The following is a 144179-nucleotide window of genomic DNA, read 5'->3' on the forward strand; positions in this document are numbered from 1 at the left end:
TCCATGATTGGACTACCCTGCTCTTCATCTTTATCTTTTGGCTTCCCTCAAATCCAAGACTTTCCTGATTCCCCCTTAATTCTAGTGCCTTCTCTTTTTTATTATTTCAAAGTTATCCTGAATATATCCTGTTTGTACACAGTAGTCTGTATGTTGTCTCTTCCATGAGACTGTGAGCTCCTTTAGAGCAGGGACTGACTGAATTTGCCATTCTTTGTATGCCCAATGTTTAACACAGTGTCTGGAACATAGTAGGTGCTTAATAAATATTTATTAACTATTCTCTTTTTGTAGTAGAGAAATCTTTTATTACATACATTAACTTAGCTGTCAGACAGAGCTAAGATTGCCTTACCTAAAACAATACAATGCTTGTCCATGAGAAAAGACTATTTTCTTCCCAAGGAATTAAACTTCAGTTTCAATTTGAAAGTCTTGTCCATGTTTGCACCAACAGAAAATGTTCCTCTGTCATCATGGACCCAGGATTTCTTCTCAGACTGAGAGACAGAGAGAGAGATAGAGAGAGAGACAGAGAGAGAGAGAGAGAGAGAGAGAGAGAGAGAGAGAGAGAGAGAGAGAGAGAGAGAGACAGAGAGAGAGAGAGAGAGAGCATGCTTGGCTGAGTGTTACTGTTTCTTAGTTGCAATTTTTTACCTAATTCCCAAAACAGTGCTATAGGATTATTTTTTTCACTTGCTTTATGAAGACCCCCCACCCCCATTAGTATGATAGTAGATCATATACCCAGGCATCCATTTGCCACTAAATACAAAACCAATAAAAAGCCATTTGTGGGGAGGAGGCAAGGGTTGTGACGAGAGGAAGAATTCCACTTTACTTTCACCAAATTCAATTGTATGAATGCCTACTGGTTCCTCACCTACACAATTACCTCCTAACCTATACTTTTAGAAACTGTTTTGCTATGTTGAACAAAATGATCGGCAGACAGTGACAGCCATATGTATGGCTCATGAAAATGTTTGAGTGTATTAAGAGGCAAATGTCAAACTGAAAAGCAATTAGATATTACTGAAAGCTCTTTCCATTGAAGCAGGAAACAGAGCTTCCTCTGTTCATAGTATTACCTTGCAACTTGAATTTCTGTGAAAGGAAACAAATCTCAAGACACATTTTTCGACACTGGTTCTGGAGTGAGAAGACCTGGGTTTGAATCCTGGCTCTGCCATTACCCATGTAACCTTGGTCAAATCCCTTAACCTTGATGGCTTGGAAGGGATTTGGAAGTATCAAGCAGCCCACAATACTCCCCAGTGCCGGTAGGAATGCTTCTGTGTGGACTAATGGTCACCGATTCTATTTGAATTTGACTTGCTGTTGTAGTGCCAATGTGATATTCACAGCACCTACGGCAGCTATGAATATGCCGCAATAGTTCTGAATCGCAAAATATAACAGTCTGTCTTCATTGAAGGCAGAACCAAAACATTTATTCCAACACCAGAAAGTCAAATCTATCATAGCAACAAAGAAATCTATACACATTATCACTGCAGGGGATACCGACATTCCCAAGCCTTCCCTCTGTCTGCCTTCCCACCAATGAACACCCTCAAGCAAAATCACTCCCTCTCTCACTCGTACTAGTTCCTCTGTCTGCTCTGTCCTTGCTGGCTTTGACTACTCTGACCAACTTCCTCTCAGCTCTGCTCCACCCCTTCCTACTCCACCTCTTCAGCAAGCTCCTCCCACCACAAGCTTCATGTGACTCAGACTTAGGTGACTTAGGCTCCCAGGTGACTGTAAGTAGGTCACATGTGCCTATTAATGGATGGCAAAGATCTTCACATTTACATTACCATTACAGTTGTTCAGTTGTGTCCAACTCTTTGTGACCTCATTTGGGGTTTTCTTGGCAAAGATACTGGAGTGGTTTGCCATCTCCTTCTCCAGTTCATTTTACTGATGAGGAAATTGAGGCAAACAGGGTTAAGTGACTTGCCCAGAGTCACACAGCTAGTAAGTGTCTGAGGCTGGATTTGAACTCTAGTCTTCCTGACTCCAGGGCTGGTGTTCTATTGACTGTGCTACCTAGCTGCCCTTTTGAGTTTGATACCATTGGACTAGTTGCTGAAGTCCTTCCCATGTCACAATCTGATCCTGTGACTTTTCTGGAGAAACTCAGTGCTAGGGGTGGGGTGGGGTATATGACAGTATATATAGGTACAGTCAGTTCTTCTATAACACAGCATATGTGTTCCCCCCAAAGCGCAATAAAAATCACAGGGCTTATGGGGTAAATGGGGCTAGGGACACAATGCTCAAAAATTTCTTCAGTGACAAGGAAAAAAAAAACATAATAGGAACCCAATAGAAATGGTAACACAGTTTTGTACATTTTAAATGGCAAAGAAATACATAAATCCTACAATTAAATAGTAGTCAGAATCTGCAGCCTCTGGATACTGCTTGGGCTGCACCCCAGGCTACATAAATGAGCTGAGCAGGGCGCAAATTCAGGCCTTGGACAGGAGGCCAAGTGGGAGTGGTGTAGACCAGCCCTTTGCAGCCCACAGCTTCAATGGCACCAAAATATAACAATAAATATGACATCTTACCCTGAAATTTGCTTACGGAAGTGGGCATAGGAAGGGTAGCAGCTTGTGAGTTATTGCAAAGTGGTGCAGTTTTCTGCATTCTTGAAAAAAAATATGAAAAAGAAACTAGAAACGTGCATTATGTTATGTTCAGAATGCTCCCTAATATATCAATTGCATTGAAACAAATTCCCATTTTTTAAACAAGCTTTATACCAGAACTAACTCTGTGTGTGTGTGTGTGTGTGTGTGTGTGTGTGTGTATGTGAAGGAGGCAAAGCAGAGTACTGTAGCTGCTAAGGAATAACAACAGGAATCAATCTTTATCTGAATGAATAGTGTTGCCTTATTGTTGAAAACCTGATTTTTTTAAAAAGCATCTCTCATTGGACCTATATTATACCTGGAAAGACAACCCTTTATCCATTTTTAATTATAATAAGTTTATTACATTTACACAAAACAGTGACAACCCTGGTTCTTAAATGCAGCATTGATCAATTCTTAAGCTTTTGCCCATGTTATTGGAACCTTGGACAGCAGCATTCCTCCCTCCTTTGACTACAGAGAGTAAGAATGGGGATCTATGCATCCTATAACTCACTGGAATAAATTACTTTAAAAGGGTTGACCTAATTCATACCTCCTGTGGGTTCTTGGCCATTAGAACTGAAGAAGCATTTATAGTCCAGGACAGTGAAGCTTTTAAATAAACCACAGCATAAGCAGAATGTCATGAAGCTTATTTTTAAAAAAATATTTATGAGGTATATGAGCTGATTTACTCTTATTCTTTTTGTGGCCTGTGTATATATTCTCTTCTCCACATGACTCAGACTAAGGGAAATATTTTACTTCAGTGTAAAATGTAACAATTAGAATTAGCCCCAAGATGAAATGGGCTGCCCCAAGAAGGTAATGATCCCTATTTGTGGCAGCTAGGTTTGGATAGAGCCTTGGGTTTGGAGTTAGGAAGACCTTAATTCAGTCTGACCTTAGACACTTACTGCCTGTGTGACCTTGGGCAAGTCACTTAACCTCTGTTTGCCTCACTTTTAAAATGGGAATGATAATAGTACCTACCTCCCAGGGTTGTTATGAGGATTCAATGAGATAATACTTGTAAGGAGCTTTTAGCATAAGTGATTGTTGTATGTTAGGAACATCTATACATGCTTGTTTCCTTTCGTCATTCCCAGTAGTGGTCTGGACAAAACACTAATGAAAATTATATACATACATACATATATACATATATATATATGTATATATGTAAAGAAAGAGAGAGAATTTGAACATACTAAGAGGGTTTAATAAATATTAATACAGATATCCCCTTTCAAATCTTTCCATAGACAAAACAATCATCTTTTACTTCGTATTTTTCAACTGGATCTTCATATACTAGGTTTGTTTGAAGGGAGGTATAATTGCATTAATGTTTTTACTGAATTGGAATTTTCTTGAAATAATCAAAAAGGACTTAGATATCTTGTTGCAAGAAGATATTCATTTTAAAGGCATTTGTTTGTGACCTTGAGGAAATCACTTCCTCCCTCTTCATGTCAATATACTGATCTTCAAAGAGAGAGGATTGGACTGGATGGTTTTTAAGGTCCTTTTAAGCTGAATGTGTTTTATTCAATGTCACTATCTGAGGAATAGGTTCTGAATTGGATAGGCAAGTTTCAACATCCTGTCTTAATTAGACTCACATGATGAACCGATTTTATATACTGTATTTCCTCCTTTACACACGGAACAATTCAAGAGCACTTAGAAACAGGCCACTTATGGCTTACTGAAAACAACAACAAACTAAAGACCAACACAGATATTTTCGGGGTCATTGGGTGAAAATTACAAAGAATGACATTAAATGCCCTAAAATTAATGGCAATAGATTTCTTTTTACATAAAAACCTTTCATAAAGAAAGTTTTTGAAGACCAACTTAATTCAAAGTAAAGTGCCTTTGGTCATCTTGTGTTTGGTTTGCATTTGGCGTGAGCACCCTCTGCTGGCAAAACAGTAGGTTTTGCTGTCCTCCCCCTTTTTAATGTTAAAAAAAATGAGTAATGATAATTATATAGGGCATCATTCCAAGCTTTTTTTTAAAAAGGCATTCTAAAGCAGTGTAGTGAAGGATACTTCCTATATCTAAAATAACTACTTAAAAGATACAAAAACTTACTAATGTTAGAGATAGAAAAAAATTTCCCTGTAATTGATCAATATTCAGATTGTGATTAAGTGAATCAGCTGCTTAGTCCCATTTATTCTTATTTTCTGGTAGTCTGCCCATGCTGGTATTGCCTTAAATTTAGGCTGAAAGATGCAGAAAGATGAACTCACTGCCTGACATTGTGAAATGGCTGAGGCAGGGTCAACAATTTCCATTGAATGGCATTATTTTTTACTCTGCCTTCAGACTCAAGAGGGGCTTGAAAACTTTGGTTTAGGAATCTCCCACTCCTATCAGATTGGATAACATGACGAAAGAGGAAAAATGATAAAGGTTGGAGATGTGGGAAAGTTGGAACACTAATTCATTGTGAGTGGAGCTGTGAACTGATCCAACCATTCTGGAGAGCAATTTGGAACTATGCCCAAAGGGCTATAAAAATGTGCATACCCTTTGACCTAGCAATACCACTTCTAGGGCTGTATCCCAAAGAGATCATAAAAATAGGAAAAGGTCCGACACGTACAAAAATATTTATAGTAGCTCTCTTTGTGGTGGCCAAGAACTAGAAATTGAGGGGATGCCCATCAATTGGGGAATGGCTGAACAAGTTGTGGTATATGAATGGAATGGAATGTTATTGTGCTATACAAAAAGATCAACAGGCAGACTTCAGAAAAACCTGGAAAGACTTATATGAACTGATGCTGAATGAAGTGAGCAGAACCAGAAGAACATTGTATACAGTAACAGCCACAGTGTGTGAAGACTGATTTTGATAGACTTAGCCCTTCTCACCAATGCAAGGACCTAAAACAATTCCAAAGGACTCATGATGGAAAATGCCATCCACATCCAGAGAAATAACTAGGGGGTCAGAATCAGAGCGAAGCAGACTATTCTATTTTTTTTCTTTCTCATCGTTTCTCCCATTCATTATAATTCTTCTATACAACATGACTAATGTGAAAACATCTTTAATAGGAATCTATATGTAGAGCCTATATCAGATTGCAGGCTGGCAAGGAGGGATTGGGGAGGGAGGGGGAGAAAATTTAAAACTTATAGAAGTGAATGTTTAAAACTAAAAAATAAATTAAATTAAATTTTAAAAAATCTCCCACTCCCTAGCTAGATCATGCACTCACCTTTCTCTGTCATTGCCCCTTCTTTCATATTTTGCCTCTCCCCTCCTCATTTTCCATTTCTCTTCTTCTCTCTCCTCCTTCACTGCTTACTGCTTTCCCTTCTTCCCTCTTCTCTCTCTCTCCCCTCTTTCCTCCTACTCACTCTCTCCTATTTACAAGTCCTCACAGCTTTCCATCCTTTTCACACATTCAACACGTATTTAAGCATCTACTTTGTGCCAGGCACTGTGTTGAGTGCTGGGAATATAAATACCTAGCCCCACCCCTACCCCCAACCAAAAGAAAAAAAAAAGAACAATCCTGGTTGGTCTTTAATGAACATACATTGTATCTGGAGAAAAACAACATGAATATGGATAAATAAATACAAAACATATACAAAGCAATTTCTAGGAAAGGGATGGAGCACTAGCAACTGGGAGGTTTAGGACAGATGTCCTGTTGTTTGTCCTTCATTTTTTGAAGAGGTCAATGACATCACTGGGTGGTACCTTGACTTGCCAGTGAATTTAAGTGAGGAAGAGCTGCACAAAGTAGTCATTCTTTCTCTCTCTTCCAGAGTCATGGAAGTCCAGTGGCAGGACAAAAGTCAAGATGACTGTGAATAACCCAGGGGGAAATCTTCATATGCTTGGGATTGATATCCCCCTAACTCACTGACCAGTTTGAGGCCTGCTGATTACCTTCAGTCTGGTTTAGCCTATCTGCCAAGAACGTTTTACAAGGCATTTTGGAGCCACAGGTGAACGCTGGGTGAAGGTGGAAACCAAAGGTGGGTGAGCAGCCTTGAAAAAGGCTCAGCAAGCCCTCACACCAGAGGTACTAATCCTCTCTGAACACCCCATACACCTCCTGTGTAGTTAATCCCTGAAGGAGTGAGTGCATCCCAGGAATTAGGGTTAGCCTATGCAAAAATGCAGACATAGAAAATGGGATGTCCTACAGGGAACAGAAATCAAGCAGGCCAATTTGGAAGAAGTGTAAGAATGTTCGAAGGAGAGTAATGTGTAATAAGCCTGGGAAAAAGCCACTGGAACTTCTTGAAGAGAGGAAAGACATCAACCCTCATTTAACTGCATATTAAGCACTATGCTAGGTGTTGGGGATACAAAGATGAGAAGAAATATAGTCAGACCAAGGCTTTAGGGCTATTGGTTCACCAGTTGTGTGGAGAATTGATTGGAAAGAGAAGCTGCAAACAGGGATACCGATCAGGAAGCTAATACAATAATCCAGACAAAAAATAGAGGGCCTGAACTAGGGCAATGACTATTTCAGCAGAAAAAAGGGGACAGATGTGAGACCTCCACGTTGTAGAGGTCGCATGGACAAGACTTGGTGTAACTGGATGTAGGGGAGGAGGGAGATCCTGCAAACGTGGGTGACTGGAAGGATGATGGAGCCCTTCATGGAAATATTGGTTTAGGAAAAAATAAAGTCATGCTGCAATAAAACACACCGAGTCTCCAGATTCACTTCTGTTAGATTCATCAGTTAATGAAATAAGCTCTGGGGCAGTAGACAGAGTGGTGAACAAGGAATCAGGAAGATGCCAGAGTTCACATGCCACCTTACACAATTATAGGCTATGTGACCCTGGGCAAGTCACTTAACCTGTCTGCTTCAGTTTTCTCATCTGTAATGCGAATAATAGTGCCTGCCTTCTATTTCCTTCTCTAATCTTCTATGCTCTAAGTTAAATATGCCTGAGGGCAGCTAGGTGGTGCAGTAGATGGTGGGGGGAGGGTACAAAGTAGCTGAAGTCAGGAAAACCTGAGATCAAATCCAGCCTCAGACATTTACTAGCTGTGTGACCCTGGGCAAGTCACTTAACCCTGTTTGCCTCAATTTCCTCATCTGTAAAATGAGCTGGAGAAAGTAATGGCAAACCACTTCAGTATCTTTGACAAGAAAACCCCAAATGGGTTCACAAAGAGTTGGACCCAACGGAGCAACAAATAGATCTGAATTCCTCAATTAACTCTCATGGTATGGAATCAAAGTCCTTCACCATCTGGGCTGTCTTCTTCTGCACACAGTTACACTTCTTACTTATCATAATCCACAGTGCACAGTGCTCAGAATAGAGCCCCATACCACAGATGAGATCTGATAAGAGCAGACTATGGTGGGACGATAACCAACTTCTTCTTCATTGAATACGCCTCTCATAAATCTGACTCAGGAAGATGTGTTTTCTTTGTCTTCCACAGCACATTGCTGTCTCACTGAGCTTAAAATCCACAGGTTTTTCTCAGAACAATGCCTTGTACCTCTTGGTTTAAGTGGAAGACTTTACATTTATTCCTACTGAATTGCTGAATCTCATCTTATTAGATTCAGCCTAATGCTGTATTGCCTATAAAGATCCTTTTGGTTCCTGTCATGCAATTAGCTATCCTTCTCAGCTCTGTGTCATCTGCAGATTGGATGAACATACCATCTCCCTTTGTCCTATTATCATTTGAAGGAATCTAATTGGTTACTGGTAAGTCATCTCAAGATATGTTGATCAGGGAATGGCTAAACGTTTGTGGAATATGAACATAAATGAATGTAATAGTGCTCCAAGAAGTAATGATAAATACAAAAAAAATGGAAACATTTATGCTATGATGTATAGTTTAGTAAACAGAGCCAAGAAAACAATATGCACAAAGGACTACAAAAAAAGAACTACAAAAAAATCGAGTACCATTGAAGAATTACAAAGAAAGATGGCCCCAAAGGAGAGACATAAAGAAATACCCCGTCCCCCAGCCAGTCCTTTACAAAGGCGGGAGGTCCATGAATGTGGAGTACTGCATTATTTTCAAGACTTTTAAAAATGTATTAATTGCTTTTAACTAATTTTTTTTGCCCTTCCTCCTAAAAATATTCTTTCTTCTATGGGATGGCTCTCTGGGAAGAGGGAGGGAAGAAATACTAAGAATTTAAGAGATAGAAAAACCAAAGACACTAATATGTTGTATATTTTTAAATTTTAATTTATTTAATATATTTGGTTTTCAGCGTTGATTTTCACAAGAGTTCAAATTACGAATTTTCTCCCCATTTCTACCCTCCCACCCACTCCAAGATGGCGTATATTCTGGTTGCCCCGTTCCCCAGTCAGCCCTCCCTTCTGTCACCCCACTCCCCTCCCATCCCCTTTTCCCTTACTTTCTTGTAGGGCAAGATAAATTTCTAAGCCCCATTGCCTGTGTATCTTATTTCCTTGTTGCATGCAAAAACTTTTTTTTGTTTCTAAACATCTGTTTTTAAAACTTTGAGTTCCAAATTCTCTCCCCTCTTCCCTCCCTACCCACCCTCCCTAAGAAGGCAAGCAATTCAACATAGGCTACATGCGTATCATTATGTAAAATCCTTCCACAATACTCATGTTGTGAAAGACTAACTATATTTTGCTCTTTCCTAACCTATCCCACTTTATCCAGTTTTCTCCCTTGACCCTGTCCCTTTTCGAAAGTGTTTGTTTTTGATTACCTCCTCCCCCTATCTGCCCTCCCTTCTATTGTCCCCCCCTTTCTTTTTATCTTCTTCCTCCTTCTTTCCTGTGGGGTAAGATACCCAATTGAGCATGTATGGTATTCCCTCTCAGGTCAAATACGAGGAGAGCAAGATTCACTCATTCCCCCTCACCTGCCCCCTCTTCCCTTCCTACAGAGCTGCTTTTTCTTGCCACTTTTATGCCAGATAATTTACCCCATTCTATCTCTCCCTTTCTCCCTCTCTCAATATATTCCTCTCTCATCCCTTAATTTGATTTTATTTTTTTAGATATCATCCCTTCATATTCAACTCACCCTGTACCCTCTGTCTATATATATATACACACACACATACATATATACATACATACACACCTATCTATATATATATGTACATATATGTATATGTATACACACACACACACACACACACATATACACTTTTGAAAAGGGACAAGGTCAAGGGAGAAAATTGGATAAAGTGGGATAGGTTAGGAAGGAGCAAAATATAGTTAGTCTTTCACAACATGAGTATTGTGGAAGGATTTTACATAATGATACACATGTGACCTATGTTGAATTGCTTGACTTCTTAGGGAGGGTGGGTAGGGAGGGAAGAGGGGAGAGAATTTGGAACTTAAAGTTTTAAAAACAGATGTTTTATTCCCTTCAGCTACCCTAATACTGAGGTCTCATGAATCATACACATCATCCTTCCATGTAGGAATGTAAACAAAACAGTTCAACTTCAGTAAGTCCGTTGGGATTTCTTTTTCTTCTTTACCTTTTCATGCTTCTCTTGATTCTTGTGTTTGAAAGTCAAATTTTCTATTCAGCTCTGGTCTTTTCACTGAGAAAGCTTGAAAGTCCTGTATTTTATTGAAAGTCCATATTTTGCTTGGACCATGATACTCAGTTTTGCTGGGTAGGTGATGCTTGGTTTTAATCCTAGCTCCATTGACCTCCGGAATATCGTATTCCAACCCCTTCAGTCCCTTAATGTGGAAGCTGCTAGATCTTGGATTATTCTGATTGTGTTTCCACAATGCTCCAATTGTTTCTTTCGGGCTGCTTGCAATATTTTCTCCTTGATCTGTGAGCTCTCAAATTTGGCGACAATATTCCTAGGAGTTTTCTTTTTGGGATCTGAGGAGGTGATCTGTGGATTCTTTCCATTTCTATTTTACCCTCTGGCTCTAGAATATCAGGGTAGTTCTCCTTGATAATTTCTTGAAAGATAATATCTAGGCTCTTTTTTTGATCATGGCTTTCAGGTAGTCCAATAATTTTTAAATTATCTCTCCTGGATCTATTTTCCAGGTCAGTGGTTTTTCTGATGAGATATTTCACATTGTCTTCCACGTTTTCATTCCTTTCGTTCTGTTTTATAATATCTAGATTTCTCATCAAGTCACTAGCTTCCACTTGCTCCAATCTAATTTTTAAGGTAGTATTTTTTCCAGTGGTCTTTTGGACCTCCTTTTCCATTTGGCTAATTCTGCCATTCAAGGCATTCTTCTCCTCATTGGCTTTTTGGAGCTCTTTTGCCAGTTGAGTTAGTCTATTTTTTAAGGTGTTGTTTTCTTCAGTATTTTTTTCCATATTTTTTTGGGTCTCCTTTAGCAAGTCATTGACTTGTTTTTCATGGTTTTCTTGCATCATTCTCATTTCTCTTCCCAATTTTTCCTGTGGTAACTGCCACAGCTCACTGATTCAGGGTGCTAGGGCCTGTTCCGCCCGGCTCCTGGTCTGGTTGGTCCTGCCGCAGCACACGCTGGGCTCTGCTCCCAGCTCCGTGCGCAATTGATCTCACCCAGCGACCATCCAGGTTGTCCTGAGCTGGAGCCCTGCTTCCCTCTGCTATTTTGTGGATTCTGCAATTCTAGAATTTGTTCAGAGCCATTTTTTTATAGGTTTTTGGAGGAATGTGGCGGGGAGCTCATGCAAGTCCCTGCTTTCCACCTGCCATCTTGGCTCCACCCCCCTGTTGTAGTTTTTTTTAAAGTAGTGTGGGTATGTTATATACTGGATTCAAAGGGCAGTTTTATGTAACAGAGATTCATAGTTTCACATGATTTTTTTCCTGTTCTATTTGTATATGGAAATGGTCTCTTTTGATGTTCACTAAATTTTAGAATTTAAAAAATTAAGGAGAAAAAGACATTAAAATGTGGGATGTCAATTCTTTCTTGATTTCAAAAACTTGACTAAGTTTTTTATTTAGCTATTGTGAAGGAAGAATCTACAACTGTTTGACAGATATACTAGCAAACAGTAATATAGATTTCTATTTAATAATGTATTCAAGAGAATACCACAAAATTATTTAAAAATTTTCTTGGTGTTAACATCTGTTCTACTACTGAAATATACTAGGAAAGAACAGACAGGATACACATATAATATTTAAGTCTCATCCTAATGGCCTCAAACTGGTGTTGAAGTGTGATCATGACTTCTGGAAGGCTAGGTCACTGTAATATAGTTCTGGAAGATTCTATATCAGGCTAGAAAGGTTTCAAACACTGGCACAAAATGTCACGGCAGAACAAACATGGCAAAATTCAGTGAGGCTCGACAGCAAATGATGAATTTGGGGTGGGGGCCAAGTAATTAAAAAACCACCTAGAATACCAGTCTTCATTGATGAAGTACCCACACCAATAAAATGTCAAAGATCTCTTTAAGTAGTTAAGTAGATAGACAGAAAGATGTAGGTAGAGGGACAGAAATAGTCCCAGATCTCTTTAAGTGCTTATGTGTATATTATATGTACACACACATATATGTGTATGTATATGTATATATTTTTGTGTGTCCATTTCCTTCCTAATTTTTCCTCTACTTCTCTTACTTGATTTTCCAAATCCTTTTTGAGCTCTTCCATGGCCTGAGACCAATTCATACTTTTCTTGGAGGCTTTTGAAGTAGGCTCTTTGATTTTGTTGACTTCTTCTGGCTGTATGTTTTGATCTTCTTTGTCACCAAAAAAAGATTCTGTAGTCTGAGTCTGAGTTCTTTTACACTGCCTGCTCATGTTCCCAGCCAACTACTTGACCCTTGAGCTTTTTGTCAAGGTTATGACTGCTTTTAGAGTGGAGAGTGCTTTGTCCCAAGCTTTAGGGGCTGTGCTGCTGTTTTCAGAGCTTCCAGTCACCACAAGCTCGGCCACACCAACGTTCCTCCTCCCCTAAGAACCACCAACCAGGACCATGACACAGATCCAAGCAGGGCAAAGCAAGAGAACCCTGCCTCTGCGTCAGCAAAGTAATCCCTGCACTCTTGCTGTGATCCGCTGCTTGATTCCTCCCACTGTGTGGGCCAAGGACTCCGGAAGCAGCTGCCACTGGAGCTCTGGAAGCAGCCACCAGAGCTTCCTGCTGCTGCTGCCTGCCACCCCCAGTGCTGGGGCCGGACTTCGCACTTCTCTCACCCAGATTCAGCAGTTTTCCCAATGACCTGCTCTGTTGTCTTTGGCGTTGGTGGGTTGGGAAGTCTGGTAACTGCCACAGCTCAGTGATTCATGGTCCTGAGGCCTTCTCTGCCTGATCTACTCTGGCCTGGTTTGTCCTGGCACGGCCCACACTGGGCTGCGCTCTGCTCCCAGTATTGTGTGATAGACCCTTCCCAGAGACCATCCAAGCCTTCCTGGGCTGGAGACCTCCCTTCCTCTGTTACTTCACGGGTTCTATAGCTCTACAATTTGTTTAGAGCCATTTTTTACAGGTGTTTGGAGGGACTTGGGGGAGAGCTAAAGCGAGTCACTGTTTTCCAGTCATCATCTTGGCTCTGCCCCACTCCCTCAACCATGTTTGTCCATTTTCAAAGAGGACCATGACAATGGGAAAATGATGACATGATTGGCAGTTAAATTTGAGTGAGGGAGGGCTGTGCAAGGTCACCAGACTCACTTTCTCCTCCAGAGCCATCTGGGTCTAGTGGCCAGATGTTCACCAAGACAACTGGAGATGGCCCAGGATGCATTAGGAGATCCTGGCCCTTTTAGGCTAAGGCCTTTTCAGGTTCTCACTTTGGGTGAGGTAAGGCCCATTCTGTGAATAGGCCTGTTTAAGAAGTGAGTCAATGGGATGGAGCCAAGATGGCACTGTGAAAGGAAGGAACTACTGGAGCTCTCTCACAAATTGTCAGATATGTCAGAAAAAGTGAATCTGAGTAGATTTGAGATAGAAGCCACTAGTAGACTGAGTGGCGCAGGAGCACCTGGCACATGGAACGGCACCAGACCACTCCAACTGGGAACAGCAGAGGACCCCAGCAAGAGCACTGGTCTCAAAGAGCACTGGGTGAGTGAAACATGATAACAGGAACAAAGCAGAAGCATTGACTACAGCCACGATCGAGCCCCAGGCTTCTCAGCCAGGATGGGAGGCTGTCAGCGTGCAGAGCCTGTGGCCGTGGGAGTAGCTAGCCCAGAGGCCTCCAACCCACAGACTAAAGGTTTGAAACTCGCATTCTTGAACTTCCAGGAGCCATGATGGCCAGGTAAAATGGCTCTCATCCCTCTGTTCCTCACCCAGAGCATACTCCCTTGGGAGAAACAGAGGAGCCAAAAGTGGGGCTTCAGTAGCATTTTAGCGAGAGAAGTTGAGGAGAGGGCCCTTCTTGTGGTGGCAGAAAGAGTCTAGCGCAGGAAGAGAGGTGTCTCAGCAGGCCCCACCTCAGCAGAATGAGGAGAGTAACTGAGCCCCAGGGGGTGGAGCTTGCAAATGTCAACACCAGGACCCCAGACCTGCCTTTGCACAGCCAGGGGAAGTGGCAGACACCAGCACAGACAACAGCTGAGACCAGCTGTGCTGCTGAGCAGTCCCAGGGTAAAGGAGATTTCCAGCAGCAAGACTACTCCTCCCCCACAACTCACGAAACCAGAGGCCATAGCACACAAAGCCAGTGAGCAGGTCCATAGTTCCCAACGCAAGAAGCTTTGGACAGAGCTCCCTCTAGCCTCAGAAGCAGGGATGCACTTTAGAAGCCAGGAGGAAAAAAAAAAACACTGTGGAAAAAGCATACTAAAAAGCCAAAGACCACTGATTACTATTATGGAGACAGGGAAGATCAAAATACCAATTCAGAAGAGGACAGCATAGGCACTATACTCACATCTGAAAACTCAAAAGGAAATGTGAGCTGGTCTCTAGCCCAAAAAGCATTCCTGGAAGAACTCAAGGAGGACTTTAAAAACCAAATTGGAGAGGTTTAAAAAAAAAAAGGAAAAAAATTCACTGATGAAAACAAATCTTTAAAAAGTAAAATTGGCAAAATGGTTAAAAAGATTCAGTATAGCAATGGAGAAAATGTCTCACTGAAAAGTAAAATTGACCAAATGGAAAAGGAGATAAAGAAGCTAAAGGAAGAAAACAATACATTAAAAATTAGAATTGGGCAAGTAGGATCTAATGACTTTATGAAACATCAAGAATCAATCAAAGTCTAAGGAATGAAAAAATAAAACAAAACATGAAATATGTGATTTGAAAAACAACTAACCTGGAAAACTGATATAGGAGAGACAATCTAAGAATTATTGGTTTACCAGAAAGCTAGAAACAGAGGGTAAAGTAGTCATCAAAAGAATCCACCAATCACCCCTTTGAGATTCAAATTGAAAACTCCAAAAAATATTATTGCCAAATTCCAGAATTACCAGGTCAAGGAGAAAATACTGCAAGCAGGCAGAAAGAAACAATTCAAATATTGCAGAACTACAGTCAGGATCACGCAGGATCTTTCAGCTTCCACATTAAATGAAAGGAGAAATTGGAATATGATATTCTGAAAGGCAAGGGATCTTGGACTACAACCAAGGATCAACTCCCCAGCAAAACTGAGCATAATTTTTCAGGCAAGGAGATGGACATTCACTGTAATAAGAGAATTCGAGACCTTCCTGATAAAAAGGCCAGAGCTCAATGGAAAATTTGATCTTCAAATACAAAACTCAAGAGAGACATAAAAAAATGGGGAAAAAAAACCCCTTGTTAATCAATAAGGCAAATTATTTACATCCTTATATAAGATTATATTATGTGTTATATACATGTCAATCTTGAGAATGGTAGTTATTATGACAACTGAAAGGGATATACAGACTGTGGGTGTCAGTATAAAATAACTGACATAATTATGAAAAACATAATTAAGAAATATAAAAGGATAGTTCTGGGAGAAGAGGTAAGGAGGTAGTAGAAAAGGGGAAATAACATCACATGAAGAGGCACAAAAACATATTATAGGGGGAAAGAAGGGAGGGAGAAGAGCAGTATTTGAGCTTTACTCTCATCAGATTTTATTCAAGAAGGGAATAACATACTCTGATAAGTATAGAAATCAAACTTGTCCTACAGGCAGTAAGAAGGAAAAGGGGAAAGAAAAGGGAGGGGAGAGGTCAGAAGGGAGGGAAGAAGTAGCAAGGGGAAAAAGGTAAGATAAGGGAGGGGAAACAAGAGGGAGAGTAAACTGAGGAAGGCAGCAGTCAAAAGCAAAAGTCTTTTGAGAAGTGGAAGGGAGAAGGGAGAAATAAAAGCATGAACAGGGGGAAACAGGATGGAGAAAAAGACACAGATAGTAATCATACTGTGAATATGAATGTGATGAACTCTCCCATAAAATGGAAGAGGATAGCAGAATGGATTAAAAACGATAATCCTACAATATGCTGTTTACAAGAAACACATTTGAAACAGGGGGATATACACAGGGTAAAGGTAAAAGGCTGGAGTAGAATATATTGTGCTTCAGCTAAAGTAAAAAAAAAAAAAAAGCAGAGGTAGCAATCCTAATCTCAGACAAAGCAAAAGGAAAGATAGATCTAATGAAAAGAGATAAGGAAGGACACCATATCCTGCTAAAAGGCACCATAGTGGGGCAATATCATTGTTTAACATATATGCACAAAGTGGTATAGAATGCACATTCTTAGAGAAGTTAAGGGAGTTACAGGAAGAAAAAGACAGCAACACTATACTAATGGGGGACCTTTACCTTCCCCTCTCTGAACCTGATAAATCTAACCTCAAAATAAACAAGAAAGAAGTTAAGAAGGTGAACAGAATTTTAGAAAAGGCAGATATGATAGACCTCTAGAGAAAACTGGAGAAAAAGAGGAATGTACTTTATTCTCAGCAGTACATGGCACACACTCAAAAATAGACCATATTAATCTTAATTAATAACAGACCATAAAAATCTCACAATCCAGTGCAGAAAGGCAGAAGTAGTCAATGCATCCTTTTCAGATCATGATGCAATAAAAATTATTTGTAAATAAAGGACCATGGAAAAATAAACTAAAATTTAATCAGAAACTAAATAATCTAATCCTAAAGAATGAGTGGGCCGAAGAACAAATCATAGAAACAATTAATAACTTGATTCAAGAGAATGACAATAATGAGAAAACATACCAAAACTTACGGGATGCAGCAAAAGCAATTCTTAGGGGAAGTTTTACCTCTAAATGCTTACATGAGTAAAATAGATAAAAAGGAGATCAATGAATTGGACATGCAACTGAAAAAGCTAGAATAATAACAAATTGAAAATCCCCAATTAAATACCAAATTGGAAATACTGGTAGTCAAAGGAGAGATTAGTAAAAATAAAATCAAGAAAACTAAATTAATAAATAAAATTAAGAGCCGGTTTTATGAAAAAAACAATAAAATTGATAAACCTTTGGTCAATTCAATTAAAAGAAAACCAAATTACCAGTGTCAAAAATAAAATGGGTGAATTCACCTCCAATGAAGAGGAAATTAGAACAATAATTAGGAATTATTTTGCCCAATTGTATGCCCATAAATTTGACAACCTTAGGGATATGGATGAATATCTACAAAACCATAAATTGCCCAGGTTAACAGAAGAGGAAGTAACATTTCTAAATAACACCATCTCAGAAAAATAAATTGAGCCAGCCATCAATGAACTCCCTAGGATATAATCTCCAGGGCCAGATGGTTTTACAGGTGAATTTTATCAAACATTAATTCCTATACTTTATAGACTATTTGGGAAAATAGGTGAAGGAGTCCTACCAAATTCTTTTGATGGCACAAATATGTAGTACCAATACCCAAACCAGGAATAGTCAAAAGAAAGACAGAAAATTACAGACCAATTTCCCTAATGAATATTGATGCAAAAATTTTAAATAAAATATTAGCGAAAAGAGTGCAGCAACTTATCAGGAGAATAATACACTACAATCAGGTAGGATTTATTCCAAGAATGCAAGGCTGGTTCAATGTTAGAAAAACTATCAGTACAATTGATCATATCAACAACAAAACTAGCAGAAACCATATGACCATCTCAATAGACGCAGAAAAAGCCTTTGACAAAATACAGCACTCATTCCTATTGAAAACACTAGAAAGCATAGGAATAAACAGAGCCTTCCTTAAAATTATAAATAGCATCTACCTAAAACCATCAGCATTAAATATAATGAGGATAAGCTAGATGCATTCCCAATAAAATCAGGGGTGAAACAAGGATATTCATTATCACCCTTACCATTCAATTTGGCACTAGAAATGTTAGCTGTAGCAATAAGAGAAGAAAAAGATATTGAAGGAATTAGAATAGGCAAAGAAGCTAAATTATCACTTTTTGCAGATGATACGATGATTTACTTAGAGAATCCAGTAAAAAACTACTTGAAATAATAAACAACTTTAGCAAAGTTGCAGGATATAAAATAAACCCACATAAATCCTCAGCATTCCTATACATTACTAACAAAGCCCCATAGCAAGAGATAGAAAGAGAAATTCCATTTAAAGTTACTGTAGACACTATAAAATATTTGGGAGTCTACCTGACAAGACAAACCCAGGGCTTATATGAACATAATTACAAAACACTTTTCACAGAAATAAAGTCAGATCTAAATAAATGGAAAAATACCAGTTGCTCATGGTTAGGCCGAGCTAATAAAAATGACAGTTTTACCTAAATTAATTTACTTATTCAGTGCCATACCAATCAAACTACCAAAAAATTACTTTACAGAGCTGGATAAAATAATAACAAAATTCAGCTGGAAGAACAAGAGGTCTAGAATATCTAGGGTATTAATGAAAAGAAATGCTAGGGAAGGTGGCCTAGCCATACCAGATATTAAACTGTACTATAAAGCAAAAGTCATCAAAACTACTTGGTATTGGCTAAGAAACAGTCATGGATCAGTGGAATAGATTAGGTACACAAGACATAGTAGTCAATGCTATAGTCAATGACTATAGCAATCTACTCTTTGATAAACCCAAAGAATCCAGCTTCTGGGCTAAGAATTCACTATTTCACAAAAACTGCTGGGAAAACTGGAAAATGGCAGGGAAGAAACTGGGCATAGACCAATATCTTATGCCATATACCAAAATAAAGTCAAAATGGGTTCATGATTTAGGAATAAAGGCTGATACTATAAGCAATTTGAGAGAGCAAGGAATAGTTTACCTATCAGATTTATGGGAAAGCAAAGAATTCATGACACCACAAGAGATAGAGAGCATTACAAATTGCAAAATGGATAATTTTGATTATGTTAAATTGAAAAATTTTTCTTTAAAAAAAGCCAATGCAACAAAGAAAAGGAGGGAAGAGAAAACTGGGAGAATATCTTTACAACCAGCATCTCTGATAAAGGCCTCATCTCTAAAATATATGGGGAACCGAGCCAAATTTATAGGAATACAAGTCATTCCCCAATTGAGAAATGGTCAAAGGATATGAACAAGCAGTTTTCAGAGGAAGAAATTAAAGCTATCTATAGGCATATGAAAACATCCTCTAAATCACTATTGATTACAGAAATGCAAATTAAAACAACTCTTAGGTACCACATCTCTCCTGTCAGATTGGCAACATGACAAAACAGGAAAATGATAAATGCTGGAGAGGATGTGGGAAAACTGGAACACTGTTACATTGTTGGTTGAGCTGTGAACTGATCCAGCCATTCTGGAGAGCAATGTGGAACCACGCCCAAAGGGCTATAAAAATGTGCATATCCTTTGACCCAGCAACAGTACTTCTAGGGCTGTATCCCAGAGGTCACACAAGTGGGAAGGACCCGTATGTACAAAAATACTTATATCAACTCTTTTCGTGGCAGCAAAGAATTGGAAATCGAGGGGATGCCCATCAATTGGGGAATGGCTAAACAAGCTGTGGCATATGAATGTAATAGAATACTATTGTGCTATAAGAAATGGGGAAGTCATGGACTTCATAATAACCTGGAAAGACCTAAATGATATAATGCTGAGTGAGAGGAGCAGAACAAGGAGAACATTGTACACAACCACAGATATATTGATTCTGTGATGAGTAACTTTGATAGACTGGGCTCTTCTCAGCAATACAAGGTTCAAAGACACCTCCAAAGGACTCATGTTGGAAAGAGCTATCTACATGGAAAGAGAGAGAGAACTATGGAGTCTGAATGCAGATTGAGGCAAACTATCTGCTCCCCTTTTTTTAAATTTTTTTTGGTTTTGTTTCTTCTTTCTCATAATTCATTCCATTGGTCATAATTCTTCTTTACAACTAGACTATTGTGTAAGTAAGTTTAATGCGAAGCTATATATATACCAGACATATCGAATTCCATGCCCTCTTGGGGGGAAGTGGGGAGGGGAGGGAGTGGAAGAAAATCTGGAACTCAAAAACATGCGGAACTGAGTGCTGTAAACCAAAAATAAAAAAAAAATTGATGAAAAAAAAGTGAGTCAAGAGATGGCACCTTTAATAAAAAATAAAATCAAACTGAGAAAGGAAGATCCTCAGGGCTGCTGGTCAAAAGAGAAACAGTTACTACTGACACCCACTCTGAGCCAGGAGGGCCCAAAATATATCCGTAAGCTCCAGGGTGAAATGAGTTTAAGAGGAAGGGAGAAAGGGAGGGAGGGAAGAAGGACGGAAGGAAGGGCGGAAGGACGGAAGGAAGGAAGGAAGGAAGGAATCTAGCCAATAAACCCCAAGTTAACTGAGCAGCTTCCAGCCATAAAAATTTACCTTCCTTTGGAGAGAAGGAAGGAGAGGACAAGTTGCATTACCCAACTGGCTTGGTACCCATTCACGCAGCGCCGACTACAAAGTGAGGCTGGTGACCTTGCACAGCCCTCCCTCACTCAAACTAAAGTCAACTGCTAGTCATGTCATCATTTCCCTGATGTCACAGTCCTCTTCAAAAACAAAGTGTGTGTGTGTGTGTGTGTGTGTGTGTATACGTATGTATATGTATATATGCTCATACATATGTGTGTATGTGTGTGTACATACACGTCTGTGTATGTATACGTATCCATTGTGCCATTTAGCTGTGTGCGTGCATGCATGTGCGTGTGTGTGTGTGTAGGGGCAGCTAGGTGGCACAGTGGATTAAAATGCCAGGCCTGGAGTCAGGAAGAGCTGCGTTCAAAATTGACCTCAGACACTTACTAGCTGTGTGACCCTGGCCAAGTCACTTAACCTGTTTACCTCAGTTTCCTCATTTGTAAAACGAGCTGGAGAAGGAAATGGCAAACCACTCAGATATCTTTGCCAAGAAAATCTCAAATGGAATCTTTAAGAGTAAGACATGACTGAAATGATGGGACAACTACACATGTGTATATATACATATACATATGTAACACCTTATAAACCTTAAAGTGCTATAAAAATGTAAGCTATTTTAGTATTTGAGAAATTAGTATTAGTAGGACTGTATTAATAGAACTAGTATTAGGGAAATTAGTATAAGCAGGGCTAATATTAGGACTAATATTAGTAGAATTAGTAGGAGTAGGTCTCAAAAGCCACCAGTGTTCCATATAATCAAAAAAAAAAGATTTTCTAAAGAAGTTTCTCTGTTTACCATCCATTTTCAGTATTTATAGGAATAAAGGATGACAAGCATTGTTCTTTACTGATACAGACAATCTGTATGGTTCATTTTGTTTTTATTATAAAAAACAACAAAGAACATGTACAGGCGTTTTAAGAAATGATGAATACAAGACAAATCAGAACCATGGTGAGTTATTAAACCCCTTGTCTATATACAAACACTAAAATTCCCAAAGTGGAACATCATCAAATGTGAAACACATTATAGCATTATACTGTACATACAAAACATACACAGAGATCTGCTGGTTATCTCTGAATCTTTTATATACATCTAATTGATACATAAAACTGCATTTAGAGTTTAATTTTACTTCTCAGATGCCCTTTCCTGCTACAAGAGGATGAAACTGAATAGTTTTAGGGAAGTTTACAAATGAGGAGAAAATAAGTTAAAATGAATTTCTGGCAAGAGCTTTGTCTTTCATTCTCTCCAGAAGCCCACTAAAAACAAAAAATACAGTTTTGTAGCCCATCCTTAGGCTCAGTAACGGAAGACCTTGCTATCCAAGTCTTTTTTAGCTATATAATTCTCTAGTCTTGAATGCATAGTCCAGAAACTGTTTCGGTTCAAGAACCAATAGCATTTTCATTTTGTCAGATTAAATTTAAAATGCCACATATATATTTTTTAAAAGCCAACACTAAAAAAGATACTTTCTGCAGCAAAAAGGGCAAAGTTCAAGTTTTTGTTATCTGATCATAATACAATACTTCAACCCATCATCATTTAAAACATGTCAGGCTTATATGAAATGTATACTCAATAACACGATAATTTTGTGAAGGACATGCCTTCTAGAATAAAGCCATTCCTATTTTTTCTTTCCTGTCCACAACAATAAGGAATGTCTGTCTTTTGCCTGGTTTTGTTGTTGGTATTGCTCTGATCATTTCTCAACTGTATCAACCAACTCTGCTGATAAAGACAAAAAGGCACTTGGACAGATGCAGTGTCTTTCCCCTCAATGGTTTAGCTGAGTTCTGCTGCACGCAACAAGTTGACTTCAGCTAAGCAGCTTGTAACAGCAGATGGGATGCTCTTTGTGGTCATTCTTATCCAATTTTCTAGTACCTTGGACACTTCTGCTGGATTGCTGGGACTCAAGTCACAAAGAGCATATACAGCTGCCAACTGAATACTCCAGGGTACATCTAGAAAGAGTTTAAGTCAGTCATTATTATTTAAGCTTTGGAGGAATGTATTAAGAATTTTTAGAAAATTTACATATCACAGTCTAGTCATATAATTTGGATGCCATGAAATATACTTTCTTCCATAAATGAAAATTAAATAAAAAGACTAAGAGAAAAAATAATCAAAACCAATGAAAGCAGTGAGGGCTACAGTAGCCCTAGATGGTATGACAAAATCCAAAAAGCAGTTATGTACAGTGATGAAAATAAGATTTAAAGACAGAGCATCTAGGTTTGAATCCTAGCTCACCCACAAAGTAGCTGTGTGACCTTGGGCACTTAACTTTCATGCTCTTTACTATAAAATGAATGGAATTAAATGGTCTCTAGGGTCTTTGCAGCTCTAACTACTATTATCTTGTGACTTATCTATGCACTGCTAAGAAGACTTGGTCTTGGATCAAGTACTCAACTCTTTTTCAGTCTTAATTCACCTCGTTCACTACACTCTTGCACAGAGGAAGGAAACAAGTATTTGTTAAGTGCCTATAATATGTGTGGCACTATGCTAAGTGCTTTATATATAGAGAGAGAGATACACAATTATCCTGTAAAGAATCAGTCAGAGGGAATTGTAGAGATATAGAAAACACCATCAAGCTATATCTAAACTCTTAACAGAGCAATTTAACCATGACTCACATCTGAAATAATCATTATTTCATGGGGAGGGAGCTCTCATTTAAGATATCTGAAGACCAGATTCCACTGAGTTCCAAATTTGCTTCAAGGTATGAAGTTCTGTATAGTCTTTAGGCCTCAATTTCTCCACATTAAAAATAGATCATTTTGTATTGGGCTCACAGAGTAGGCAAAATGATCAAAATTACATTGAAGGATATCAACACAAAGAAAAATTATATTTATAAAAGCTCCATGATGTATAGAGACCTCTGATAGATCAAGATTTGAGTTCTCCTTTCTCTAGTGATAAGACATCTCAATGCTAAGAGAACAGTAGGAATTGAGTTTAATACTACAGTTTCAGAGAAAACTAAAATGTATTATTAAAATCTATGTGGTGGTCTTGCTGTTCTTCTAACCTAATTTATCTTTTGTAAAATTTATGCTTATCAACAGAGATAAGACTTATGGTTAAGTAGTAAAATGGTTTTTATAAAATGACTTTACCTTCTTCATTTGAATGTTGTATGAACATACAAATCACAGAACTGATATTTTTCACAGCAGAAGAAAATCCTTCCTTCAAACCTAGTTGGCCTAAACGACCTGTAAGAAAAAATTTGACACATAAAAGATATCTTTGGTTAAGTATTAGCTACTTTCAATAAGAATTCAAAACTAATCTGTTCATCTACTCTTTCACCATTCTTCCATGTCTTCCCTTGAAGTATCATCACATAACAAACCAACCAAAATGACCACATCCACAATGGCAGTTACAGTATATGGGTCAACTTTCTATAAGGTAAAAAAAGATCACGTAATAGACAGTTGAAAATAATGCACCCATATAAAGTTCTTTCTACTCCATTCAAACAGCGCTCTTCAAATCATTCATAATCAGCTTAAGGCTAAATGCAATGGCCCTCTTTTCTGTCTTTCTCCCTTCTCAGGAGTCTGACAATGTGAACCACACTTCTTCAAAACATCATACCTCAGACTGCTTGCACCTCCCACAGTTACTCCTTAAATGAGGGTACTCTTCAAAGTTCTCTTGGTCTCTCCTCATTTGACTATTGCTTTACTATGGTAATCTCACTCATTCCCAGCATTTCAAATATGACCCCAATGTAGATAACTCCGAAATCTCCACCTACCACTTCTCTGCACAACTTTATTATTTCCAATTCTATGATTTCCAGTTGTTTGATGGCCTATCTCCGCCTCAAAAACATGCCCCTAACTTAACTTGTTCTTCCAAAAATCTGTTCCTCTCACTTTTCCTATTTCTCTTGATGGCACCAGCCTACTCTCAGTAATCTTTAAACATAGCTATTACATTTTAATTTGTATTTATTATTGGTAACGAGTTCCCTTTCTCTGGTTTTGAAATATATCTCCCTTCAATGTCCAATTTGGGCTGTCACTTTGACCATGAAGCCTTCCTTCACGATCCCACAAGTACCATCACCTGACCCCCAACTGGAAGTGCTTTCTCTTTGAAAATATAGTACTTGCCTTTCATTGTAGTTATTTGTATATGTATCAATTCCTCCTTCTAGAATGTGAACCTTTTAAAAAGCATCTATCTTTTTAACCTCAGAATGTAAAACAATTCCTTGAATACAAAAGGCACCTAATGTCTGCCAAAATAAAAACTCTTTGGGACACATTTAACACATCTTTTTCTCACATGGTAGGGAATGCTTACCTTTATATGCAACCAACTGTTTTGCTAAAAGAGATTGAGTTATATTCCTTGGGTTGGTGGAAATGTGTTTCAGACAGACCAAAATGGAAAACTTTTGTTTAATTTAGTATTATAAAAATAAACCAAATTGCAAATTTATAAAGGTGCATGCATTCTGGCATTTCAGCACTCACTGCTTTGTCAATCGTGTACTTATGTGGCAGACTTATTTAGACTGTTTTGCTGTTAGGTTGACTCAAAGGAGTCCCAACATGAGGGCAGAAGTAGATATACTTGCTCAACCTTGGCAAATTTCTCTATTTGAAGCTTTTCAGTTTTCTCAATTAAGCACCCCCAGAAACATGTTGGACTTGCATTAAAAATAAAAAATCCCTTAGTTCTTACTGTAATTAGGGTCAATAACAGATTTTGTAGTATGTATAAAATCTTTTGTTGTCCTCTGTTTTGTGTCACTCTCATCTCTGCAAAAAGACTGCCTCTCCTTGCATACAAGGCATCTTTATATTTCCTCTCTAATTAGAACAGGCTTTTCCCATAAGACTGGAAAGCATTTTTTCCCTCATTTCTGGCTACTGAAATATTTCTTTTCATTTAAGGCACAGTTAACAATCCCATCCTGAAATCTGTACTGATCTTCTCTCTATCCCCACCCTATATGAAAGTGATTACTGCCTTCTCAAATTTTCTTTTAAGCTATATTCTTATCAACAGCCTAGTGATCATTTTGAACTAAGTGCCCTGTAAAGATCTAAAATTCAATATGTCCAAAATAGAAATCATAAGATTTTCCTCCAAATCTGCTCTTCTTCTGAACATCTCTATTTTTTTGAGTACTGATCCTTCCAATCATACATCCTCAATTCTTCACTCTCATTCACCCACGTATTGAACCAGTTACCAAATCTTGTCATTTTTACTTCTACAATTTCTTTCACATATCTCCCCCCTCTCCAATCATATTACCACTATCCTAGTTCTTTATCGCTTATTATCTAGTCTATTGTAATAAGTATGCTAATTGGTCTCCCTGACTTGAGTCTCCATCTCTAATCCAACCACCATAAAGTAGCCACCCAAGTGGCTCTGATCGTGTCACCCTTCTACCCCTATTGAAGAACTCCTGTGGCTCCCTATTACCTCTTGGAAGGAATCTATACTCTTCTTTTTGGCACTTAATGCTATTATTAAGTGAAATTAAACTATTAAGTTATCCTTATTGCTACTCATCATGGTATCTAGCAAAAAGTATCAAATAAATGTCCAATTAATACTCAAAACATGTTGAGATTAATGTGGACACATGAAGTTGAAACAGAAATACAATCTATTCCAGAACTCAAAAAAATCAATTTTGGGCACTGCTCACTTTTTGTAAGAAGAACAAAATGATATGTCTTCTTTTCCACTCCAATAACTATATTAAGACTATAAGAGCAATGAGATTAAGTATAAAACACAGTGAATGAAGGAGTGATTATGAGTTTGCAAGTTGTCCAAGACAGTGTAGGACCAGAGGAAAATGGTTACCTCTTTTCCAACTGGGAATGTTTGCTGGAAGAGGCAGGTTTTCATAAGCTGTTTGAATGAAGGAAGCAAAAGAAATGAATAATTGTGAAATCAGGTGTCTGAGAATGTGATGTGACCTGACACAAGGCTCAGAAACTGGATGAGATGACTGGATGGAGAACAGAAATGTGCCCGTGCTAAACAAAGTGAAAGAGTGAGATGTCAGAAAAGGAAGCAAGTTGGTCCAAAATGTTGGACCAAAGATACAGTTCTTTAAACATCAGCTTGGTTGGATTTTACATGAGGTAAAACGAAAATTTTAAGAATGGCACAGTAAAAGTGATAGGTAGATTACAACCTTGGAAACAATAAAAAGGAAATGCTAGTGGGCACGAGGGATTGGAGAGATTTGATGAGGAGGTGATTTTATTCAACTTAATGTTAAGAAGCTAAATCAAACTGCAAATCAACCAAGAATGAAATTTGTTCAGCAATCATCGTTAACTCATGTATTCCATAAATATTCATTGGATTAAATCAACTTTGTGATCGCAAACTGCTTATCTCTTCTCAAGCATGTGATGACAAGGACCTGCACTAGAGTGGCGGTTGTATGAAGGGAGAGAAGGGTACATGTACAAGAGGTGTTGTGAAGGGAAAAATAACAAGATACGACAACAGACTAAATATGTATGTGGGGTGACCAAGAGTGAATAATCCTGGATGACACCAAGGCTGTGAGCCTGGGTGACAAGGAGGATAGAGGTGTCCTTGACAGTAATGGTAAAACTGGAAACAGGGAAGAGTCTGAAGGGAAAAATGAGTTCTATTTAGAACATGGTTAAGTTTGAGCTGTCTACAGGATATCCATATTAAATGTACAAAAGGGAGTTGGTAATTTGGGTCTAGCTTTAGGAAGAAAGATGTGTGCCAGATATGGAGATCTAGGATTCACCACCATAGAGATTACAGCTATTCTTACGGAAGGTGATGAGACTACAAAGTGAGATAATACAGAGATAACAGAGGAGAAGATCCCAGACAGAGCCCTGGGAAGAGACATCCAGTTGGTACAACCTGGATGAAGATACAGCAAAAGAGACAGAAATGGTCAGATGGGTAGGAGGACCACCAGAACACAGAACAAAGAGCAGTGCTGTGACAACCTATAGAGATGACAGTATCAAGGCTGAGGTGATCAATAATGTCGAACACTGAAAGGATGTAAGAACAATGACGATGAAGAAATGGCCATCATCAGACTTGGCAATTAAGAAATCCACAGTAACTCTGGAGAAAACTACTGTAGTAGTTGAATGATCAGCTAGGAAGACAGGCTGTAAAGAGTTAACAGAGAGGAAATGAAGTAGAGACTTTGACTGCAGGTTGACCTCTCAAAGAGTTTAGCCACAAAAAAGGAGCTATAGGTTGATTGCTAGGTAACTAGCAGGAATGGGCCAATCAAGTGATAATCAGTAAAGAAGAATATCACAAAAATCTAAATAAGTGTCTTCCTGGGTAGAGAGGGTGAATCACTGTGTTGGGATACAAGAGTGGTGAGAAGGATGACTAAGAAAAGCCCATGAGATGCAGCAATTAAGAGAATGAAACCAAGGGTGCATATAGAAAAGTTTGCCTTGGCAAAAATGAGGCCATCTCCATCGTGTAAGATAGTGGAAAAAGATGTTTGAGTGATGTGAGAATAAATGGAGGGGAGAAGGCGGAACACAACTTCACAATTTCCTCCAGCTCTATTCAGCAGCACACTATTCAGGAGTAAAGGATATGGATGGTGGGAGTAATCCAAGGTTGCAGTTTGCAAAGATGGTTAGTGATAGCACAAAAGGGTGTGAAATGAAATGGAAAAGGACCTTAGTGATTATATAATTCAACCCTTGTTTTACATATGAAGAAACAGCAAAAGAGAGGTGAACTAATTTGAGATGGCAGAGATAGAACCCAAATCTTTTCTCCAAATTCAGTGCCCTTTGTACTAAATAAAATGTTGTCTGAATACACAATCCTTAACAATTTCATCATTTGCTAACCAAGTTCTCTGGTCAATATCAACCTAGATTCTATTAAGTATATAATTCAGATGGTGCTCCTTCTTAGGAGAATTATTTACTTAATATATTTACTTCCAACTTTTTTTGAGTTTCCAAGTTTGCTTTAAACTAATAACTACTTGTCTCCTAAGTCGAACCAGCAAAATTGATCAGTTTCTCTCCTCTCATTTCTCAACCTTACAATCTAGTTTAAGACTTCATTATTCAAAATGAAACTGCTTTTACCAAAGTGACCAATGGTATATATGTGGCATATCTACTAATTCTGATGACTTTTTCTTTGTTTTCTTCACAGCCCTGCAGGATTTGACAATATTGCCACTCTCTTTTTCTAGGTACTCACTTTGGGTTTTCAAGACATGACTCTCTCAGTTACCTCCTATTTGCCTGCTTCTGCTGTCTCCTTTGCTGGACCAACATACAACCCTTCATATGTGTGTGTGTGTGTGTGTGTGTGTGTGTATGTACCTATGTATTTACCTATCAATATATCTATATCCCTAGCCCTACTCTTTTCACTAAGTGACAGGCACACATGACCAAACTGATATTTCACATTTCCACCTAATGGTCCTACAGCTATCTCAAACTCAACCAATTTAAAACAGAACTCATTATCTTTTTCTCTCAAACCCACCCTTCTGATCACCTATATTTCTGTTGGGGATACTACTTTCTTTCCAGTTATTCAGGTATATAACAGCATTTGCTTCACCCCTAACTCCTCAAAATACCCCAGTTGCCCAGTCAAAGTGATTTTGACTTCCACACCTCACATTTCTACATTCACAAGGCCATCAGTGTAATTCAAGGCCTAACTGGTCTCCTTTCCTCGTCTTTCCCCAGTGCATCCACCACACAGCTGCCAAAATAGTTTTTCCTAAAGCACATGCTATTCCCTTGTGCAATGGATTGCAGGGCCTCATTGTTGCCTCTAGACTCAAGTACAAACTCCTCTGCGTGGAATGTTAAAGCCCTTCATGACTACTTCTAACCCATCTTTCTAGCCTTACACTACTTCCCTTCACACAATCCAGCCAAACTAAGCTTTTACAAATTACTCACACATTATACTCTATCTCCCATTCCCATGCCTTTGCATGGGCCATGTCCCACACCTGGAATGCACTTCTACCTCTGCTTCATAAAATCCCTCTGTTTTTAAGACACAGCTAAAGCACTGCCTTATAGAAGAAGACATTCCTATTCCTTCCCCATCCCCCTAAATCTGCTATTGTCCTCCCTCTCAAACTACTTTGTATTTAATGGATTTATATTTATTTGTATTTCCTTTATATTTATTCTGTCTACATGTACATCTATTATCTTCTTCCCCATTAGAATGTAAGTTCCTTAAGCGCAGAGATTGTTAAATTCTTCGTATCCCCAAGTGTCTGGCACATAGTAGGTGCTTATCACTAGTGATTGAGAATCCCTAGTTTTCTTCAAAATTCAGGTCAAGGACCAGCTCCTACATGAAGCCTATCCTGATCCCTCTAGGTTCAGCGCCTTTCCCCATAAAAGTACCATGTATTTATTTGGTGTTTATTTAATATACGTCCATGTTGTTTCATCTGACTGCATGTGAGCTCCCTAAGCAAAGGGACTATTTGTTTTTGCAATCTCCCACCACACAGAACAGTGTAATATGTAATATATGTGTGTGAGTGTGTGGTAATACATGTATTTGATTGGTAGTACATATGGATTGATTCCTTCTTATTTTATCTTCAATAAAGAGAGACAGCAGCTGGTAATCATTTCTATACAAAAGTCATTCATTTTCTATTAAGGATTTAGTTCCCTCACTATCATCATTTATCTTACCTTTTTGTCTTTTTTTAAAAATATAATTCTTTGGTTCATGACCCTTACACTTAAGTCCTTCTTTATTCTCTGCATTCCTCATAGAATTAAAATTTTTAAGTACCAATTTTGTTTCTCTCTTTTAAACAGTTTATTATTGCCTCGTAGAACTTGCCCTCTTCCCCCCACCCCTTCTTTTTTTTTTTCCTATTGGTTTCACTCTTAGAAAAATACTAATTCCTGCAGGGGATAAAGAGAATATTCCCTCATGGTAAGATTCTTCCTAAGTCCCTGATTGTAAAGTTCATTATTGACATATGCTCACCCCTTCCCTGGCCATTTTTTCCTATTGGCCTCAAAATCTTTTCCCTGAGATCAGGCCTTCTCACTCTTCTCTGTGTTGGGTGTTTCCAGTAGCTCTGACTTACCTTTTCCTGAGGCAGGATGAGTGAGTGGTCTATCTCAGCACTTAATTCCCGTACATAATACCCACTGTAAGGTACCCATATCCCTTTTTTACAGCTCTCTCTCTCTTAATCTTTAGGAATATTCATTAGGAATATCTCCTCCCACCACTCAAACAAGTTTTCTGTCTTTTTTCTCCCTTTTTTTAATTCATCCCTTTGCCTCTTGGCCCACTTTCCTGTAAGTTTCTTCTTAAGAAACTACTGGAGTTATTCTCCCTTCATGTATAGATAAGGAAGCAAAGAAAGGAAAATGAAATGTTTTAGAAAAGCAAACATGCTAATTCCCTGACAGCTTAAACATCTCAAAAACAAAAATCAATGCAACAGGTAAACCCTAAAGTAGTTTCAGTTTAGAAAAAACTTACATTAACTAGATTTTGTGCTAAAAAAAATTAAAAATCACATGAAAGACAAATGAATGCTAACATAAGCAAAAACTCACCAATTAGCCTGAGTATCAACGCTACAATAATATCTGGAGTGTATTCGATGTTCAAATGTCCTTTTCTGTGCTTTATCCACTTATCCATGACAGGCCATAGCTCTTTACTATGAAATCAAGAGATAATGAAAATATGAACCCCCCAAAATTTACCAAATCAAGAATCTATCTTAAGTAGATAACAAGTTAAGAATTATCCTAAAATATCATTAGTTTCAATAGTTGGTAAAAGCACTCTCTTCTGGGGAAGAACTTAGTTTGGTCCCTTGCACTCCCTTCTCTAATGCTAACAAATACCCTTCACTTACCATTCTTAAGTAACGTTAAAGGTTGTCCCATGGTTGTCTAAAAATACAAGTGCACTTTAAACTATACAATAAAGCTATTTTCAAAGTAGGTAAAAAATGAAATTTTGTTATTCAAATAATTTGAAAGGGATATAAAATCCTCACTATATAAAAGCACAATAGCATGAACTTTTTTTTTTAAATAAAGTGAATTCTTAAAGTAAAGACATGCTTTCCTGGCTTATTAGTTTTGTAAAGTTTGAATTTCTGTGTACTAAGTGCACAATAAGCAGGGACCATCTGTATTACATTCCCTGGAGGAGAGTTTATTATTCATTCAGAATAGTCAACAAGCAATGTGTTAGGCACTGGGCTAACACAATACATAGTAAGAGTGGCATTATTACCCTAAAAATTATTTTTGTTTATGCAGTAACTTCCAAATGATAGAGATTACCGATTTTATCACTTTTATTTCTATTATTTAACAAACCAATACTATACCTTATGATGTTATCATGTGTCCAAACCCATTTCTGATGACAGCAAAGTAGATCAAGGGCAAATATATATTGCCACATGTCATCATTCAGGTCTTCGCCAAATTTCTCACTTAAGTGAAATTCCATTTTAGGACATAATTGTATTGTCAAAAGCAGCTGGGAGATCATCATAGTAACATCTAAGAAGGAAGTCTGGGATACGGAAAAATACAATAAAATTTAAGAGTTGCAGAGATAGCACAATATATGACTTATTCTTTGGGCTATTACTTCTGAAACATCTGAGTAATGGCCAGATGATCAATCATTTGATTAAGAGTCCCTACATTCCCTTTTCATAGATAGAATAATCTTAAAATGGGAATTATGGTCCCTTCTGCTTACTATAAATTAAATTTAATAGAAGTAAACAGTTTAATTTCCACCTTCGACCCCCCAACCCCTGATATTATAGTGACGACAACACAATCCAGTGATATTTGAAAAACTTTTTCCCCCTACAAAGTAATAGAAATGGATCCAGACAAAGTTCTACCACGACTGCTACTCAATGTAAAACATATAATGAGACTTAAATATTTTATCTTACAGAATAAACCTTATAGATATTAACCCACCTATGGTTTCAGTTGATTTTCAATTCATTTTTAATCTCACTGAACTACCATCTTTAATAAATAATGAGCCAGACTGAATCACTTAATATTGTAAATTTTTTAAAAATTCTTTTAAAGTTTAGTTCTGTAATGGTTTCATTCTATAATCAAGACTAATTCTGATAATCTCAGCACCTTTTAACTAGCTGTTTTTCAGCAGAAAATATTTCAAGGTAGAATGTTTTAAGAAGAATGAGAACATACTGTGTTGGTAGGAAAATCATGCTTGTATTTTGCACAATTTTTCTAGTTCAGAATGATCTATATAACCGACATCATTCTGTAATTGTACTGTCACTACATTATGATCAAACTCCACTATAAAGTGACAAAAACCTGGTATAAAAACGGTTGTCGGGGGCAGCTAGGTGGCGCAGTGAGTAGAGCACTGACCCTGGACTCAGGAGAACCTGAGTTTAAATCTGGTCTCAGACACCCGACAGACTTACTAGCTGTGTGACCTTGGGCAAATCACTTCACCCCAATTGTGCTGCCTTCCCCCTCAACCAAAAAAAATAAAAATAAAAAATAAATTGAAAGCTAAAAAAAAAGAAAAAGGTTGTCCACCTATACTATTATCCCTTTCAAAGTAACCGATTATTCCAAAGTAGTTTTGCTTAAAACAATGTTTTTGAAGGACCAAATAATGACAGTAATTGGGATAAGTCTGTGCATACTTGGTCTGTCATGACCCTACCAAATATTCCTTATGATGCGCTTATCATATGCAGAAGACTTTATTAGCTTTCCCCAATGACTATAGTTTTCATTAGGGCTGTTAGGAAATCAGACTATTTAACCTGGCAAAGGTGCTTGTGTTTATTCTTGTTTCTAAGGTAGAATTTTATACTAAATCTCAATTAGATGTACTGGGAACCCTAATGAGTCAGTTAAATGAGCAAAAGCTGCCAGCACATTTACCAAAATAGGCTAGCAAATGCATTTTTAGCCAAGTCATGTGTTATCTTCAGAATAGGATCAGTAAGCAGTTCAAGAAAACATCTAGAACCTTGATTTTATGTTCATAGCTGCTGCTTTCTAAGGTCCCTTTAAATTCTAAAATTTTATAAATTCTATCATACTCCTTCATTAACTCCTATTCTAATATGTCATTTATGGCACAGAGGTAATTCATGACTCCTTGAAGACTACGCCAGCAAAGTGGAAGCTTTAGTAGGTTCCTATCAAGTTGGAAGGGTTTGAGTACTATCCTGTCATCAGAATATGTCTACTTTCTGAGGACCATCCCTCCCAAGTTCGGAGTGGCTCATCATTAGTAGATCAGAGGCTTAATGATGAATTCTTTGGTCATAACAACCAATAAAACAAAGGAAAACACAAAATGGCACTTAGTGTTATGTGCCTCCAGTGAAAATGGCAGAACTGCTAGCAGGAAAGGGAACAGAAAGTGTTTAAGGATCATAGTTTTCTTATCATCTAAAAATATTAAAGTAGTCATTCGTTTTCGAAATATGAGTTCCTTTCCCAAAGACCGATGGACAAATTCCTGGAGGAACTCAATCATATTATTCTTGACATTCTCACAATATATGAAAAGAGAAGGCAAAGGGAAGTTGCCCCTAACTGAAAACATGCTCAAAGATTTTCTATGGAAAGGAAAATGGAGGAATTGGCTGAACTACTTCACAGAATCATAAATCTAGAGGTGAAAAAGACCTTTGTTTTATTGTTTAAAGAACCAATTGTATTACCTTATAAGTATCGTACTACAATAGATGTACATGTAGACAGAAAAGGAAAATGACAAATGCTGGTGGGGATGTGGAAAAGTGAGGACATTAATGCACTCTTGGAGTTCTAAACTGGTCCAACCATTCTGGAGATCAATTTGGGACTATGGCCAAAGAGCTATAAAACTGTACATACCCTTTGACCCATTAATACCACTACCAGGCATTTATCCAAAAGAGATCAAAGAAAAAGGAAAAAGATCTATATGTACAAAAATATTTATTGTAGCTCTTTTTATAGCTGCAAAGAATTGGAAATTGAAGGAATGCCCATCAATTCAGGAATAGCTGGATCAAGCTGTGGTACATGATTATGATGGAATGCTATTGTGTTATAAGAAATGATGAGTGGGATGGTTTCAGAAAGACCTAGAAGACTTACATGAACTGATGCAGAGTGAATTGAACCAAATCAGGAGAACATTGTACACAGTAAAAGAAATATTGTAATGATGATCAACTGTGAAACACTTAGCTTCTGATCAAGACAATGATCCAAGACAACTTCAAAGAACTTTGACAAAAATAATCTGCAGAGGGAGAACTGGTGAACTCTGAATACAAACTGATGCATACTTTTTTTACTTTATTTTTCTTGTGATTTTCTTGGGTGGGGGGAAGCAACATGGCTAACATGGATACAGATTTTGTATGACTTCACAAGTATAACTGATATAATATTGCTTGCCTTTTCTTTTTTTGGTTTTTGGCAGGGCAATTGGGGTTCAGGGTTAAGTGACTTGCCCAAGATCACACAGCTAGTACATGTGTCAAGTGTCTGCGGTCACATTTGAACTCAGGTCCTTCTGACTCCACGGCTGGTGCTCTACTCATTGCGCGACCTAGCTGTTCCTACTGCTTGCCTTCTTAATGAGGAGGAGAGAGGTTGGAGGAAGAGAATTTGAAATTCAAAATTTTTGTAAATGAACATTGAAAATAGGAAAGAAAAAATCACAAGAGACACAAGTAAACAGAGCTACTTCAAAGACATTTAAAGGATAAAACTGGAAAGACAAGGTCCTCCAAATGCTCCTGCTAAGAGATGATACTGTGACTACTGCAACAAATCCCAGATAATTGCAAAACTTCTCAGCAAAGGAGTTTGGCCTAACTTTTCTACAAAGGATAAAAAACAAGTGGATGAGAAATGTTTGTTGTCCATCCCACTGAGTTATTTTTACCAGCATATGGGCCCAGAAATGAAGAGTAAGTGGGTTGGATTTTCCTTAGGAAACTTTGCAAAGGTGTATCTTTGTAAAACTAATGTTTTTCTGTTGATTCTGTATCTCTGTAAGTCATAGAATACGACAGTGTAAAAAATGAAGTTCAGAAGATGGCAGCTGGAAAGCAGGGACTTGCGTGAGCTCCCCACCGCATCCCTCCAAAAACCTATACAAAAAATAGCTCTGAACAAATTCTAGAACTGCAGAACCCACAAAACAGCAGAGGGAAGCAAGCACGCAGCCCAGGACAGCCTGGATGGTCGCTGGATGAGGTCTATCCTGCACAGAATGGAGGGTAGCAGAGCTCAGCATGGGAGGCAGCAGGACCAGCCAGACCAGGAGCCGGGAAGAACAGGCCCTAGCACCCTGAATCAGTGAGCTGTGGCAGTTACCAGACTTCTCAACCCACAAACACCAAAGACAACAGAGAAGGTTAGTGGGAAAAGCTGCAGGGGGACAGAGTTCCCGGTTGGGCCACCACCCCAGGGGCAGTGGGGGAGGTGCAGCTACAGAACTACAGCTGCAGTTACTTCTAGCCCCAGGCCCACGTGGTGGGAGGAATTAAGTGGCAGATCAGAGCAAGAGTGCAGAGCCTGCTTAAGATTTGTGTCAGGTCCGGGTTGGTGGTTCTTGAGGAAGGAGGAGTGCTGGTGTGGCAGAGCTGGCTGTATAGAAATAGCTCTGAAATCCACAGCACAGCCCCTCAAACTTGGAACAAAGTACTCTTTGCTCTACAAGCAGTCATACCCCGATGAAAAACTCAAGGGTCAACTAAGTTGGCTGGGAACATGGCCAGGCAGCGAAAACGCACCCAGATTCAGTCTCAGACTTTGGAATCTTTCTTTGATGACAAAGAAGACCAAAACATATGGCCTGAAGATGTCAACAAAGTCCAAGAGCCTACACCAAAAGCCTCCAAAAAAAACATGAACTGGTCTCAGGCCATGGAAGACCTCAAAAAGGAGTTCAAAAAGCAAGTTAGAGAAGTAGAGGAAAAATTGGGAAGAGAAATGAGAAGCATGCGAGAAAACCATGAAAAACAAGTCAATGACTTGCTAAAGGAGACCCAAAAAAACACTGAAAAAAATATTGAAGAAAACAACACTTTAAAAAACAGACTAAATCAAATGGCAAAAGAGCTCCAAAAAGCCAAAGAGGAGAAGAATGCCTTGAAAAGCAGAACTAGCCAAATGGAAAAGGAGGTCCAAAAGACCACTGAAGAAAATATCACCTTAAAAATGGAACTGGAGCAAGTGGAAGCTAGTGACTTGATGAGAAATCAAGATATTATAAAACAGAACCAAAGGAATGAAAAAATGGAAGACAATGTGAAATATCTCCTTGGAAAAACCACTGACCTGGAAAATAGATCCGGGAGAGATAATTTAAAAATTATTGGACTACCTGAAAGCCATGATCAAAAAAAGAGCCTAGATACCATCTTTCAAGAAATTATCAAGGAGAACTGCCCTGATATTCTAGAGCCACAGGGGAAAATAGAAATTGAAAGAATCCACAGATCGCCTCCTCAAATAGAGCCCAAAAAGAAAACTCCTAGGAACATTGTCGCCAAATTCCAGAGCTCCCAGGTCAAGGAGAAAATACTGCAAGCAGCCAGAAAGAAACAATTTGAATACTGTGGAAAAACTATCAGCATAACACAGGATCTGGCAGCTTCCACATTAAGGGACCAAAGGGCTTGGAATACGATATTCCGGAGGTCAGTAGAGCTAGGATTAAAACCAAGAATCACCTACCCAGCAAAAATGAGTATCATGCTCCAAGGCAAAATATGGACTTTCAATAAAATACAGGACTTTCAAGCTTTCTCAGTGAAAAGACCAGAACTGAATAGAAAATCTGACTTTCAAACACAAGAATCAAGAGAAGCATGAAAAGGTAAACAAGAAAGAGAAATCATAAGGGACTTACTAAAGTTGAACTGTTCTGTTTACATGCCTACATAGAAAGATGATGTGTATGATTCATGAGGCCTCAGTATCATAGTAACTGAAAGGAATAAGCATATATATATGTGTGTGTGTGTATACACATATATATACACATATGTGTATGTCTATGTGTAGGCATATATATACATATATATGTGTGTGTGTATATATGTGTGTATATGTATATATAAATAGACAGAGGGCATAGGGTGAGTTGAATATAAAGGGATGATACCTAAAAAAATAAAATCAATTTAAGGGATAAGAGAGGAATATATTGAGAGAGGGAGAAAGGGAGAGATAGAATGGGGTAAATTATCTGGCATAAAAGTGGCAAGAAAAAGTGGTTCTGTAGGAAGGGAAGAGGGGGCAGGTGAGGGGGAATGGGTAAATTTTGCTCTCACTGGATTTGACCTGAGGAGGGAATACCATACACACTCAATTGGGTATCTTACCCCACAGGAAAGGAGGAGGAAGAAGATAAAAAAGGGGGGACGATAGAAGGGAGGGCAGACAGGGGGAGGAGGTAATCAAAAACAAGCACTTTTGAAAAGGGACAAGGTCAAGGGAGAAAATTCAATAAAGGAGGATACGTTAGGAAGGAGCAAAACATAGTTAATCTTTCACAACATGAGTATTGTGGAAGGGTTTTACATAATGATACGCATGTGGCCTATGTTGAATTGCTTGCCTTCTTAGGGAGGGTGGGTGGGGAAGGAAGAGGGGAGAGAATTTGGAACTCAAAGTTTTAAAAACAGACGTTCAAAAACAACAACAACAAAAAAAAGTTTTTGCATGCAACTAGGAAATAAGATATACAGGCAATGGGGCATAGAAATCTATCTTGCTGTACAAGAAAGTAAGGGAAAAGAGGATGGGGGGAGTGGGGTGACAGAAAGGAGGGCTCACTGGGGAATGGGGCAATCAGAATATATGCCATCTTGGAGTGGGGGGAGGGTTGAAATGGGGAGAAAATTTGTAGTTCAAACTCTTGTGGAAATCAATGCTGAAAACTAAAAATTTAAAATAAATAGATAATAGTTTTTTAAAAAAAGAAAGGATTTTATGAGATGAAGGTGATGGGACAGAAAATTTCAAAAATGAGGAATGACCACTTTAAAAGCATACAGAAGAGACATGGACCAACGTGTGTGAGGAAGAGCAAGAATGCCAAAACAATGTGAAAAGAGGATTCGTGGGTTATAAAGCTTGTAGGCTAAGATGGAACCAAACTCAGAACTGTGTGAAGAAATAAAATGAACTTAATAATTACAATTTTAGCAACTTTATCCCCAAAACACTGAAGGGGAAAAAAAAAGATGAACCATGGAAAAAGTAGAGTCAACATCTTGATGTTGAAAAGAATCTTCTTTTTCTTGACCTCCTCTAGCATCTACTCCTAAAATAATTAACCTATTTTATCAACAGATCTCTGTATAACTGAGATTTTATAACTGATTGAAAAAGTTGAATACACAGGATCAAACGATCATAGATTTAAAACTAGAAATACTTTAGAACCATCTACTCTCCCTCAATTTACAGATGAGAAAACTAAAGACAATAGAGGTTAAATGACTTGTCTATAGTCACACAGCTTCCTCCTAGAAAAAAATTGCAAAATTTCTCAGGATTTCTCAGCTAAAATCTGGTGCTTTTACTCTACATGTTTACTTCCCCAAATGTATTCCTAAGTGTATAAATGTATAAAATTCAGCAATTGCTGACTAGTAATTCAAATACATAACATACCATTAAAGTGTGCAATCTCTATCAAGAACACAGTTTAAAAGAGTATAATTGTTCTCTGAATTTTTCCTGAATATCCACCAAAGTGCCGTAACTGTATGTATCTTAATGATAAAAGTATCCCTGAACCAATTAATTAAAACCATGCAATAATAAAAAAAGACCTACAGTAATATCTAAGGGGCTAATTAATCTGAGATGTTCAAAAAACAGTACGAAAATCAAAGACACCAAAACTGTGAGCTATGAGTATATAAATAAACTAACAGGAAAAACAAATGATGACATTTATGTAAGTCTTTAGAGGTGTCAACAGGCAATCACAATGTCACGAGATTTATGTGAAAACCAAATTTATTACAACAGAGATGAACATGTGTGTGGAACCCAAAGAGTTCACAGTCTTTACAGAACTTTGCATGTTTATGACAGTACAACAAAAGGAGAAGAAAATAGGAAGGGGCATGGCATGGGAGGCGAAAGGTGGGTAAAAGGACTAAACTGCTCTTGAAGGGGAGGAACAATGGGATAGCAAAAGCCCCATTCTTTTCCTTTGGGACCCGCTTAACTATGAAGATAAGAGGGACTCCAGGTGCACAAGCATTTTACCAGCCTGGTGCAGGCTGGCTGTTGCTTGTCTCGCCTCCCAAAGACACAGAAGGGACCCAGCTTGGTGTGCAAAGGTGGTGGTGGTGGGAGAGGAGGGAGCTCGTCCTCGACACATTCAGGTCCTCCTGAATGCCCTGGACCCAGTCTTTCCGGAAAATATGACAACTCAAAAATACAAGTTCAGGGGAACCCCTTAAGCCTTCAACAGAGGTAAGCTCTGGAATTAAGAGAGTGCAGTAAAAATACAGCATACCTTTTCCCAGTTGAGATATGTAATCAAATAGTTCAGAACCTCTCCTTTAGCACGTTGCCGGACAACCAGCTGCATCGCTTTATTAATCACTCCTTGGAAGGCAAATATATCATGCCATATGTTTGCAATAAACAAAGTTAATTTATCAGACTCTGGAAAATCTAAAGGGGAGACACAAAAAGGACAAGAAACCCTTATAACTTATCAACTATACAGCAATTACAAACAATTTTCCATTCATTTTTTTCTCCTAATACATAGAATATGGGGGTTAAGTTCCCAGCCTGAGGCATTCTTTTCTTTTAAATAAACTTTTCTCTTAAAATGGAAAGCAAATGATAAAGGTCAATTTACTTAAATAAATCTGATGCAGGAGTTAAAACATTTATACAAAGTAAATGGGATATTACTAAAGGAACTGCTTGAAAAATGCAGTTTTTGCAGCCTACCAATTCTCTTCCAAAAAGGCCCTTTGGGGATGCTATTTAGTACAGTAGCAAATAAAATTATTTGAAGGACAATTTGCTTTAAAAAATCTGTCTCCAAAGTAGATCTAGTGTATACACAGGGGAAGTATAAATGAAAAGTAATTAAACTAGGGCATTTAATGTACTGTAATGTTACTGATTCAATTATCTTCACCTCGAAAAAACTGTAAGACTACTCCCTGTATATACTCACAAAACCAGTTCATTATGATCAAACAAAGCACCATTTTATGATTGCAAAATAAAAAATTTAGCAATGGCTAGAGCAGAAGCAAAAATCTGAGAAGGATTTTTTTTTTAAAAAGTCTGATTTTTGTTAGGTCATAAAACAAGAAGCTCATCATAATTTCTATTTTTAAAATAAATTTCTTCTTTCAAGAATACAGACATGGGGAAGTCTATGGTTATTTTCTGGATTTCTCATAAAGTGTTGATAGACTAGGGATAAACTTTCATAAATCATCTAGTGCAACCCTATCATTTTAGAGATAAGGCAACTTCTTAGATGACTTGCCCAAGGTCACTTAGATAAGCAGTTGAGAGGGGATTAACATTAACACCATTTCCTGTGATACCACGAAATGGCCAGATCCACCCTTCAGAGAACATTTTCTGTTCTAAACTGTGTAGCAGGAAAAGGGCTACCTTTCTGTTCAAAAATGATTCAGACCCTAAAAAATGAAAACCTGTTTTTCACAATAATAAGGGATATTAACCCCTCATTTACCAATGCACTTCTGCACCAATGAAGGGCACTGATAATACAAAAGATTATGTATTTATAAAATAATTTAGATTTGGATGGATCAAATGGAAAAAATTCCTCTTCTTAATTATCTTTCTTTAAAACAAATACAGAACTAGTTTGCCTTTCATAAGCATGCATGTAGACCATTAAGAGAATACGTCGGTGGTAGAATGTCATCCTGGGATGAAAATTCTGCCATAAAAAATGAAGATAAAAGAATTAATAATAATTAATTTGTATTTTAAAGATTGAACCCACAGATTTCCAACCTGGGTTCTCTTATACTCAAGTTATATATTGAAATTCACAAAACAAATTTTAATTTACCTGAATGTTGAAAAATGTCATAAGAGCACCTTTAGAAAGGGCAAAAGAAAAAAAATAACAAGGAAAGTGGTACGATAATTCTAGAAAAGATCACTATCATCAGTCTAACAATGAACAGGTAATATATGCAAGCACTCTTCATAAAACTCAAACAAAACAAAGTCTTAAGATGAGCAGCTTACATTGCATCTATAGCTATAGCATTTCATTTTTATGTCTATTTTAATTCACACTGGAAGTCAGAAGCAGTTAAACATGGCAGCTTCATTCAAAGGGCTATTACAATCATGGACAAATAATTTGTTTTCACCTGAATTTATACTGGCGCTAGAGATTTCTTTGAGACATGAAGATAAATCTTGGTAAAAAGAAATTATATTTTTGGATAAAATACCCAAACCTTACATTCATTTAGCATGGTATAGTTAATTAACAAAAAAGCTTTAAGACACTTTACTGTAGATGATATAATCTAGGCTATCTTTAATAATCTGATAAATGATAAGATATTTATGGGTAGAGCAGATGTGAAGCAATCATTGGTGAAAGAATAATTCGAGGCCAACTCTCATGCTAATCATTTTTCCTCTTCTTCAGTGTGCAAGCATTCTAATCTCTAATCTAAAATCTCCATTTTATTAAATTACAAGATTACAGATCTAGAGCTAGAAGAAACCTCAGAGGCCATCTTGTTCAATTTTACAGATGAAGAAAATTGAGGACTGGGAGAGCTAACTGATTATATGCTTCTCTCTTGATGAGTGATAACGCACTTTAACTTGTCATGTGCTTCAAATGATGGTGTTATTACTTTAGGTCAAGCACAGGGCTTCCTAAACGTACTGAGAAAAGAAAGCCAAACCAATAGACACAAGTGGTGAGTAAGATTCATTTAAATATAATTGGTGATAATGTGGTATGCATTTAAATCACAGACATATTTGCTAGGTAGAAAACTGGACACAGAGAATAATTTTATGCCCTTTCACAAGTACACAACATGAAAGAGATATAAATAAATTATACAAATGTTTCCCTAGAATTAAATAAAAAGGAAAGTATGAATGTAAGGAAAGCTACCCACTTCCCACCAGCTGCTCCACTTTTGGACTTCTCTGGATCTCTTCATGCTGTTCTCCTTCCCCAGGAAACTCATCTCTGGGGAATCTCACTATCCTGCAAGATTGAAATCTGCCAGTTTTTCACATCTCATCAGTGCCCTCTGCCTGTCTGACTAGACCCTTGGATTAGAGGGCAAGGTCACAGGCTCCAAGGCCTCCATTTAAAGAGGGGAAAGAGCAGAGTTTTCTTCATATTTCTTACCAGTAATGCTGCTTTTGGACTTCATAGGAACTCTCTCTTGTCCCCTTGGGCCAGGTACCTCTCACCCAACCCCTACTCCTAGCTTTTCAGCTCTCTTTTGTGTGTTATATTCACCATTATACAGTAAGTTCCTTGAGAGCAGAGTGTCTTTTTTATTTGTATTTGTATCTTTAGCACTTAAGACAGCCCCTGGGAACATAGCAGGCTTTTAATAAATGTTCATTAACCGACTGAGGGAATACTTCCAAGACAGTGTTACAGTCTATTAACATACCTTCCTTAAGTAAATCATAGCAAAATAGTCGGGCTCTTTCCAAGTCTCCCAGTTGCCGACATATTCCAACATACACTCTGCAGAGAGCATGAATGTAAGTGTGATCCAAGGATGTCTTGTGAATTTTCAGTTCAGAGAGAATAGCATGAAGCAAAGGCTGTGCTAAGTGCTGTATTGAAAATGTAAAAGCAATTTATTATTTGCATTTATATTCAGTAAAGACAAGAACAATTCATTGATAAGATAAATAAAATACAAAATCTCTTGTGAGTAAATAAAATATCAGGACAATATGTGTGGGTGGCAGCTGAGAGAACCAAAATGACTCAATTTGTATCACTGTCAACATTTTGTAGCTTTTTGAGTTAAGCTTTGTTTTCCTGAGTGTTAAAGTCCAGCTTTCTTGTATATCATGTCACTTCAAAGAAATCAGCTATTATCGCACCTCTAACTGTTCTGCAAAATGCAGGCGGATACGACCAATCGGCATCCTGAAGACCTGGAAAGTTCCAGTCCTTACCACCAATAAGAATCAGGATGACTCAATCTTACTCCTGGTTCTACTTCTATCAACTATGTAACTACATCCTATTATATTTTTATCTACTATATGATGCCTACCCTATTTTTCTACAACATTATAAAATCCTTATGATTTCTTTGCTTGGGGTCTTTGTGCCTACTGAAGAGGCCCTGGACCTAATCTGTTTTGCGAATGCATGTCTTACTAATAAATTGCATTATATGGACTTTATTTCCTCAGTTATACTAGCTATAGGATGCTGGAAAATTATTTCAACTTTCTGGGTTTTATTTACACACCTACATAATTAAGGAGTCAGACTAGATGACCTTTAAGGTCCATACCTATGAATCCAAGTGATAGACAGCATCATGCCTTAAGAGTCTTACAAAAAATTAAATGAAGTAAAAAAAAAAAGTAAATAATTACACACAGACTGATATGGGGATCAATGGTAACTAGTCTTCTAAAGTTTTCATATTGTTTAGGATAATAGGTTCTGAATGGGCACCATAACAAAACTTTACTCTAAAGACACTAGCAAAAATAGGACTATGGATTCTAATTCAAATCTCAAAATTCTGGCTTGCCCCCTACTATCTGAAGTTGGTCATTAGTTTCTTACATATCTATTTTATAATCATGCCCTTCTTGTATTTTCTACCTTTTCACTTTCCCTACATATCGTCTTAGGGCATTTCAAACACTGTTGGGATAACTGCTATTAGGAAAAACAACAGACCCGTATAGCGCTTCAAAATTTACATGGCAATTGTCTATCTTATTTGATTCTCACAACAACCTTGTGAAATAGATCATACAAGTATAATTACTACCATTTTAGAGATGAGGGAACAGACTAACCAGAGGTTAAATGAATTTGCCTGCGGTCAGAAAGCTACTGTCTATCAGGGCTCAAATTTGTATAACTCATGATGATGCCTCTATCTCCAGAGTTCTTAATAGATCACACTACTTCATGATTGTTTCATGAGATACACTGATTATTAAACACAATAATACTGATGTTACAGAAAACGTACATTTAGATGGCATCTTACAGTTTATACAACAGGTTTGCTATTTTCATTCACTTTAAAATACTCTTAAAAGTTACATCGACAAATCCTATTGTTCTTTTTCATAAAAAGACAAAAGAAAACTAATAAAATCTATAGCAATAAGATGATATTTAACTTTTTGTTTTGTTTTTCAAAGGCAGTTAATCTCTAAAGACTCTTCTCAGATAAGTTACCATGTTGGTGATATAAATCTTCAGTGTGTCTTAAAAGCATACTACTTTTAAAACTGTTTTACATCTGAAGTATAAATGTTTAAAATTATTTTGTTCCTGGGAAACATTTTCGAAAAAGAATAAAATACAAAAGTTGATGACTTATACCATACCTTTAGTAAATCCCTTCCAAAAGACCTCAAGGCATATGATTTAGCAATCAATCAGCTTTCTCTAGATACTCACTGCTGTGTAGGTTTTTGTGGGGACTTAATGATGATAATTTTATAATATCTATGTAAAGGCTAGAAACAATGCACTAGTCTCTTCCTACCCATCTGGCTGTTCCTTCTCGGTTCCCTCTGCTGGATCTTTATACAAGTTATAACAATAACCAGGAGTGTCCCACAAATGTCTGTCCTTAGCTTTCTCCTTTCCCTCTACGCTATTACAACTGGTGGTCCCATTGCCTCCAATGGACTGAATTATCATCTTTATGTCAATGCTTCTCAGATCTATTTGTCCAGACCTAATCTTTCTCCTGATCGCCATTCTCCCATTACCAAATTATCCTTAAGACATCTAAAAATCAAACAGCCTAAAACTGAACACTTATCATTTCCTTCAAACCCTCCCTCTCTTCCTAACTTCCCTATTACTGCTGAAGGCACCAACATCTTAGTAATCCAGGTTTGCAACCTTGGTGTCTTCCCAGACTTCTAATTTACATTCAGCTCATGTATTTCAGCTGTTGCAAAGTTTCACACCTGCAGCTCCTCCTCCCTCTTGCCCTCCATGTCCAATCTGTTGCCAAGGCCTGTTAATTCCATGTTCACAACATACATACATATGTGTGTATATGTATAAAGATGGACAGTGAGTCTCTTTACCCCATGTATGTATATAGAGATATATTACATATAAAGATTATCTGTCTCCCTGGCTCAAGTCCCTTGCCAGTCTAATTAACCTTCTATTTAGCTGCCAAATTGGATTTTTCTAAACTGCAGGTCTGACCATGTTATCCTCCTATTCAATGAACTGCAGTGGTTCCCTATCATCTCTAAGATGAAATATAAAATCCTGCTTAGCTATTAAAGCTCCTCATAGCCTGGTCTCTTCCTACCTTTTCAGTCTTCTTATCCCTTACTCCCCTCTACTTAGTTTGCAATACAGTGATAATGGCCTCTTTGATAGTCCTCCTCCAAGATATTCCATCTCCTGGCACCATATACCATACATCTCTATCAGTTGTCCCTAATGCCTGGAACCCTCTTCCCTCCTCATTTCCACCTCCTTGCTTCCCTGCCTTCATTGAAGTCTTTGGCCTTCTGCCAAAAAAAAATAAAACAAAAACCCCTCCCTGGTCCTCCTTAATCTCAGGGCTTTCTTTAAGATTATCTCCATTTTATCCTGTACATATATCTTGTCAGTATGTAGTTGCTTACATATTGTCTCCTCCATTTGATAGTAAACTCCTTGAAAGCAAGGACTGTTTTTTGCCTTTCTTTTTATCCCCAGTACTTATAACCCAGAGCCTTTTGCACAGCAGGTATTTAGTAAGTGCTTGTTGACTTGCCTTGCCCTTAACATGGCACATATACATCCCCTTCTTTCCACACACACATTCATATCCTGATGTATGCCCTAATCATCTCATGTAGTGCCTGACTGGTTAGTCCTCATACCTTAAAAAGTCTCTCTCCGCTCCAAACCATCTACCAATCAACTACCGAGTGATTTTCCAACAATTCAAGTTTAACTAAGTCTCCCCTCTATCCAACAAACCGCAATGGCTTCCCTTTGCTTCCAGTACTATGAAGTCCTCTGTTTGGCTTTTAAAGCCATTCACAATCCAGTTCCTTTTATCTTTGCACTATTTTTATATCTTACTCCCCTCCACATACTCTGCACTCCAGCTACAGTGGTTATCTTGCAGTGCCTCATCTAGGACACTCCATCTGATGACCCCAAGGCTATTCCCATGACTGCAATGTTCTCCCTCCTCAACTCTGCCTCTTGGTTTCTTTGGCTTTTTTTCAGAACTAAACTCAACTCCTAACTTCTGAAAGGAGGGTGGGGTCTCTTCTACCACCACTGCTAGTGCCTTCCCTTTGAGATGACCTCACGTTAACACTTATGTGAATGTGTGTATTCACTGGTCTAAGAACCCCACACTGAAAGAGATCAGCAACTCATCTATATCACAGTATGAGTTGTATGGGGCTCTGAGGGCTGCAATTATTTACTTGCTCATGGTTACATAACTAATATGTGTAAGAGAAAGAATGTGAACCTAGATCTTCTTGCCTACTTATCCACTATGCAACATTATTATATTATGTAACTAATTATATAGCTAAATATATTACAATTAAATAAGCTCCCTAAATAAAAGCTATGTATTATTACGAAATGCCTTAAGATTAAATACACTTACTGGCTTTGAAAATAACATTAAATTTGAGATATTTTCCAAGAGAAGTTACTAAGCCTCCAAGGACTTAAAACAAAGTTTAATTTGTAGTTAACTCCTAAATAAAGCTAATGAAGGAACTATGTGCCACCAAATTTTATGGGGCTGACACTTGAAACAAAAATAATTTTAAGAGATTTGTGCAACCTGCTGGCTTTGAGCACAAATATAATAATTATATATGACAGACCAAGCAACATACCTTCTTTGTGGTACTAAATTCACAGACAACTTCTTTTTCTTGATCCCTCATCACCGGCTTTTTCGAAACATTTCCCACATTCATATGACTTCGAATAACAGGTAACAAATCAAAGGATGACTCAGCAATCTTTTTCAAGACACTGCTCATGGCGTTATCATGTGGCTCTTTATAATCCTGTAAAGCTGAAGATGATTCTGTGACAGAGTTGTCCGCTGGTTCCTGAACAGAATTCTCATCATCATGTGTTATTTCATTTTCAGCCTGAGGAGAACTAGTTTGGGGCATCTTGATGCTTTCTGGCACATCTACCTTAATCTCCAATTTTGGTGACTCACTGTCTAAACGTAACCTCTTGGCGCTCCTTAAGATGGTTGATGGCACCAATGGTCTTTTCCCACTGTGACTCTGGAAACTCATAAGTTCAGTCCCAGAATCTTTTAGTTTACCTTGATCACACTCAGTGTTGGAACTGCTTCCTGTTTTAACAAAAGCAGTTGATGTAGATGTGATTGCTTTGAATCCAGTAATATTATTCACAGGTCCTGGTAAATTCTTACAGTCTGCTGGAGGACATCTATTCAGCTGAATATTCCCTTTGAGAATGTTAAGTGTCCTTGCTCTGGCAGATAGTTCTGGGTACATGGTATCAAGGATTTTTACAGAGTTTTCCTGGGGTCCTCCTAGCGCAGTATTGCCAACTGCCAATGGAGGAAGCCTGCCAGGCACAGGAAGTGCATGCTTTGGTGTGGCGGCACAAAACTGCAAAGGAGATGATAAGATTCTCTGACTGGCAGGTACATCTGAAGGAGATGGAGTACTACGCATAGGTGACTTATGCCGTGGATCATCGGATAGTGGAGACATAAGTGGAGGGACTGGTGTATCACGCAATGGGGAAATCAGATCATCGAGTGGTGAAGTTAGAGAAGACTGACTAGAGGTTGACATTAGAGGAGAAACTGGATGCTGAGTCCTTGGTGGTGTTGCCAGCAGTGGTGCAAGCAAAGGAGGCAAAGGAGGCCCCATCTCTTGCCTTATTTTACTTAGAGTATCAGGAGAACATTTTGTTGGTGTAGAAGTATCAGCAGTTGCTAAAACAGGCTGCGCTAAATGACTCTGTTGAGTTTTTATTTTACCTTTTACCCTTGAAGACTTTCGAGAAGCTTTGCCCGGGCTAAATTGAACTTTAGATTTCGCTAAAGCCTTTGTCAGGTTATATGATGGTTCTTGGTTTGAAGTTTCTGACCCACTCTTACTTGGATTGACTAAATCAACTAATGGCTCAAGTTCTAAAGTATTATGTGTGCCATCAAAGGAAGTATTTGGGGATTCTGAAGTCTGATTATTTCCTTGAGAGTCAAAACTTGAATCAGACATAGATGGGTTCCACAAAGTGTCTTTATCAAAAATATCATTTTGACCACTGTCTGAACCATCCTTCTGTCTAGATGAAGGACAGTCATCATAATGACTTTCATTAGATGGAGGGTCACTCTGTTCTTGTTCAGTGTTTGGTGAATACTCAGTAGAGGCAACTGGATCAAGGGCATCTTCCAAGACATCTCCAGAAAGAATAGTTTGTACTCTTGGGACTTCTTCAGGAAGTTCATGCAATACAATTTGGTCTGTGCTTGATTTGACATTGTCATCTTTTGTAATCTTCCAATCTTCAGATTCTTTGCTACTTAAATTCAAATTACCATCTTTTTCATATCCATTTACAATATCTGAATTCATCCTGGATACATGATGGAGTAACATTGCTCCTTCTGAATTGCTAGTATTTTGCTCAATGGCACTTTTTCCAACTGTCTCAGGTCTCATCTCTATGGTATCTTTACTATCACTTCTTCCCTCAGTTGCATCTGAATACTCTTTATGCTCTGTTCTTTGAGTATTTTCATTAATAAACGTATCAGTGCAGGGCTTTCTATCAGGATCAAAATCTAGAATCAATGATTGTTTTATGTCTGATGAATGCTTAAGCATTTCACAGAAAAGAAATTTTTCTTTCAAATGTCCATCTACTATACTGTTACATGTGTTCAAAATGGAGGAGACACCAATATATTTAGTATGAGCATCTTTACAATTGTTTTGAATTCCAGGTCCATCTTCGGTGTAAATCTTAGTGGCTTCCCCCAGTGAGCAATGGGTAAACTGATTTGCACATTTAACCTTTCTTAAAGGACAGTCATCTTCTGAATCACTTGTCTCTTTGGAAACCACATGAATTTTCACCCAACAGTGTTTTCTCAAGTTTTCTTCAGATACCTTTCCTAGTTTTAGTTCTTTTTTCATTTCCTTATTTGTTCCTACTTTGTCAAAACATTCTAAAACAGAGTTCCCTGAAGTATAGTCCTGTGATCGGCTATTTTCAAGAAGCTTAAACATCTCTGATGTAGAAAATCCATTTGTCTCAGAAACAGCACTTATGTTAAAATTTTTCAGGGCTGATGTCAAATACTCTATTTCTAAAGAGTCTCTCCTTTTCATACGTGCATGAGCATCTTTATAGATACTGGTTTTTCCTATTTGTGTTTGTGGCTCTTTGTTAAAATTTTGCTCTTTAGTTTCACGCTTAGTTTCAGTCTCATTTTTACTTTTACTATCATAACTAATTTGATTATCCTCTTCTTCAGAATCCTGTTTTGTTTCTTCTTGACTGCCCCTATAGCATTGTACAATGTCATTAAGTATATTTAGGCTAACATGGGTCTCATTTTCATCTTTTTTACTTAGGGATGATGAGAAAGTACATCCTTCTTTCATATAAGAATTCAAACAAGTATTCCCAGGAGTTTTCTCTATATGAGTTTGCTGAATACTAAAAGACACAGAGTCCAAGGGTGTAATTAGGGTTTCAATGTCTGATACAGAAGCATCTCTTGAGCAAATTTCTTCTTCAACTAAACCATCTGGAAGTGAAACATCTGTGGATGGAGTAAATTCTTCCTTAGTACTCATGGTTTTAAGATGACCTTGACTTTGCAGATCTTGCTTTTTATTTACTTCTGGCAAATTCTTCTGGTTCTGTAGAGATATTCCAGATCTGGCTGATAATTTTCTAGTTATGTCATAATGAGAATTTTCTACAGATGAAGATTCACTAAAAGACTTTAAATCTGATGTTACCCAGCAAGTAGAGTCTTCTGCTGAGGGACAGTTTACTGTCTCTATTTGCTTGATTCTTAGTGGGTGGCATTTCTTTTCATCAATATATTTTGCTTTAGATGGCATATGTTGTTCAGTTTCAATGTAAGTATTCTTAGGTGCTAAAGTCCTCTCTTTAACATGAGACCCAAGATCCTCCAAGTTGGTAATCTGAGACTCTTCAGATTTCAACTGCTCAGGAATAACTGAGACCTGGATATCTGAAATAGAAACAACTTTAGATTCTACTGGATTAACTTGTTCTCTATGACAATCCAATTTGGGTGATGACAGCATATTTTCTAAAACAGGCATTTCTGTTTGTAATTGCTTATTATCTTCTTGTTCACATTTGAGTTTAGCTTCTGGACTTCCTTCACATTCTCTCCTTATTACCATATCAGCATCTATACTGTGGCAGGAAGCACTTTGGCCTAAATCAAAATCCCTCTTTGCCAAGTCACTCTGAGATGCTACTGAAATTACATCTTCTGATTTAGTTGTATTAAGTTCAATTCCTGGTTCTTCCACTTCACATTGTTCATCACCTGTGTCTTTTACAAATGCTGCCTGATCAACTACATAAATGTTAGTTATGACTTTTGATACATCAGAACATTCTGTCTCTCCGCTGATTTGATCAGTAAGCATGGGTGTTGCTGAATTAGGCCTCAAAGCACGTATGTTTTTCTCTACATTGTATTCTCCTTTAGAATAATCTGTAGGTTCAGACTGCTTATCTAAAGTACCTGAAATTTTATTCTGCGTTGTTTCATAGGATTTTTGTTCCATGCAATGGAGTTGATTTGGAACAGCCTCATTTAAAAAGTCTGTACCTACAACTTCAATTAAAGTACACTGACCATTAAATTTCCAAGAAACCTCATTATTATACCCTAAGTCAAAGGAGAATTGAGGATCACTACAATTAGATGACATAACACTGGGAGAAGAGGATACAAGATCTGTCTTGGTATCAAGCTCACTTGTGTTTATCATAATGGGTACATCTTGTTTGGATTCAGAAGGTTTCTGTATATTAAGCCTTTGCATTTCTTTTGTCTCCTTTCCAGGCAATTCTCCAGTTATTTCTTGGAAATGTTCAGAGACTATGAGCGGTTTTTCATTTTCAGAAGTGAATCCACTAATGGGTGTTTGTGTAGTAAATTCTAATTTGTGTGACTCAGTTCCAGGCAATGAGTTATCTTCTTCAGATGCAACTGGTACAACTAACTCTTCCTGGCTAAGCAAAGAATGACATATTTCTTCATTTAAAACAGCATTATCTGTCACTTGCACTAGATCTTCAGCTATCTTCTGTAAACACTCAGTTTCAGTGTGCATACTGTATGTTCTACAGGATGGTCCTTTACTTTCCAATGGTGAGTCATATCTCTCCTCATTATCTTGTGGTATAACACCTTTATCTAAGACATATTTATTTTCATCTTCTGTACTCTCACATGACACCACAAGATGCTCTTTATAGGATAATGGGTCAGTACCTGGAAAAGGCATCTCTATTTCTTTTGAATTAGGTTTATTATCCTTAAATTTTAATTCTGTTGTTAAAATGTCACATCCAATAGCTGTTTCTTCATTCAATTCCAGATTCATTGGATCCTGGATTCCAAGATCTAGTTCAAGTTGTTCTATAGGTTTGCTACTTTCTTCTTTCTCTGTAGAAGAGTTAAAAGTATTCTGCGACTCATCTGCGCCATTTTCTAAAAGAGATGGTATAGTGTGTTCACTACCCACCAATTCTTCTTCGCTGGAATCTGTAAAATCTCCAAAATAGTCCTCCTGGGGAGAAAAAAAAACACCATATGATTAGTTAAATCAGCTTCTTTAATCAAATAAATAGTTCAGGTTCAACAGATTCACAAGGTACCCATCCCTACTTCCAAGACTTTTAGTGAAGAGTTCAGTTTACTGTGATATTTATTAAAGGGCTGACACAGTCATAAAAAAAGGATGCTCAATATAACATATATCAACTTTCATACTAAATTACCTTTATTGGGTGGTTAACCGAATAGTAGTTACTCAAATATCAAGTTTATATCAGCATAGGCCAAGTCTGGCACTGAGACAGGCATGTACTATAGTAATATTTCCAGTAATATTAGCATACATTTTCAGTGTTTTATATTAGGGGAAAATATTACAGTTAAAAAAAAATGTCATAAAGATACTCATTATTTTCTAGCATGATAAAGGTAGGTTACATTCCATGTACCTAACATATTCTATAACCCAAACTTTTGTGATCCTTTTAATAATTGCATATATCTAAGGGCTAAGAATAACTGTTCCAAAATCATTTAGAATCTCACCTGTGAAACAGGTGAAAGGAAGCTTAGAGTTGACATTCACAAAACCAAAGATAAGAGTCTCTGTTGGAAAGGACTTGGTCAAGCCAACACTCTAAACAACAATCATTCTAAAAAACAGCTTCAGCAAAGGTGTCATTCAGAATGTGCCTGAAAGCTTCTAATGAAGAAGAAATGACCATTCCTCCTGAAGCAGCCCACTATACTTTTAGATAAATAGTTCAAAGGAAAAAACCCTTCTTCTCTGCACCTTCTGCTCATTATGCCTACTTCCTCCCTCCAAAGCAAATCACAACAGTCTGAACTCTTCCACGCGGCAAATACAGACGAACATTTGAAGCCAGCTATTATATCTTCCTTTAGGTCTTCTCTTCTCTAGGCTAAACATGACCCTTTCCCTCAACCAATGTGTCTGGTGGGCACTTTAGTCATTCTCCTCTGGAACTTTATTATGTGCTAACCATAATCAATAAAATTGATTATTAACTGCCCGGATATCATGTCTCTATGACTTTTCTTATGTCACAACCACTTTTCCCACATCCCCTCCAACATTTATCAGTTTGCTTTTTTGTCATATTAGCTAATCTGATGGGTATGAGATGGTAACTTACAGTTGTTTTATTTGTATTTCTCTAATCAGTTGTAATTTAGAGCATTTTTTCATATGATTATAGATAATTCTGATTTCATCTGAAAATTGTCTGTTCATATCCTTTGTCGATTGGAAAATGACTTTTACTTTTATAAATTTGACTCCATTCTCTCTCTATATATCTGAGAAATGAGGCCTTTATCAGAGATACTTGCTGTAAAAAAATATTTTCCCAGGTTTCTGCTTTCCTTCTAATTCTGGTTGCATTGGTCTTGTTTATATAAAATGAAAAAGGTTTTGGATAATCAAAATTATCCATTTTACATTTTTTGTACTGTTTGGTCTTAAATTCTCTCCTTATCCATAGGTCTGATAGGTAAACTATACCATGCTCTTCTGATTTGCTTATGGTATCGCCTTTCATATCTAAACCATGTACCCTTACATTGGTATATGGTGTGAGATGTTGGTCTATACCTAATTTCTGCCATGCTATTTTTGAGTTTTTATAGTAGTTTTTGTCAGATAATGAGTTTTTGTTCCAAAAGCTTGGCTCTTTGGGTCTATCAAATACTAAATTACTATGGTCATTTACTACAATGTAGTGTGTACCTGCATTGATCCACCACTCTTTTTTTAGCCAGTTTCAGAAATGATCACTTGTGTCACAGACAACAATACACAACTATGTATTTTGTAATAAATTCAAATATTTTGTAACTTACAGGTGCAAGAGGAGATGATGATGGCACCTGACATCGTAGCGGTACTGGAGGGGGCGTGGACACTGGGGACAGAAGTGGTGGGGGAAGTCTGAAGAGGTCAAAGATGGCTTCCAGATCCTTCATGAGTGGTTTATCTTCTGGATCTTCCTGATCTGAGGAATCAGAACTATCATCCTCCCAACTACTTGGCACGAAAACCTCAGGATTTCTGTCCTCATGAAAAGCTGAGTCATTACTGCAGTCCTGCATACTGACAGTGATGGGACCATCGTCCTCAGCAGACCTACACCCTCCGAGGAGTTCCTGCTCTAACTGCACAGAGAAGCTTGTCAGGCAAGTCTTCGTTTCAGGAGGTCCAAGGTGATTGCTCTGCGCTTGAGGTAGCAGTCCATATTCTTCAACAGATTTTCTAGATTTTATATTTTCTTTGGCAGTCTTTTCTATGGACAGACATTTGAAATTAAACTTTGGGAAATTAGTTGGTTTTCCTATAAACCAGTAATTATATCAAAGATCTAACAGGAAAAAAATACAGTAAAAAGCAAAACTTTTCTCAATTACCCCCTAAGAAATTGAATGTCATGTAAATAAGTAAGTTTGTCATCTTTCCATGAAGATAACAATACTAACCTACTAGGAAGGTATGTCATTTGAACTTTGTGTCTACTTGTTTGACAAGTTCATGCCATAATTCACGCACTTCTCTTACCAACTACCCTTTGTACCAACAAAATCTATGTAAGACATCTACTTTCAGGAATGTGGTTTACAGAAAAAGTTGCCTAGCCCACGAGGGAATCGTACATACTACTGGAGCCACCTTATTTGCAATGTTCTAACCAACAGTGAATTAGCCAATACAAATACTTTGTAGCATATGTCAAAAAAGAACTTTCTCTTCTCAATTTGAATTAAATCACAGATTACCAATGATCAAAAAAAGAGAAAACTTCCAGGTCAAAGGAAATCATAATTGCCATTCTGAATACTTCCTATGGAAAATAGGAATATAAGAAACCCATTTTGTTTTCAGTATAAATAATAAATTTATTTTTCACCAGCAAGTTTTAAAAATTTTGATGACAGACATCAAAATTTGTACTTTTTGGAAATATCCTTGTATATCTATCAAAATATTATCCAAAACACATTCATTATTCATGGGTCCAAATGTTTAGAATAGGATCACTCAGGGAAATATGGGGCATGAAACAAACTTGTAAATGGGTAAAAACTACTCTGAAGTACAATATTTACTTTAAAATTTGGTAAACACATAATCCAACCTATTAAACTCCAATCACATGTACCTTTATGCAAATATCCAATTTTAGATCTGATATAAGGATCAACAACATTCATGTTCTTATCTTCTAGATTATTTTTAGTGGGTTTGATCACTGCAAGTGCAAGATAATTACTACATATAAATTTTCAGTGGCCTAGGAACACAATCAGCTAACTTAGTTGCAATTTCATGACTGCTGCCAAAAAACGGCAGCAAGTTGCCTTTCCACATCCATGAATTGGGAATAGGAGAGGGAGGGAGGGAGGGGAAGACATGGGTGGTTTTTGTTAAACTTTAAACTCCAAATAGGTATATACTTCACATAGGACATGTTAAATGTAATAACTATCCTGTCTACAACTAACTCTAAAGGCCAGACAGAAAAGTTAGTCTATAAGGGATTGGCCCTGTTTCAAAATACTAAACCAAACCGGGGTTTTACCAATCAAATACTATATAGTAAGAAGCATGGTGTCATGGATAGCCAAGTTGGCTGCATGACTTTGCACGAGTTCCTTTAATACCTCAGGGCTCCAGACAACTTTGTAAGCTGAAAAACTGTAGCCTGTCTGCACTGGCAGAAGTATTTCTTCACTGAGATTTCTCTATGCCCATGAAATAACAGCTCTGAACTAAAACCAAAAGGGAAAATATGGCAATTCTATATTCACAGTTTTCCTCCTAGAACCCAAATGTTTTAAATCAAACATTTTTAGTTTAGTATGTCTAGAAGATGCTATCAGTTTGGTGAAAAAAGTGATTGGCTAAATTGACAAAATTTGGTCAAATGGTCATTCTCTTACAAAATATACTGAATACACACTTTTCTTGTACTGCCTGGATTTTTTTTCAATTATCTCTGAACATTCATTGATGCAAGCTGTGGTAAATCAAAAGCCAAATACATTATTTACTAAGAACATAGTGGGAATCATGCCATAATGGAGAAATAAAAAAATTAACTGTTTTGCTGACATTCCTTTGAATAACTCATCTTACCTTGGATATCTTCACTGTCTTCATTCTGTAGTCTTTCTTTTGTAGGGTCAATGCACAGCCAGAGCTCCTTCAAAAGCAGTTTTATTTTTCCTAAGAAAAATATGAAAAGCTTTAAATCTTCATTTAACAAAATCTACTTTAGGACAGCTGAGGTAAGACATGCTGCCCTTGGTAAGTTACTAGGAAAACCCAATCTTTCTTAGGTATTTCATTAGGACTTATACAAATAAGTAAATAACAATAATATTGTACACTATAATTATCATTGTGCACTACAGTATACTAAAATATTGTGCATTGTAACTCCCACTTAGTGGTACTATAAATTCCATCTTACAAATGGGGTTAACAGAGAGGCTAAGTGACTTATTCAAGGTCACAATGGCAGCAGAGCTAAACATCTTGAAAGAAATCTATCTTCTATCTCACGGAATCAGATCTGAAGGAGAACAGAGAGGTTATCTGGTCCAACACTACATCTGTAGAGGAATCCCCTATTCAGCAATGCTAACAATGGGTCAAACAGCTGCACCTAAAGAATTACTTCTCATTGAGTCACTGACGACTCTTCTACAAGGCTTTCATCCTCACCATTCTGCTAAACTGCTTTTGAAGGTTCCCAATGACCACATCACAGCCAAATTCAAAGACATTGTCAGTTTTCATCCTCCTTAACCACTTCACAATTTCTGAGGTTGCTGCCCATCCCAGACACCCTAATAATCTCCATCTTTGATTTCTGCTCTCCTCCTCCCAATCAAGGCATTCCTTGTCTCCTTGGCAAACTCCTTTCTCTCTTCCTGGCTTCTAAACATTGTCATTTTTTCAAGTATTTTCCCTCTGTCTTCTTTTTTTTTTTACATTCTCCTTTTTCAGTCTTAACTATAATCTTATACAAATGACTTCCAAGTGGAAAGCAGAATAGAATAATGGAATGAACAAGTGACTCTAAGTCAGGAGAGGAGACTAATCACAGGTCTACTACTAGTAGAATGTCTATTTCTACCACCTATTCTTCCAAGCTCTAGAGTCCTACTCCAACTGTCTCCTAATAATCTCCCAGATGCAATGACAACACAAATTAAAAATGCCCAAAACGAGACTCATCACATTTTTTTCCACTCCAAGACTTCCCTATTTCTGCTAATGGCATCATTATGCTCCCTATGACTTGTGGAAATTAAATAAGTTACAAAATCCTATTCAATCTACAAATGAGGTCTTCCATACCTACAATGGATCAGAGATAACAGAATTCCCCACCCAGCTACTATTCTACAAAAAAATTAAAAATACCAATGACATAAAGATCTGAATATGCTTTACAGCAGCAAATAATTCACTGCACTTATTTTCTAGGAACAGTTGGTGGTATAGTGGATACAGCGCTGTGCCTGGAATCAGGAAGACTCAAGTTCAGATCCAGCCTCACAAACTTACAAGCTGTGTGACTATGGGCAAGTCACTTAACCTGTTTGCCTCAGTTTCCTCACCTGTAAAATGGAAATAATAACAGCACCAATCTCCTTGGGTTGTTATGAGGATCAAATAAAATATTATTTGTAAAGTGCTAAGCACAATGCCTGGCACATAGTAGCTACTATATAATGTTAGTTGTTATTACTATGATTATTATAAGCTACATATACTTTTAAACTTAAGCTAAAATCAAAACAATAATTGGAAAGCTACTCACTCTTGTCTAGGCTTTCAACTGGCTCATTACTGGAACTCTGGGTCCCCATATGTTTCAACACTAAAGATACAGAGAAGGATAACTTTAAAATGCAGAGTATAGTCTAAGTCAAAAGAAAAATCAAATATAGTTACAAAGTGAATACTCACCTTTCTTATTATTTTGCTTAGGAAATTCATCAAGTTTTTCCTGTTAAATAACAAAGTTTTGTTACAATATTCTATTATACACACATAGACACACACACACACACACACACACACACACACACACACACACACACACACACACACACTTATAAGAAATTCACCAGAAAAACAAACCTTGGATTAATACCTAATATAGCACAATTTACTAATTTCAAGTTTGTTTTTATTTTGTTCTATAGCTATTCTCATATAAAGAAATGTTTCTACAAGTAAAAGCTCTTAGGAGAACTTACATCTATATGAGTAATTATTCTGAGATTTATGAAGACAGTATGTAAGCTCTAAACCTATAAATCAAGAGACTTTGTAGGTTATCTTTTATTACCTGTGTCTTCTTGAGCTCTTTTTCAAGAGTTTTCTTTTCAATTTTCAATTGTTTTAAGTCTTCGGTGTGTTTTACTGCAGCTTCTTTATTTAATGAATAAGAAGACATGGAAAGGGGAAACAAAAAGACATCAATTTTACTATGGTTAATTACATTCATGAAATACAGACAGGCATATGGCTGCTATGTGCATAAAACTGTTCTCCATTCATTTACAATATTTTAAAATAGAATAATGTAAAAGAGCTTCCCTTCAATATTTTACCAGGATATGTAGAATTGATGACAGTTTAAAAAGTCATTCTAGTCCTGGTAAGAACATATACAAATCATTCTAGAAAGACAAAAATCAAATTTGTAAAGACTCTTCAGCAAAGAGGAAATCCTACAAGCTTCTTCAAGAAACAAATTCCTATGTGCAGTAACCCTCATTATCAAGAAATTATTTTCACAAAATTTCATCTATGTAATTTTAAAATTGTTTCAATTTATTTTGATCTCAAAGAACAGTTAAGTGATACTCTACATTTGAAGTCTTCTGTTATTAATGAAACAGTTACTGTAATTCTTCACCATTCCTTTCCATGGAATAAATGATCCCAATTCCTGAAACCCTTTCTGATAAATCTTTAGTTACGAACCTTCATTCATCTTTGAGGTTCTTATCTGTAGCTCTCCATGTTCCTCCTTAGCTGTGGAGCTCCAAATTGGATAGAATACTCTAGTAAGGGTCTGACCAGTACTGATTATAACAGGAAGACACTACTGAATGTATGCTATGGCACCACTATGGAATTAAAAATTAAATTTACAGAAAAATAAAGATTGATAAGGGCCCTCTAAATCAGACAAAGATATTCTTCCGCTGATTCCTCTAACACTCCCTAGTCCTTCTTTTATACCAAGAGTAAATAAAAGTAGGTCCTATGCTGTTTGTCAAAAAATGTAATAAATAACAAATTCAAACAGCTCATACAAAACAAAAATATCTTACCCCTTACGCTTCAAAGGAAAATTTTAAGATATGCTTGTACAAAGAGTGACACAAAGCAAAAAAGTGAGCTACAGAGCATTTCCCTCAATAAAAACCGTATCTCCTTAATCTACTACTAAATGATACAACATACAGGAATTCTCTACCTATGCATTTTATTAACAAAGTTTATACAATTCCTAAGTGAGATGAAATCATTAGTATTTAGGTTTTAAAAGTTCAAATCTAAACTTTAAATTTAATCAAGATAACAAGTTTATGCCTGAACCTATGCCAGTTCTTAGTTGTTACAGTATAAACTTTTATCCTATCTTACTCCAGATATATTTTATTCCACACCTGATGCAAACAGTTTGTTTTTTTTTTTAAAGTAGGGGACTATCATGCCACTGGAGTATGATGCTGAACATGAAAGGGCAGATGTAGTAACTGAGAACACAAAAAGTAATCTTCAGTGGCCAGGCTGGAATTCTGGAGAGAGGTCTGTATCTCAAGGTGTGAAAATGGCCAAGTAAGAAAATCATAAGATTATGGATTTGGAGCTAGAAGTGATGAAAGGGGCTATAAAGTCCAACCCCATCATTTTACAGATGAGGAAACTGATGCTGAGGGAGGTTACATAACTCACACTGGGTTACATGCTAGTTAATGTCTAAAGCAAGATTTGAACTCAGATTTTTTCAGACCCCATACACCAATTTTCAATCCAGTGTGTCCCCAACTGTCTAAGCCTTCCCACTTTCCATATCATTTTTGCTTTACTTCTTCCTGATTCCATCCCACTCCACAAACTCCCCACCTCACCAGGCCTATTCTTTCCAAACCATATTGACATGTTAACTAATAACTAAAATAGCTGTTGATGAGTTATACCTTCCCAGTATAACAGTATTTTAGTGGGTGTAGCAGAAGACCAAAAAGCTAATACTTCCTCCTCCAAACAAAGGAAAAATAAATGAAGACCAGCACTTAAGGTGCTGATCTCCGATCCAAAGTATCAATTTTTCTAACATAGTTAGGAAAAATTACAAGTTTTATTATAATTCTCTCCTCATACATACCACAATTTGCTTGCTACTAAAAATGTTATCTTTTCTCAGTGGTGACTTCCATTTCCTTAAGGAAAATAGTATAAAAGACTTATTTCTTTTAACTTTCTAAAATAAATCCACTACTTAATTGTTGCCTAGTATAGCAAACTATAGTGCTCCTATCATTGGCACTGTAAAAACATTTCAATGACTTGTCACATTCCAGTCAAATACGACTGTCTAGTAATTACAAAGTCAAGTACAGGATTTGTAATTTCTCTGACAGATTTGTTAATGCAGTTATCTACTTCTATAGCATGAAAGATATACTGTAGCATGGATCAATCAGTCAAGTACCAGCACAAAACAGAAATGATTTACTTTATCATCATCATAGTGGTGCTAATTACCTTCAAGCTTTTTCACTTTGGCTTCAAGTTTCTTCTTCCTGATTAAAATTTCAAATTAAATAGTAAGTAACAGCACAAGATATGGAATTCTGCTTGTGCAATCAGATACTGTAATATGAAGGACACAAATTTCTAATGTATGAATGGTTAAAAAAAAAAAAAAAGAATTGCTAAGCACTGGACATGTTACTGTCAAATAATACCAAAAAGGAAAAAAGAAATTATATGAAAAGAATTGTTACTGTTGTGGGAGTTATCCCTTGGTTAGCGATTTGTAAAGAGTTTTACTATATTAACAGAATTAGTTAAAAGAAAAAAAACAACAATAATGTGAAAGAGATATGGGTGGAAGGGGTACAATTTACCAACTAAGGAAATGAAAATCAAAAAAAAAATGGGGATAACATTGTACTGGTTATACTAATTTCATCTAGAAGGTTCACCAATGTAAACTAACTGCCCCAATGAGAAGGCTAGAAAACGCCTTAGTTGGCAAATATCTGCCTTCCTGACAATCAATCAATCAATAAACATTTATTAAGTACTTACTTTGTGCCAGGCACTGTGCTAGGCAATGAAAATAGATGATTTCCAAAGCCAATACTACTAGAATGTAAACGTATTTTAAAATCCTACGAAAGAGGATCATGATGATTATGAGCAGTATCATGCTATAAAGAAATGAGAAGCAATGGAGGCAAAAACCAGTTTAAAGAATTTCTGGCAAGCTACCCAAGTAAGCAAAATCATCCCAAAGGTATTCAAAGGTGATGAAAACAGAAGAACTATAAACAGAAAAAAAAAAAAGAAAAGGTCTACAATATCCATTTTAATAAACTTTTCTCAAGGACAGTGAAAGCACCACATATGGACAGTAATATTACAGTGGCAGGTATGCCAATAAAAGAAGAGAAATGTCAAAGAGAAAGAAGAAAGTGAACTAAACCAAGTGTATATATACTAGAGTTCCATGTTGTAGATGACACAATTGTGAGAATACTGAAACAATGATACAGAAGGTGTTGGACAGAGATAAAGCTATCAAAGGTGTGGAGAAAATCTCTTATTTCTCCTGAGAAAAACCAAAAGGTAACATTCAGAAGGTATAAATAATTACCAAACTATATACCTACTTTCCTACCTATATAAAATCTTTATGAGGACTATCTATTGAATGAACTTATGATGAGTGTTTTTGTAGGAAATAAGCAGTCTTTCAAATGATGTTCAACAATGAACACATTTTTACTATTCTACAACTAAAAAAGTGGAGAACATGGATTCCATTGTGTTTATGGTGTTAGGATTATAAAAAGGCATCTGGTTTTGTAGAATAAAACACTACTTTTAAGGGTCCTTTAAAACATGGTATCTCCCATCAATATATCAGCTCATTCAATAGTCTCTGTAAGATGTGATGACAGAAATATCACTGTTCAATGACCCTCTAGTACCGAACATTATGTGAGGCACGAAGCAAGGAGACGTATGCTCACCAAAACCATTCACCACTGTGACCAAGAAGATCTAATAGAGTCCCTGTAGATGTTGAGCTCATTTTTGTGGGTGGCATAATGGATAGTATGCTGGGCCTGGAGTTAAGAAGACCTGATTTCAAGTATTACCTCAGACATGTATTAGCTGTGTGGTCCTGGCCAAGTCACTTTAATCTCCATATGCCTCAGTTTCCTCAACTGTAAAATGGGGTAAAAATAACCCTCCCCTCATAGGGTTGTGATGATCAAATGAGATAATATTTATAAATTACTTAGCACAGTACCTGGCATATAGAAGGCATTAATAAATGCTTGTTCATTTACCCCCCTCACCCCAGTCCCTCATTTGTGGATGACATTGTGCTAACATTAACAAGTTTCAGAACATAAATTACAAAGCCTCCTTGAAAAAAACTGTAATCACTCAAAAGGATTCAGTTTGTTTTATCTTTATAGGAGGGACAAATTGTTTGAAAAAAATGGATTTTGGTAAGATTTCAATAAGTATGCAGATGTACATCCTAACGAGCTCCCAACTAGACAAGCTAGGCTCAGAGCTGACCAGGAGAAGAGAGAGCTGGATTGTTTTGGGGAAGCGAAAAGTTCTTTTATTGACTCTATGCTTCCCACGAGAGCAAAGGGCCACTTTTTTCAATGCCAACATTTCATAAATATTTTTATACAAAATTCCAGAAACAACAAAAAAAGTCTAAGCATGGAAGAACTACAGAGAATCTAGAATTAACAACCATAAGCTACATATAGTCATTTTACTTTAAGGAAAAAAAAAAACTTAAAACTTACCGAGCATCACTTTTTAGGCATTCTTCTTTCACACGAGTATATTCATGAGAAGAATCCTGATATATCTTGAGAGAACTCTAACAAGGAAAAAAAGCAATGGCCTGAAAATTGTACTACACTAACTCAAAAACAAAACAAAAGACAGAAGTTGAAAGCTTTTTTTTTATAACTGTAAATGAATGTAGATGAATTCCATATATGTGATATCAAGGGAAGAAACATCATTATTATTTTAAAATTTAACCTGATAGGCGACCTGGGGTGAACAATGGCGAGCTGTGCTTGGGAGTTCAAAAACCCAGATTCAAGTCCTGACTCAGGGACATACTGTGATTAGTGAGTATTTCACTTACTCTTTTAGTACAACGAGAAATTTTCAAAGACTATAAAGTAACAGAGTAATTGCTGATCTGCATTGATAAAGGGGAATTTTCTCACTGGGGAGTTTATTACAGTGGTGAAATCACAGGTTCAGAAAAAAAATGTAATTACCAATCATATGAAAATAGAATACTGATTTATGCATAGAGGGATATACAGCTATAAGGTCTAAAAAGGAAATAGATAACTAAATGAGCAATATGCAGTAAATGTTTAAATAAAAGTCTTGCTAAAAAAAATTTCCTGTAAACTGATATTGAAGTGAACATATTAAATAAAACCCTAGCTCAAAGACTGAAAGGCAATGCAGCACAGTGGACAGAGGACAGCACTTGGAGTTAGGAAAATTTAAATATGGATTCTGCCTCTAGACATGTAATTTCTCTAGGCCTCATTTTCCTCATCTACAAAATTAGGGGTGTTGGATTCCATGTCATCTATGACTCCTTCTAGATCTAAAGCTCAATCACTCTAAGGAATGAAGACAGAAAAAATCTATGATCCTATGACTCTAGCAATAGATCATAAAATCATTCATTATGACCAAACTAGAATTATATTAGAGATGCAAACATTAGGAAAATATCCTAAATTATAGTAAAAATAAAAACACCCCAAATCTTATGATTATGTTAATAGATAAAACAAAAAATCTTCAACAAAGTACAACAATCATTTCTGTTAAAAACCCTCAAAAGCAAAGACATGAGGGGGCCACTTTTTAACATGAAAAAAAAAATTCATTTAAAGCCAAACGCTAGCATTATCAACGGAGAAACACCAGACTTCCCAATAAAATACGTTAAGTCAAGCATATCTCACTCCCTACTAGTTAACACAGGTCTAGAAATTGTTCCTAGAAACAGTGAAAATTGAAATACTGAGGTCTGATCTCATTACTAGCAAATTGACACTAATAATAAAGATAAGAATGGTTCATGCTATAGTGGCTGCAGAAGGACACTATTACACTGTTGGGCAGAGCTTTCAACTGTTCTAGTCATTCTGGAAAGCAATTTGGAATTATGTGAGGGGAAAAAAGTGACTAAAATAGTCAAAATCTTTAAGCCAGATACCCTGGCTAAGCAAACCCAAGAAAACCAAAGGCGGAAGAAAAGTTCCACTTATAGCAAACTATTAATTGAAATACTTATTGGAGTAGCAATAAACTAGAAACAAAGTAAGCACTCTTCAATTAGGGAATGGCTAAACAAACTGGTACATGAAAATTGCAATGGAGTATTACTGCATCATAAGAAATGATAACTATGAAGAACTCAGAGAAACATAAGAAGACATGAACCGATACAGAACAAGATAGGTAACAGTAAGGAATAACAAAAATAAAATATATATTTATATAAAATATAAAAATAATGAAAAACAAAAACATAAGAATGAAATGACACTGAATGTTGTATAATTATAATGACCAAACTTCGACTCAAAAAAGAAAAAAAAAGTTGAGAAATGACATCTCTTTCTCTTCACTGAAAAGGTGATTATGTGGAATACTGTGTGTGCCCCAAGACAAAGCCAAGGTGTTACTGGTCTGTGTTGCTGAACTGTTTCTATTTTTTTCATCTGGGTATATAGGAGTATATTTGGAAATAAATGTTTTTTAAAGAAGGCATCAAAAAACTATCTACAATCATTTTGTGAACTAAAAGGCAATAAAGGAAACTCATGTGGCCATATTTTACAAATCAATTTCTATCAATTTCTAATTAGCTTCTTTCCAAGTTTGAATTTTTGATAATTATGTTTTCCCTAAAAAAAGATGGATAAAGATAGAAAAATCTAGAAAAATCAATATTAAGATACATAGAATCAAAGAATTTTAGAGCTGGAAAGGATCTAAGGATCACTGATTTTACATATGAAGAAACTGAAACCCTGAGAAATTATGAGACTTGTCCAAGGTCAGAGTTAGCTATTAGCAAAGTTAATAACCAAGCAAGCATCAGTTCTCCTGATTCTCAGTCTTGGAAACTGGCAGGCAGTCCAGCGGATAAGAGAATTGGAGCTGGAGTCAGGAAGACCTGAGACCAAAACCAGTGGATCCTCGGCAAGTCACTTAACATCTCTCAGCCTGTTTTCACATCTGTAAAATGGGAATTATAATAGTGCCTACATCACAGGGTTGGGAGGATTAAACAAAAACATAAAGTACTTTGGAAACCTTAAAAGATGCTATGTTTGTGATTATTATTGTGCTTTGCTATATATACCACTTTGCTGCTTACTTAAACAGTTAACAGTTCCTTTTTTAATTATGTAAAATCTTTTTTCTCATTTCAAATAAATGAGATCTTCGATTACTGAAAATTAACCAACAACCAGTCAAAACTCTAAACTTAAAAAAATTTTTAAATGAAATTATTAGAAGCCAAATATGTCACAGTTTAGGAGGTCAAGAGATATCAAAACTGTTAAATGGGTTTCCACTCTAAAGACTACTCTGCAAAAAGAAAATTAAAGTCCTTGTGAACATTGTTTTTTTAAAGGCAGTATGTATTCTTCTCAATGTGACATAAAATTCTAAATGAAAACCAGATTTCTAACAATTCTTCAAGTATCGTGGAATTTTAAGACAGAAACTATGTCTAATCCGGCCAAGTCTAAAGACCCAAGGCTACGTAATAACACTCGACGATGGAAAATAACAAGATGATAAACATGAATTATATCTGCACAGAATAAAATACCTACAACTCACTCCAAATGACTACACAGGGCAACGAATATATGGGATTTGGGTAAGCCTCAGCCAAACAATACTGGTCTTTTCACTACTGTACCTTTTTCTCTTCTAGCTCTGCTTTCAAACATCCCAGTTCTTCCTGGCATTTCTCCAGAGGAGAAATTTTTTGCAGCATTTGTTCCACCTGCTTACGAAGTGCAGAGTTTTCTCTAAAATAAACAGGTAATGTGTTAATACTATAGTATCTAGTTACGTAAGTGCAATTAACTCAAATTCTTCTTTTATACAGCTTTACTTTTGCAAGTGAGAGCTTAAGTAACACTCTTGCTAACTCTGTGATAACTGTTCTCTGCATGTCATAATCCACTTCTTACAATGACTCTTTACTTTTTTCTTTTGCTGGCTAAACAGACTAAAAAAGGACTTCTTTAAGAGGTAATTAATATCAATTTCCAATCCGTTGGGAGACTAAATACCTTACTATTGCCCCAGCAAATTTATCTTCCAACCTCTCCTTGGACTGAGCCTAATCTAGTAAGCCTAAAAGATCAGTTAACTCATTCCCATGTCAAAATCTTAAGTGCATGTTTTGTGTTCTAAAAGCAAGGAACTAGGACAATTATGTAATGAAACACTACTAAAAATATGACTATTTGTAATTAATTCAAATAGCTGAAATTAAACTAAGACAACCAAATTAAATAGTCCAAATTACACAAAATAATTTGATGGTACTAAAATGTCAATTTAAAAAGGATTTAACATTGGCTAAATGTCACTGATGAAACAGAACTCAAAGGCCAGGATGTAAGAATAGAAGAATCAGTGCAGGAAAGCTCTGAAGACCCTCTTGTCTTTATTGATATCTGAATAATTAACAAATCCTAATAGACAACCAGCCGAATATATTACAGTGTTTATTAAGTTGTAGTCTACCAAAAAAGTCTTTTGGTCAATGAAGTTACACTTACATAATAATGGGAGTAAGCACTTAAGTAACTAAAACAGTGTGCTTAATGAGCACGGTTATCTTATATGAGTAGATAATGTTCAGATAATTATGTGGTAAAGCAGGGAAGCCCCAGAGAAATGCAGCTTTGAAAGACTTACGTGAACTGATGCTATTATATATAATCTGTCATTGTTCGGACTGTGTTCAGTTGTTTTAGTTGGGTCTCACATCTGTGTACACACATATGTAGTTGTCCCATCATTTCAGTCATGTCTTACTCTTCAAGATCCTATTTGGGATTTTCTTGGCAAAGACACTGGAGTAGTTTGCCATTTCCTTCCCCAGCTCATTTGACAGGGTCACAGAATATTAAGTATCTGAGGCTAGATTTGAATTCAGGAAGATGAGTCTTCCTACTTCAGGCCCGGGACCCTATCCATTTTGCCACCTAGCTGCCTGGAAAGATGTCATTAAGGAGGAACTAATATTATTTTTTTACTGATATGCGATCAGCTCCTTTACTGTAGTGTGAAGGATGTCCACTCAAAAACAAGGCCCATGTGAATTGTATAATTTAAATCTATACTTACCTTTCTGCGAACTGCAGCTGTAACCTTGAGTTAAAGAAAACTTGGAAAATTATATATTGTAATATTATTTTTCTGCAGCCAGTGATAGGTTTCCCCCAGTTACCTATTACTTCTTACTTCTAGGACTGAATATCTGGCACTACTAACTCTTCACAATCTGACCCCTTCCTACCTTCTCAATTTTCTTACACCTTACTGCCCCTCCATGCACACACTGTCCAATTGCTGTTCCACACAAGATGTACCTTGGGCTTTCTACAGTGCCTCAAATGTGCTACATCCTTACCTTAGCCAAGTTTGCATAAATACTCAGCTCAAGTACCACCTTCCACATGAAGTCTTTCACTCTCTCCCCAAACTTCCTTGTATTAATTTTGTATAAATTATGTATGTTTTACTTTTTTCTCTGAATCCCTGACAGCTTTTGGAACCCAGTAGGTTTTTAATAAATGCTTGATTGTTTAAAAATAAGCAAAGACCTTTATAAACAACTACAGCCAACGGATTCAAAAGCGAAATGCAAGATCAGAATTCTTAAGAGCACATTGTTAATGATACAATAAAATCAATTGTCTCCAAAACTTCATTTGGGTTTTAACATAATTGTAAGAATAGGAGGAGGCAAGACTTTAGTGAGTTCCTCACATGAGATACTTACACACAAACACACACATATATTATATGTGTATGTATGATACATATATACGGGGAACAAAATCATGACTAAAAAATAAAATAGAAAATATTCCTGCTGATAAAATCTGAGCTCACTCTATAATAGGGACACAATGAAATTAATTCCACTAATAAAGATAAGGGTCTATGAAACACTACACAAGAATTCCTAAATCAATTTCCATTTTCAGTAGAATGATTAAGAAACACTCTTCTTGAAGATCTATCTCAAATACACAGCAGTAATTGGAAAGTGGCTTTAAATAATAAATGAGCTCCTACAGTAATGGAACACTGACATATTTCTTTATTATTTAGGCTTTCGAAAGCACTTCTGAATTAGAAGGGGGAAAAAAGTAATTTCAAAAAGAAATTATGCAATCAGATTAGGATGAATTCTCATTATTTCTTACAGATGAAACATTATTTTAACACAAGGTCCTCACTGCAGCTCATTAATTCTTCTGTTCTACCCTCATGTTTTACTGGTGTCCCTATAGTAAACAGCCTCCTACTATACTCTCTTCTTATGTCCTGTCTATCACACTGCTGCCAGACTAACCTTCCTCACAAACAGAATTGGTTAATCCATTCTTCTGTTCAAAACTCTTTGAATGGCTTCATTCTGCCTGCTGAATAAAGTTCCAACTCCTGAGCCTAGCATCCAAGGCCTTCTAGAAACTGGGGCCACCCAAATACTCCTATCCACGTATTCCAACTGAAATCAAAATTACCCTTATTAATCTGCTGAATGTGCCTCACACTTTCCCACCTCTCCTTACCCCTTTATCCTATATACTGAATTCTTACCTAACTTTTGAAGTCCCCAATCAGATGCCATCTCCTTCATGAAGGCTTCCCTTAATTCCTCTAAAACCTCACAATGCATCTTATTTCCACTATTCTACTTTTATAGCACTTGTTTTCAAAAGTCTATCACTGGTCCTTTTCAAAGCAAGAAAATAATATGCTAAAGTTTATATTGACTTAAGCCTACCAAGACTTAATTTAAATGGAATCTTATCAAACATTAGCAATTTTCACAGGTTTCTATGAACAACTGCATATAACCTAAGTATATGAAACTTAAATTTAATAACTGACAGTCAAACATCACAATAATACCTTTCATGACTTTATTACACATCGCTCCCTTTCCCACTTCCTATGGGCCAACCAAACAAGCCTCCTTTCTTTTCCAAACACATGACACTCTTTTCCCTCTCTATGCCTTTGTGCTGGCTGTCATTTCCACGTGTGGAAAGTACCACCTCATAACCTCTGCATTCTACAGAGGTTTCCTAATCTGACTGCTAGCTACCTTGGATTTTGTCTGGGTGTGCATGTGTATAATCTGGATAATACTCAACATATGTATACAATATCTCCCTCAATGAACTCTACCCTCCTTGAGGAGCGATTGTCTAATTCTTGGCATTTTTAGTTCCAGCAGGAGGTGATGAATAAATGCTTTTTGACTGACAGAATAAATTCCTGTTAATTCATAATCAAAGGAGTTAGAAAACAAAAAGATCCAGGATTTAACAGAACAGTACAATAACTAATATTCATAACTATATATAAGCTGAGTGCCTTCTGTGCCATTGCTAATTCATGTATGATATGTGCTTTGTGTGTATATATTTGTGTGCTAACATAAATATTTATTTAATCAGAATTTCCATGTCCCAACTATCTTGGGTAAATAATTCATTTTTATTATAGATTTCTGTGCTACAGTAAAATTCTTCTAAAGGTCTCAAGGTGATGTCTGTTAATTCCTGTAACATCATTTTCAGGCAAATAAAGAAGATATACTAAGTCCATTTTAAAAATGAGGTAAACTATATACAAAAAGCCTTGAATCTTTCCTAGGATCCTAGGGTTAATGCAGAGTCAATGTACAGACTACTCAGAATATTAAATACATTGGCTACTAAATATTAAACTATTAAGATATGTTCTTTACTAGAACCTAAATCTTTCATCTTACAAATGAGTAAGAAAGTATCAGAGAATTCCTTCAAAAACATTAGACATAAAAAAGTTGTTTTTTAAAGAAATATACACCAAGAAAAATATATTTAGAAGTAAAAAGCTATTAGAAAGGATATCATCACATTTCTTCTGATATTCTGTCAGCAAATTACTGTGAATAAAAGAGAAAGCAGAATAAATTATTTACAATGAAAATATAAAGAAAACCACCAGTTTACATTTTGATTTGAAAAAATCTCAACAATTATATTTAATAATTGATATTGTACAATATACAAGGCATATACTAAGTGACTTTATAAAGCAATTAGTTTGGTAAATTTATTCTAGGATCAACAAGTCACAAAATTTGACCATTCTAAAAATGCTGCATTAAATTATTATATAAAGCTATTGAACTATGTCATCCACTTGCTAAAAAGTCATATGATCTGACTAAAATCTAGGCCTGGTATAGTATTAGACTTTTCACAGAATTTAATCAATTTTAATTGAACTTCCCAGAATGACTGAAAATTGTAGTGTTCCATCTTTTTTTTTTTAAACCATGAGGAAAATGAGTACAAAAAGAAACTTAAAAGCACAAGCAAAAATGCTTCCATATCAGAAAACAGAATGGTGGCCGACCAAAGTCATTTAACCTAGGGATCCTATAACTATTTCTCATCCTGGATTCTGAGAGAGATCATTTTATTCTAAGTCAATTTTACCCTGCAAACTAGCTACCAATCTTGGAAATAGTAAATCCTTCCAAGCTAATAGTACTACAGATCAGTTAAGAAAAAAATGTAAATTTTCTAGTCAATTTTTTTCATAGGCTGATACATTTTTCTCCTTTCCCATGTCCCTAATCTATCTTTCTTTTTTTTTTTTTGAGGGGAAGGGAGCAGGAGTCTTGCTCAAAGTTAACACTGTGAAACTTTCATTTATTATACTAGAAAAATGAAAATTATCCAAGATACATGTTACTATTAGAGCATGGTCTAATGTGCTCATTCATTCCATGAGGGGAACGTGGATTAATCCTAAAATCCTGCCTTTGGATTTTTAATTTTGGTCCACCACCTGAAGCTGTAAAATTACTCAACCATTCCAGAAAGATATTAGTGCCCAAAAAGTTACTAAACTGTGCATGCCCTTTGACCCTAACAAGTCCACTCATAGGCCTATACCCCAAGGAGATCAAAGAAAGAGGAAAATAATCCATAAGTACAAAAAATATTTATAGTAGCTCTTTTTGTGATGGCGAAGAACTGGAAACTAAGGGAGGTATCCTACAATGGCACAATAGCTAAACAAATTTATTGTAAATGAATGTAATGGAATACTACTATGCTAAAAAAAAATGATAAAAGACGAAGTTTCAGAGAACCCTGTGGGAACACTGCTACGAACTGATGTAGTGTAAAGTGAGCAGAATCAGAAATTGTAAAGACAAACTTTGAGCACTTAACTCTGACCAACATGACCAGCCATGATTTCGGAAGACCCATAGTGAAACATGCTATGCATTTCCTGATAGAAAAGTAAAGGTCCCAGGGTACAGACTGAGATACAGGGACGGTGTCCCAAAAATCTTAGTACAGTTTTAAGCTTTTATAGCACCCTATGTATTTATTGGACATAGTTAATATGGACATCTGTCTTGTTTTACAATGCATAAATATACATACAAGGGTTAGAAGAGTTTTCTTTTTTCACTGAGGGGAAGATGTGAGAGAGAAAACAGATATTTATTAATTGAAAAAAATTAAAATGTCACTAATAAAATAACTTGAAATTATACTGTCACTGCATAAATAAGAAACCATTCTCCAGTGCCAGTCTGTTAGCAAAAGAGAAAACTCACACAGGCTTGGCTCCAGTGATCTCAAGACCACTGTACTAATGCTATTAGAAAATTTGTGCTTACCTCCGAGTTTCCCCAGACCTATGTATTAAAACCAAACAATAAAACTTTTGCTCACCTAAAATGTCTTTTAAAAACAGTTTTACTTACTCTGTATCAATTATCTTTTGTTTCAGTGTGATTAGTGCAGCAACATATTCATTTAAATTCTGAAAGAAAAAAAAAACAAATCAGTGCTATTTCTATTTTCTGGGGAGGCAGCTCAAACAAATGCACTGGCTAATCCATGTAGTATCATCACTCTGTAGAAGACTGTTAGGCCTAGAGAGCTAAACGCTTCATATTTCTTTTTATTTGAACATCAGGCAATAGCACTTGAATTTCCTGCCTTACACCTAGTAGGCCCTCAGTGACTGTTGCATTAAATCAGGAGTCCAAACTTACCAAATGTAAGACTCATTACCAAACCATTTACCAAAACAAAACACACAAAAAACTTTAGAGACCAAAAAGTGAAAGTGGTATGTTCTTAAGGCTTCCTTCTTCCTCTGTTATATTTTCAGCCACAATTCTCTAGTCTAGTAACATAATACAGAAATGATCTCTGAAAGTACGGTCTTTTGGTAATTGACTACAGAGAAGCCAAACATGAAGAATCTCTACAGACAATAGAATGCCGAATCACTCACAGTCCCATTGAGCAAAATACTAGCAATTCAGAAGGAGCAATGTTACTCCATCATGTATCCAGGATGAATTCAGATATTGTAAATGGATATGGAAAAGATGGTAATTTGAATTTAAGTAGCAAAGAATCTGAAGATTGGAAGATTACAAAAGATGACAATGTCAAATCAAGCACAGACCAAATTGTATTGCATGAACTTCCTGAAGAAGTCCCAAGAGTACAAACTATTCTTTCTGGAGATGTCTTGGAAGATGCCCTTGATCCAGTTGCCTCTACTGAGTATTCACCAAACACTGAACAAGAACAGAGTGACCCTCCATCTAATGAAAGTCATTATGATGACTGTCCTTCATCTAGACAGGAGGATGGTTCAGACAGTGGTCAAAATGATATTTTTGATAAAGACACTTTGTGGAACCCATCTATGTCTGATTCAAGTTTTGACTCTCAAGGAAATAATCAGACTTCAGAATCCCCAAATACTTCCTTTGATGGCACACATAATACTTTAGAACTTGAGCCATTAGTTGATTTAGTCAATCCAAGTAAGAGTGGGTCAGAAACTTCAAACCAAGAACCATCATATAACCTGACAAAGGCTTTAGCGAAATCTAAAGTTCAATTTAGCCCGGGCAAAGCTTCTCGAAAGTCTTCAAGGGTAAAAGGTAAAATAAAAACTCAACAGAGTCATTTAGCGCAGCCTGTTTTAGCAACTGCTGATACTTCTACACCAACAAAATGTTCTCCTGATACTCTAAGTAAAAATTTAGATGGTTTCAAGAAGTTTTTGACAATGTTATTTTTGTATGCTGTACTATAATTTACTTGCTTAAGTTCCTAGAAGTTTAACCTGATTTGATTCACAATGTAGATGATTCAAAGGAATAAATGTTTCCGACAAGGAGGGAATTTTTTTTTTCATTTAAACCTCTTTTCATTTATTTTATATTACCCCAGGAATGAGAAATGGTATGTGACTTCAACATTCAACTGTACCAAGTATGAAAATGTTTACTTCCTGACTCTACACGAAAAGATCAAAACTCTATGCTAAATATGAATCGATGTTTATGATTTATTCATTTGTAACCGTAGAATTATTAAGTCAACGATTAATAATGCTAGGCCTTCTAAACTAACCTTTAAATCTCAATATAGCTTCTGCTCTAGCCCAATTCAACAAGTTGGCTACTAGGTTCTCCCTCTGCATTTTTTTTTCATTCCATATAGCTGAAATAATCTTCACATGCCCTCAGTGAGGTTCAGTTGAAAGCATAAACTAAGAGTCAGAAGATCTGGGTACTCCTAGATCTGATACTTAGAAACTGCATAACATTATGCAAATCACTCAACCCTAGCCTCAATTTCTTCTGTAAAATACGCCAACTACATTGAGTATCAAATGATGAAACACTATATGGGAAAGTATCTTGTAAACTATAAAATACTAAAGAATCACAGGAAGATTTCCATTGCAAAGGTCAGGCCCTCTATGGACAATTTATGGAAAGATGTCCAAGTACCACACAGGATGACAAGGGATGGAACAATTGCAATTTGTACTGGTGGAGTAAGTATCTACATCAATGAAATCACAAATCCATCGAAGTACATGAGACTAAGAATGGCTAAAATTTATACAGCACTTCAAGGTATACAAAGAGTTTAACACGCATCTCATTTAAGCCACACAATAACCCTATGAATTAGGTGACATTTTCCTTTTTAGAAAAAGGAAATTGAGACTCTAAGAGGTTCAGTGAATTCCTGCTCATGTAGTAGAATCTGAACTCTGGTTTTCCTGACTCCGAATTCAATATCAAACTCTATTATGCCATCTTGCAAACACCATCCATCATGAAGACCAGACTTCTGTGAAAAACAAGAATGTGAACTCCAATTAGGGAAGTTCAAATCTGAAGTTCTCATTTGAAAAGGAAATCGGCTTTTGCTGATTACTCCGATTTGTTTTTAGTTTGATTATAGGATTAGGTTCCCTTTAGGAAGAGCTGCCCTGAGAGCTAAGACAGACTAAGATAGATAGTCTAGGTTACCTAGAGATTTAATGAATGGATTGAGAAGACATAAACATTTAGTAGCAGATAATGAGAAAGAATAAAATCATTCTAAGATAATAAGATTTTTCAAAAGGTTATCTCCCTTTCTAGCAGAAAGCCAGGGGAGCAATGTGGTAACCCAACGCTAAGCAGAAAGCAGGGCTGACCAGAAGATGAGTTCCCCTTTTCGGCAGCTGGAGAAAGGTTAACTAGAGGTTACGTTAAGCCCCCTTTTCTTTTCTTCAGCTAGAGTCTAAGATAAGCAATAGACTCTCCTAAAAGACTGGGGGGGAAGAGGTGAAGAGTTCCTCTTTACCCGTACACTTTACAAAAGGTACTATCCCACAGGAAAGGACGTCTGGCATAGGATTAAGAAAGTGGGAGAAGCTAACCAGTCTGATGACCAATTAAATTATGTTCAAAACAAATTTCTATAATTTTTCCAATTCTTCTTTTAAAAAAAAATAAAAATAAAAACCAACTCTGTAAATCACTCCTGGGCTTTGACCTCCCAGGACTCAAGTGACCTGGTTTAATATACAAATGCCAGCTTTGCAAATTCAATCACAGGTGGCTCAATAACTTTGTCCTCAGTTTCCTTTGTCAGATAATCAATTTTAGAACATCCCACAGAAGTAACTATCCACTTTTTTTGTTCTCCAATTCAAAAATCTTCAGGAATTGAACTAAACAGATCATTTCTCATGAAAGTGTTTATGATTCTAGATTTACATATGAACAGAAACACTTCTCCTACACATTTGTAGAGTAAGAAGGTACCAGACAAAAGAACATTTATTTACTCTGGACTTCCACAATCCACTGGCCTATTGGGAAAAGCACAGTTGCCTACTGTTCCTGGTATTGTAAACTATAACCAAAAATTTGTTTCCCCATAGTGACAATATTAAAAGTAAGTTTAAAAAAGAGATGGTTCGACCTATTTCAACTTCTGGGAGCCAAGATGGCAGAGCAAGCAGTAAGTTGCTCTCTCCTTCCCTTATTGATCCTGAAAAACCCAGAGAATATTGCCCCAGCAGCTCCAGCTCAACTACCAGGCCACTACAACCTCTAGATGCCAGAACCTGAGGCCCCAGCACACAAAATCAGTGACCAGGACTCTAGCCCCCAGCACAAGAAGCAGAAATCAAATTTAAAAGCCAGGAAAAAAAGGCAAACAACATGAGAAAAAAGCAATAAAGAAAAACAATGACATAGGGAAGTATCTTTGGTGACAGGGAGGATCAAAACACAAATTAAGGAAAGGAAAACACGGTCAATATACCCATATCCAAAACCTAACAGGGAAATAGGAACTGGTCTCAAGTCCAAAAAGCCTTCTTGGAAGAGCTCAAGAAACATTTTAAAAGTCAAATAAGAGAAGCAGAAGAAAAATTGAATAACTCCTTTAAAAATACAATTGACAAAATGGAAAAAAAGGACACTGAAAAAAACAACTCCTTAAAAAGTAAAACTGGCCAAAAGGAAAAGGAGGTACAAAAACTAACTGAACAAAACAATTCTTTAAAAATTTGAATTGGGTCAAGTAGAAGCTAATGAATCTGTGAGACATCAAGAATCATTCAAACAAAATCAAAAGAATGAAAAAATGAAAGAAAAAGTAAAATACCTCAATGGAAAAACAAAAGACCTGGAAAACAGATCCAGGAGAGAAAATTTAATAAATACTGGTCTACCTGAAAACCATGATTAAAAAAAAGAGCCTGGACAGCATCTTTCAAGAAATCAAGGAAAAATGCCCTGAGATCCTAGAACCAGAGGGTAAAACAGTCATCGAAAGAATCCACCAGTCACCTCCTGAAAGGGACCCCAAATTGAAAACTCCAAGGAATGTTACAGCCAAATTCCAGAATCCTCAGATTAAGAAGAAAATATTGCAAACACTCAGAAAGGGAAATACATAGATGGCATGGGTTTAAGTTGACTTTGATGTGATGATAAAAAAACCTATTTAAGTGGTGAAAAGGGATTGTAATGGGAGAAAAGGAAAGGAGGAGGCAGAGAAGGCTGAATTACATCACTGGCACATATTACAGTAGAGGGAAAGAAGGGAGGAAGATGGGGGGACTGAGCGAAGATGGCGGGTGGAAAGCAGGAACTTGCGTGAGCTCTTCCCCAGGTCTCTCCAAACACCTATAAAAAATGGCTCTGAACAAATTCTAGAGTTGCAAAACCCACGAAATAAAAGAGGGAAGCAAGGCTCCAGTCCAGGAAAGCCTGGATGGTAGTGAGGAAGGCTCTATCGCATGGAGCTGGGAGCGGAGCACAGCCCAGCATGGACCGCACCAGTAACAACCAGACCAGGAGCGGGGCAGAACAGGCCACAGGGCCCAGAATCATTGAGTGGTGGCAGTTACCAGACTTCTCAACCCACAAACACCAAAGACAACAGAGAAGGTTAGTGGGTAGAACTGCTGGAATGGAGTGAAAGGAGTACCCAGTCGGCCCCAGCCCCGGGGGGGGGGCGCAGAAGTGGTGCAGCTTCCAGCTGCAGTTGCTTTTGGCCCCAGGCCCACCTGGTGGGAGGAATTAAGTGGCTGACCACAGCAGAACTGCAGAGCCTGCTTGGATCTGAGGTGCGGTCAGGGCTGGGTGTTCTTGGGGAATGAGGAGCTCTGGTGTGGCAGAGCTTGCTGTGTAGAAATAGCTCTGAAAACAGGAGCACAAGGCCCCCAAAGCTTGGGAAAAAGTACTCTCTACTCTACAAGCTGTCAAACCCTGATGAAAAGCTCAAGCATCAAGTAGTTGGCTAGGAACGTGGCCAGGCAGTGAAAACAGACTCAGATTCAGACTCAGAATTTGGAATCTTTTTTTTTTTTGGTGACAAAGAAGACCAAAACATACAGCCGAAAGTCAACAAAGTCAAAGAGCCTACATCAAAAGCCTCCAAGAAAAATATGAATTGGTCTCAGGCCATGGAAGAGCTCAAAAAGAATTTGGAAAAGCAAGGAAGAGAAGTAGAGGAAAAATTGGGAAGAGAAATGAGAGTGATGCGAGAAAATCATGAAAAACACGTCAATGACTTGCTAAAGGAGACCCAAAAAAATAATGAAGAAAATAACACCTAAAAAATAGACTAACTCAAATGGCAAAAGAGCTCCAAAGAGCCAATGAGGAGAAGAATGCCTTAAAAGGCAGAATTAGCCAAATGGAAAAGGAGGTCCAAAAGACCACTGAAGAAAATACTACCTTAAAAATTAGATTGGAGCAAGTGGAAGCTAGTGACTTGATGAGAAATCTAGATATTATAAAACAGAACGAAAGGAATGAAAACGTGGAAGACAATGTGAAATATCTCATCAGAAAAACCAGTGACCTGGAAAATAGATCCAGGAGAGAGAATTTAAAAATTACTGGACTACCTGAAAGCCATGATCAAAAAAAGAGCCTAGATATCATCTTTCAAGAAATCATCAAAGAGAACTGCCCTTATATTCTAGAGCCAGAGGGTAAAATAGAAATGGAAAGAATTCACCAATTGCCTCCTGAAAAAGATTCCAAAAAGAAAACTCCTAGGAATATTGTCAACCAAATTCCAGAGCTCCCAGATCAAGAAGAAAATACTGCAAGCAGCCAGAAAGAAACAACTGGAGTATTGTGGAAACACAATCAGGACAATACAAGATCTAGCAGTTTCTACATTAAGGGATCAAAGGGTTGGAATATGATATTCTAGAGGTCAATGGAGCTAAGATTAAAACCAAGAACCACCTACCCAGCAAAACTGAGTATCATGCTCCAAGGCAAAATAGAGATGTCTATTTCAATAAAACAGAGGCCTTTCAAGCTTTCTCAGTGAAAAAGACCAGAGATGAATAGAAAATTTGATTTTCAAACACAAGAATCAAGAGAAGCATGAAAAGGTAAACAAGAAAGAGAAATCATAAGTGACTTACTAAAGTTGAACTGTTTTGTTTACATTCCTACATGGAAAGATGATGTTTGTAATTCATGAGATCTCAGTATTAGGGTAGCTGAAGGGAATATACATACATACACACGCACACACAGAGGGCACAGGGCGAGTTGAATATGAAAGGATGATATCTAAAAAAAATAAAATCAAATTAAGGGATGAGAGAGGAATATATTGAGAAAGGGAGAGATAGAATGGGGTAAATTACCTCACATAAAAGTGGCAAGAAAAAGCAGTTCTGTTGGAAGGGAAGAGGGGGCAGGTGAGGGGGAATGAGTGAATCTTGCTCTCATTGGATTTGACTTGAGGAGGAAATAACATACACCCTCAACTGGGTATCTTACCCCACAGGAAAGTAGGGGGAAGGGAATAAAAAAAGGGGGACAATAGAGGTGAGGGCAGATAGGAGGAAAAAGTAATCAAAAGCAAACACTTTTGAAAAGGGACAGGGTCAAGGGAGAAAACTGAACAAAGGGGGACAAGATAGGAGGGAGGGAAATATAGTTAGTCTTTCACAATATGACTATTCATGGGAGTGTTTTGCATAATGATACATGTGTGGCCTGTGTTGAATTGCTTGCCTTCTTAGGGAGAGTGGGTGGAGAGGGAGGAGGGGAGAGAATTTGGAAATCAAAGTTTTAAAAGCAGATGCTCAAGAAAAAAAAAAGGTTGTTTTTGCTTGCAACTGGCAAATAAGATATACAGGCAATGGGGCATAGAATTCTATCTTGCCCTACAATAAAATAAGGTGAAAAGGGATGGGGGGAGGGGAAGGGGCATGATAGAAGGGAGGGCTGACTGGGGAATGGGGCAATCAGAATATATACCATCTTGAAGTTGGGGGGAGGGTAGAAATGGGGAGAAAATTTGTAACTCAAAACTTGTGGAAATCAATGCTGAAAACTGAAAAATATTGAATAAAAAAATTTGTAAAACTCTGGCCAATCAGGAAAAAAAAAGATATTGTTTATGAAAATTTCTTTACTTTGCAAAAAAAAAAAAAATAAGGGAGGAAGATGAACACTGTTTGAACTTTTACTCTCACTGGATTTGGCTCAAGGAGGGAATAACTTTCTCAGTTAAGCATAGAAACCTTACCTGCCCTATAGGCAGTTAGATGGGAAAGAAAAGAGAGGGAGGGAGAGAAAGGAAGGCAGACTGAGGGAGATGGTGGTCAAAATCAAAACTCTAGTGAGGAGGGAAAGGGAGAAAAGAAAAAGAAAAGCATAAACGGGGCTGGGGGAGTAGAGGAAGCAAACAGCATGGAGAGAAAGACACTGATAGTAATCCTGACTCTGAATGTGAATGGGATGAACTCTCCCATAAAACAGAAGCAGATAGCAGAATGGATTGGAAATCATAATCCTACAATATGTTGTTTATAAGAAACACATATGAAACAGAGGGCTACACACAAGGTAAAGGTAAAAGGCTGGAGGAGAATATATTATGCTTCAGCTGAAGTGAAAAAAGCAGGATTGCTATGCAATCCTGATCTGAGACAAAGCAAAAGCAAAAACAGATCTAATTTAAAAGAGATAAGGAAGGAAAAAAGGAACTAAAAGGAACCATAGGCAATGAAGTAATATCATTACTATATATGCACCAAGTTGTATACCATCCAAATTCTTAAAAGAATAGTTAAGGGAGTTACAGGACGAAACAGACAGTAAAACTATACTAGTGGGGGACCTCAAACTTCCCCTCTGTGAATTGAGATAAATCTAACCACAAAATAAACAAGAAAAAAGTTAAGGAGGTGAACAGACTTTTAGAAAAGCTAGATATCGGGCAGGTAGGTGGCCTTGGAGTCAGGATGACCTGAGTTCAAATCCGGCCTCAGACACTTGACACATGTACCAGTTGTGTGACCTTTGGCAAGTCACTTAACCCCAATTGCCCTGCCCCCGCCTCCCCCAAAGCTAGATATGGTAGACCCCTGAATGGGGATAGAAAGGAATACACCTTTTTCTCAACAGCAAATGGCACCTACACAAAAATTGACCATGTACTAGGGCATAAAAACATCACAATCCAATGCAGAAGGGCAGAAATATTAAATGCATCCTTTTCAGATCATGATGCAATAAAAATGATACGTAATGAAGGGCTGCATAAAAATGGGCTAAAAAGCAATTGGAAACTAAATAATCTAATCTTAAAGGCTGAGTGGGTCAAACAATAAATCATAGAATCAGTAATTCATATCAATAATTATAATAATAATTCAATATATTAATTATAAAAATGCAATTATAATAATTCAACAGTAATTAATATCAATATATCAATTCATATTAAATCAAAAATTCATCCAAGAGAATGACAATAATGACAACATACCAAAACTTATGGAATGCAGTGAAAGTGGTTCTTAGGGGAAATTTTATAGCTCTAAGGGCTCACATGAATGACATAGAGAAAGAGGAGATCAATGAGTTGGGCAAGCAACTAAAAAAACTGGAAAAATAAATTAAAAATCTCCAATTAAATACCAAATTAGAAATACTGAAAACCAAAGGAGAGATTAACAAAACTGAAGAAAACTAGTGAACTAATAAATAAAACTAAGAGCTGGCTTTATGAAAAAACCATTAAAACAGATAAACCTTTGATTAAATTTAATTAATTTAAATTAAATTAGATTAAAAAAAGAATGAAGAAATCCAAATTGCCAGTATCAAAAATGAAAAGGGTGAATTCACTACCAATGAAGAGAAAATTAAAACAATAATGAGAAACTATTTTGCCCAATTGTATGACAATAAATTTGACAATCTTCATGAAATGGATGAGTATTTACAAAAATATAAATTGCCCAAAATAACAAATGAGGAAGTAAAATACTTAAATAACCCCATCTCAGAAAAAGAAGTTAAACAAACCATCAATGAATTCCCTAGGGAAAAATCTCCAGGGCCAGATGGATTCACAAGCGAATTCTATCAAACATTTAAAGAACAATTAATTCCAATACTATACAGAACATGTGGGAAAACAGGCGAAGGAGTACTACCTAATTCTTTTTATGATACAAATATGGTACTGATACCTAAACTGAGAATAGTCAAAACAGAGAAAGAAAATTATAAGACCAATTTCCCTAATGAATATTGATGAAAAAACTTTAAATAAAATATTAGCAAAAAGATTATAGCAACTTATAATGAGAATAATACACTATGACCATATCAGATTTATACCAGGAATGCAGGGCCAGTTCAGTATCAGGAAAACTACCAGGATAATTGATCATATCAACAACAAAATTAACAGAAACCATATGACTATCTTAATAGACACAGAAAAAGCGTCTGACAAAGTGCAACACCCATTCCTATTAAAAACACTAGGCCACACAGTGAATAAATGGAGTTAAATGATAAAGTATTATCTATCAAAAACCATCAGCAAGCATTATGTAATGGGGATAAGCTCAAAGCATTTCCAATAAGATCAGATGTGAAATTATCATCACTGTTTAGTAGAAATGTTAGCTTTAGCAATAAGAGAAGAAAAAGAAATTGAAGGAATTAGAATAGGCAAAGAAGAAACTAAACTTATCACTTTTTGCAGATGATATGATGATATACTTAGAAAATCTGTAATATCAATAAAGTTGGGACTTTTTTACTGTTTTAGAATGATAAATTAAGAGTCTTTGATTGAGCCTTACTAGGTGTTAAACCCCAGGCCCAAAGCCCTAATTACTAGGTGCTAAGCCTACGTGGGCATGAAGCCCCCAGGGCCCTAAGGAGAGTTGCTAAGACCAGAGCCAACAGTATGTGCCTAAGTTCTGGTCGCTCAGGTCCAAAGACTGTATAAAAAGAGAGAACAGAGCTATTTGCTGAGGCTTTCACTCCTGGAGGCACGGGATTTTGGGCAGCCACTCAGCCTTCCAGCTCACCCAGATGTTGACGGTTTCTTGGTAACCATGAATTGTATTTGGTCTGTTCATAATGTATGTTTGTAGTTTGTTTGTATTTGCTCTGAAGTTCAGGGTGCTGGCTTTTTCCCCTTAACTAGTAAGTGAATGATATTTGTATGTTGGATTGTAATAAGATTGTTAACCCCTTTAACACTGCTGTCCTTAGTAAAGCAGATGAAAAGAACTTGTGCTGGCAGCATTCTTGTTGTTGGGCTTGTGTTGGTCTTTCACCCCCACAGCAGCTGCTAGCCAAATTGTTGCAACAGAATGCTAGAGAATCAAGTCAAAAACTACTTGAAATAATAAACAACTTTAGCAAAGTTGCAAGATATAAAATAAACCCACATAAATCATTGGCATTTCTATACATTACTAACAAAGCCTAACAGCAAGAAATAGAAAGAGAAATTCGATTTAAAGTTACTAGAGACATAAAATATTGGGGAGTCTACCTGCCAAAACAAACCCAGGAATTATATGAATACAATTACAAAACACCTTTCACACAAATAAAGTCAGATCTAAATAAGTGGAAAAATATCAATTGCTTATGGGTAGGCTAAGCTAATAAAATAAAAATGACAATTCTACCTATTTGTTTACTTATTCAGTGACATACCAATCAAACTACCAAAAAATTATTTTATAGAGCTAGACAAATAATAACAAAATTCATCTGGAAGAACAAAAGCTCCAGAATATCAAGGGGATTAATGAAAAAAAAAATGCTAAGGAAGGTGACCCAGCCATACCAGGTCTTAAATTCTATTACAAAGCAGCAATCATCAAAACTACTTGGTACTGGCTATTCAGTGGAATATGTTAGGTACACAAGACACAACAGTCCGTGACTATAGCAATCTACTGTTTGATAAACCCCAAAACCCCAGCTTTTGGGACAAGAACTCACTATCTGACAAAAACTGCTGAGAAAACTGGAAACTAGTATGGCAGACACGGGGCATAGACCATCTTACATCACATACCAAAATAAAGTCCAAATGGGTACATGATTTAGTTATAAAGGTTAGGAGAGCAAAGAACAGTCTACCTGTCAGATTTATGAAGAATGGAAGAATTTATGACCAAACAAGAGATAGAACATTATATGAAATGCATAATGGATAATTTTTATTATATTACATAGAAAAACTTTTGCATAAACAAAACCAATGCAGCCAAGAGTAAGAGGGAAGTAGAAAACCACAAGAAAATTTTAAAACCAATGTCCCTGATAAAGGCCTCATATCTAAAATATAGAGAAATGAGTCAAATTTATAAGAATACAAGTCTCTGATAAATGGTCAAAGGATATAAACAGGCAGTTTTCAAAAGCTATCCATAGTCATATGACAAAATGCTCTAAATCACCATTGATTAAAGAAATGCAAATCAAAACAACTTTGAGGTATCACATAACAACTATCTGACTGCCTAATGCAACAAAACAGGAAAATGATAAATGCTAGAGAAAGTGTGGGAAAACTAGAACACTAAGGCATTGTTGGTGGAGTTGTGAACTGATCCAATTATTCTGGAGAGCAATTTGGAACTATGACCAAAGGGCTATAAAAATGTACACACCCTTTGACCCTGTAATATACTACTTCTAGGGCTATATCCCAAACAGATCATAAAAATGGGAAAAGGACCCACATGTACAAAAATATTTATATAGCAGCTTTTTGTGGTAACCAAGAACTGGAAATTGAAGGGATGCCCTTCAATTAGGGAATGGTCGAACAAGTTGTGGTATATGAATGTATTGGAATACTACTGTGCTCTAAAAATTGATGAGCAGGAGGGCTTCAGAAAAATCTGGAAAGACTTATATGAACTGATGCAGAGTGAGGTGAGCAGAACCAGAACACTGTACACAGTTACAGCCACATCGTAGGATGACTAACTTTGATAGACTTAGTTCTTCTAAGAAATGCAGGGTTCTCCATACATACCCAATTGGGTATCTTACCCCACAGGAAAGAAGAGGGAGGAAGATAAAAAAAAGGGGGGGAATGATGGAGGCGAGGGCAGATGGGGGTGGAGGTAACCCAAAACAAACACTTTCGAAAGGGGACAGGGTCAAGGGAGAAAATTCTATAAAGTGGGATGGGTTGGGAAGGAGCAAAATATAGTCAGTCTTTCACAACATGAGTATTGTGGAAGGGTTATACATCATGATACACATGTGGCCTATGTTGAATTGCTTGACTTCTTAGGGAGGGTGGGTGAGAAGGGAAGAGGGGAGAGAATCTGGAACTCAAAGTTTTAAAAACAGATGTTCAAAAACAAAAAAAAAAGTTTTTGCATGCAACTAGAAAATAAGATACACAGGCAATGGGGTGTAGAAATTTATCTTGTCCTACAAGAAAGGAAGGGAAAAGGGGATGGGAGGGAAGTAGGATAATAGAGGGGAGGGCTGACTGGGGAACAGGGTAACCAGAATATATGCCATCTTGGAGTGGGGGAGGGGAGGGTAGAAATGGGGAGAAAATTTGTAATTCAAACTCATGTGAAAATCAATGCTGAAAACTAAATATGTTAAATAAATAAATTTAAATTTAAATTAAAAAAAAAAAAAGAAATGCAGGGTTCTAAGAAAACTCCAAAAGGCTCATGATGGAAAATGCTATCCACATCCAGAGAAAGAACTATGGCGTCTGAATGCAGATGGAAGCATACCACTTGTTCTCTCCTTTTGTTTTGTTTTTGTTTCTTCTTTCTTGTGGTTCATCCCATTGGTTCTTATTCTTTATAACATGACTAAGGTGAAAATATTTTTAATACGAATGTATATGTAGAGATAACTATATCAGATTGTATGCTGTCTTGAGGAGGAGGGGGGAGGTGGAAAAATTTGTGGAACTGAATGCTAAAAACTAAAAATAAATAAATTAAAAAAAAAGAAGTGGCTCACATGGAGGCACCCATGGCATTTTGGCAGAAGTGTTAAAGAATTTGGAGTTGGAAGACCTAGGCTTTAATCTTGGCTACCTAACCTACAGAAAATTACTTTACATCTCTGGGTTTGTTTCCCCATCTAGGGAAAGGGGGAATTGGGCTATATGATTTTGGTGGTCCTAACTTCTACTACCCTTCTAGCTCTAAATTTTACAATCCTAATATAGTGAAACCTTAGCCTTCAAGAATCCTGGGGACCATGACCAGATGGGATTTATAAGATGAATGCAGGGCAGGTCCAATATTTGGAAAACCATCAGCATAACTGATCATATTAATAACAAAAACAACAAAAATCATGATTATCAACAGATGCAGAAAAGGGTTTTGACAAAATATAACACCCATTCCTATTAAAAACACCAGAGAACACAGTGAATAAAATGGAGCTTTCCTTAAAATGATGAAGTAGTATCTATCAAAAACCAAAAGCAAGCATTATCTGTAATGGGGATAAACTAAGAACCTTCCCAATAAGATCAGGGTTGTGAAGCAAGGATGCCTATTATCACCCCTATTATTCAATATTGCACTAAAAATGCTAGCTACAGCAATAAGAGAAAAAAAGTAAAAGGAATTAGAATAAGCAACAAGGAAACAAAATTCTCACTTTGCAGAAGACATGATACTATGCTTAGAGAATCCTACAGAATCAGCTAAAAAACTAGGAGAAACAATTAACAACTTCACCAAAGTTACAGGATAAGAAATAAACCCACATAAACCATCAGCATTTCTATATATTACCAATCAAGTCCTGCAGACACTATCTAAAATGCTTGGGAGTCTACCCGCCAAGACAAACCCAGGAACTATATGAACACAATTACAAAACACTCGTTAACAGGATTTTTACTGAGCAAGTCTCTAACCTGTGAGAGCTGCAAAAGCAGTCTAGAGACAGGAGTGCGAGTAATCAGGCAGACATTTAATTAATTAGTTTCATTATGGTAAACATTACAAATCTGGAACTCTCCTGATCAGAATTCCACCTTGCTGAAGTGAAGACAGAGATTATATACATAAATCACAACAGGAAGGGATAAGGAAAGGTGGATTACAGACAATTGTTCCCAGGGCCAGAGTGGTTTCCCAAGACTAGCCAACAATTCCCACAATACTAAGGTACAGGTGTCCTGAAGTTCTGTAGGAACAGCATTGTTCAAGTCTTTGAGGGTCATTACTTGGTGGGTCACAGGACTAGAGTTCTGTAAGGGAACAAATTTTTGATTTGCTTCACTTCAGGTACACAGGTAGTGATTGTGAGCCCTGTTAAAGTTTGATTGATTGATCATTTCAAGCTGCATTGTGAGCTTCTGACTCACAAGCTAGAAAAGGCAATTCTGAAAAGTCTAATCTATTAAAATATTCATTACACATATATCAACTAATATGAAAATCATAATTCTACACACTTTTCACACAAATAACATCAGATACAAGCAATAGGAGAAATATTAATTGTTTATGGGTCAATATAATAAAAATGACAATTCTACCTCAATTAATTTATTCATTGCCATCCATACCAAACTACCCAAAAGTTATTTTATAGAACTAGAAAAAATAATAACAAAATTAATCTGAAGAAGTATAAAGGAAATCAATGAAAAACATGTAAAGGAAAGTGTTCTAGCCGTACCAGACCTCAAAGTGTATTACAAAGTGGTAGTCATCAAAAAAATTCTGGTACTGGCTAAGAAATAAGGTGGTGGATCAGTGGAATAGATTAGGTATACCAGACACAGTACTAAATGATTATAGTAGTCCAGTGTTCAATAAACCCAAAGATCTAATCTTTGGGGACAAGAACTCACTGTTGGACAAAAATTGCTGAGAAAACAGGAAAGCAGTTTGGTAGAAAACTACATACAGACCAACATCTCACACCACATACCAAGACAAGGTCAAAATGGGTACATCACCCCCTCCCACACACATTCACACCCCCCCACCCCCCAAGATAGCCCTGGCTATCTCGTCCTTCACTTGACTAAGGGACTTAGACATAAAAAGTGATATAAACAAAGTAGGGGAGCAAGGCGTTTTTCATCTGTAAGATCCATGGATAAGGGAAGAATTTATGACCAAATGAAATGCAAAATGGCTAATTTTGATTACATTAAACAAAATCAATGCTACCAGGATTAGGAAAGCAGCAAACTGGGGGTGGGGGGGTGTTTCTCCAATAAAGGCTTCATTTCTCAAATACATAGAGAAATGAGGCAAATTTATAAGAAAATGAGTCATTCCCCAATTAAAAAATGGTCAAAGAATATGAAAAGGCAGTTACAAAAGAAGAAATCAAAGCTATCTACAGTCACATGAAAAAATGCTCTAAATCACTGCTTAGAGAAATGTAAATTAAAACAACCCAGGTTCAACCTCATACCTATCAGATTGGTTAATATGAAAGATAAGGAAAATGATGAATGTTAGAGGACACGTGGAAAAATTGGGACACTAACAATCCACTGTTAGTGAAATTGTGAACTGAACCAACCATTTTGGAGAGCAATTTAGAACTATTCTCAAAGGGCTGTAAAACTGGGCATACCCTTTGACCCAGCAAGAGAGCAAAGAAAAGGGAAAAGGCTCTATATGTGCAAAAATATTTATAGCAGTTTGTTTTGTGGTGGCAAAGAAATGGAAATTGAGAGGATGCCCATCAACTGGTGAATGGCAGAACAAATTGTGGAATATGATTGTGATGGAATACTATTGTGCTATCAGAAATGACAAACAGGATGCTTTCAGAAAAACCTGGAAATCTTACATTTATTGATGCAAAGTGAAGTGATCAGAAGCAAAACACTATATACAGCATCGGAAATATTGTATGATGATCAACTATAAATAACTTAGGTATTCTCAGCAATAAAATGACCCAAGACAATTCCAAAAACTTATGATGAAAAATGCTATCCGCCTCTAGAGAAAGAGAGCTGACAAACTTTGAATGCAGATTGAAGCATATTTTTTTACTTGATTTTTCTTACTTCTGTCTGTTTTCTTTTATAACATGGCTAATATGGAAATGTATTTTGCATGCTTGCACATACATAATCTATATCAAATTGCTTGCCTTCTTGAGGACTGGGGAGGGGAAGGAGGGTGGGAGAGAATTTGGAACTCAAAATTAAAAATAAAAACTAGCGTTAAAAAAATTTTTACATGCAAATGAGAAAAAGAAAATAAAATTTGCTCATGTGCCTCCTTCTTTCAAGTGATGCTGTTCCCCAATATTCAGTCCTCTTTCATTCCATACTCATGACTTCAACTTTCATTTCAAAGGAGACACACACACACACACACACAGTCTTGGCTATCTTGTCCTCCACTTGGCTCAGTGCCCAAACCATACTGGATTTCTTGCTATCCCTTATGCTCTCCCACCTCCATTGCTTTGTTCTTCCACCTGTAATGACCATCTCTACCCCCAAACTCTGTCCAATTTCTACCATCCTGCGAGGTCTAGGTCAAAGGCTATATGCTCTATAAAACTCATCTCATCACAATTCTCAATTCTCTTAATATGGCATGTCATACTTCTCTTACTGTACTCTCACAGAGCAACAACTTACATTTATACAACACTTTGCAAATGCTTTCTTTAACAATAATACTACAGTTGTGCAGGTAACAGAAAAATTAACTCCATTTTACAAATAAAGAAACTAAGGCTCTAGTTAAGGTAAAAATTAATTGTCCAGTTACATAGCTAGTAAGTTTCTTGGGCTGAATTAGAGCACTAGTATCCTGACTCTAACACTACCCATTATGTCCATGGGCATTCTACAACACAATTCTCTGTGCATTCACACTTCCTTACTAGACTTTAAGTTCCATGATGGCAAGAATGGTCTTGATTTCCTTTGTATCCCCAATAAGACCTTGTACACAGTATGAGATCAGTAAACATTTGGTGAATTAATTACACGATCAGCAAACACTTTTGCTGATAAGTCACAGGAACAAGATGTTCTCCAAGTTTTGCTAAATGTTTGATTTTAACAGAATTCCAGGTGCAAGTAACATTTAAATTATATTATATCATAACATGAGACTGAAAGCATTATATAAAGCCAGCAACATGAACCAACTTTTTCATGAATCCATTTTGTAATATTTCATTTTCTGAATAAACCTATTATACATGCAATACAATTAGGAACTAAAACTGGTGCCAGGAAGATGGTAACAATAATACAATTCACCTATTTCCCAGATAGAGTGGTTGTCCCAGACGATATATAGACAGAAATAGAAACTGTCTCTGCTCTTTGAAGGGTCTTACATTGCGTGTGGTTGGGGGGGGGGGGCAGGGAGCAAAATACTCACAAATAAGTAGAAAATTCAAGCAGCTGAATGAAAACCTTTGTTACCAATTATCTCTTATAAAGAATTTGGCATTCAAGATAGCTCACAATTGAGGGTGAGGAAGGGAGAGGGGGAGAAGGAGGGAGAATAATGGGAAAAACCATTTCCCAATAATAGATAAGTAGTCAAAGTATGTGAACAAACAGTTCTCAAAAGAATTGCAAACTATTAACAACCACGTGAAAGAATGCTCCAAATGACTAATAACATGAGAAATGCAAAACAAAACAATCCTGAGGTTTTACCTCACACTCCTGCAAATGGCAAAAATGACAAAATATGACAAGTCCATACTGGAGGGGTCACTAGCACATTGTTGGTGGAGATGTGAGGTCAGGATACGCATGCAATTTGTAATTTTACAAATAAAGTGACTAAAATGTCCATATCCTTTAACCCAGGGATTGTGTTAACAAACTTATACCCAAAGAAGGAAACTGATAAGAACAAAATGCCTATATATGCCAAATTACTTATAACAGCACTTTCTGTGACAGCTAAGAATTGGAAACAAAGCAGATGTCCATCATTTGGTGAACAGTTAAACAGATCTTGGTAAATGATATCACTATGCTAAAAGAAATGACGAATGTGATAAATACACAGAAGCATGTAAAGTTTTTTCACGAACTAATGCAAAGTGGATAAGCAGAGCCAAGAAAGCAATATACACATTGACTACAATGATATAAAAAGAAAGTATCACAAAAAGGAAATCAAAAGTGAATGTTTCAAAATTATACAAATAAGCATGAAAAAAAAAAGGTATGGTTCAAAAGAAGAGATATGAGAAGACACTCCCACCTCATCCGTTGGGAGGAGTGGGAAGTCTGCAAGTGTTGGACATGGCACTTATTTTCAGACTTTTTGAACGTACTGGTCAGTTATGCTGACTTTTTCTCATCTTTTAGTCTTTAAAAAAATAATATTTTTTACATGAATACTACTTGATCTCTGAGAGAGAAAAGGAGAGGAATACTGGGAAAACTATAGTGATGCTAGAAGAAAAAAAGGTCAATAAAAACATCCTTTTAAAAAAAAAGTAATGAAGAAACTAGTGATGACAATTGAGGGTAAACAGGAAAGGCTTCATTTAGGAAGTGACAGAAGCTGAGCTATTAATGCTAAGGATTGGTTCCAACAGTCAAAGGTGAGAATGAGGGACAGCCTTTGCAAAGACACTGAGGTCGTAAATGTGGTCTATCATGTGCTGGGAACAAGGAGGTCAGTTTAGCTGGAACACAGGATATGAGAGGAAGTAATGTAAATAAGTCTAGAAATTCAGTTGTATCCAAATTGTAAAAGAGTTTTAAATGTCAAAAGATTTTATTTTTCATCCTAAAGTTGTCAACAAGGAGCCGATGAAGTTTTTTTGAGCAGAGAAGTGATATGGTTAGACCTTATCTTTAGGAATATCAATTTTGGCAACTGTGTGGAAGATGGATTGGAGAGTGATGAGCCTTAAGGAAGAAAGATCAGTTAGGAAGCTAGTTCAGTAGTCTACTTCAAAGGTATTAAGAATCTGAACCAGGATGTGCCTAAGCAAGTGGAGAACACAGAATGGAATCAAGAGATGTTGTGGGAAGAATAGATAAGATTTGGCAACAATTTGATATCGGGGTTTAGAAAGAAGGGAAGAGCAAAAATAATTCTGAAACTGTATACTTGAGTGACTGGAACAATGGTGGTTCAACCTGCAGAAATAAGGACCTTAGGAAGAACATTCCTGGCTGCAAGACAATTTTAAGACAATCTTGCTCCATTAAGATAAGCTTATGACTGAAACAATCTTTCACAAAGGGCAAACGAACTATTCAGGAAAAAAAGTCTGTCCATGAATTCGTTTGTTCTCTGAAAAAAGGCAGATGTGTTAACACTTGTGAATCCTGTATGTTGATGACATTTTCTAATCATTGCAGGCTGTATAGAATGGGAGATCATGGCATTAGCATATGCAAGTAGTCAGACTTGTTATTCTGCCTAAAGTAAGATGACTTGATTTATTGATATCAGCCTAAAAGTTAAAGTCTGCGCACTATCCTCCCCCCTCTCATCTTCAATCACTCCTTTTCTACTGGTTCTTTCCCTACTACCTGTAAACATGCCCTTGTCACCCTTACTAAAAGAAAACCCTCACTTGATATGACCATGCCTGCTGGCTGTCATCACATCTCTCCTAACTTCTCAACTAAACTCCTTGAGAAATCCATCCAAAACTGACAGATTTTGTTAGTATTGCAAAACTCTTCAGGTAATAAATTGCTTAGAAAAAAACTACACAATTTTTATACAATATCATGATTTACCACTTTTAATCAGCTATAATGAACTTTTTAATGCTCTAATTTAGTATGAAATATCAAAGATACTAAAAAAACCAAACCATCTCCATCTTGTGAACAGAATCTATTTTGTGAGCTAGGCCTTGCTTTGCTATAAATCACAGGATCATAGGGAACTGAGATGTTGATGTAATTCTGGGAAATGGGGGCAGTAGGTGATGACCACAAAATGTTCTGTACAGCTTGTGATATATTTTTGTAATAACCACAGAATGTAACAGCATATTCTTGAAATAACTAATGGGGTGCTTGTGCTTGGACCCTAATTCTAACATCACATTTCCCCTTGGCCTCTGCTTGGGTGCCTGTGCCTGAACTCCAGTTCTAAAAACACATCTCTCCCTAGCTTCAAAGCATTGACCCAGGCAGCCTCCCTCCAGCTCAAGGGTAACATGCCTTACCAAAACAACTAGTTCTCAAAACATATTCTCTCCCAGGCAGTCTCTCTCTAGCTAAAGGACAGTGTGCCCCAACTTTATTTCTGCTTCTTCCTCAGTAAGCAGCTATGCGCAATTATAGATTGATTTCCAGATGATACACTGAGTCTAACACACATCTTAGACATAGTCAAATGTATTACTCCCTTACATTAATCTTGTCTAACAAGACATGTGATGGAATCCACCTGGATATTCCCAGCTAGCTCTGAACTTTTGGTGACTTAGTGCCATTTCACAGTCAAATCCACACCTACACCTAATACCTCTCCCCCACCCCCCACCCCCGTGGGCTATTTCCCAGTGAACTCTGGGTAAGATACCTGCTCAGTAGATACAAAAAGTGCATGCTCCTTTAAGAACTGACCACCCCTTAATCACGCCTTAACCACTCCCTAATCCCACCCCAAAACACCTAATTGACAGGTTTCATTCCTGAATCTTATACTTAAACTTTCCCTGTAGCCCTGTATGGTTGCAGGTTCCCTAAGAACTCTTGCCCACTGTATTTATGTAAAGCTTATATAATAAAATCTTTGCCTCCTTGACTTAAAGAATGCTTGGGTCCATGAATTCATTCCAGGTGACCTGGGAACTTTGGTTTGGGATTCCTACATCCCTGGGGTTCATGAGATTTGTAAACTCTGACCAATCAGAAAGAGATAACACCCATGTTACTCAAGATTGTCTAAGTTGATTGGTTTCTCATTATTGCCTGTAAAGAAGCTTTGTTACCAGCAAAATGGTATCCTTGTACCTATCCACTGAGGGATCTTGAATTTGATTTGTTATACAACTGCATGCCTTGCTAATAAATCAATTTGCTAGTATTTAATTACCTCAGTTTTTATCAATTTCACTTTGACAGTTGGCAAGCCAGCCAGGAAGATGAGAGAAGGACCCCAGCCCCTGAGACAGCCTCTTAGAACTTCCTAAAGGGCATCAAGAAACTTTTCCATGGAGAACTGCGTTAAAGGTTGGACTCCCTCTCAACCTCCATCCCAATTTTTCCAAGGTAAGGCAAGCTTCCACAATGGTGAAGAGTCTCTTAAGGGAACAAAGCCATGAGAAGGTGCTTAAAGGAATAATGGGATCTGGTAGTAGGATACTGAAAGGAAGGCCTCTGAAAATTTTTTTCTTATTTTGAGACTGGAGAAGCTCCAGGTTCAACTAAGAATGACAAAAAAAAAATACATGAATAAATTGTGTGAAATTTAGTCTAAAACTGCAAGAGATACAGCTGATAAAGTATTCTGGCCTAAATTCAGCACTTTTGATTATAATGTATTAAAGAAACTGAGATTGGTCATTGAATACCTCACCATGCCCCAGATGAAAGGATCATGTCCTCCGCTTCTTAAAGAGCCCGCTCCTACTTGTAAAACTAAAGGTTTTTGACACTGCTTTTTAGAAAACTGTGCACACTGACTTTTTGATTAAACCTTCAATCGGAGATAAGGAAAAACTTTGCTAGCAAGTACATCTATGGGTTTGTCTTATCAAATTGTATGTGTTTTGGTAAATACTGCTAACTTCTTCCTGTGGCCTGATCAGTCAAAGGAAAAAGAATGTATTTCTTCGGAGGAGTTTCAAAGCCTTCAGAAAAGGGAAGTAAGTCTCTTTCTCTGTCCTTCTAACTCTGGTCAAGCTGGAAGAGCAGACAACAGACTCAGAACAGAAAAAAAGGTATCTTGTTCCCATTGTGTAGAAATTTATAACATTATGAATTAGAAATTACAATTTGTTAACTAAATTGTAGTATCTTTACTATGAATTTCCAAATCATCTTAGTAAATTTTGGACGTTTGAAGAATAAGGAGCATACAATCTCTTTCCGTTCTTGGAAGGCAACAGAGAAACTAAATTATAAACAGGTCTGGAGGTAGTTTGAAATGATTCAACAGGATTTAACTGACTAGGTAAAGTTATGGTATAGATTCAGTGCAATATTAGACTAGTAAATGGCTGGGAATAAGATGAGACGGGCTCAAGTGGGCACTGAAAGTAAAGTAAAAAAAATTTGTAATAGAGAGAAAGTTTAAGTAAGCAGAGAGATAGGAGGAGAATGAGTAGAAAAGCTAAAGAAAGGTGGAACCTTTGTAGACATCCTTTTTCTTCCCTATACTAAGTAGCCTTTCCTGCCTACCTGCTCTGTCCTTTTATAAATGATGATATGGGGATAATATCCTCATACAGGGAAAGAGGGAAATTACACCTTTCTCCTTTTGGAATACTGTTTGGTCACCCTCCCATAAAAGCTATACATCACTGTTGGGAAGAGTTATATCAGTTGCTTCTTATACACAGGAATTACAAAACAGGCTGATGGAACTTCATGAGGCAGGAACTGCAGTACAGCATGGGCCTTTGAACTTTTCACTACAAGGCTTCCACCACAGAGATAACGGTTGTCACAATATTTTAGAGATACCCTGTTTCCCAGAGCTAAGGCCCAGCAAGCAGGCTGTGCCCTGAGCCTGGCATAACAATAATCCTCTGCACTGTGGATGATCTTACCCTGTGGTAAAGTATATAGCACCAAGTGTTCACTCCCTTTATTTCCCAGGGACCTGAGAGCCAATATCCTTCATGTCTCTGCTGCTTGTACTGTACTCCTGTTTCCATCACAGAATTCTGGTTCTGTTCCCCACAGAGTAATCACGAAATTTGGCAACAGTGACTCAAGACCTAAAAATGATTATGTCATAGTCCAGCCCACTTATGTAAATAAGCATTGCCTGTACCCCAACACATAAAGCCCTCCTTCTGGGGGGAGTGGAGGCTTCCTTGCATGCAAGTTATTTTCCTCACTCAAATAAATTATACTGCTATTTTGTGTCCTGCCACACCTGCCTCTAACTTGCTTTGTTTGGCTCCAGGCCATTCCCAGGTTAGAGACCGGTCCAGTCTGAACTGCATTCAAATTTCTGTCAACACAGTCTACATCAAGAACTTTCAGCAGACCAGTGGAAAGCAACCCACCTGGGAGGACCCATTCCAGGTGTTGCTGACTACCCTAACTGCAATTGGGATTGGAGAAAAGGACTACTGGGAACACTGTGCCCAGGTAAAACCTGCTCCATACCATTCCATGTGAGTACAATATATACTATTACCTGGTGTTTCTCTTTCCCTAATTAAAAAAACAAATTGTCAACTATAGGAAAATGGATACTTTTACAATAGTATTGAAAATTGGATCGAAGGCCTATTTTAATTTTGCAAATCTTACTTATAATGATTCCAGTGATGAAAATTTTAAAGAAAATCCCAAATCCCTTTCAAATTTTACATGGACATTAGAGATTCCTGGGTCTGTTTTTTGTTCAGAAAGAAAGAATTTGCACTATTCTTTCCCCAGACTGGTTTGGAACAAGTGGGATTACTTATTTATCTTCACCATTATCCGTTTTCAATCATCCTATAAGAATGGTGGAGAAATATTCCACTAGAAATTTAAAAGCATGGTGGCATAAGCACCCAAAGAGAAAGCAAACTGATGCAAAGTGAAATGAACAAAACCAGGAAAACATTGTACGGAATGTCAGTAACACTGTGTGATGATTAACTACGAATGACTCTGCTCTTCTCACACAATAATCCAAGACAAGTACAAAAGACTTAGGAAGGAAAATGCTATCCATAACCAGATAAAAAACTCAGGGACTCAATGCAGATCTAAGCATATTTTTTTCACTTCTTTTTATTCTTTCTCATTTTTTCCCCTTTTGATCTGTTTCTTCTCTCACAACTGACTGATATGAAAATATTTTTACATAACATGTATAAACTATATCAAACTGTCTACCATTTTCAGAAGAGGGGAGGTGAGGGAAGGAGGGAGAAAAATTTGAAACTCAAAATCTTGTAAAAAAATGAATGCTAAAATTTTTTCTTGACATGTAACTGGAGAAAGAAATAAGATACTATTTTTTTTTAAATTCTGTAAAAGAACACGGCCATGCTTTTAAGTTTCTCTGGCACATAATTCCATATACTGGAGTCACTGCCTTAGAACAGGCACCTATGAATCTCTCCCCTGAGCCTGAGAAGTTGGCCCAGGCCACAAGTGAGTCCATCAACTCCCTCCAAATTGAAGTACAAGGAGGAGTAATATTGACAACAATAATCAAATAGGCCCTTACTACAGGCATACCTTGGAGATATTTTGGGTTTGATTCCACACCACTGCAACAATGCAAATAGGACAATAAAGTGAGTCACAGGAATTATTTGGTTCTCCAGTGCATACAAAAGTTATACTTACACTATACTGTAGTCTATTAAGTGTGCCATAATACTGTCTAAAAAATGTATATACATTAATGAAAAAATACTTTATTGCTAAAAAATGCTAACTACCTGAGTGTTCAGCAAATTGGAATCTTTTTGCTGGTAGAGGGTCTTTCCTCAATGTTGATGGCTGCTGACTGATCAGGGCAGGGATTACTGAAGGTTGGGGTAGCAATGGCAACTTCTTGAAATCAGACACCAATTAAATTTGCTGCATGGACTGACTCTTCCTTTCACTTGAACAGTTAGAGGCCACTGTAGAGTTTTTAACTGGCCTAACTTCAAAACTGCTGTCTCAGGGAAAAGGGAGGCCTGAGAAGAGGGAGAGAGATGGGGAATAATGGCTGGTTGATGGAGCAGTGAAAACACACACCACATTTATGCGTTAAATTTGATGTCTTACATGGGTACAGTGTGTTGGTACTCCAAAACAATAACAATAGAAACATCAAAGATCACTAATCACAGATCACCATAACAGATGATAATAATGAAAAAGTCTGAAATGTTGCAAGAAATACCAAATGTGACACAGAGACACTATGTGAGCACACGCTGCTGGAAAAATGGCGCCAAAAGACTTGCTCCATGCAGGGTTGCCCACAAACCTTCAATTTGTTAAAAATGCAGTACCTGCAAAGTGCAATAAAGTACAAAGCACAAGAAAATGAGGTATGCTTGTATCTTAAGCCACATAATTGTCTTTTGGCTTTGTATTAGATGTTCTATTACTTGCTGTAATAAAGTTTATTCAAAATTAATTCCTAATAACCTGATGATGGTTTAAAATACTGATGCTGATTATACGACGAACCTTATACAACTGGAACTGGATAAATGATTGATGGGGAACAAGTTCTCCAAGGATCAAAGAGGGAATTGAAAGAACCAAATTGACTCCATCTTGTGAACACAATCTATTTTGTCAGCTAGGCTTTGCTTTAAATTATATGATTATGGGAAATTAAGATGTAAATTTCTGGGAAATGAGGGCATTAGGTGATGACCAGAAGATGTTTCATATAGCTTGTGATATGCACCAGAATGTACCAGGATATTCTTGAAATAACTACAAGATTTGTAAAGCTCTGGCCAATCAGAGAGAACACCCATGTTACACAAGATTGTGTAAGCTGATTGGCTTCTCACCACTGACTATAATAGCAAGCTTTGTTACCTGCAAAAAGGTGTCCTGGGACCTACTGAGGGATCTTGCATCTGATTTGTTATACAACTGCATATCTCACTAACAAATTGATATGCTAGGATTTAATTTCCTCAGTTTTTATCAATTTCACTAGTGACTGGACCCTTCTCAAAATATATATAGCTCAGTCAACCATATCTGAGTATCTCTTTAATTAGCATTGTGCCAAAGATTCACAGTACCCCTTAGAGCTTTTCATTCAAGAACTGTCACTCCACAGAACTTAATTTAGATGTTTTAATTTAAGCAGACACATTTTCTAAAAATACCCCACAACTTTAGCCAAATTTTGAATTGTCACCCTGAACACACCTTGAGGTCCATTTCTCTGTTCAGGAAATTCTGCCCTTCTCCCTACATTGCAGGACTGTCTTTCTATTCTTATCTAAAACCTGTTCATCCTTTTCAAAGTTCAGCTCAAATTCTATCCTTCTCTGTCAAGTCACTCTTCACTATCTCAGCTGGAAGTGACCTTTCCCTCTTCCAAAATAGTTCTGATTAATTAATTCAACAGTCTTTAGTTACTTCCTGACATTTATCTTTTCACCCATCTGGGCAAGTCACTTAAAGCTCTCTGAGCCTAGGTCTTCTCTTCTGTAAAACACAAATAATAACATAAGAATACAATCATCCTGAAATTGTTTCTACTTCTTATAATAAATCAGGGCTGTCATAAAAATATGTAAAAGGCTCACATGAGTTTAAACTGCTGATCAAGTCATTTCTGTACAGCAAACAATGAGATAAGTTAACAAAATTATATTTAAATTTTCATACTCTGCTTCTGACTAAAGCTCAAGGAAATTACACAGACTGAAACTACTACAATTTACGTTTCCTAATCTTAAACGGGTCCTCCCTATACATTTGCTATTCCCCTCTCCTAGGTAGTTGTTCCAAACTTTCTCTTCTCTCTTCAAGTCTCCCAAGGCTATCACTCTATCTTTTCAGCCAGAGACCTCATACTTCACATACAAAAAAAAAGAGAGGCAGGGAGAGAGGGAGGGATGGAGAAACAAAAAGCATGAAAGAGAGAGGAGAAAAGAGGGAGAGAGCATTACACCCTCTCTTCCCCACTTCCCACCTTACATTAACATTGTCCTCCACTCTCATGTCAAAAGAAGAGAAGGCCCTTCTTGCCCAGACAAACCTTTCTATAGGTAGTCTTGATGCCATCTCTTCCTTACTTCTCCAGGCAATTGCCCTTACTATCATTCACACTCTCATCTTCCATCACCCCCTTTCTATTGACTCCTACTATAATACTGCCTGCAAACATGCCTATGCTACCCCATCCTTGAAAAATCCTCACTTGATCTGACCATTCCCGATAGCTATCATCCTATAACTCTCCTAACTTCTCAGCTAAACTTGAGAAATTCATCTATTATCTCTATATCCTTTTCTCTTTTCTACACACAGAAAGAAAACAAGCTAGCTGATCAAGCTGAAGCAGCAAGGCACCCTGAGGAAGACAGAGGTGGCATGTTCCATGCAAGTCAAATCACCACCATGTTGGCTACCATTCCTTTAGACCCTGATGTGGACAGACTGGAACAATGAAACCCAAGTGCCTTGAGTACAGAGTACCATAAAATCACTAGATCTGCTTCAGGCCCAGTCCTCATAGCCTTCACTAAGGAAAGAAATAACTGCAGAGGGAGGGCCACCTTTCTCATCACCACCAGCAAAATCTTCTGACCAACTACTACCAACAGGCAGATAGGCACAAATGTCCCGAGAGTGGCACTCCCCCCCACCTCCAGAGAATCATTATGGCCAAATTCCAGAGCTGCCAGGTCAAGGAGAAAATATCACAAGCAGAGAGAAACAAAAAATTCACTATTGTGGAGCCATAGTCAGGATAACACAAGACTCAGCAGTTACTACATAATTCTACATTAAAGAATCCAAGGGCTTAGAATAGGATATTCTGGAGGGCAACAGAACTAGCATTACAACCAAGAATCATCTACTCAGCAAAACTGGGTATAATCTTTGAGGGGAAAAATGTGCACTTAATGAAACAGAAAACTTTCAAGCATTCCTGATGACATTGTCCTCTCTCTTTCCTGGCTCTCCCTAACTACAACCTCTCTTTCTCAGTTTCTCTTGTTGGTATGGAATTGCAATTTTTATAATAATCAATATGATATGTGTAATGAATATACTGATAGATTTGATTTTTCAGAATTGCCTTTTCTGGCTTGTGAGTCAGCTCTCAATGCAGCCTGAAATGATCAATCAAAACGCTCACAATCACTGGCATTGTTGGGTCTATGTACCTTAAGTGTGACCCACCAAGTAATGACCCTCAAAGACTTGAACAATGCTGTTCTCACAAAATTTCAGGGAACCTGTACCTTAGAGATTGTGGGATTGTCTTGGGAAACCACTCAAACCCCTGTGAAGGACTGTTTTTAAACCACCTTTCTCCCTCCCTTCCCACTGTGTTTAGGTATATAATCTCTGTCTTCACTTCAACAAGGTAGAATTCTGATCAGGAGAGTTCCTGATTTGTAAATCTGTTCCTCATAATGAAAATTAATCAATTAAATGGCCACCTGATTACTGGTACTTTGTCTCCGGCCTGCTGTTTTGTCCTTCTCAGGTTAGAGACTGGCTCAGTAAAAATCCTCTTAACACTGGTTTTCATCCATGCCCATAAATGCCCTTAAAATCTCTGCTCTGGGCCTTCTTCTGTTTTCACTATATACTCTTTCACTTGATGATTTCACTTCTAGGCAAATGACTCCCAAAACTGTATCTCCAATACTAATCTCTCTGCTAAGCTACAATCACATATCTTTGACAGGTCACACCTGTTATCAATGGGTGTCCCATAGGGCTCTGTTTTAAGCCGTCTTTTCTTCTCACTCTATGCTGTTTCACTTGTTGATTTCATTAGCTCCCATGATTCAGTTATCATCTCTATGCTGATCATTTTCAAATCTACTAATTCAGCCATAAACTCTTGCTGACCATCAGTCTCATAGCAGCAATGGACTACTGAACATCTCCAACTGGATCTTAAACATCTTAAACTGCCCAAACTGAACTCATAATCTTTCCCCCAGCTCTACTCTAACTTCCCTATTACTGCTGAGGATATCACATCCTTCTAGTCATATAGCCTCCAAATCAAGGTGACATCTTTGACTAATCAATGCTCTCTCTCACCTTCCATATCCAGTCTGTTGCCAAGCACTGTCTATTTTACCTTCATAACATCTCCCACATACTTGCCATTCTTTCTGCTGACATTGCCACCATGCTGATGTATCTATCACTTTATGCCTGGAATACTACTGGGACAGTCTGTTGGTTGGTCTCCCTGCCTCAACTCTCACCCCACTCCAGACTCTCTTCACTCAGCAGTCAAAGTGACCTTCCTAAAGCACAAGAACCATGGTACTGCATCTACCCCCTTTTGTCAATAAGCTTTAGCTCCTTATCATCTACAAGATCAAGTTGAAAATCTTCTGTTAGGTGTTCAAAGCCTTTCATAACCTGCCCTTCCCTAATCTTTCCAGTCTTCTTGCATCTGATACTCCTTACATTCTTTGATCCAGTAGAAAAGTGGCCTCCTTGCTGTTTCTTGAACAAGACACTCCATCACAACTCTGGGCATTTTCTCTGGCTTGCCCCTATGCCAAGAACTCTCAACTCATCTTTACTTCCTGGCTTTATTCAAGCACCAATAAAAATCCCCCCTTCTACAAGAAGCCATCCCCAATCCTCACTAATCTAGTGATAATACATAATTCTGTTGATTATTTTCATTGTATCCCGTATACAGCTTGTTTGTACATAGTTGTTTGCACGCTGTCTTCCCCATTAGACTGGGAGCTCCTTGAGTACAAGGGCTGTCATCGGCCTTTCTTAGTGTTCCTAGCACTTAACGCAGTGCCTGGCACAAGGCTGGTACTTGGATTACTGACTTTGCTGTCTCAAGTTAGATGTCCCTTAGCCATCTTTCATCTTTCCCCCACAAACTCCCTTTTAAACTTCCCTACTGTTGAGGGAACAACCATCCTCCTAGGCACCCACTGCCAGCGTGTCATTGAGAGTCTCAGATTAAGTGTCTTGTCTATGGTCATAGAGCATGTTTCAATTAAGTCTTTATATTTCTAGTGCCTTGTGGGTAATAGATATTTATTTGAATAGGATTTAAAGTTAGAAGAGATCACAAAGATCAACTAGAACAGATGTTATTTAACTGCTGGAGAAAATTAGCTGGTAGCATGGAACAGTCCAAAGAGACCTGGATGTGAAGAGGTCTTGGGTTCAAATGCTGCCTCTATCCTTTACTGTGTGACCTTGGTCAACTTATTTCTCCTTTCTGGATCTCAACTTTCTCATCTGTAAAATGAAGGAGATGTGATTCTCCCTAAAATTTCTTCCAGCTCAAATCTATTATCTCTTGCATAGATGACAAATCAAAACAATCTTTAAAGATGGAGAGATTAACAAAATTTTTAGCTTTTAAAGAAAAAAAAATCACTTTTCATCCCAAGTTCTTTTCTTTGTTCATTTGTTTATGCAGTGGTTTTAGGCAGTGGTCAAAGTGACCTTCTTACAGCATACATCACTCCCAGATGCTCAATAACCTCCAGTGGCTTTTAAGATCACATGCAAATTCCTCCATTTGCAATTTAAAGCTCCTCACAACCAATCCCCAACCAGGGTTACACATTGATACCCAACAAGCATTCTCAGCTGCAAACTGGCTCCCCTGCTGTCATTCACATACAACATTCATCTCCCACCCTGTACCTTTGCACAAGCTGACCTCCAGTGTGCCTCCTTCCTCACCTTTGCCCCTCAGAATCACTAGTTTTCTTCAAAGTTCAGCTCAAGGGCAACCTCCATCTTAAAGGCCCGGTTACTTTTTTGTATATATTTAAAGCTATTTATGTGGTCTCACTCTCTCTCACACCTTCCCATGCCCCCTCGCCCAAAAAATAAAGAGAAAGAAAAACTTAAGCTCCTAAATGATAGGATGGGACGGGGCAGGTTTCTTTACCTTTGCATCCCCAGCAGCATGCACAGTGCATGGCGCAGAGTAGGCGCTTCATAAATGGTTGTTGATTGTCTGACACTATCCAAGTCAACCTTTACGGCGATTTTCCCTTTAGCTTCACCTCCTCACAGCAGAGAAGCAGTCTGTTAGTCTGCAGTGTGGTCTGTCAACTCCAAGGGTGACCACACCTCCCTGGGGGAGTGCCTCTGCTGGGAGGGAGCTTTAAACAAAAACTGGGTTGGGGGAGTGTGTGTGTGTGTGGGGGGGGGGGAGGGTGTGGAGGTGGTGGAATCCTTCCTGCCTCTCAAAGAAGGGCCGGCGCAACCTCCAGAAGCCAAACAACAGAGAAAGGACGAGCTCGACCACGACGCTGGAGCCCACCCCAGACTGCAGGAAGGTGGCGTCCCCCCGCAGTCAGTCCCTGGGTATTACTCCGGGAAAAGCGAAGGCCCATCGGGTGCCCACCAGCGGGTCTGCATGCAAACCTCATCCACACCCCCCCCCTCCCCGCAAACCCCCTCCCCAGAAAACACGTGGCTTCTAAAACTATAGAATCCCGTTTCCAAAACGCTCCGTGTAAGGGGCGGAGGCGCGGAGGCAGGCGCAAAGGGGCAACGGGGTTGACAAAAGGGGGTGGGTGGGACGGAAGGGACAGCGGCTCGACCAGCTCTCAGACCCCAGCCCCGCAGGGGGCGGGTCCCGGGAATGACGGGGGATGGGAGTGGGAGGGGGAAGAAGGACCCGGGCCCTCCCTTTCTGGCCGCGGAGGCGGTACCTGTTGGAGCGCGGAGCAGCCCTGACAACCCGAGGCATCTGCTGCCGTCCCCGCAGCCTTGGAGTGAGTCTCCCCGGGCATCATGGTGCCACAGGAAGCCGGACTCGCCAGCCTCAGGGACCGGCTGCCGCCGCCTGGTCCTCCCGCCGCCTCCGCTGTTGCCGCCGCGGCCGCCGCCGCCGCCTGCCCGGCCGGAGCCTGCGGAGCCACTTCCCGCCGGGGCCGGGCGAGTCCATCCGGACACCGATGTCCCCGCGGAGCGAGCGAGCGACACCCCGAGCCCGTGGTAGTCGCCGCCCCGGGTACCGTAGGGGAAACGCTGCGCTGGGCACCGCCCTAGAGAGCGACGCGTCCCAGTTAGGACCCCGCCTTTACAGCCGGAGCGAGGGTGTCCTTGACGTCGCCTGAAAGAAATGAGCAAAAGCTAAGTCCTGCTGGCATCTGAATTCCCGTTGATTTGGACGCCCTCAAGAAATAAAAGGGTCGTCGAGGCGTCCCAGATTCACTTCTCTACCTTGAAGGCTCTCACCATGGAGACTTAATCCTGAGCAGGCACTTGGTCAAGCTCCTAAATAGGCGGAGGATAGGAGGCAGTGCCCTCTTCTCTGGAGGGAGGAGGCGGGGCCTCTCTCTGTCGTAATATTTCTGCTGCCTAAGAGGTCGGAAGCCCCTAGGGAGGGTAAAGGAATTGCCCGGAGCTTTAGAAAGACGCCTGTCGAGTTCTCCGCTTTCCCGCGTTGGTCCTGACCGCGGAGCGCCCTTCCCGGCGTGCAGCGCGACAGGCGAAGCTGGCGGCTCCAGGGCCCGTTTCCCAGGGAAGAAGCGCGGAGGCTCCCGCTGCGATCCCGGGGCTGTGGGCGTGCTGGAGTGGGGGCGTTATGGGGATGGGCTGGGTTCTGGCACCGGGTCACTTGTCGCCAGACTTTTCACACCTGGAAGGGTTATTGACTCTGACCCTCATAATAATGATAATAAATGCCATTACCCGTAGCCACACTTATACGGCCTTTTAGGGTTTGCAAAGCCCATTCCTTTTAAAAATCTCATTTGCCGCAATCTTCCCACCCACCCAGTGAAGCAGGGCTCTTATTATCCCCATTTTACTGAGGAGGAGATTCTGGATTCAACCAAGATCTTCCTGAGCAGAGCATCCTCTCAGCCCGCACATGTAGATAGGGTTTTCGTGGTCAGCACGATATGTCGTTAGCGCCTCCCTGTGTTGTGCCGGAAAGAGCAAGGGAGACCCGGATATAAATTTTGATGTGGATTTATTCAAGCCCGGACCGTTTGGAGTAAAGACTCAAATTGAAGAGCCCCCAGCAGGGGTAGGATCAGGTTATTTAAACGGAAAATCCACAAACTGGTTTCTGTGGAGACGGGAACACAAACAGTGGGACAAGCTGGGGCAGAAATATTTCCGTGGAGAAGGCAACACAAACAGTGGGGTCCGTGGAGATGGGAGTACAAACAGTGGGGTACCTGGAGATGGGAGCACAAACTGTGGGGTGAGCTGGGGCAAGATTGGGGTGGGGGGTAGGGGCCAACACGTGAAGCACCGACTATTGGTCTTCCCTTTTTAAAGATTAGGAAACTGACTCACCCTCCGAGGTTCCAGCTTAAGAAAACCTGGTTTTTTGGTTTTTGTTTGTTTTTTTTTTTTTTTTTGAGATTGGCGAGATCTAGGCATGTGCTCAGCTGAACCCCAGGGCTAGAGATCTTGATACAGGATGAACCATCTGAAGAGGGTTTTTATTGGGATTATTCATGTGCCCCACATTTAATCCGCTAATAAACAATTTAATAATTCCAACTATCCTACAGTACATAATTCCTCTGTGACCTTGCTGCAAAGCACCTAATCCCTCTGGTTAGTTTTCTTCATCTATAAAATAAGAGCTTGGATTAAATGATTGCTGATAGAGCTTTCCACACTAACTTTATGATGTGACATCCAAAGCTGGTTCAGAGCCTTTGTTATAGGCACATCTGAAATCAATCATATAAAAATGAGTGAGAAAACATTACCTACTGTATGCCTGGCAGGGTACTAAATGCTAGTTAATAATTTTAAATACTGAGGGTACAAATATGAAACAGATAATTCCTGCCCTCAAGAAGCTTGCATCCTAATAGAAGAAGATATACATGGAAATGGTAGCTAGGAAAGAGTTAGGGGGATAGTGAATTGATCTGTAGGACTTTGAACTGACACATCTTTCCACAAGGAACTATGGTAGTATGGTCATACTGATTTGATTACAGAGCAAGACATGGAATCAGGGTTAGGGTTGGAGGGAAATAATACATGTGTCAGCTGGGTAAATTACAGAATAGCTAGAGGGGATGAAAAGCATAAATTTGTGGCCTGAGGTTGACTATACACACATAGTTATGATATATGTACCTATATGCATATTTATATATATGCATGTGTGTGGAACTATATAGGTGTATGCATATATACATGTGTGTATATACTTGTATGTATACATGTGTACATATGCATGCATATACATGTATACATGCATATTGATATATCCCCACACATATAGTGGGCTCTTTGAGTTTGGGGATTCAATAGAAACACTTTACTATTGAGCATAGTGGGAATACCCTATCAAGGGTGGGGAGCCTGTGGCCTCAAGATCACATGTGGCCTTCTAGGTCCTTGGGTGTGACCTTTTGACTGAGTCCCAAGTTTTACAGAACAAATCCTTTTATTTAAGGGGATTTTTTCTGTGAAGTGTGGATTCAGTCAAAGGGCCCTACTTGAGGAGCTACACATGGCCTTGAGGCCACAGGTTCCCCACCCCTGTATGAACTAGAACCATTCAGCACACTCACCAGAACCAGGGTGAGAGTTATAGGCCAAGTGAATTAACTCCAAATATCTTTTGTGTGTGTGTGTCTATGTAAACATATATGTATGTATATACATATATACATACACACATATGTGTGTATCTTGTTTCTCCAACTAGATTTTAAGTGCTTGAGGGAAAGGATTTTATCTCAACTACCTATTTATACTCCCAGTGCCTAGCATATAGTAGTATATATGCCGGACCTGGAGTCAGGAAGACTCATCTTCCTGAGTTCAAATTTGGCGTCAGACACTTATTAGCTGTGTGACCCTGGGCAAGTCATTTAACCCTGTCTGCCTCAGTTTCCTCATTTGTAAAATGAGCTGGAGAAGGACAGGGCAAACTACTCCATCAGCTTTGCCAAGAAAACCCCAAATGGTGTCACAAAGAGTTGGACATGACTGAAAACCATTATAGTAATATGTTTGTAAGGGAAAGCAACGTAAGATATACACACACCCCACCTCAGTTCACTAAGTCACAGAAAGCCAAGTTACAATCACAGGATGTTAATGGTGTATTGAATGCAGAGGTATTTCTTCACCCTGATCTCTTTAGTAGATGTGAATTAGTCCCTGGAGAGAGTCAATGAGGGAACTAAGTTGAAGCCAGCAGAGGCCCTAAACAGTTTTAGAATGAGAACACTTGGAGGTCAGGGGGGAAGAAGAAGGGAATTTCTATCTCTTCCTTGCCCGCACCCTACCCCCATTAGATATGGCATCTAGCAGAGCAGTAAATAGCAGTTTCAGAATTCAAGAGAGGGAGAGATTACAAGCAAGGGTTGAGAGGCAGGGGTAGGAAAAGGGAAGTTCTTTTTTCTCCCCTATGTCCATACGTAGCTTTGAAAGGAAACTATTGGACCAGCAGGAGACACTGCATCCAGCAGGATCAGAGACACGCAGGCATGGATGCAGAGAGACAGTCACTGGAGGGAGGAAGCAGCCTTAAGGAGCTTGACCCCTTAGCAGTCAAGAGTCAGGCTGTGGAGAGGAGCAGCCCCTGGGAAGATCTAGAAAGAGGACTTCTAGGCCTTGTAATACATGGAGTTATGAGTTGTTTTGCTCCATGTGTCTCTTGAACATATACTTCATTACCATTACTCTTTAGGTATAAGCCTACTTTTCTCATAGGTGCTATGTACATTTGTGGGGCAGTGCATCCCAGGTTTATGGAAGTATTTTGACTCCTTACAATACAATTTAAGTTAAATGCCTTTTCTAAGAATTAATTGTGTATGCTGGCAGATCATTAGTGGGCAACACACAATTGAGGAATCCTGATATACAATAGTATATCACCACAGGGTTACTCCTAGGACCCTGGACACCTAACTGGTAACCTGTGAGTGGAAGTTGAGGAACAGTCTGGAAAGGATACTTACTTGTGAATTTGTCCATTCCCTGAGAGGACACTGGCTGACTAATTCTGAAAGGGAGCAACATATTGGATATGGAAACACAGCTAGATGAAAGAAAGGAACCAGTACATCTGTTGTTGGTTAAATTTTCTTAAAGCCCATAGACCATTAAATGGTCAGTCCAGCTGTCACTGGGTGTGTGGTGTTCCCCTTGAGTATTGTCATGAGATATGTGTTGGTAAGCAAAATGGGTTCTTAGCACTTAGTTGACCTTCGTTTCCTTTGAGTAATTCAGTGTATTTCATTGATCCTTACTAGGTGCTAAGCCCCAGGCCCAAACCCCTATTAAGTGTAAAACCTATGTGGGTGTGACTTGGTAACCAAGGTGGGGCCCCAGGTGGGGCTAACTAAGGGAGGGCCTAGTTTACAAATGAGTTTGAGTGATAAGTTTGGGACATCAGAGGCTCTTGGACCACGTGGGTTAAAGTCTCCTCTTTGTGACGATTTTAGATCACATGGTTGAGTCGCATGTGTGACTCACCCCTGACGCTGAAAAAGATATAAAACCAGGGGTTGGCTTTCTCTTTTTTGGAGCTCTTTCCCACAGCAGTGGTGGCGCGTGTGACTCTGGGCCAGCCCTTGTTCTGAGCTCCTGGGCTGAACCTAGATGTTGGTAACTATGAACTATATTGAGTCTGTTTGTAATTTGTTTAGGGCTCTCACTCGAGGTGGTGCTGATGAGGAGGCTCTGGGCAGCTGTAGCTAGAAGCCCTCCAGCTTGTAACCCAGATGCCGAAACTTTTGTTAAACTCTGGTAACTATGTATTGGGATTTGAATCAGACAAGGTCTGTCTGTTGATGTTTGTAATTTGTTTGTATTTGTTCTGAAGTTCAGGGTGCTGGCTTTTTCCCCTGAACTAAGTGAATGATATTTGTATGCTGAATAAAGTAAGCTTGTTAATCCCTTAACGTAGCTTTCCTTAGTTAAGCAGATCAAAAGAACCTGTGCCTTTGCAGTGTGCTGGTAGCGTGCTTGTTGTCGGGGTTGTGTTGGTCTTACACCCCCACAACAGCTGCTAGCCGCATTGTTGAAACAATTTCGAAAGCTATTGTATCAGATATATTGCAGGTTTAGTTCCAGACCACCACAATAAAGCAAATAATAAAGCAAGTCACGCAAAGTTTGTTTCCCAGTGCATATAAAGGTTATGTTTATACTGTAGTCTATTAAGTGTAAAATGGTATTATGTCTAAAATAAAGAATGTACACACCTTGATTAAAAAATATTGCTAAAAATGCTAACCATCATCAGAGCCTCCAATAGGTCATAATCTTTTTGCTGGTGGAGGGCCAGTGATCAGATATTCATCAGAATGATTCTGAATGGGCCTACACTGAATGAGCGTTATCTCACCCTAAGTGAGTACATGAAAAGGCCTTAGCCTGGAAAGGTTAGGGTCTCCCATTACATCCTAGGTCATCTCCAGTCATCCTGATGAATATCTGGTCACTGGATCCAGATGGCTCTGGAGGAGAAAGTGAAGCTGGTGACCTTGAACAGCCCTCCCTCATTCAAATCAAAAGTCAACTGCAAGTCATGTCATCATTTCTCTGATGCCATGGTCCTCTTTGAAAACAAAGGATAAACACAACAACAATAGTACACCCTTTAAAAAAAAGTTAACTATTTATATGTAGGTCGAATATCCATTTTGGAGTTTATAATAATTCACAGTATAAGATGTTGGTCCAAAACTAATTTCTGCCAAACTGGTTTCCAGTTTTTCTAGAAGTTCTTACCAAGTATGGAATCCTTCCTCCAGTTTGTGTTCTTGGATTTAATACCCACTAGGCTACTGTGCTTATATTCTTCAAGGTCTTGTTTACCTAGATGATTCCATTAATTGTTTTTTTCTTTTTTAACAAGGAGTTTCCTATACCAACGAATTCCCAGATTCAGTACCTATCCAAGAAGTGATATATTTATTGGGGGAGTATAAATTCCTTACCACATTTTATTGCTTTGAGAAAAATTTGTTACAAGATAGAGAAAAAAGAACACATTGTATGTAGCTCCCCTCTCACTGTCTCCATCTTCTCCCACTAATCAATCAATAAACATTTTTTAAAACTTCATTTATTTTTTTTTTGTTTTCAACATTCACTTCCACAAGTTTTTGAGTTTTAAATTTTCTACCCACCTCCCCCACCAAGATGCCATGGATTCTGATATAGGTGTTACATATACATTATATTAAATTTATTTTCACATTAGTCATGTTGTAAAGAAGAATTAGAACCAATGGGAAGAACCATGAGAAAGAAGCAAAACAAAACCACAAAAAGAGAGAGCAAGTAGTATGCTTTGATTTGCATTCAGACTCCATAGTTCTTTCTCTGGATTGTGGACAGCATTTTCTATCCTGAGTCTTTTGTAGTTGTCTTAGATCCTTGCATTGCTGAGAAGAGCCAAGTCTAATCAAAGTTAGTCATTGAGCAATATGACTGTTGCTGTATACAATGTTCTCCTGGTTCTGCTCACTTCACTCAGCATCAGTTCATATTAAGTCCTTCCAGATTTTTCTGAAGTCTGCCTACTCATCATTTCTTATTGCACAATAGTATTCTATTACATTCATATGCCACAACTTGTTCAGCCATTCCCCAATTGATAGACATCCCCTCAATTTCCAATTCTTGGCCATCATAAAAAGAGCTGCTATAAATATTTTTGTATATACCGGTCATTTTCCCATTTTATGATTTCTTTGGGCTACAGACTTAGTAGTGGTATTGCCCTTTGGGCATAGTTCCAAATTGTTCTCCAGACTGGTTGGATCAGTTCACAACTTCACCAACAATTCATTAGTGTTCCAATTTTCCCACATCTTCTCCAATGTTTTTAATTTTCCTGTTTTGTCATGTTAGCCAATCTGATAGGTTGCATTTGTCTGATCAATAGTGATTTAGAGCATTTTTTTCATGTGACTATAAGTAGCTCTAATTTCTTCCTCTGAAAACTGTCTGCTCATACCCTTTGACCATTTATCAATTGAGGAATGACTTGTATTCTTATAAATTTGACTCAGTTCTCTATATATTTTAGAATGAGGCCTTTATCAGAGACATTGGCTGCAAAAATTGTTTCCCAGCTTTCTGCTTCCCTTCTAATCTTGGTTGCATTGGCTTTGTTTGTGCAAACACTTATCAATTTAATGTAGTCAAAATCATCCATTTTGCATTTCATAATGTTCTCTATCTCTCGTTTGGTCATAAATTCTTCCCTTCTCCATAAATCTGACAGATAAACCATTCCTTGCTCTCCCAGTTTGCTTATAGTATCAGCCTTTATATCTAAATCATGTACCCATTTTGACTTTATCTTGGGATAGGATGTAAGATGTTGGTCTATGCCTAGTTTCTGCCATACTGTTTTCCAGTTTTCCCCGCAGTTTTTGTTAAATAGTGAGTTCTTATCCCAGAAGCTGGGGTCTTTGGATTTATCAAACAGTAGATTACTGTAGTCATTGAATATTGTGTCTTTTGTACCTAACCTATTCCACTGATCTACCACTCTATTTCTTAGCTAATACCAAGTAATTTTGATGATTGCTGCTGTATAATACAATTTAAGATCTGGTATTGTGAGGCTACCTTCCCTTGCATTTCTTTTCATTAATTCCCTTGATATTCTGGACCATTTGTTCTTCCAGATGAATTTTGTTATTTTTTTTTAGCTCTATGAAATAATTTTTGGTAGTGTGATTGGTATGGCAATGAATAAGTAAATTAATTTAGGTAGAATTGTCATTTGTATTTTATTAGCTCAGCCTACCCATGAGCAACTGATGTGTTTCCACTTAATTAGATCTGACTTTATTTGTGTAAAAAGTGTTTTGTAATTTTGTTCATATATTTCCTGGGTTTGTTTCAGCAGGTAGACTCCCAGTTATTTTATAGCGTTTACAGTAACTTTAAAAGGAATTTCTCTTTCTATCTCTTGCTTTTGGGTTTTGTTAGTAGTATATAGACATGCCAATGATTTATGTGGGTTAATAAACATTTATTATTTTCCTACTATGCACCAGGCTCTGTGCTAAACATCGGAACGGGGGGTGGTTTAGCAGAGGAACAAAAGAGAAAGTGGCAACAAGAAGAAACAAGATATGGCTTCAAGTGGGATGTGTGGCAGGATAAAAGTCTGAAGGTTACAAAAGCTTGAAGGTGTCATGGTACCACTGTTCTTTGCCTGGGCAGGCTGGTGAGTTCAATCATTGTGCGCTGAAATGAACTAGTCATAGCAGGTATTGATCTGAGAATAGCAGGCCTTTAAAAATTCTTATTTTCCATGGATTGTGAGTTCTCATCCTGCTCTGGGAGCAATGTAGGGTCCAGAATTCCTGTGTCTTCGTCTGGTGATCAGCACTTACGGATGCATGAATGAAAAATAAACTGTGTTATGTCATCTATATTCCCTTGCTGGCTTTAAGGCTGCGGAGGGCTAAGTAAATAGAACTCTTTATTTTCTAGAACTTCTGAGTTCAAAGCAACTTATATATTATCTGGTGACTGCTATTATCTGTACAACTGAGAAGGTCCATGGGAGAGATAGATGTTTTATTTATGTATTTGTAATGGGAGTTATTAGAGGAACTCCCTAATCTGGAGTGGGGCATCTTCCATGGAGTTGGGTATGTGTTCTGGACTGTCCCTGAAGGATATGAGCCTGCCTAATTGAGATGATACAGCGACTCCTAACTGGTCATCAGTGATGAGGATTGTATTGAATATGACTCACCACATATTTCTGTGGAAACCACTTCTTCGGTGACCTAAAACAGGAAAGGAAGGTAAACAGGTTGCTCTCTTTTGCATTCTTCACTCTTGAGACTCTTCCAGTGTTTTCCTTCCCTTGACCTTTCAGCAAAGGAGGTGAAAGAGGTTTCTTTCCCTTACTCCCCACCTCTTTCCCTTACTCCTCTCCCCTCCCCTCAGTGACAAAGGCAACTATAGGTCAATAGGGACATTACCTAGCTAGGTGAGTCTGAAACTGGACCTCAAGTCCCTGATTGCCACTTGTGCCTTTTTGTTTCCTTCTTTGTGCCCAGGGCAGCAACCAGAGATGCTGAGAAATAAACACTTCTAGCCCTTGTGCTCACCTTGTGAATTCAAGACGTTGAGTTTCTGAGCTCAGTGGGAGATGGCTTTGGTCACAGGTCACTTCTCAGAGGGGAAAAACTCCACTTCCAGGATTCTGTACCAGAGAGATTTGAAAAAGACAAAACAAAAGTCCAAAGAATGTTTTGGCTGGGCAGAAAATCCAGAGCTTGTGAGTTGTTTAGACAATTCATCTTCAATATGGAATATTCACTAAGGCTAGACAGCTGGCCTCAAGAACAGGAAGAACTGGGTTCAAGTCCTACTTGGAGCACCTGCTGTTTGAGCCAAAGCAAGTCATGCAACATTTCAGTGCTCCAGACCAGTGCTAGCAAATTTAAATAGAAACAGATCCCTGTGGGCTGCCCGATGGTTTAGAAAACCACAGATTAACTTGACCTGTGTCTTATATTGTATTTTCATTTCTTTTTTCAGACATTTTCTAATGATTTTTTTAATCTGGTTCAGCACTCTGGAGTTTTACGGGCCACTTGTAGCCTATACCAAAGCTAGTGTCATCCTTCTCTATTTGTCAATGTGAGCCTTTTGAATCTTAAGCATTTTCTGGGGTGGAACAAATAAACTGAGTTTCTGGAACTGATATTCATAGTGTATATGGAGTACTTGAAAAAGAACTCTATTACCCACGTTTGGAGGAGATCCTAGACAGGATTCATAACCACCTACCTAAGCTTTGATTTAGAGATTTCCCTGAAATTACCCATAGCAATGGTGCAGTGTGACAGAATGAAAAAACTGACCTCCCCCTTTGGGGTCTGGCCCCCTCATTAGCCCAGTCTGCATGAATCAGAGCCCTTTTACCAAAGGGGTCCCCCAGAACTATAGGTCACGGGTTGTTTTATTGCAGTTACATAAATAGTAGATCAAAGCACATTCCAAAGCCTGTAAAGGTCCTAGGAAAGCATAATACGCAAAGGAAACAGACAAAGGTAAAGTCCAAAACTCATCGGAACCAGTGGCTGTTAGCCAAAAGCAAGGTCAATTGCTGAGTTTGGGAGAATTATTTAAGCGTGTAGATCAACTGATAACATCTTCAGGATTGCACAGATTTAGCAGGAAAAAGGACTGCTAGCTGATTAAATCTACTCCTGGTGTGAGTAAATAGCCTGGTCCAGAAAGAACCTCATTTCTGCTTGGGCAGTATCTTTAACTCTTTATGCCTAGAAAGCTTCTTTGGGGCCATAAGCTTCTCTGAAGCATTTGGACTGCAATGATTTAATTCCTACCCCTCAAAGGGGGACCTAAAGGAGTACAGGGTATTAGCAGGTGTTCTGATAAACATTTAATAACTAGCTTCCTGGAGAAAATGCACCCCCACATTAAGTTTAATTTGTATTATTAACATTTTCTCCATTGCTTTTTCAAGTCAATCAAGACAATCAGCCAAACAATAAATCAGGCCCTGATTTGTAACAGTTGCCAATTTCCTAGCTATATATGCTCACAATGGAAATTTAACAGTGGCTTTTGGGAGCCAGATCAAGCTGGGCGCAACGCATTCCTTGTAAAGTCCTGAAAAAAAAATCAGAAGGCAGATGTGATCACCATGAGAGATATTCTAGAGAAAGACAGATGAGGACAAAATCCTAAATATCTAAGGTTACCATTAAAGTGAAGGAAGAATTTCTGCTAATAGAGCCAATACAAGAGAACCAGTCGCAGAGATGGGATGAGCACCAGATGAGCACAGTATCACAGGTACTGAGAGAAGAGAGAATTTCAAGCAGGGGGTTGCAGATGAGTAGAATCTGCACTTTCCTTAGACATTACAGGACAAATTATCTAGAAAGGGGATTGCAAGTAGTAATAACAGCGCCAAATGTTACATAAATGTTAAGGAGGATGAGAAATGAAACAAGGTGCTTGGTACCTTTGTTAGTGACTTTTGAGAGAAGAGTTTGACTGGCACAGAAAGAATCCAGATAAGGTTAAAGGGTGAATATGGGGTGAAGTAGAGGCAGAAAGTATAGACCATTCTTCAGAGAAGTTTGGCAATACAAAGGAAGAAGAGAAGGACATAGTAGAGAAGAAATTGTTTTTATACACAGGACACTTTTCAGCATGCTTGGATAGAGGGGGAGAAGAGAGAGAAATTAAAGATACATTTCTCAAAAGATGGGATAATAATAGAGCAATTTCCTGGAGAGGGTGCTGGGTTAGCCTTGACAAAGAGGAGGGATAGTCCTTTCTTTGAGACAAATGAGAAGGATAGAGTGAGTAAAGATTTAGAGGAATTTGAGTTAGCAAGGAAAGAAGTTAGGTGAGCTCACATCAAATGGCCTTGATCTCAATGCAATAGACGACAAGGTCATTAAGGGAAAACGGAGGGGACAAGGGGATAGAGTTTTAGAGAATGGAAACGATTTGGAACAGCTGTTGTGGCATCATTGCAGAGCTCCCAGAGCAGAAATAAGAGAGGGTTATCAATGTAAGTAACAGCTAATTTTAACCACAGTCACCTACTGTTGCTTGAGTCAGAGGGTACAGATAAATGAAAAGGGAAATATAAAGATATTTATTAGACCTCCATATACTTTAATGGGTTGAATAATAGATAGCTTTATAGTGGTACATTGATGGTCGTCTTCTCTTGATAGTTTCTTTTTTTAGTCTGGACCTGTGATTTCATTGGTGAAGGGGACACCCAATGGAGGGACACATTTCTAGTAGATATAGTTTCATTGATTATGTTTGTATTCCTAACACAGTGCCTGGCAAAAGCAGGCACTTAATGAATATTTGTTGATCGATTACTTCACCAATGCAGTTCAACAGCTCATGGCCTTGGAGAGTTGATTGGGACATTAAGAGGTCCATGACTTGTCCATGGTCACCACACAACTAGCATATGTCAGAGATATGTCTTGAACCCAGGTCTTCCTAACTTTGAGACTTCTCTCTATGGACTATTGTATGCTACATCTCATTCTACTTTCTTTTAAAAAATTCATTAACTTAAAATTTTCTTTTTTATTATGAACTCAACAAACATGAATATTTTCTATATGCAAAGAATAGAAAACATGGATTCTATGTGAGACTGTGTGAAACTCAACTTTCTATTATGTATAGTTTGGTTTAAAATGTAATATGTTAAATTTAATGTGATAGTACCAACACTGACCCATTTTTCAGCTTCCCCTTCTAAAATTTCTTATTTTCTTTTTTTTTTTTGCACCATTATCCCTGCCCACTCACTTTTCCCCCTCCCATGCCTCTCCCTCTGAAAAAATAAAAGCATTTTCTTGTAACAATGCAGTCAAGCAAAACAAATTCATACATTACCTGTGTCTGAAGATATTTTGTCTCATTTTGAACCTCTAGTCTATCACATATTACAGGCAGCTTTCTTAAAGTATACTTTATTGGATTTTTCCCAGTCTTTGTACCTAGGCCGTAGACATTTGCCACATAATTTGGAGGCTACATCCAAGAGAATTTTTGCACGATAGGATAGTTTCCTGGGTCCTATTTATTGTCCTTTTTAAGTACAAGGAACACAACCTTTCCCCTCATATTAAGAAAAGTCCCTGTGCTAATTAGTAGCATCAAAAATTTGACTAATAACATCCTATGGTACCTGCCAGGAAAAGAGGATGCAAGGAGGCTTTTAATTTACCTACTGGGACAAATTTATCATATCAATTACACATTATGAATGATATGAGGGGTGCCAGAATACTGAATATGGATAAATGATGTCCTAAGGGAGAAAGGTGGATTCTAAAAACTATAGACTGTAGAAACTATAGGACAGAAACTATAAGGATGGTACTGTTCCCCACCAAAATTCTAACAAAGGATTATTACATGGACGGTTTGTCAGCATTTGGTGATCATTGGGATACCATGGGTTTACGGAGAATAAATCTTGCCAAGCTAATATAATTTTCCTTTTTGTTAGGGTCATTTGACTGGTAGGTAAAGAAAATGCCAAAGACAGTATACATCTTGATTTCAACAAAATATTTGATAAGTTTATCTTGATGTCACATAATATTAGATTTGGAAGGGAACTTAGCAGCCATCTGGTCCAGTTCCCTCATTTTACAGATGAGAGAACTGAGTCCTGGAGATATCATAGGATTTAGAGCTAGAAAAATATTTAAACGATAAATTCTAGGGGTCTATAAACTTATTTAAATACATATTTTAATAATTATGTTTTCATATTATTGATTTTCTTTGTAATCCTAGGGATTTTATTTTATGTATTTGAAGATATTCTGAGAAGGTAGGCTTTACAAGACTGGTAAAAGGGTCCATAATACAAAACAGGTTAATGTCTTATTCTCTGATCTAGTGAACTCCTCATTTTACAAATGAGGAAACTGAGACCTGGAGAGATGTAGTTTTAGTGTTAAAAAGGACCTTAGATATCATCTAGACCAACCTTCCCATTTTATAGATGAGGGGACCAAGGTCCAAAGAAGCCATGTGATATGACTAGGGTCACATAGATCATATATAGTAAGGAAGGCATTTGAACCTGTGTCCTCTGAGTCCAAATCCAATGAGTTTTCCATTGTAACATACTACCACTCAAATACTTGTTGAATTAAACTGAATTCATTGTACTGAGGACCATACTGAGATTTGTCACACATGGACCTTATGATCAAGTCAAATAAATAGATGAAATGAATGGTCCAAAGTCAGTGGTTAGTCGCAGAAATGGGACTGGAGTCCAAGTCTCTGAATTCCCAGTCCAGCGTGCTTTTCACCATACTGCTTGTGTCTCCTTGAGACTTCAGTCTGTATAAAGAACAAGCCTATTGACAGCCTTCCACAGGGTAAGAATCTCTCTCTTCCTTCTGAGACCTCCCACTGCTATTTATCTATATCAGTAACCACATCAGCCTTCCAGGCTAAGCTTAATGACAAATGCAAAGACAGATAAGGTTGCAATTTCCTGGAAACAGATTAAGAACCAAAGAGATCAAGATAGAGCTCCAGGATTTCTCAAGTGGCTATGCAATGATTCCTACCAGTTAACAAAGTAGGAGGAACAGTGCCATAAATAAAACCAGAGAAAGTAAATAAAGATTCTGTCTCAAAGAATATCCCATACCAACTGAGCATCTAGCAACATTAATGTTCATGTTCATGCAGGACTTAAGAACTCAAACAGCGCTTTTCTCACAGCTGTAGTGTTTTTCTCACACTACCCTTTGGGGTAGGGTAGTGAAAGCATCATTCTCCCCATTTTACAGATGGAGAAATGGGGCAGAGGATGGGCGAAGAGAGAATGGGCTTCTTGGAGCACCACAGCTCCTGATATCAAGCCAGAATTTAGCTGTTCACCACTCCTTTCCTATGTGGCTCTCTTCCTGCTCTACTCATTCCTGTAGGCAATGCCATCTAATAAGGTGTACCTAGTTTCGGTGTAATCAACAGGTGAGACTATTCCCACTTTTTTTGGGGGGAAACATATATATATACATATATATATACACACATATATATATGTATATATAATGCATTATATATAATGCATATGTATATGCATATATGCACATATATACCTATTTTGAGGATTTTTTGTTTCATTTAATGATTTTTTGGTCTTTCTCTTATTCTCCTTCTCCTTTTCCTTCTTCTATTCCTCTCTGTATTTCTTCTATTCCTATCTCCTTCTATTCATTGTCAGTTGGGTGTTATAGTGGTTACAGTGCTAGACCTGGAGTAAGGAAGACCTGAATTCAACTGCAGCCTCAGACACTCGTGATGCTGGGCAAATCATTTAACCTATCTCAGCCTCAGTTTTCTGACCTGAGGACTTTACACTAAGATCAAGAATAAAACAAGGACGTCAATTATTTGAAGTAGTGCTAGAAATGCTAACTATAGCTAAAAGAAGAAAAAAAGAAATTGATGGCATAAACCTAGGCAAAGAGGAAACAAAATTATCACTTTTTCTGGTAATATGATGGTTACTTAAATAACCCCGAGAGTCAACTAAAATATTAATTGAAACAAAAACTTCAGCAGTTGCAGGATATAATATTAACGCACATAAATCATCAGCATTTCTGTATATTATCAATAAAACTGAGTAGTAAGAGATAGAAAATGAATTTCCATTTAAAATAATGACTATATTCATGAAATATTTGGAAGTATGACTGCCAAGATACATACAGGAATTATATAAATATAACTACAAAATACTGTTTAGAAAAATAAAGATAGACCTAAATAATTAGAGAAACAATAAGTGCTCATGTGCTCACATGGGTAGGCCAAGCCAATATTATAACAAAAGACAATGCTAAAAATTTACATATTCAATACCGCTTCATTGAAACTACCAACAGATTACCATTTTAGAGCTAGGGAAAAAAATGAAATTAATTTGGAGGGAAAAAACTGAAGAATCGTATGGAAAATAATGAAAAAAGTTGGGAGAGGAAGAACCTAGCAGTACTAGATTTTAACATCAAAATAATTCGTTACTTTACTTGAGAGCTGTCAAAAAAAAAGACTGAAGTGTTTAATTAGGGGCTGGATGACCACTTACATAAGATATTTCAAGGAAGATCCATGCTTCATGTAAAGATAGTAGAAGATGACCTTTGAGAAGGTCCTTTCTAGCTCTAAAATTATATGATTCTATAAATGCCAACTCATAGATCTCTTTCTGCTTCTATTCCTGGTCCAGTCATTCTGGAATGATGTTATGGCATGCTGTTAAAAATTTGACATTTGGGGGCATCATATTCCACCAGAGCTCCTAATTCTCTGTTCTTGGTCAAGAGGTGTAAGAGGTATGAGTACCTACTTAGTTAAGCCTCTTGACTAATTATTCTGCAAATATGACAGTTAATGAACAAGTACAGATACTTGGCAGTTTCATTAATCTAATCATTTAATGTTAATTTCATGTTCTATCCCATTCCTCAATTTTCAAAGCTTTAATTTGCATAAATTTGTCAGTTTCCTGAAATCAGTAATGTGAAAGTTGAGAAGTAAGAGAGAGTAGAACAGCCCAATTCCCACTCAATGTCACAGCAAAGATGATAGCAGGCCAAATAATGATTGAGAAATCCAAAGAGATCCAGCCGGAAAATACAGGGTGAGTGAAGCTCAGAAATCTGGTTCTAGGCAAGAAACATTCCAAAGACACCTGGAACTTGCATCACTGTGTACACAGAGCCGGAATATTGGAGTGAAGCAATGATGAAGCCCCAGCCAGACAGTCATAGATCCCTGACCTTGGACAATAAGAAATGCTAAAACAAAATCAAAATCACAAGACAAGGAAAAAAAACAAGAAAATATAAGTTAATGCCTTTCAAAAACAATTGACATGGAAAATAGGTCAAAGAGATAATTTAAATATTTATCTAGCCTCACTCTCCCAAAGTGATGCTATATTTGGGTTCTTAGGGGTACCCCTGTTGGGGCACCTCTAATGCTATCAACTCAAGCTACCATTCCAGTTTCATTTAAACTATTAACACCAGTTAGCTTTTAAAAAAGGGATATACTTCAAAGATACAGCAAGGGCAGAAGTACAAACATTCCCCCCCACCCAAATCTCAGGGGCTCACCCTTCTTATTTCACGTTTCACCTCGGTCTCTGGGGAGAGCAGGCTGTGACTTACATTGGTTCTAATCTAAATGCAGCACTGCTATTGAATCAACCCTCATTTCACTTTCTAAAGGGGTGGCTCCTGAAGGGTGTATCTTATTCTCCTGGACATCGAAGCTGGAGGGGCTGGCTACAAAATGGAAGGTAATCAGTTCCCACACCTTTTTAAAAACTCACAAGATTATAGTCTCTATTTCCTTCACTTAAAATGAAAGAACAAACAAGTGAAAGAACCAAGGTCCATATTTGTGGACCACATGACAGCCTCAGATGGGGAGAGCCCAAAGCCTCTCCTCCTTATAAAATTGTGCCTCTTCTTTCACCTGAGCACCACTAGGCAGGAATACATCATTCAAAAAGAAAAACAATGTCCTAGTAGGTTAGTACCTTTTGAATGCAGTCCCAGTTCAGTCTGTGAAATCGGTCAAAACTGTTCCTCTTCCCCATGTGGTCAGTAGACTGGAAACAGTTACGGAATGCCTTGTACATGCTCCAAACCTCTCAAATGTTCTTCTGTACATCATTATGACTCTGGGAAGTAGGCTGCCCAGTTTCTTCCATTTGGAGAACTGTATCAAGTGAACACACTCTAAAGGCCTGAGCTCATTGGCCAGGTCCTAGTTCTGTAAAAAATCCTTGCACTTCCTGAATACCATGAACTCTTCTCCCTCCCCCAAACAACAGCAACAACAACCACCACAACCACAACAACAACCACAACCAAACATGGGTAAAATATTTCAAGAAATCGTAAATGAAGACTGACAAGATCTATTAGAATCTGAGGTCAAAGTGAAAATAGAGACTCTATCGGTCACTTCTGGAATGAATTAAAAGTGTCATAGGAATACTAAGTCACACAACACACACACACACAACACAAACACATTTACTGATGCATGATCACTTTCTGGTGTTGAAGATGAGCGACTAGCTGCATATTCACACTAGTGTCTAATTACGTATGGAGGCTAACATGTTTGTTTGTTTGAAATCACTCTGATGTCTGACACTGTTCCTAGGACTGCTTTGTGTCCCAAATCAGGAGTACAGCCTCTTTTTCTTTATTGCCTACTATGTGCCCAAGTATGGAACATGTGGCAGAGAGAAAATTCAGTAGGCCATAATTATAAAACAACTGAACATAAGTTGGTAGTTTAGAAGGTCTATGGCTGACTAGCATCCCCAAGTCAGTCAAGCTGGATTAGGAAAGTAGGTAGACATTCATGATCCTGCAGGCTTCGGGAGCTTGATCCTGGGATTTTAAGCCTTGCTATAAAAGTAGGATATTTACTAATTTGAGAGTCTCTGGAAGTTTACATAAAATCGTGTAGGATGCTGCTCTTCTGAGGAAATTGAGTTTAACTATTCAAAAGTCCTGGGTGGCATAGCCTTTTGTAAAGTAAAAAAACTGCTACTTGTCTATTTTTTGGTGGGCTGATAATTCCATTAGAAATGTCAATCTGGTTATATTGTGTAAAGCTAGTTAGTGGAAACTCTGTGCCCACTTACATTTAGGTTTCTTTTGTGTTGCTTTTTCCATGAAAAGAATTAAATGCTTCTAAAATGATTTGAGTTAGTATCAAAGTGAAAATAGAACAACTTGTAGATGGTATAAAAGAGAATTCAATTAAAAAGAATAGAAAAGAGTAAAATAATCCCTTTCTTTTGATAAGTTGGGGAAAGGCTGAACAAATTATGACATATAAAAATGGAATGGAAGGATGAAAAGGTTGGATTTAGAGAAACCTAGGAAGAAATATATGAATTGATCCAGAGTCAAGTGAGCAAAGCCAGACCTATTTTTTTTTGAGGGGGGAAGGCAGGGCAATTGGGGTTAAGTGACTTGCCCAAGGTCACACAGCTTGTAAATGTCAGCTGTCTGAGGCCAAATTTGAACTCAGGTCCTCCTGACTCCAGGACCCGTACTTTACTCACTGCACCACCTAGCTGCCCCCAAAACCAGACCTAGTTATACAATGACCATGTTATGAAGGAAAACACCTATGAAAGACTTAAGAACTCTGATCAATGCAGTGACCAATCACAACTCCAGAAGACTGATGAAGAAGCATGTCTCCCTCCTTTTGTAGGGAGGGGATAGAGATGTAGGTGTAGGAAGACATACATTTCCTGACAGGGCCATTACAACACAAATTTGTCCTGCTTGATTATTCTTTTGTTTGAGGGGGGAAATGGTGAGGAAAGTAGTGCAAGTGATACAAAAAAGGAAAGAGAAGAAAAGAAAACATGTCCATGAAACATTTAAAAAAATGTACAGAGGAAATCAGAGGGGGATACAGACAAGCAGCACAATGTTAGTACAACCATCTTGAAATTAATTTATATTAAGAAGAACAAGGTGTGGGTAGTGGATCTGTGGTTTTGAGTAATTTGTTTTCTAGTCTTTTGTATGGAAATGTTCTTGTTTGTTGATCAAAAATATATTAAGGGGGAAAAAGTACTTTAGGACCTTCATGAAACATGCAGGGCCTTAGAGGGTTGCCTGCTGTGGCCAGAGTGGCCTTTGTTTTCCTTGAGTGACTCAGCTTACCTCATTGAGCCTTGCTGGTTGCTGCTGCTTCTCTTCCGGGAAGCGGAGAACTTCCTGTGTGATGAGTCATGGGGCTGGCTGAGGGGAGGTGTTAACTCCAGAGCCACGCCCTATTGGGTGTTAACCTGGTCTACGCTATGGGGAGAGGCCAACTCAAGAACCAATCGGCCCTGGTCATTCAGGCAGCACTTAATGATGTCAAAAACTCTATAAGAGGGAAGAGGACAGCTTGAAGACCCCTCTTTCCTTTTCCGGTTGGTGTGGGAGCAGCGGGGAGCGTGACTCTGGGCCAGCCCTTGCTCTCGGGCCGAGCCCAGATGTTGGTAACTATGAATTGTATTGGGTCTGTCTGTTGATATTTTTAATTTGTTTGTATTTTGGTTTTGAGGTTCAGGGTGCTGGTTTGTTTTCCCCTGAACTAAATGAATGTTCTGAACCTCAGGGTGCTGACTTTTTCCCCTGAAATACGTGAATGAATCTGTATTTGGTGTATCTCTTGATGCTTGTCTCTTTGCTCCCCTGAACTAACTGAATGCTAACTGAATGCTGGTGTTTTTTCCCCTGAACTAAATGAATGTTGTCTGTATGCTAACCGAATGCTGGATTAAAGTAAGCTGGTCAACCCCTTCACCGTGCTTTCCTTGTTTAAGTAGATAAAAAGAACCTGTGCTTTCCCGGCATCCTGGCAGCCTCCTGGGTCCCGGCAGCTTCCTGGGTCCCGGCAGCCTCCTGGGTCCTGGCTGTGGGTGCATCTTACGCCCCCACAGAAGCTGCTAGCTGGGTTGTTAATACACCTGCATTTATAAGTATTTTGAATTTTGTTTGCTTGTCTTTTAAGGCTTGGGTTTAAAAAGTTCTGATGTAACGGTGGGGTTGGGAAAAGAACACTGGTCTGGGAATTTGGAGACCTGAGTTTTAGTCCTGAGTTTGCCACTGATTAAATTTATGCCTTTCACAAGTCACTTAACTTTTGTGGGCTTCATTACAGTCATGTGTAAAATGATGGGTTTGTACTAGTTGTTCCTTATGACCCTTGCCAGGTGTGATAGTCTGTGGTTTGTTTGATAATTTAAACTGGAAAGAGTAGGCAGCTAGACCGATGTTGTAATGTGTATACGTTCCCACCAGATGTCCCCCTTTCCCCATTGGTGTTTGAGATGTAAGTGCCTTTATCTACAAGTCTTTATAGCACACAATGTGCCTGCTCATCAGTTTGCACGTTAACAGTGAAGTTGACATACCCACATTTTCCTATAAAGAACAGGAAATGGGGATTCCTGGTTTCAACTGAGCCCCAGTGTTTTCCTCAGGTTCTTGGATCCCAGGACTAGATTAGGGTCAATAAAGAAGTGAAGCCATCAGCCAGTGGCACACATCTAATTCATTTGTGCATTCATTCCTTCATTCAATAATTCCTTCATTTAACAAACATCTATGGAGCACCTACTGAAAATCAGCATGGCGTAGATAGCAAATTGACCTTACAATGATGAAGTCCTGGGTTTGAGTCCTGCTTTTGACATATACCGATTTTGTCTATATGTTGCAGACATCTTTTGGTAGAAAGAGTCCCCTTATTAGGAGTTCTCTAAACCAATGAAATCACAGGCCTATTAAAAAATGTGCCTTGTGGTTTTATAAGAGTCATCTTATAAGTGGTATGGCATGCTGTGACTCTGCCATCTTGCGTTTTTTGATCTACCACTCTGGGTCCCATTGTCTCTGTATTCCTGAATGTCTCTTTTTTTTTTTTGAAGTGTTAGTATGTTGTTTATTTTGTCTAAGAGGAGCAGAATTGGGCTTCTGGGCCTTTGCTTTATTGGTCAGTGACTTGCACTCCTTTCTTTGCTAAATTTTTTGGCTTATGTGGCTGCTACCTCTTCTTTATGGCTTAGGTCAAGTTCTGTCCCCTCTATGAAGCCTTTCTAATCATCCCAGACCTGTGATTTTTTCTTTCTGTGAATAACTAGCATTTATGGTCTTCATTCAATTGGCACATATATTGAACTGTCCTGTCTTGTTAGTTATCTTTATATGCATAATGTTTATATACATGACTTTGTCTGCCAAACTAAATTGCAAGCATCTTGTAAACTGGGTCTGTATCTGACCCCCTCCCTCATGCCCTGGCTTGCAGGCTATAGTAGGTGCTGAATAAACAATTTAAACGTTATTTTGAGTGAAAAGAACTGTGCTTATAGAATCATGGCATTTATAGCTATATGGGATCTTAGAAATCATCTAATCCAAGTTACGGATAAGAAAAGGTCAACCAGATAATTCTGAAGTGTTCTGCCCAATATACCTAAATAATAACTAGAAGATCTGGGATTTGAACCCAGGCCACAGGGGCATAGAATCCAAGAATTAGAAGGACTTCAGAGGTCATCTCATCCAAACCATATTCTTTTCTAAAAAGTCTAGTATTTTTTCCACTGCATGATATCCAATTAAGGAAGATGTTCTGTGTGTATTTTATTAATGTGAACACAATAAATTTCAGCTTACAAATTAGAGTATTAGTGCACTACACAACTTTGTTTTTGAAGGAAAGAAAATAAGGAAAGAAAGAAACAAGCATTTATTAATTCCTACTATGTGCCAGGCACTGTACTAAGCACTTTACAAATATTATCTCATTTGGTCCTCACCACAACCCTGGGAAGTAGGTACTGTTATTATCCTTATTTTGTAGTTTAGGAAGCTGAAGCAGACATAATGAAATGACTTGGCCAATGCCACACAGTTATCGTGTCCAAGCCTGGATTTGAGCCCAGGTCTTCCCTGACTCCAACTCCACTGCTCTATCTACTCTACCACCTTGCTACAAAGACAAAGCCTTTGGGTTTATATGTTAAATATCTTTTCTTTGAAAATAATAATCTCTTTTGTGGTGTATGACTTAAGGCCTTAGCCTATCAGAACCTAGTCCTAGTGGCTGTTTGCCTTTTCTCCAACCTCCAGTTTACCCTCTGAACAAAAATATCTTCATGGTTTGACATTCCTGTAAAACTCAGTGGTTACCAATCACAGTAACTCGTTTCCATAGCGCTTTAAAGTGTTCAAAGGACTTTCCTCACAACAATCCTACGATCTGTATTATACAAATATCATTATCCCAGTTTTACAGATAAGAAAACTGGGGCACAGAAAGGCGAAGTCTATGGCCATACAGCTAATAGGTAGGATTTGAACCCAGGTCCCTTGATTTTAGAATCAGTGTTGTTTCCATTGGACCATTCTTTATCCTAATGAAAGACAGATTAAATATCTATTATCATTCACACTGAGTCATTTTCGTTTGTTTTGCCATCAGAGCTGACTCTAGCATAATCATTCAGGTCATCTGTGTAATCGGTATAATTCAGTTATTGAGAGGATTGAAAATGCTGATGGGATCATTTTTTAGTCATATTTCTTTTCTTCTAAATATAAGACCATAGTATTTAGTCATGGAATGTGCCATTTAAAATTACATTTTAAAGTCCAAGAAAAACAAAACAAAACAAAAACCAGTATCTGGACCTTTGACTTCTTATATCCCCAGCTGTCTAATGGGCTGGCAAGTGCTGTTTTGCTCCCTGAACTTTTGCTTCTCTCCTCGGGCTTACTCACACTTAGGATATTTCTGGACCTAAGAAAGACAAATCTATGGGGTCTGTGGTTCAAAAAAGGTTCTGTTTAGTATCAAGCTCCATTTTTGCTACTCATGCCCAGGGTCTGTGTTATGGAGCCTTCTTACATAGGTATTGACTGACTTCTTGTTTGAAGTCTTTAGCCTGGCTTCCTGACCTCTCACTGTCCCTACCTTTTGTCTGGTGCATGATACTTTGTCTTCCATTTCTTAGAGTACTTCCTGATCCACATTGCCTGTCCTTCAGGACTTGCCCCTTCAGGACCTGTCATGTGCCTGTTTTCACTGGCCTATGTGAACTTGGCTTACAGTTCTTGCTCCAGTTTAGGTGAACTTTGGTGCTGGCTCTACTATTTGTATTAATTTATACCATTTTCGTGGTTGCCCAGGTTTGAAACTTTGCATCCTTCTTTGATTCCTTCCTCACTTTGGACCCCCATATTTAATCATTCTTCCAAACTTGCCAGTTTTTCTTTAGAAATCATTTTATCAAACATTTATTTTCTCTTCCACCACCTATGTAGATACCCTCAACACCTCACAGTTATACTATTGAAACCTCATCTAGTTAGTCTCTTCTACCTCCAAACCATATGTAAATATTTATATAACAAATGACTAACGAACTTAATATTCTTTAAATATGACTTTCATTGTATGTCTCTCTTCCTCTTCCAAAGTTTTCAATGAGCCCCTGTTTCTCACCACAGCAGTATTTTCTCTGCCAAATCCTTCTGCAATATTCCTTAACCATGCAGATTCATTTTCCATTGCTCTCAATTTGTCTGTACCTCAGTCAGCCTTACCATAGTCTTCATAGTCCCATGAATACACTGTGACCACTCTAGCCATTGTGCCTTCATTCATATAATTTCCCTTATGTAGTATTTCATTTATCTTTATTCTGCCTTTCCAAATTTGACCTTTCACTTGGAAAATCACTTTTTGTATAATACCATTCTACAAGACCTCAATCAAGCCTCTGAATTCTATTGGTGACATGCAGTGTAGCATTGAATCACACGCTGCCTTGTTATTCATTGTTATTTCATGTATGTAATATTATCTACCCAACTGGACCATACACTTCTTCAGGGAAGGTACAATGTGTTCTAGTTCTGTTTTCCATAGACCCTTATAAACATGCTAAGCACTCAATAATCAATTTAACAATTATTTGTTAATGAAAGCCACTGGGCTCTTCTACTTTGGAGTTAAAGCATATATAGAAATATGACATTAATAAATTGTAATAGCTAGCATTTTACTGATTAGTGTCTTCAGAAGGTTTGGGAATCTTCTGATTTTCTGATGCTTTCAAAAAGCATGAATCAATGTTCTTATTTAAATAATAGAAATGACCATTGGAGGGCAGTACTAGCTCTAAGATGAATTTTGTTGCTAGGTTTCATCTAAACAAGGCAGCTGGTTGAAAAGAGACACTTAGCTGACCCAGTCTAACTATCCTCCCTTCATCAAATTCTTTTTGGCTCTTCTCACTTTCTTCTTATCTAAAAAGTCCTTGAATATCTGTACAAATGTGGTGCCTCAGTCACCTACCCTTGGGAGTTCATCCCACCACTTAATTAACTCTGACAGATTCTCAAAACTTTCTGTTAACCATCAGCCAAAAGTTCCCAGCAACATCAAATCATTCCTTTTCCTACTATATTCTAAGACTATGAATAATTCTTGTCCTACTTTCCCCCCTTCCCTTGAGGTATTTCTAAGCAATGATATTCCTCATATCTTTTACTTTTTTTCTTCTTCTCTGGACCATATAAATTTAATTCATTTAATTTCTCTGAATGTATCTTCAATCTATTCATTGTTTCAGGGTGGACTTAAAGGATTTAAAAAAAAAAACAGTTTTGATGTTCCTTTCCCCAAATTCTCTCTTTCTCCTAGGACCATGGCTTTGTCATGATCCAAAGAGAACATTCCCTAAGGATCTGCATTTAGGGATTTAACGAACTATCCCCTAAGCAGATGTTCAAATACATTATCTTTAACCATCATCTCCTCAAGTCCATTAAACTTGCCTCTGATAGATCAACTAAAGTGAAGTTCACAGGCTTTTACCAAGTATCCCCTAGTGTTTTCACTTATGTCAATGGAAACACTCCCATTGTTAAATTTAAGTTTTACCATATGGCTTATTTCTCACATTGATATATGTAGGTATGTGGGAAGGACTCTCAAAGCAGATTCTAAGAAGGTCCTTCAGATAGTTCTCCAGTTAGTCACTTTGTGATATGACAATGTCTCTACTTTTGTTTTTACTTTGAATTGGTCACTTAGTGCTCAAGCTGGATTTTTAAAAACCTATATCCATTCATAGTGCCCATTTCAAAGTAGCTATGATGATTTCAATTTGTTCTGGTGAGGTTTTTTGATTTGCGTAAGGGTAAGGGTCAATGGATTAAATTAACCAAATCACCACATTCCACTTAGAGTAACTGACAATCGGTTGAGAACATCTTCTCTGACTCATTCAACTGACCTATCAATCCTAGGCTTTAGATGAAGTATGAAAATTTCTTGACCAGTTTAGAGGTAATTGAAAGCCATTGGAAAATGGAGTGACACTTCACAGGAAGTCCATTCAGGTTGGTTGAAGGACTTGATCCTGTCCTACAGAGTTTATATAAGAGAAAAAAGCTGGTCTGGAATAGAGGATTTAAGGGATCAGAGAGCCTTAAGAGTGAAATTATAGCCAAGCTGCTGGAAAGGAATCTCTTAGGAAGGATGAGAAGAGAAGATCCTTGACTTTTACCTTGTGAACTTCAAAGGATCAAGAAGATCTTTAATTTCCAATTGTTCAGTCCCCAGAATGGCTGGGGGAAGCATCTGCATCAAGAGGCAAGGACAGGCCGAAAACAAGGAGTAAAGGCCTATTCAAGGTTCTGCATATAACAGGGGAATAAACTGAGTCTCAGAGGTGAGGTAACTTGGCCAGGATGGAACAACTAGTGCCAGAGGCATGATTGTACTCCTTTAGCATCCACACAATGACTACTAATATATTCTGAGATAAAAGAAAAGTATTTATACAGAGAGAAAATCAAAAATTAATTTAAAACTGAAACATTTTTATATGAGTTAAAACAAATAAAGGAAATAAGTCATCAAATTGCTCAACAGTAAACTTAATATCAACAAATTATCACAAGTTTCACCTTGAAATCTATGATACTATGTGTATACCCACACAAATATACGTATATATGTAAGTAAAAATATCAGTACTATATTTGTGTTCTACACTAGGTTCATTAGATAGCGTTAGTTTTCAATCACCATTTGGCTGAGGTAAGTTTGTCAAGCAGCAGTAGGAAATACAACCACTAAAGAAGACCAAATCTGAAGTCTGTTTTTATAAGAAAGAGCTGGATTCTGTACGTCAATCTGACAATCTTGTCAGGAGGAAGAAAGGAAAGGGCATAGAAAAAGAAAACCCCATGACAGACAGAAATTCCCATGACAGACATGGAATAAAAGAAAGGAGAAAGAAAAAGAAAGGAGAAAGATTTAAAGAAAAGTCCTTAAACATTTTTTTGTGTCTTGGACTCCTTTGGCTATCTGGTCAAGCCTATGAACTCCTCAGAATAATATTTTAAAATGTGTTGTAGTGGGGACTAATGCATGCTGGAGGCAGGTTAGGTAGGGGGACCAAGAAAGGCTTCCCTCAGAAGGTGATGTTTGTGCTAAAGATTGAAGAAAACCAAGAGGTGAGGAGGGAGACCTTTCTAAGCCTGGGTGAAAATCAGTAAAAGTATAGAATAGGGAAACTGAAGCTATCTGTTGAAACCAGTGTAAAACACAAATATCGTACTGGTATATTTACATATATATGTATACACACAGTATCATAGATTTTAAAGTGGCACTTGTGATAATTTATTGATACAGGTTTACTATTGTGCAATTTAATGATTTATTTCCTTTATTGGTTTTAACTTATATAAAAATATTTCAGTTTTAAAATAGCAAAGAGGACTATTACTTGTAAGAAGTGAGTTTCTCAAGAGAGGTGTCATGAAATTAGAAACAAAACTTAATAGCAGATTAGATGTGGGGGGGTGAGTATGAGTTCTAGGTGACTAGAAGGATGATTGTGTTATTGATAGCAATAGAAAAGTGGAAAGGAGGGGAGGGCTTTTTGGTGGGGGCAGAAGATAATGAATTTTGTTCTGGACCTGTTGAGTTTGGGATGCCTATATCCCAATATATCATACAGTTAAAGATGTTTATCCAGAAGGTAGTTCATTCATACACCCTAGCTAGAGAGGAGCTTCATATACTTGTGTTCCTCCATATATGTGCCCTGTCCTCTGTATTCCCCATATTTATATTCTTCTAAGTGGTATGAAATATCTCTCCAAAACTTGTGCACCCTCTTCCTGCTAATAGTATATGGATTTGTGGAAGAATAACCGAAGTTTAGGGGGAAGGGAAGGGTGGAGAGGGAAGAGAATAAGCATTTATGTAGCACCTACTATGTGCTTCCTTTACAAATATCTTGTGTGATACTTACAACAGGTGTTATCATTATCCTCATTTCACAATTAAGGAAACTGAGACAAGCAGAGGTTAGATAATTTGTCCAGGGTCACACAGTAAGTGTCTGAGGCTAGATTTTAACTCAGATCTCTCTGACTCCAGGCCCAGTGTTCTATTCACTGTACCACCAACGAGGAAATGAGGGTCATGGTCAACTACTACTTTTCCAAACTATACTATTACTTTAATTATACCAAAAAATCATGTAGAGAGTAACAAAGCAAAAATATATATCTGAATCTTCTAGATCCCAAACCAGTGTTTATTCCTTTGCACTATCCTATTTCTACTACACAGTGTTACCTCTTTATTTACTGAAATTTTCTGTTCTTTGTGTGTCATCTTTTAAATGGTACTTAGTTGTACTTATATTTAGCTATTTTAATTAATTAATTTTTTAAAAGTATAATGAGTAGAAAATTATGCCAATCTCTTCCTTAGTTAAGTATACGTGTAGGTTTGCTGTTTGGATTATATGATCTTAACCAAGGCACCACAGCTCCCCTTGTAGCAGCTTACTTACCACTGTCACAGATAAAATATCTAGGAAGACTGGGCTTAATGTCGGCAAGACCTGAATTCAGAACCTGACTTTGATATTTATAAGTATTGAAGCAAAACGAACTACTCTTGCATTTTAGCCAAACCTGTCGGGCTCATTTTATTAGTGTACAAGCACACAACTTGGAAATAGTCTCTGAAAGGCAGAACTTCTCCTACTAAATCCCAAAGCAGTTTCCAGTTACTATTTTGCAGTGATTGTGAAATAAAATATGAAAAAAATTCCACAGCAACAACTAAAGTATATAGTTTCAATTAGGGGTTTTAGAATTACTGAACAAAAAGACCAACATTAATATCCCCACACACCCTTGCAAAAGATTTGGCAGTTAGATATTGTAATGGATAGAGTGCCTGGGCTGGGATCAGGAAGACTTGTTTTCCTGAGTTCAAATTTGACCTCAGATTAGCTGTGTCATCCCAGGGAAGTGATCCAGTTTGCCTCAGTTTTCTCATCTGCAAAATGAGCTGGAGAAAGAAATGGCAAACCACTCCAGTATCTTTTCCAAGAAAACTCCAAATGGGGTCATGAAGAGTCAGACATGTTTGGACAAGAACAACTAATGGCTTCGTCTTTTAATCTGATCACATCTTTTGATTTGGTTTATTTTGATCATCAATAAACAAGGTGTTTCTACCCTTGGTTGGGTTGCCCATAAAGTTCCTGTGTTGATTCAGTTACTTGTTAGGTAAATTATTATCATTAAATTAAGGAAACTTCTTATTTTGATTAAGTCTTCTATTCAAGGGAGCTGATAAATAAGGTTTTCAATTCAGAGGAGACCAAGGACATTAGGTCTATGACATTGTAGCAATATTAAATCCTAATTTCAAAAACACAGCAGAAGCCTTGGTACTACGGGGTTTTCACATGAACTGTGTGACCATGAGCAAGTCGCTTGATCTTTGAGCTTAAGTTTCCTCACGTGTAAAATAGGGTGATGATTTTTGTATCTCTTTCTGGTAGAGTTGGTGTGAGATTCAAGTGCAATAACAAATAATAATGAATAAATGATATAATAATATTAATAATAAATAAATGATAAAACACACTATGAATATGAGCTATTAGTATAAACGAGCAACTTCTTGAGTATTACATTTGCCCTTGTAAACTGAAAGTACTGGCAGAAGTGGTAGTAAGCAGAAATTAAAATTAGTCATTGTAATGATGGAATTTAATCTGTTTTAGGAGCCATTCTCTCTATTGTAGAGAGACTATTGTGATTTCATTAGAATAGGGAATTCTCAGTAAGGACATTTGTTCTAGCAAAACAGGTGTGCACTTTCTCTGCAATTTACAATCTCAGAAAGTTGCTTAGGGCACTAAGATATGTAACTTGCCCACGGTCTCACAGCCACTGTGTATCAGACACCAGGCTTGCACTCAGGTCCTCCTGGCTCCATGGCTTTCTATTGTAGAAACATAGTTAAATGTGATTCTGTATATTTCTTCCTATTTTCTTGAGAGGAAACATTTTCTTTTTTTCAAACTGGCTTTTCTTCATCTCCTTTATTTCCATTGTTCTGGTAGTCACTTTTTTGACTTCTCTCTTTCCTCATCTTCCCCAGTTCTATACATTTCTTCTTCACAGTGTCTTGGGCCTCTTTTCCTTCCTATTGTTACTGCTACCGCTTTTGTCTGAGTCCTTGTGTGTGACCTCACAACTGGAGTTTACTTCAATAGACTCCTGACTGGTCTTCCTTCTTGTAATCACTTTCCCTCCTACCCTTCCCGTCCCCATCTTCCAGGCAGAAAATACCTAGTACTTTTTTGTCATGATGTTACTTTCTTTCTAACACCTTTAGTTACTCCCCCTTGCCTACGGATTAAAGAGTAAATTCCTGTGTTTGGTGTTCAAGGCTGTCCATAAGCTGGATCCATCAGACCTTTGTGGTTCTCTCTCTTCTATTATTCCCTGGTCCAAACTCTCTACTCAGTCAGACTTGTTTAATTAGTCTTCCAAACATGTCTTAAATAGTAAATAGTGACTATTTATCTTTTGGCCAAGAGCCCTGAAGGTCTTCCTCTCCCAGTTTGATTTTTTTTGAGTTTTGATTAAAGGGGCCATCCCTTGATTAACTTCTTAAAGAGGCCTATTCACTGAATGGGCTTTACCTCACTCAAAGTGAAAACCTGAAAAGAGCTTAGCCTAAAAGGGCCAGGGTCTCCCAATGCATCCTGGGCCATATCCAGTCATCCTGGTGAGTATCAGGCCACTGGACCCAGATGGCTCTGGAGGAGAAAGTGAGACTGGTGACCTTGCACAGCCCTACCTCACTCAAATCAAAGTCAACTGCAAGTCATGGCATCATTTCCTTGATGTCATGGTCCTCTTCAAGAACTAAGGACAAACGCAATACCTCTCCTCTTGTGCCTTTGCTCTTTCTGTTTCCCTCATCTGAAGTACATTCCCCTAATATTCACCTCTTCAGGAGTTACTTACCTTTCAAGATCCTATTCAGATTTTTTTACTATCATTTCCATGAAGTATTTCAAAATCACTTCAGCCCGTGGTGATCTCTTAACTCCTAAATGTCTTCAGGTTTATGGCACTCATTTTGCATTTAATCATCTACTCCCTTGGGATTTCCCTTGCATATTTGTCTTATGTCATAATTAATTTTTTTTAAAAATGTGTATAATATATAAGCCATCATAAATTGTTTTCCAATTGGATGATAAGTTTCTTGAAGGAATGGGGCAATGTTGTGAGGTGCAATGTGGTATAGTGGGTACAGTGCTAGCCTTTGAGTTAGGAAGACTGCATTTGAATCCCCACTCTGTTACTTATTAGCTGTGCAACTCTGGACAAGTCACTCAACCTATGTGAGCCTCAATTTTCTCGTTTGTAAAACAGGGATGATAGTACCTGTATTAACTTAACTTACAAGATTGTTGGGAGCCTCAGAAAAGATAATATATGTAACATATTTTGCAAGGTTTGAGTGATGATGATGATGATGTCAGGCCTAATACTTCTCTGTATCCTTCTCAATATCTGACAATTCTGCCTATATAGTAAATGATCAATAACTATTTGTGACCTTGAATCTAATGTGTATGAATAATAAAGGAGAAAACAACTTGTGTAAGGAACTCTGGAGAATAGGGTCAGCTACCATGAATTCCAACCTCAGCTATGTTACTAATTTCTCATGAGACTCTCGGAACCTCACTTCACCTCTGCAAGACAAGTAAGGATAACAATACCAACTTGCTTAATCAGGATATTGTAAGGCACAACACTATTTGGAAAGAACTTTGATACTTATTAATTAAATAGTCACACAAAGTGTACAGTGCAATTATTTTGATGTGGCATATTTAAGTCATAGATTAACAATTTTAAGAAAGTCAAAAGAAATTGAATAAAATTTAAAGCCCACAAACATCATCTATTGTCCGTGAACCAAATGGTACCAATTTATTAAGAAGGAGGAGAAAAATTCCTTATTCTTGCCAAATGTAGTGAACATTTTCAAGTCGCTTATCCAAAAGTTTTTTCTTTTCTTCTTAAGGGGAAAACTCTTACTGCCCAGTAGGGCATTTCAATATATTCTCAATTCTTATATGGTATAGGAGTGATATCACATGATTTCTTCATCAAAATACCTCACCACAGAGGAGTGGAAGCACATCAGGGATCCATGAATCCCCACTGCGTTTTGGCTTTTGTACATAAAGCTCTTCATTCTTTTTATTGGACAGAGACTAACCCACAAAACGGTCCACCACACGGCAAGGAAGACAAAGAATCAGTCCTCTGGGGACCTATGATTTCTTTTAAGGGACGGGAAGGGAATGAAGGAAAAGGAATGGAAAGGATCTCATAACAACCAAGACCTCCAAGAAGGAAAACCTTTTCAGGACTGAGTTATTCTTTTTTTCTGTGGGAGAAAAATAAACACACCCACTGAATCCAATGTCTAAATCATATTCAACTGTTTGTTTACCAACATTTGCAAGTCTGGCGGAGTACAACTTTAAACATAACTGTCATAGGACAAAAGGAGCAGCTCAGGCCTTTAAAAAAAAAAACAGCTTCTCCTCTGGGTTTCAGTCATAGGTTTTGGTTCTTTTAGAAATAGGAAGGCACATCCTGTTCAAATACCAGCACTTGTGATGGATAATTTCATCCCTCTTTTTTTTTTTTGACACATGGCTGAGCTGTCACTGGAAGGAAAGTTTATGCCACAGCACAATGTTCTATTTCTTTTGCAGGCAAAAATGATTCACATTGTGGCCTTGTGGGAATGTGCCTCTCTCCGTGTGTTGGAAACTTGTGATAAGCATTCTTGTAATTCAGCGCATGGTTCCTGTTTGAGCTGTGGATTCCAAGGTCTTGAGTTCCAGAGGGGATTCAGTTGCCTGCAGATGTAGTTGTCAGCTGGGATTCCTTGCCATTTAGCTTCTCTAGTCACACAGTTTCTGTCCTGTAAATATACTCCATGGAAGCTATCTCTAGTGGTGGGAAGTTTGGAAGTCTTGGGGGAAAATGTGCATCTCACCACCTCCTGACAGTGGCTTTCCTCTTAAATAACTCAAAGGAAGTGCTCCTTTTACATAGTTATCTCTGTCTCAGGTTTTACCACTGCTGTGGATGTTGCCTGAGGACTGAGAGTATTCCACCTTAGTGAGTCAGTGACTTAATTGGCACAATTGGGCACTTAATTGGACAAGTTGGGGTTCGTCATGATAGTCAGTTTCTTTTCTGAACTAAATTATGTACAGTGCTGTAGCATTAACATTCAGTTAGCCATACTAATAGAAGGGACCAGTGGAATGGGTAACCAAAATATAGTTAGCTATGTGACTCTGAGCAACTCACTTCACCCGTCAGTTAGTCAGGTAATTTACTAAGTCCGTGAGTTGTAGAGAATTTGCCAATCTGTATCAAGTGGAAGAAATTCCTTAAACCTTGATGAAATCAGAGATCCATTCTCCCTCCCCCTCAAATTATATGGCTTTAGAATTTTATGTGTATGTGAATATATGAATTTACACATTTATATGCACATATGTGTGTATATTTGTATTTAATATGCATACATATATTTTTATAATATAGTTTGAAAGCCATGTAGACATACGACTTTAGAAGTTATATTGTTTAACAGCATGTTTATCTTTCTAAGTATGTTATGCTTGGGACAATACAGAGATTTGTCTTCATTTATTAAGTAGCGAAATGTAGGGAGATCTTCAATGAGTGGCAAGAGAGAAAAAACAGCCTGATAATTTTTTTTAAATAACTGATGATTTACTGTACTAAGTTAACCTTTAGTTATATAGTGTCTTATAGGCACTAACAATTTATTTCAATTCAATAAACATTAAATGAGTACCTGCTATGTGAAAGATGCTGGACATATAATCAAGAAAAGAAAAAGAAAGACAAAAATGCATGTATTTATATAAATTAGCACACGTATTGGGTCATCACAAAACCATTGTAAAAATACACATTGGTAAAACAAATGAATTAGGGAATGATTATTTACATTTTTGATTCTTTAATTTATAAAGAATTACTTTACTATTCCTTTATTTAAAATACAAATATATTTGCCCCTCCCACCCAAAAAGTCCCTCACTATGGACAAATGTCAAGACCATACCAGAATCTCAGTATTCTAAATGAGTCATAGATTTATCCCCTATAAAGCACACAGTAAACTAAGGTAATGGTATAGATATTCTTTATTTGCTTATAAAAATAAGATAAAAACAATAGAAAGCAAGCTTCAGCTCTAAGCAAAGAGTAAGTCAGATAGATTCCAGGGTATTTAAAAACAACACTGATACTCAATAGATCTACTGGATCCCAAGGATCCCAGCTGCCCTAGCACGGACCAATGGCAAGTAGGCAAGTGACTATTTTCAAAATAAAGTACTACCTATACATACCTCATGAGGTGGTTCTGAGGGGAGCACTCTGTAGATCTTAAAGTACTGTAGGAATGTGAGTTGTTGTTATTATTATAATTTACTGAGCCAGATTTTCCCTTCTGTACACACTTAATTTCTCAATTGTGCCAAAATGTACCAATAGTTAAAAGCAATCTTTCTTTGGCTCCTTGTCCTGAGGGCATATGAAGTCATGGAATCAACTTTCTCTCTTTGCTGTCAAAGTTTTAATCTTTATTGCTGCCAAGCTTTTCTCCACTGAATTATTAGTCTCTCCTGATAACCCACTTTTACAAAGTCTGATTCATCTCCCCATGAACTTTCTCGTTTAGATTACGATAGTTTTTCTTAAGATGAAAATTTGGCTAGATGAGACAGACTCTTACAGATCACTAGGGATTTTTAAAAATGAAGATCTCCTCTAAAACACATTTCTAGATCTCTGTTTGTGTATTGGTTTGCAAAAATAATTTCATCCTTCTGTACCTTAGTGTCCTCATCACTAAAATGGGACTAAGATGTGTTAACAACAATCATAAAAAACCCAGAATTTCCTAAGTGTTTGTTGAATATATGGTACTATGTCATAATATGGTACCTATACATTTTATGATTGGAGACACTCCATATCCAGTGTACTATTAATTCATTCATCCCTCCAAATAATATATCCCCATAAAAAGAGCATCCCTAATACTGTAGCAGCTAATTCTTTGCATGTGTAATGGGAGTTACCACCATCTCACCCACCCTCTTCCATCTATCATGGAGCAGTTCAGAAATTAATTTTTCCATAGATCACACACAATACAGACACAAAATTATGATATGGCCTGGGTTGGGAGAGCAAGAATCTAGGAGTGGGAGGTAACTAAGAAATAGGAAACTCTGAGTATGTCATTGGCTGGCAGGGGGGTGGGAGAAGGGAATAGGAAAGGCTTGGGCAGCTGGAACAGGGTGGATACCAGAAGGTTTGGCAGCTGGGAGGAGGCAGAAGGCTTGGCAGCCAAAAGAGATGAAGAGATGAATGTTTCACAGCAGGACTAGGAAGCCCTGGCAGCTGAGAGAGGGTCAGGCACTGGGGGAGGGAGGCATTATTGGAATGTGTGATCATTCAATCGCATGTTACAGGGAAATTCCAGCCTCTCTTCCATCCCAACCTAGACCCAGACAAGTTCCTCCTCATTGGAGACATAGGTTGCAGGCTGTTGAGACAATCTGAAAAAATATAAGTAGCTGGCATTGTATAGGACTAAAGCCAAAAGGTCTGTAATGTTACAAATAGATATGATTACACCTTAAGAATACTTGGAGAATTGACAATTCTGAGAAATTGACTTTTCTGGTTAACTGAGCCACAACCTTAGTAAGTAGACTATAATGAAGCCAATTCCATTATTTCTTTGATGATTGTTGCAGTAGTCAGGGTTCAACACTATGAACATCAGTAATCATAGAATGCTAGATTCAGAGCTAAAAGAAATATGGGAGGTCACCTAGTCTAACCCCTAATTTTGGTAGGTGAGAAAATTTAAGCTCTAAAAGATTCATTATCTTGTATAAGGCCATACAGGGAGTAAGAGGCATTGTGGGATTGGAGTTGGTCCTTTGATTCTGGAGCCAGTGTGCTTTTCACTCCACTATCCTGACTTCCACTATGTTCGCTGCAAAGTACAATGTAGGTAGATATGGAAGGAAGGTATAGGAGGTTGGGTTGAAATCTATGACATGCCCTCCACATTATTCTGAACTTTAAAAATTAAATCCATCATATAAGCTATCATTTCTTTCTCTGTCTCTTCTTCTTCTTCTTCTTCTTCTTCTTCTTCTTCTTCTTCTTCTTCTTCTTCTTCTTCTTCTTCTTCTTCTTCTTCTTCTTCTTCTTCTTCTTCTTCTTCTCCTTCTCTCTCCCTCTCTCCCTTTCTCCCTCCCTCTCTCTCTCCCCTCCCTCCCTCCCCTCCCCCTCCCTCCCCCCTCCTCTCTCTCTCTCTCTCTCTCTCTCTCTCTCTCTCTCTCTCTCTCTCTCTCTCTCTCCCCCCCCCCACCCCCGTCTCCCTCTTTATCTTAAGGTTAGAATGCAGCAACTGTATTTTGACTACAGTAAATGAAGGTTCCTTAACAATTTGACTGCCAGTCTATGGGGATTTCACTGTTTATTAATAATCATGGGGAGTAATTAATTGCAACTGTTATTGAAGTTGTTGATTCCTATTTTCTTCGAAAAGGTGTGGAAAGTCCATTGTCAAGGTGAATAAGGCAGCTCTGTGCATTCTTCCAAAAAAGAGACTGCTTCTTGTTCCTTTGTTTTCCCCGGCTCTAGCATAGTGCCTTGCACAGAATAAGAGCTTAATAAATGTTTCTTGAATTGAATTGTTGACTATCTGGGTCTCTAACTAGGAATTTAAATAGTTTCTTGGAACTAATGATTACTCAATCAAGGGTTGTTGTTTTGTTTTATTTTTTTAAATCTCAGCTTTCTTTTGGAATATTCTGAACTTGACCATTTGCAAGTGGGAAATCAGTTTCACTCTTCTGGGAGGGGAGTTAGCTCACAGATTTAGAATAGGAAGGCATCTTAGCTGCCATCTAGTCCAACCTCCTCACTTTATAGTTGGGGAAACTGAGGCTCAGATAGAAAAGTATGTGTGCTGGGGTGGGGGGTGTTAAAGTGGGAGGAGGCAAAAGAAAGTAAGAATATTGGAGAAAGGATATGATATTCGATAAAAAATGGCACAGGTTGTAGCTGCACAGGAAAGTTTTAGTTACCTATTTTCAGAGTGACTTAGCTAATATTTACACAGTGTAGTAAGGTGGATAAAGAACTTAGTTTGGAGTCAAGAAAACCTAGTTTCAAATCCTTTTCTCCACACTCCCTAACTACTTACTGGTTGTATGACCATGGGTAGATGCCTTAACCTTTGTGTGCCTCAAGCACTCCCTAGGATTTAAGCAAGGTACAATGGAAAGACTACTGCTTTGGAATCGAAAGACACAAATTTAAACCCTTCTTCGGACAATTATTACCTTGTCACTTGGCAAATCACTTATGTTTCCTGTAAAATAAATGGTTTGGATCAGATAACCTCTGACATCCTTCTTAGTTCCAAATTTATGATGCTGTGATCCAGTATGTCATAGAGAGGTTACAATCTCCAGTGATGGAAGCAGTTCCCCTATTGGGAGTTCCTTACCATGACCAAATCACTGATCACTTGTGTGTACTGCAGGGTTTTCCTTTTCTTTCAAACTTTGTTCAGCACAAAGAAAATAAGGAGGGAGGGGGAGAATTAGAATGCCTTCAAAGTCCGTAGGCAGCTTTATGTCTTTAAAATCACATGGAAAGCCTGTATGGACACTTTCATTATACACTAATGAACCAGACAGAAATTTTATGATTTCTAGAGCAAAGTGCTGGGGAGAGGGAGATTTATTAGGGGCTAAGGAACAAGGGAAAAATTAGTTTATCAAGTGAAAGATCCGAACAGTCCAAAGCTTAGAAAACACACCCACAGCCAATAACTCCCACTGCCTCCCACAGGGGGCTGTGTGGTTGGCTGACCTCCCCCCTTCCTGTGGGGGCTCATCTCCTGACCTTAACATTGTGCTTTAGGAACTTCCTCGTAACTTAGGGGGCTTAGCACTTGGGGAGCAGAGCAGCTAAGCTCACTGTTCTAGAGTCTGGGATTATTTTAAAGTAATCAAAAAAGCTGTGCAGCCAAGTAAGAACTTTCCATGGATGTTTCAGCAGCAGTGAAATTATTTTTTTTCTGGGAGTGCCATGTCGTAGCACTGTGAAATCATATACATGCTTCTGAGGCCAGAAGTTCCTATACATTCCACTTACATCCATCCATCTGCCCATAGGATCAAAGGTCTAGAGCTGAAAGAGACCTCTGGGACCATTTACCAGGAGTTTCGGACATTTTGTGTGTGTGTCATAGACCCATCTGGTGCCTGGTGAAGCCTATGGACCCCTTCTCAGAATATTATTTTTTTAATGTATAAACCACATAGGATTAGAAAGGAAACTGATTATATTGAAATACAATTATCAAAGAATATATATGTATATGTGTATATATACACGCACATGCACACACACATATATATGTGTGTATATATATAATATATGTGTGTGTATATATATATACATATACATATATATATATAAAATTCATATACCCCAGGTTAAGAACCTATGATATAGTCCAACTTCCTTATTTTTAGATGAGGAAACTGAGGCCAAAGGAAGTTAAAGTGACTTGTATACAGTCACACAGATAGTGTCATAACAAGATTTTATGATTTTTGATTTAGATCTGGAAGAGGCGTTAGAGGCCTTTGAGTCCAAGTCAAATCAACATTAAGTCAATAAGCATTTTTTTTTGTTTTTTGGTTTTTTTGGCAGGGCAATTGGGGTTAAGTGACTTGCCCAAGGTCACACAGCTAGTACATGTGTTCAATAAGCATTTTCTAAGGGTTTACTATGTGTCAGGCACTATGCTAAGTACTGGGGAAATAAAAAACTAACAGTTTAATGGAATCCAGCCCCTTATTTTCAGATGAGGTAACTGAGGTATAGAGCAGGTAGGTGACTTGTTCAGGGTCACATGACTAGTAAGATTAAGGCAAGATTTTAACTCAGGTCTCTCTGACCCCAAGTCCAATGCCCTATTCATTATGCCATGCTTTTTTCCATCCACTCCAACCTGCAATACACACACAAGATAAATGAACATGGGGATGCACAGGGCTGGCCCAAGGTGGAATGGCAAGTAGACATCTCCCATTTCCTTTTTAAAGAGCTCCCCTTCTGCCTTTCAACATCATCTCCTTTGTTCCCAGAGGGCCAGGCTACCTCTTCCAGTTATGCCCTCTCCAGTTTTGGTGACGCACTTGTACTTGTACTTGTCCTTCCCTACCATACTTTATGATGCAGATTTTCCCTCCCTTTCTCTCTCATTATATGGTAATCAGGGCAGGACTTTTTGCTGTTCTTCTCTTTTGAGTGCTAAGGCAACCAA

The 144179-nt window shown here is 37.8% G+C and overlaps 1 protein-coding gene across 1 annotated transcript; it reads right to left on the reverse strand.

Moving 5' to 3' along the window:
- Positions 1-21358: 21358 nt before the first annotated feature.
- ICE1 (interactor of little elongation complex ELL subunit 1) lies at positions 21359-105270 on the reverse strand. The gene is made up of 19 exons (XM_036754495.1): positions 104939-105270; positions 73061-73119; positions 71178-71212; positions 68389-68407; positions 66944-67055; positions 63762-63838; positions 61462-61499; positions 59027-59109; positions 58642-58681; positions 58493-58552; positions 56797-56886; positions 54510-54949; positions 47701-52659; positions 43266-43434; positions 40106-40266; positions 31914-32104; positions 31123-31229; positions 23629-23727; positions 21359-22455 (listed from the first exon to the last, which is right to left on the reverse strand). Exons 1-19 carry the CDS (start codon positions 105020-105022, stop codon positions 22274-22276), a joined length of 7005 nt encoding a protein of 2334 aa, XP_036610390.1. The 5' UTR covers positions 105023-105270; the 3' UTR covers positions 21359-22273.
- Between the last annotated feature and the right edge of the window lie 38909 nt (positions 105271-144179).

The sequence above is a fragment of the Trichosurus vulpecula genome, chromosome 1 (genome assembly GCF_011100635.1).
Source record: "Trichosurus vulpecula isolate mTriVul1 chromosome 1, mTriVul1.pri, whole genome shotgun sequence".
Classification (NCBI taxonomy): Eukaryota; Metazoa; Chordata; class Mammalia; order Diprotodontia; family Phalangeridae; genus Trichosurus; species Trichosurus vulpecula.

What these genes read in the sequence shown, in the direction of transcription:
- ICE1 (XM_036754495.1), bottom strand. Translation starts at nt 105,022, where the DNA reads ATGATGCCCGGGGAGACTCACTCCAAGGCTGCGGGGACGGCAGCAGAT. An exon ending in AAGAGCTCAAGAAGACACAG is followed by an intron (nt 58,682 to 59,026) that starts GTAATAAAAGAT and finishes GTTATTTAACAG; the next exon opens with GAAAAACTTGATGAATTTCC. An exon ending in CTATGATTTACTTAAGGAAG is followed by an intron (nt 40,267 to 43,265) that starts GTATGTTAATAG and finishes TCTCCCCTTTAG; the next exon opens with ATTTTCCAGAGTCTGATAAA.